Source organism: Odontesthes bonariensis, chromosome 22 (assembly GCF_027942865.1).
Source record: "Odontesthes bonariensis isolate fOdoBon6 chromosome 22, fOdoBon6.hap1, whole genome shotgun sequence".
NCBI classification, from domain to species: Eukaryota; Metazoa; Chordata; class Actinopteri; order Atheriniformes; family Atherinopsidae; genus Odontesthes; species Odontesthes bonariensis.
Genome location: NC_134527.1, coordinates 20,934,811 through 21,078,989, shown reverse-complemented (window position 1 = coordinate 21,078,989; position 144,179 = coordinate 20,934,811). Strand labels below are relative to the sequence as shown.

General features: G+C 40.5%; 2 protein-coding genes across 3 annotated transcripts in view; both read left to right on the top strand.

Annotated features, from left to right (window-relative positions):
• Window positions 1-4,365, top strand: part of mat2al (methionine adenosyltransferase II, alpha-like) — an 11,494-nt gene extending 7,129 nt beyond the window's left edge. Inside the window, exons 4-10 of one of the 2 annotated variants that reach the window (XM_075455462.1) lie at window positions 803-925; window positions 1,020-1,132; window positions 2,917-3,060; window positions 3,182-3,400; window positions 3,476-3,658; window positions 3,775-3,908; window positions 3,996-4,365. In XM_075455462.1, the coding sequence (XP_075311577.1) occupies window positions 803-925; window positions 1,020-1,132; window positions 2,917-3,060; window positions 3,182-3,400; window positions 3,476-3,658; window positions 3,775-3,908; window positions 3,996-4,098 (1,019 nt within the window). In that variant the 3' untranslated portion in view covers window positions 4,099-4,365. The remainder of the gene's footprint in view (window positions 1-802; window positions 926-1,019; window positions 1,133-2,916; window positions 3,061-3,181; window positions 3,401-3,475; window positions 3,659-3,774; window positions 3,909-3,995) is intronic. The other variant, XM_075455463.1, reaches the window with a different exon arrangement.
• Window positions 4,366-27,038: 22,673 nt separating this feature from the next.
• Window positions 27,039-96,244, top strand: LOC142372319 (zinc finger SWIM domain-containing protein 6-like). The gene is made up of 14 exons (XM_075455177.1): window positions 27,039-27,885; window positions 63,134-63,490; window positions 67,379-67,527; window positions 68,833-68,983; window positions 71,961-72,140; window positions 73,598-73,774; window positions 74,548-74,694; window positions 76,294-76,434; window positions 79,781-80,041; window positions 83,752-83,887; window positions 85,057-85,214; window positions 86,530-86,693; window positions 86,774-86,855; window positions 91,569-96,244. Exons 1-14 carry the CDS (start codon window positions 27,459-27,461, stop codon window positions 92,429-92,431), a joined length of 3,393 nt encoding a protein of 1,130 aa, XP_075311292.1. The 5' UTR covers window positions 27,039-27,458; the 3' UTR covers window positions 92,432-96,244.
• The last annotated feature ends 47,935 nt before the right edge of the window (window positions 96,245-144,179 follow it).

Sequence of the window (144,179 nt, the reverse complement as noted above, 5' to 3'; positions counted from 1 at the left end):
TTTTTAAAACCCTACTTTTCAAACTTGAAAGAACTACCAATATGGCTCTAGTTTGGATCAGATACATAGCACGGCACAAGGAAATTGTAGTTTATTTTAAAAACGGGCGTATTTCTTATAATTTGGAGTGGTAAATACTAAATTGAGAGTACAAGGAGGTTTGAAGGGGCTTGCATTTTTTCAGCAAGACAGTGTTAAACCACATACTGCATCTATTCCAACAGCATGGCTTCATAGTAGAAGAGTCCAGGTGCTGGACTGACCTGCCTGCAGTCCAGACCTTTAAATAACTAAAAACATTTCAAATAAAACAAAGAAGACCCAGGACTGCTGAGCAGCTAGAATCCTCTATCAGACAAGAATGGGACAACATTCCTCTCCTAAAGGTCCAACAGCTGGTCTCCTCAGTTCCCAGATGTTTACAGATGTTGTTAAAAGAAGAGGGGATGCTACACAGTGGGAAACATGGATCTGTCCCAACTTTTGAGACATGTTGCTGCCTTCAAATTCAGGATGAGCGGATATTTTTCATGAAATAGTCAAATGTCTCACTTTCAACACTTGATTTGTTTTTGATGTTGTATTATGAATTAAATATTAGTTTTTGACATTTGCAAATCATTGCTTTCTTTGTTTTTATCTATTATTCTATTTAATCAGCGTCCCAGCTATTTTAAATAACCTTAAAATATAAGACAAATACTGTTCATAAGAGAGCAGAGGACCAAACATGAATATGCAATGTATTTATTCACATTTTTTTGGTTTCTTATGAAGTGTTGGACTCAATGTATTGTTACAGAGTGTGTTGCAAAGACTGGCATGATTCTTCTGGTTGGAGAAGTGACATCAAAAGCAATAGTTGATCTCCAGTCGGTAGTTCGAAACACTATAAAGAAGATTGGTTATGATGACTCCTCAAAAGGTACAGTATGAAGGGATTCAGTGTTGTTATTTAATCATTAAGTTTCTACTAAATCTGCCTTTGAAGTTGACTTTGGCCTCACTGTGATGTGCAGGTTTTGACTACAAGACCTGCAATATGCTGGTGGCTCTGGAGGCGCAGTGTGAGGAGATATCAGACTGTGTGTTTGAAGGCAGGGATCAGGAGGACATCGGTGCCGGGGACCAGGTTCAGTATTTGACCTTTTACAACCATGCCTCTGAATGGCTTTGTTTGATTCGAGAAGTGTAAGGAAAGTAGCGCGCTACACAAAATTCCCAGCTGAGAAAACAGAGAAATGCATAAATAAACATTTTTTTGCTTTAATTTATCAAAGTTATTGTTCACTTGGTGCCTGCCGACAAAAGAGCTTTTAAAATCAAGCATTAAAACGGTGTACAGAGTTAATGTGATATGATCTACAATGTCATACATATACCTTTAAATACACACACCAGGTCTACTATACTTTTGTGTGCAGTACCAGCTAATAAGCCAGGATACACCCTGCCACTATTTGTAAAATGTGTCTTTTGAACAAATCACCACCAGCCGTTGCTCCATGATCGTGTCCATTTCTAACCAACTTCCTGCCCCAACGAATGGTTTAAAGGGGAACTCCGGGGCATTTGAAGCGTGTTTCCATTGCTAGAGGTTGTCAAATAATGATAGTAGGACACAGAGAGGTGCACATCTGCGCTCCCTGTGTGGAGATTGCTCTGTCCGCACACCCTGTCATGCGAGGCTAATACGTGGTGGCTAAGGGGCAAGCGCTAACCCTTGCACGTAAAACAACAACTTGCACACTGCAGAAACGTCACACCACTTTATAACCCATCCGACAATAAAGTCACAAGCCTTACCATCAAAACCATATGCATGGTTCTCACATTACTGGCATGGGGACGTTACAAAACAACTATATAAACAGCATGTAACTCACTGGCTGGTTGTAGGCTCGCGCATGTGAAAGCCCAGAAGAGTCGATGGACGATAATCCCATATACAAAACAATTATATTCTCTAGAAAAACTGCGTTCAAGTATTTAAAACATTACAAGAATATTACTGGGCATGTATTGTTGTAATGTTTTAAATACTTGAACGCAGTTTTTCTAGAGAAGATAATTGTTTTGTATATGGGATTATTCTCTATCGACTCTTCTGGGCTTTCACATGCACGAGCCTACAACCAGCCGGTGAGTGACATGCTGTTTATAAAGTTGTTTTGTAACGTCCCCATGCCAGTAATGTGAGAACCAAGCATATGGGTTTGATGGTAAGGCTTGTGACTTTATTGTCGGATGGGTTATAAAGTGGTGTGACGTTTCTGCAGTGTGCAAGTTGTTGTTTTACGTGGAAGGGTTAGCGCTTGCCCCTAGCCACCACGTATTAGCCTCGCATGACATGCTGTGCGGACAGAGCGATCTTCACACAGGGAGCGCAGATACGCACCTCTCTGTGTCCTACTATCAGTATTTGACAACCTCTAGCAATGGAAACGCGCTTCAAATGCCCCGGAGTTCCCCTTTAAGATGAAGGATGTTTCTCCGTGTCTGATTGTCAGAAATAAAAATCCTTTGTGCCACACCTGTGCCAAATAGTGCAGTCTCTAAACAGAATATTATGGCACCTACAGCCCCCTCAACAACAGTGAAAGCAGCTCCAGCAGAACCCAGATCACCTTTCTTTGTGTAGGTCGACTAAAGTCCTTACATCTGTTTGTATAAGTGTTATTCTGGATCATCAGTGTCTGATGGAAAGGTCATTAGTTTTGGCAGTAAATTCATTTTTTATCTGTTGGTGGCTCTAAAGGAGAAATCAGTTAATTGCGACTCATGCAGGGAAAGTGAATATCTGATGTTAGCATTCAAAATAACATTCATTTAAAGTTATTCATTCAAACTAAATTCTTACATGACTATACGTGATCATAAGACATATTTATCTGGCTTTTTTTTTAATCTCATCAGGGCTTTATGTTTGGATACGCCACAGATGAGACTGAAGAGTGTATGCCATTAACCATCCTACTGGCTCACAAACTCAACTACAGGATGAAGGAGCTGTCACGTAACGGAGAGTGTCCTTGGATACTGCCAGACTCTAAGTCACAGGTCAGCCTCTTCAGAGGAGCGCTGGAGTGTCTTAAAAGCCTTTTGTACCTCCTATGTGCTGTTAGGTTTGATATTGTGAATGAAAGCATTCTTTTGTCGTGTTGTGGTCTCTCTTCCGCAGGTCACGGTGGAGTATCGAGACAACATGGGAGCCATGGAGCCGCTGCGTGTCCACACTGTGGTCATCTCAGTGCAGCACAGCCCGGACATCTCCCTGGAGGAGATCAGACGCAACCTGATGGAGAAGGTGGTGAGGGTTGTCGTCCCTGCCAAGTACCTGGATGATAAAACCGTCTACCATCTGCTGCCGAGTGAGAAATTCCTCTTAGGAGGTCCACAGGTTAGTAGTGACCCAACCACAGAGGGAGAGGTCTTCTTTAGCAGGATGTGTTGATGTGATGTTTTGTGTGAACAGGCTGACGCAGGACTCACGGGACGTAAAATCATAGTGGACACGTACGGTGGGTGGGGTGGGCACGGAGGCGGGGCTTTCTCTGGAAAGGACTACTCCAAAGTGGATCGGTCGGGCGCTTACGCGGCACGTTGGGTGGCCAAGTCTCTGGTCAAAGCCGGACTGTGCAGGAGGGTCCTCATTCAGGTGACGGCGTTTAAGCTCCATTGCTCTCCCAATGTTCCCAGACACGTCTCCTAAAATGATTCGTTTTAAAAACTGTAAGTGAAATAGCATCGGCGTCCTGTCTGTTATGCTCTCAGATCTCCTATGCCATCGGTGTGAGCCATCCGCTCTCCATCACAGTGTTTCACTACGGCACATCGAACAGGGACGAAGACGAGCTCCTGCAGATAGTCCAGAAGAACTTCGACCTCAGGCCTGGAGTCATTGTGAAGTATGGGCAGTTTTTTTTTTTCCCACGGCTGCTAATCACTGAAATAAAACTGCTCGTGTAACTTTTGTTAACGTTGTTTTTTTTCAGGGAGCTGGGACTGAAGCGGCCAATTTACCAGGCCACCGCCTGCTATGGTCACTTTGGAAGAAAAGAGTTCCCCTGGGAACAACCGAAGCCCCTGGTGTTCTGATTAGTTTGGGGTTGAACATGATTAAGTTGCGTTCGTGATCATTCACAAATCAACCGAGAGCCTAGTTTGAGTAACAGAATCTGAAGGTACTAATTAAAAATGGAAATCTTCTCCGTTATCTTTTAATTTTTACATTTTAAAGTAAAAAATGAAATGAGCCACTGTTTGTTTTATGAACTACTTTTCAAGCATAATTCTTAGAGTAATTGTCACTTTGATTCATATTCTCACATTTGATGTATTTTGTAATATGTAAAATTGAAAAAAATCTGCATAAAAAAAATTGCGTCTGAACTAAAGTCTTCTCAAGTTCTGTCCTTGAAGGTGACTTATTCTACACGTTTTAGCAGTTTGACTCAATTTTCTAAAGTCTTATTGTGATCTATGAGAAATGCTTTGGTCAAAATACCTGTTGGCACCTCTTTGTTGACGTTTTAGTGCTCAACCCTGTCCTTTTGGTGAGGTCAGCACCTACTCAGTCATCCCAAACATAATGAAGCTATTCCTCCAGGCATACCAAAAACACTCTTTATATAGATATAGTTACTCCATTGATCCCAGAGGGTTTAAGGTAAACACAAGAAACTTGTGCTAAAGAAAAAAATGGACCAGGCTCGGTGAATAATTCCATATACTCCCTATATAGATCAGTGAGCAGTGCTGACCAACATGTCATTGGGGTCATCAGGTGGGAACCTCCTTTCATCAGTGTTTCGTCTAGTTGGGCCCACGACACCTCCAGGAGGCTAGAAAGTGATCACTGGCGTCCCAGAGTCATTCCCCTAATGCCAGCCGTCAACAACAAGCTGGAGATGTACGCAGCGTAACTCGTAGTAACGCACGTGTACCGTTAACAGTACCTTTATCAGATCAGTTTCTTTGAGTCTGCTGCCCCAACAGATCTCACTCTCCACCACAAACTTGTAGAAAATACACATTTTGTTGCAGACATTGAAGGATCTTAGCTTTCTCAAAAAGTACATAGTTTGGCAAAAAGCCGACCCAAGCAGCAGACTCTAACCAGAGTTGGCGAGTTTAAAGTGTTTATTGATGAAGAGTGAATACATTTCTGATAATTGGTTGTTAACAAGGGTTCATGTGATAAATATTGTTTGTTACAGAGAGAATCTTGATAATTTGTGACAAGTCTTGATTTATTATTCGGAGATCAGACAAAGGTGATGGAGCAGGTCAGTTGGATAGGAGGTTTCCACAGGCTAAAGGTGGGCAAGTTTCCAGGTAAGCAAGGTTTCCACGGGGGGCACTGAACTGGCATTTAGGAGAGGTGAGGAGAGACTGGATTGATAACCACAGACGACTGCCAGCAACAGGTAATAAAGGCGGCCGAAGGTTCACCGTAATGGCAACGACGATCTGGCAGAAAACTGTTGCAGCCTCCCACTCAGATATACCCATCGCTTGATCACCAAATGCAGAGAAGGTGTAGGAGAGATGGTTCAAATGGAGAAACTCTACCCGAAGCTCACAGCAAAAGAGGTTTGGAAAACAACAACCAGCCACACCACAACAGTTATGTCCCTCCTTGTAGACAGCCTCAGTGTCATAATTCCAGTCTGCTGCCCAGGTAAACTGTTCCTCAATCACCTCCACCTCTTCTCCTAGGATGGAGACAGTGTTTGGAGTCATCCGATATCATACAACCCCAAATGTTAGGATATTGTTAAGGTGAATGGTTTGGGATTTGGAGTCTCGTGGTTTTGGCAGATTTTTGGGTTTTCTTGTACCTGTTGGTTTTACATTGTAGACTTTTCTCCTCTGTTAATTCCTGTTATTTTTTCCATTTGCCCTTCAGTCACACCTGGTATATGATACTGATTGCATCTCACCTGTTTCTTATTTGTCATTAGTCCCTCAGTATATATTCTGCCTGGACTCCTCTTCTTCCTGCCAGATGATTTTTGTTTTGGTCTCTGTGATGTCCACTCTAGTTTCATACTGTTACTTCTGTTTAATCATTCTTTGGATTTTTCACTAGTCACTTTTTTGGACTGTTTTTGGATTCCCTGCTCTTAAGAATCTGTTACTACATCTGCCTGCTGTCTGCAGTTGTGTCCACTTTTACCAAGGAGCACAACGGGTATGGGAAATGGGGGTGCTCCCAATTTCACACATTAGGTCAGTATGAACCCAAAATATCAGGTTTGGTTTCATTGACTTTATTTGTTGATGGATAAATCTATTTATGCATTTCAGGCCTGCGACGCATTGAGACAGTAAAGCTTTTATGGGTTTGTATATTCTTTTTAAGATCTGAACGTTTCTTAAAGTTGAGCAGAAGTTCAGGGTTATAATTTCAAAATTATAACAATATTTTATTTTTTAAATGTAAAGTGCATCACAAATTAAATGTATTATTACTACACTGCCTCTGGTTGGCTAATAGTAAAATTGGGATCAGCGGAACCCTTTTCACACAGGTCTAGGGTATTTAAAGAGTGCAACAGACAAAGAGCGAGTCTTCCTTTTTGGTAACCATGGCTTACCCTTTAATTGATGACCCTGTGGCAGAGGGTGCGCGCTTAATTCAAAGGGCATTCAGGCCACCAGCCCCTTGGGTTTTCAGGGACACAACAAACCCACTTACTTTCCCCAATGAGTACCTGTGGGAGAGGTTCAGCAGGCCTGGCATAGTTTACCTATGTAGCCTGCTGGAACCGCATTTCACTAAAACCACATGACGTAGCAAGGCCCTAACCACTTTGCAGTTTGTCTGCATTGCACTGTGGTTTTTTTTGCCTGTGGGACATTTCTTTACTGCGTAGGTGATGCTGAAGGTCTCTCCAAGCCAAGGGTTTGCAGGGAAATAAGGAGTGTACCCCTTGCTTTGAAACAAAGTACCTCAACATTGACTCCTATCCTCCGTGCATACAGATGATCTGTGGAAGTAATTTAATTTCCATTGAGGCTAAATGGCCGGGATCAGTTCATGATTTTAGGCTCTTCCGAGCTTGGAAAAGAGGATTGCACAAGGTGAGGAGTGTACTTTTGAAGTAAAGTGTGTATATAGCGTAGGCATAATTTTGGTAATCTAATGACAGGTCAGGTGTAGGGATCAATTTAAGGAATTTAAAGTGGTCATCGTACTTTCTTCTAGATGGCCATGTATTGCATCAAATTGCCAAGTCTTAACACATGTATATCCATCCAACATTTCTCTTATTTTGCAGGAGAGTTCAATGGTGTCCTGCTTGGGGACAGAGGCTATGCATGCTGGCCATGCCACCTCACGCTATATCCTGATCCAGGAACAAGGGCAGAGAGGGCATTCAACCATGCGCATGCAAAAACAAGGGCACGGATAGAAATGACCTTTGGCCAAATTAAATCCAGGTTCATTGCTTAAAGTTCTCAGGCACCATAGCTAACTTCTGACAGAGCCATCTTAAATTAATAATATACTTCATATTTTGTCTTGTGGACAACTTTTTAGGCTCAAGTCTTTTCTTGCTTGATTCCCCGCAGGTTCCAGTGCCTGAAAGGCCTCAGTTTCTCCTGATCGGGCTTCTGACATCGTCATTGCTTGTGCTGTCCTTCACAATATAGCAACAATACGTCGGGAGAGACTGCCCACCACGATTGTGGAGGAACAATGGGAGGACATTGACATGGCCATTCCCGAACAAATGGATGGAAGAACAGTGAGGGACCTATACAGGGACACATATTTCTGTTAAGCCTTATTGTTGTGACCTTTGAGTTGGAACTTTTTTTTCATAATTTAGCATTGACACAGTCAAGTTGTGTTTAATTATATTTTTCAAGCTGTGGAGAGAAAACAGAATTAAATACAGTTCACACCATGACCTTTGTTTGAATTTATACTTTCATTCCTCTCCAGTTAATCTCTAGCTTGATCTTTTTTTATTTTCAGTTTCTTGTATGCCATATCTAGTTTGGCGCTCTCTATACCCAACACAACTTTCCGTCTGTACAGAGTTCAGACATCCTGTGATAGAGGAAATGTGCATGTGAGCAACAAAGTATGTAGGCAGTGATGGTAATGTGAGGAGTTACTTACTTCACTCTTTGCTGCTGGAATTTGTGTTCCTGTTGCAACCTGCAGTAAAGTGTATTGGTGATAATTGGGCCTATTGGTATCGAATAGGTAGACTGCAGACGCATCCAAACCGTTTCACATTTTTAATAATAAAAAGCCTACCCGTGGCATTTCTGTCTACAGTTTCGTTGTCGAATGCCCAAGATGTGCTGGGGCCATCAAACGGAGAAACACTGCAGTTGTTGAAGTAGGAGATCACAGGGCTGCATGAGATGTATAGTATCTCCATCGAAAGAAAATGGACTTGAATACAACTACTCACACATGGGTTAGGGATGTCCTCTGGTCTGGGGATCAAGCAGGCAGATGGTGTCTCCCACCACTGACGGATTATAGGCACACCATCAGTTATAATTGAGGGACTGACAATTTGAGGGAACGTGATCAATACCTTCTATATACTGATCCCGCACACCTCTGGGAACATATCCCGAGGAAGTCCCTCCCTCTATTCCTTCCACCAGTGGCCGCCCTCGATTGCTGGTTGGAGCAAGTTCCTCCGCTGGTGTAATCAAACATTTACTGACAAACTAGAGATCTTCTGTCCATCTTTGCTCCTCAAAAACTCAGCCTTTATTTATCTTATCCTGGGATGTTACTTTTGTAGCAAATCACGGTTAGGATCTCCTGTTGAAATTGCAACCGTTTCCATCTCAAATCTTTTTGGAATGCAAAATGGCTTTATATTGACAAATTAAATTGAGCTGAGGCAAAACATGAAACACGCAGGATTCATACAGTCTGCAAAGAATTTTTTCTTTTTTTATCCCCGTCCTTGTATAGGGTTGAGATGCGAATTATAGTCTAAGAGTTATGGTGAGTTTCTTGAACCCGTTTTCACTTTAGACTCCTGATGTTTTATGGTCTGTTATCTTGTTGTTCACATGTGAAAGCACTTTGAGCTGCACTGATCTGTGGAAAGGTGAAGTTGTAATCAGATGCTTTGCCAGTAGATGGAGCTGCTGCTGTGTCACAAGTGGGATGATTGAACACATGGCTTTGGAGCCTCTATACTCAGTAATGCCCCCAGGAGGAAATTATTGTGTGTCTGTGCTAAAACATGACACACACCAACAGACACAACAGTTACATCAACTGTTTCCAAGAAATTGCTGCATTAAGCGAGATGAATAATATCCTCATGCTCACAGATTTCCATGCAGACGGGAGGGTATTGTTTACGTTACTGCACATTTTGCCTTGAAAATGTGCAGTTTCTAACATACTTTACATTTTTTATTGTTGTAAAATATAGAAGCACATCCACTGCAATTAATATTTGTCTGGGGAAAAAAGGGTTTCAGCGTCAAAGCCCAACAGCCATTTAGTCCGCGAGTACATTCATCAAACATGCAAATGGAAAGAACAGGAAGGTGGTGGAAAATGGTGGAAATGGACACTCTGTGACCAGGACACAGTAAAGAAAGATGCATTGGAAAAATAAAAAAATAAAACCTCTATTAACAAGGGCAACTGGACAACTTCTTGGAAAGATTTTCAAGTTTTAAGCTCTTATGATTAATACTTTAAAGAATAGAAACTATTTAGGGGTTCTTTGGACCTCGGTATGTCCATATTTATGGACAGAATCTCGAGGTGGAGACAAGGGCGCCTGGCTACCTCAGGGTTACAGCTCTGCTTTTTGCTCTGTTGTTCTGTTGGCTTCCTCAAGCCAGGACCTTCAGTGTGAATGGGAGCGGTTCGCAGCTGAGTCTGAAGCGCACAGGATGAAGGTCAGATCCAGAAAAAGTTGGAGTGCTCCCTCTGGGTCGGAGATGAGTCCATGCCTCAGATGGAGGAGTTTAAGTATCTCTGGATCTTGTTCATGAGTGATGGCAAGTTGGATAGAGAGATGAACAGACTGACTGGGGTTCATCAGCTGTGATGAAGGCGCCTTTGGAGGGTTTCTTGGCACGTCCAAACGGGAGGGAGGGAGATGGGGTGTCATCAGTGAACTTGATGATGCTGTTGCTGGACTGGTTGGGGACACAGTCGTGGGTGTAGAGGGTGAACAGTAGGGGGCTCAGCACACAACCCTGTGGGGAGCCTGTGCTGAGGAGATGTGGGGGCGATCAATAAGGAGGACTTTTATCCAGAAACAGATGGAATAGGATATTACCAGATTTACCCGTTTGGACACCAGTTTGTTGGGGCAGATGGTGTTAAATGCAGAGCTGAAGTCCACAAATGGCTCCCCTGCAGCTCGAGGTGGGACGATAATGAGCAACAGGTGGAAACTGGGTAAAAGAAGAAAGATGAGTGAATGTATCTGGGGATGGTGGCAGGGAGGAGCACAGACTCGAACTGAAAGCGAGAGCTGTCTTATTGTTGTGCCGAGTGGTGTGTTTAGTAGTTCTGAGTCTGGAGAACAGCTAAAATCTGCTTTAAGAGAAGCGCTGTTCAGATTCCTGTCATAAGGTGGGAGGGACCAGCATCACTGAAAGGGAGAATCTGCCCATGAATAATTGTAGTATTAATTTACCTGGCCTGAGCTAACTAATCTAGCTATGTTTGTAGCTCAGATATTTCTAGTACCAGCCTCCACTGATACTAACATTTAGCACTGAACTCTCAAACAATAAGCCAATTAAAACAAAGACATAGTAAAGATCAAGGAAATGTGTGCAATGTTTTTTGTGCACAAGCCTTTGCCTGCCTGACTTGAAGTTCACACCCAAGGCTTTTCTATGAGGCAAAACAGGTTAATCACCATTTCATTGAAGTTGGGTTTCTGGATGACATCCCGCTCAATAGAGAGCAGAACCAACATGCCCTGTCTCATTTGATTGATGTGCCTTCATTCCTTTCACTTCAAGTTTTTCCTACAAAGACTTTGTAGAAAATGTAAAGTAAATAGTGTACTTTATTGCCATGCTTCCTCTTCCAGAAAGACTTTCATAAGTAGTGCCTCACTTTACGTCCCTCGTCATTGGCCAAAGTCTTTGGGCTGAACAAATTTGCAAACAATGAGCCCATTTAGCGGGATTCTACATTTTTCTGGTAACGATTTGGTGCTGATTCTACTCTATGAAGGACTAAAACTGTCATAATCCAAAATAAATAAATATATATATTAATAATGAATAAATAATAATAGATAAAAAAGTTAATATTATAATAATAATAATTTACTTTGCCCCAAAGTTTTCCATTTTATTTATCATTTTATTTAGAATTAATTAAATGTCTTTCTTTGTTATTGCTGTAGTTATTTCTATATTATTTTTTCCTTACATTGTATTGATCTATTTATTCCTTTAAAATCATTAAAATCAATCATTTTATTCTATTTTTATCTTGTCATACATTTTTTAAATATTTTCTTTTTAAATGTATCTAATTTCTAGATGTATTTACTCCTCTGTTATTTTTCCTTTGCACCCCCCTCTGCCTCATTATGCAAATTAGTGGGCGGTCTTTCAGCGTGTTTTATGACAACACTGCCAAATAGACCGGAAGTGGAGAAGGCTAGCAGTGTTAGCGGCGAGCTTAACTTGGATATATCTATAAATCAGATATATATTTTTTTTAATTAATTAAAAAATGTATGACGAAGTCTGAATAAAATAAAGAAATGAATAACTCTAAGGGGATAAATAGAGCAATAAAATGTAAGAGAAAATAAAATGGAAATTAATTCACGGATAGCAAATTAACAAAGAAATAAATTCACTTAATTCAAATTAAAAAGACAAAACTGAAAATGGAGTGGCAGTAAATTTACTCAAGCTCAGATTAAAGCAGTTTAAAATGAAAACAAAAAAATGTATTTATTTAATGAGTTTGTAAAAACACTGGTGTGGTATTGGCAAATTTTTTCAGATTCATTTCTGTCTTTGGAGATCATCTCCAGACCCCCCACTTGGTGTCCCAAGACCCATACATTTTTCCCACAAATTTCAAATGTTGGGGTGGGACACACAGCGGAGTTACAGAATGAGGAAGAGATTGGTCTGTCAATAACAACAGGGAGCCGGTTTCAGTCTGGAGGAGCTGATTTTCCGATTCAGCGCTCAGAGTCCCTTGATTACTTTGGCAACCTGTTAGGAAATTCAGGAGGATGACAGACGGCTCATGAAAGTTGCAGACCCTGATTGACTTCAGGATGTTTTCATATAGGCGGTGTGTGTGCTGTCTGAGATGAAGGCAGATAAGACACTGCTTGGATTGGACACTCAGCTTGGAGAGCCTGGCGACCATCGTGAAAGCTTGTCAGAAGCTGATAATTTACTAAACTGTCAACTGCTTTAGTTACTAGCATGCTTAATGCTGCCGTCGGCAGGTTTTCAAAATTCCGAGTCTAAAGTCGGAAAATTCGAACTGATACAACTTTCAGGTCCCTCCCCCAACCTCTACCAAGCTCCAAACCGCCCCCCAAACCCCTCCCCCTCTGTGGACGAGGTTGTGCACGTGAGTTCACACCAGTGTGCGCGCACACAAGCTGGGGCAGACTCACGCTCAGCAGCGTGTGCACAAGCTGTGATTGACAGGTAGGATTCCTCCACCCTAACGTGATTGGTTAAAAACAGCCGGGAGCGCTCGATTTTTGCAAGAACGATTACAGGCTTTAGAGGGAGCTACAGATTTCGGGATGTTTCCTAAACAGCCTATTTAATATTCTACTTCCAGAATCCCATGACAGTTCAAGCTAATATGACTAAAAAAAAGTTGCAGACGGCAGCTTTAAGGTAATCGGATTAGCTGCTGTGCTAGAGTGTCCTCTATTTAGCGGCAGATTGTGCGGTACAATGCTGCCATCTACTGTTGACTTGGTTGTTACTCTAGTCTCTTTGACTTCAGTTGGATTTCCTGTTAAAAAACAAAAACAAAACGATAATCAGTAGCTAACTTTGGGAGAGATATAGCCTCCCCCCACAAGTAGGCTATGTGGATGTCAAATTTCCTCAAAATAAGTAGCGTAAAATGACACGTAGAAGTACCAAAAAGTATTGTAATAACACGCCAAATGACTTGGCGTGCATTATACCTTTTCATGAGACCAGGCTGGCCATATATAGAAGCAAAGCTGAAACTTCCCTGCCTACTCAACACATGCTTTGGAGCTTCAATTCAGGCATCCCATCACGGCTTTTCCAGACTCTTCAAGACTGCGTTAGACCACTGCGTTTGATCAGTGACTACAGTTACATTAGGCACATTCCCACTGTAGGAACCTTTTGCAGTTCCTATAACCTTTTCAGGAATAGGGCCGTTTTTTCCCGTATTCGGACATACAGGAACTCGGGACCACGGCCCTCAGTTCCTATAACCATTTTAGCTCCTTCTCCGAGGCTGGGTCTTTTCTGGGTTCCATAGGAACACATCTGACGTAGGTGTTTGGTGGTTGGTAGCTACGCCCCTTGTCAGCGCAAAAAGTAGAATTACGGCTGAAATGGTTACTCATATGACACCGACACAATGTGCTTAATGAGTGTGTTTAATAAGTTAAACTTACACGTCGTCTCCTTTGCCTGCGGCGAGTCTGCTCTCCTTCCTTCCTTCATGAAATGAAGAAGTATCGCCTGAGCTCGATTCTTCGTCTCCTGACTCTCTCTGTGAGCTCTTCCAGCCTCGATGTTAGATGCCTGATGTGATCGTCCATGATTGATATCACCATTATGCAGACCATGAACACGGTGACTTCCCCGCTCTCCATGTTAGCTTCTTTGTGGTGTTTTTTTCTTCTCTCCTTACTTTTCGCGGGTTTTGTTTTGTTGTTGAGTGTGGCGCTAAAGTAACACGTCACTGTCGCAGACGGTTGCGTCACATCAGTCCCAATCAGGGTCCTGACTCTTGTGCAAATTCAAAATGAAACAGTTCCCCTGGGGAAGGGCAGTTCATGGGACGGAATTTGAGGTGGACCGTTCTTAGAACTGCTCTGTCCGAAGGGACGTTTTGTGAACACTATTGTGTTCATCATCTATTTACCAATAGCCAACTTGGGTGCTGGGTTAAACACCTGGTTTAGTTTTGGGTTCTTTGTAGGCCATCTAGTTATGCTAACAGGAGGACCTGAAGATCAAACAGCCACCTCAAAGATGACCTGCTGAGCAACCCCTGTTGAACTCTGTTTGAATAGATTATAGGTATAAAAGAAAAAAAACATGATCCGGGTAATGTTCCATTTTGGGTTGGATTAAAATGACTGCTTAAGGTTGGGAAATGAAATTGGTCTTACTGAAAGAAATACATTTTAGTTTCAGTGAAAATTTTGAAGGAGAGCTGCAGCATTATTTTTAAAAAGTCTCACATTGACTTTGTACAAACATGATGGCAACCACTCTGTAGTTGTAACCCTGGCCTAAAGAAATGGATTTTCATCACGGTGCAGTTTAAATATACCAGTTACTGTCAAACAGGCTTTCCCCTTAAAAGCTTTGACCTATGTGTCCTCACTCTTGATGGGTTCTTGTAGTGACCGCAGTCCAGTCATAACGATTAATTTCTAGTCCTATATTTGTTTCATGTCTTATATCTGCCATCCACTGACGAAATCCACCTTGTGAAACCCCGCTGGCTTTTCTGACTGAAAGATGTGAGCTAATATGCAGATCAGGGGCTGTAGCGGATACTTTCCCCTTCTTTAACTTCTCCATTTTGATGTATCACCTTGAAATCCACAGGGCATCCTCCCAGGAGTCCCTTTGTCTATGAATGCTAATGGGATCTCTCAATGTTAATAATAAATAGCTGCTGATAAAATAATAAATTTCTAATGCCCCCCTCATACCCCCCCACCCAATCTCAGATTAGTTTATCAGGGCTTTGCTGCCCTCCAAACACTTTGAGCTTAATTATTTAAAATGCCTGAAAAATTCATATCCCTCTTTTTTTGGGGCTCCAAAAGCCATCGTTCAGCCTGTGAAAATTTGGAAAAAGTGGAGGGGTTAGATGAAATATTCAGCAGTGCACAGGCCCCCTCAATTATTTTCCAAATGCATGAATGTTAAAAAAAACATGCAGGGTGAAATGAGCATTTTAAGACAGAATAATTCCTACAGCAATATAATACAGCATCGTCAATTATTAAGGGCGAAATCTCCTTGCCGAGACTTCACACATTTATGTTTAATCACGTTTAGGGAATTTGGATACAATTACTTGGCAGTCATTTGGTTTTTTTCACCTTGAAGCAAAGCAATTTAATGTAAAAAAATATATATATGCTGGCAAATATATAATAAAACCGTTCATTTGGGAGCTTACAGTCCTTTCACTGGCTTTTTCTTAGATGGTCTGACACTGAAAGGCGGTCTCCATCCCCTCCCATCAATGTTTAACAGCCAACAAAACGTAAAAAAAAAAAGATGTGTCCATTCTCATCTGTAATTCAAGCATTCCTCTCTGGATCCGATCCACGGGTATCAACACAAATGCTTTTGTTTGCTGGCTGTCATTGTGCTGTATTATTTAGAGGCAGAACAAACAGAAAGTCATCTTCTCCCCTTCCGAATTTGTTTGAACGCTGGCTCCTCAGGCCTGTCGGCGCATCCACCACGGGGATCAATTTCACCAAAGCAAACCCACTAGATCAGATCAGATGGGACACACGCTTATAAAACGCTCTCGCTATCTTTGGCACTGGCCCTCTGAGGGGAAAATCTTTTGGGGGGAGGTCTACTCGTGCTGAGAGAAACTTTCAGGAGAAGAGGTTGCAGATTAATAACAGTTTAAAACTCCTTTGTGTAATTGAAAAGAACATAAATGATGATGAGAGTTAAATGATGGGCTTGGAGACGTTTTTGAGTCTCAAATTAATTTAAACTGCTGCGTGACATGCCCAGAGGTTCTGGGTCAGATTTTTTCCTCCCTCCGTCTCCTCCTCTGTCCCTGATTCACCTTCTTATTTAAATAAAGAACGAGGAGATAAAAAGTCCACATTATTGCTCTTAAAACTCAAGAAAAGTGACATTCAGCAGAAAAATAATCAGCAAACATTTTCTTCTCATTTTTGTTCTGCCAGAAAAACCAGACTGTTTCAGATATCTGTGCAGATTCTCATCCAGTTATCCAAGTCATGGTAATCTTAAGAGCTTAAATAAGAGCAATATAACTTATTTTTCTTAAAAGAGTAGCTCTAAGGATGATTTCAGATTTTCAAATGTGAGGATTTTCAGCATCATTCTAATGTAATACTCCTGGGTTTTTGGTTTTTTATATATATGTACATATATATAATATATATATATATTTATAAATACATTTTTGGATGAAATCTATTTCCTACCAGCTGAAATGCAGTCAAACTGTTGTAAACAGTCATCAATTTTATCATTTTGTAAAGACCGATCTTCTGTTTCATTGGACATACCCTAACAGATAAATAATATTTGATATTCTGCTGCTTCTAACTTTCACTGTGGGAGATCATGGTAAATATAAGCACAGCTATATTCAATACACGGATGTTCTCTTTAAGTTGCATTCATGGTGATTCTGTCAGATGAGGCTGTGGTTATAGAATCAGGATTTTGTCAGAGCAGAGCGACAGTCTGGCAAACGCTTAAATTAACTGCGTTGTTTTAATTAGCTGATTTTCAGTCACAATTTCGGACCCATTTAGCTGTCTGACAAAAAAAACAAAAAAAAAAACAGATAAACATGTGACTGAAAGCAGCTTTACTGCTACTTATACTTTAAAAGGATGCAAAAAGAGTCTCTTGGTCAGTTGGAAGTCCAGCGGAGCACATACACGAAGGAGTGATTTGACCCTCAGTCACATTAAGTTGGAAGTCAAAGTTTGTAGAAGCTTGATTTTGTAAAATTTTAGCCAGACTAACATGTTTATGTGCAGTTTAGATTAAAACAAAAATTTGCTTTTTTTTTTTAGTGCAGAAATGTTGTGCATCCTGAAATCTGCACCCACTGTTTTTTTTTTTTTTAAACCTTAGCTGAGATAACATTTAAAAAAAAAAACTAAAGTGTCTAGACGTACCATGCAGTAGAAAACACACCAGTAATATTAAAATAGCAATCATGATTGGAAACAGGCATTCATTTACATTTGTTCTTTGCTGAATTTCTTTAAACACATTTTTGAAAAGGCTTTATATTTGGATGAAATTTCAACTGTTGTTACTTGCCCACAACTATTAGTTTTCATATATTTTGTTTCTTGTATATATACAGTATATATATTGTTGGTACATTAGGTATAAATGAGCAGTGAGGTACATAAAGGAGGACAGAAACAGGAGAGCAGACACAGACAGAAACAAAAACACAGGAAAATATGTTTTAAACATCAAGTGCGCTGCGGCGGTGATGAGCTGTGGGTGATGTTATTGAGAATGTGTTATATTGTGCATGCACACACACACACTTACACACACACACACACACACACACGCACACACACAGGAGTCTTATAATCCCTGCAGACACTGGGGCCTTGCTCTAAGGCCCCTTAGCTGGGTGACAACAAACCTGCCTGTCTGATTTATGGAAATGCAGATGGAGTTTTTATTACACCTCCTCATGACACACACACACACACACACACACACACACACACAGACATGCCTCTCATTTAGGTTGAAAGGACAAAAGAGGGTCAGACACTGGAAGAAATGTGTCAACTCTGCAGCAAAAATAGTGATTAGATCATCGGCTGGGTGTGTAAGTGTCTCTGTTACTCATGTTGTGAGGACGTTTATCAGTCTGGACATTCACATTGTGAGAGTCAATGTAATGTCCTCTGGAGTAACAGAAACATAACAGTCTGTGTAATTCAGGTTTATTTAGAAAGCGCCAAATCCCAACAAATTCCATCTCAAGGTACTTTAAAGTTACATTCCATTTCAGGCCAATTATGATCCAAAAAAAATCGGATTAAAATCCAAATTAGTCTGATTCATACTGAGCCAATTGAAAAATAAGTAGCTTAACTAAGGAAACCAACAGATTGCCTAGAAACAATCCCCCATCCTGAGCGTGCACGAGGCTGCAGACTGTGGAAAGAAAAAAAAACTTATAACAGGAAGGAACCTCCATCAGAACCAGAACCAGGAAGGGCGGCCATCCGCCTAGGCCGGTTGGGGGTTGAGAGGACTACGACTCTTTAAAACATGCTTCTAGTTTAATCAACTGACTCATTCAGTTCATTTGGTATCTTAGATAAGGCCAGCTGAGTATCATCAGCATAGTAATGGAAATGTATGTCATGCTGTCTAATAACGTTACCTAATAGAAGCATGTATAGAGTACAAAGAATTGGTCCTAGCACAGAACCCTGTGGAACACCTTGACTTATTCTGGTGTGCGAGGAAGTTTCTTTGTTCAGGTTCAAAAGGTCGTTTGAAGGTCAAGATTTGGTTTTAGGATTAGGGTTGTAAGAAGATTAAGCTTAAGGTTAGACATTTAGTTGTGATAGATGGATTTAAGATAAGAGGTAAAGGGGAACACATGCTCAAAGACATCTATATTTTCAAATGGTGTAACAGACATTGTTAATGATCCAATTGATAATAAACTTTTTTCTGCAGAACAGTTTTCTTCTCGTTGGTGTCGCTGTTTATTATTTCCAACTATATATAGATTCTTTCTTAACCTATTTGTTTTCACAGGTTCATTTCTTTAGATAAAATAATTGTGAGCCAATAGGATTATTAAACAGAAATGTAGATGTGCAGCAACGTGAAGTATGGGAGAGTTTTACCTTTTCAAGCTTCAAATAGCTACTGATCTTTTTATCTTTTTACTCAATATTCAAGAAAATATAAAGTCTTCATCTTGGATTTAACTTCTGACCTAACTTTAGAGTTAAAAATAGAAATTTACCCTCTGATCTGAGATGATAAGATATCAGTAAAACCTTTTTATACCAAAGGTTTATAAGTATAAGTGTAATTTTGTTGTTACTAAAATTGCTTTTGAAACCTAAAACATGATCAATAACTTCTCAGGTTGATAGATTTTAAGTAGAATTGAGAAAAAACTCACACAAATATATGCAATGAAGAAAGAACTGGTGACAAACTGGCAGGCGTCGTTTATAGAGACGCAGCAAAAACCAGCAAACAGATGCAACACAGCTGAAATGATAAAGAATAAATTTACACCTGAGCTTTGAGAGGGAGAGGAGATCAGAGGTGTAAAAGAAACCCAGATGAGACCATATTTGTTTCTTTCAGCTGAATATTCATCACTCCCAAATCAGCTCAGACAAGAAGCGGGGGAAGGTAAAGGGTTTCATCATCTGAGAAATGATATTTGTGAGTGATATGGTCGGTTTTTATAGAGGAGGAGGAACAAAAGAAGGAGAAAATAGGAAGTGATAGAAAGATAAAGGAATAAAAGCACCCCTCATCGTTCATCTCAATGGCACCTCCATACTTGAATAGAAGAGCCTCTTTTCCTCCTTTTCCTTCATTTGTTTCATCAGTTCCCCCCTCCTCCTTTCTTATGCTCTTTACATCCATCCTTTCTTCATTTTTCTCTCCAGTTTCTTTACTCCTCTTCTTATTCTCTCTGGAGTGCTCCTCATCCCAGTGTTCGGTATCCTCCCTCATCTCATCCTCCCATCCCCACCCCTCAGCGTTTAGTGATTAATGCGAGTTTTAATTGTCATGCTCACTTTTATGCTCATTAAAGTGTATTATGCAGCAGTTAGGGTATTAAAGTTCAGCGAGAAATTTCATGCATACTGATGAGAATGCAAATGAGCTCAGCGTGAACGGATACTATGGTTTGTGTTACATGTGTGTGTGTGTGTGTGTGTGTGTGTGTGTGATATTATCCCCAGGAGTGAGCCACAGTGTCATTATCACCCTTACTCGTCATTTTAGTTGAGCAGAGAGAGTCCATCCATAGAAATCATGTTAATGGGACACTTAAAGCATTCGTCATGCCTGAATATCTGGATTGTATTTAACATATGATGCTCTGTGTTGCAAGAAATTCTGCATGAGTATTGTTCACTGAGGTACAATGACTTTAGGTGAGCATTAGAATCTTGTAAATACTTAAAGTTGTGGATATTAAAGTTTAAATGTGGATCTGCTGCATGACTTTGTGGTCATGCCACAAATACATGTGGAAAAAGTTACTGTAATACTGACGCCATTTGTGTGTTTTTCACTATGATTCTTGGTGTGAAGCAAAGGTAGGAAGTGGGACCAAGAAAGGAGACAAAAACTGCAGAATAAAACAGCAAGATTTTCTGCGTGATCAACAAATTCTGCGTGAGCTTTGTTCACTGAGGTGCAAGGACTGATAAATTCTTCTATTTGTTTCTCTTTATATTCTTTTATGTATTTGTAATGCTTCTTACACTCCCTGCTGCAATGCTTTTCATTTTATGTAAAGCACTTTGAATTGTTTTGTACATGAAATGTGCTATACAAATAAATTTGACTTTGACTTTAACTACTTACTCAAAGATCTGAAGCAGGATTTTGTGGTCTGACCGTGAATGCATTTTGAAAAAGGCACAAAAGCAGCCTGCGCTGACAGCATGTATGTGTTTCTCACCATGCCGTCTTTCACAAGGTCAAGGAAAGGACGATAGGTGGTCATTTTTCTGACTATTCGACCAGACTCTTGGTGTGAAGCAAAGGCAGGAAGTCGGACTAAGAAAGGAGACAAGAACTGTAGAATAGAACATGACTTTAGATTCTTTGTACATACTTAAAGTTTTAATGTAGATCTCCTGGAGGTTTTTGTGGCCATGAATGCATGCAGAAAAAGAAAAAATCCCTTTTTTCTGCTCTCAGGAGCATATATTAGGGTGTCTGATGACACCAGCAGGTGTAAAACTGTTCATTTCTGTTAATTTTACTACTTCTTGTTGTGCACCTGGTTTCTGTTGTTTTATTAGCTCTCACCTTATCAGCCTATGATGGTTCAAACAGGGCAAAAACAGGAGATACTGCGCGTAAACCAACAGGTATTTTAACCAAAACCTGTCTCAAAAATCTCAATAAGATCTCAGAAAATTTAGTTAAATTGGGCATAATATGACACCTTTTAGCTTAAATATTATATCCAGTTAATATAAAACTGACAGCATTCATGTGTCAGAGTAAGTTAAATAGTCATAACTCTCAGAATTTCAGGTGTACTTATAGCTACACTTCTATCGATGATGATGTAAGCTTAGTTTAATTAGTAATATGAATGTTTTCAGACAAAATAGTTTGTTCATAAACATATCTGGCGCAATGGCTCCATCCTGTTGTTTTCCAGTAATTTACTGTAGCAGCATCCTTGTCTTTGTCCTGAGTCCTTGGATTATTAAAAATCTAAATGCTTTGCAACCATTCCTTCTTATGTTTCTTATCCATTTTGTCCACTTTGAGGATTCAGCCAAGCAGTGGACATCAACCTCGGATCACTGAGGTGTGCTGTACGATTTAATGTGTGTTCTCCGAGTTTTCTCCAAGAATTTCTTTGAAGATGTCCTTAAATGCGGCACAGTTGATTTTAAAGAAATAGAAGAAAATAAAACAAGAAAACCACACCAATTGATTTATCTTCACTTTTTGTATTGCTGCCAATCGCCTTGCACACCATAATGATCTGATATAATCTTAATTTGTTAGGACTAGACTTCACCGCAGTGTTCATCAGTCAACTGAGACTGAATGATGTGGCTCACTGCTGACTTGGCGACATGAAATGACTCGCCAATAAATAAGTGGAACGTTCTTGCAGCATAAAAACATCAAGCGATCATTAACTGCAGTGGCTGAAATAGTACAGCAACAAGAAAGTGTATCTGACTGAAAATGGTTGGACAAATCATAAAACGTGTCGTTTAAAATTTATAAATCAGTCGCTTATCATTAAGCGTATGTTTACTGGATGTGTTTGTTTCCTTCATTTATTGCCATAAACTCTGCATTTTAGATACAGTTTGCACTACCTTATCCTTAAATTCATTGCTATGGTATTTCAAGCAGAATTCTAACTCCTTTAAGCATTTCTTTAAAGGAATAATCCGAGTTCCTCTTTCCTTCTTTTAACTGGGATTGTGTGAAGTGTCTTCCCCTGCGGTAGACTGCAATCTGAACGCTCTCAGATTGGAGAACCAAAGGATTTATGATGGGTGAGTCGAGCTCACTGCTGCTCAGTGAGGAGCCACTTGAAGAGCTAATTTATCACCATCTAAAATGTGTCCAGCCATAGCAGCTCTACCAACATATTACACGTATAATTAGTTAGTTAAAAAACAAAAATGTACTTAAAATGCAGAAGCAGTGTGTTTAAAAACTAAAACCATGATCCAACAGCTTGTAGCCTTTAGTATTCCTTTAGCAGCAATAAGTTGAAGTAATGGTTTTCTGTATGACGTTATCAGCCTCTCACATGGTTGTAGAGGAACTTTGACTTCTTTCCAACATTGCTTCAGTTGATTGAGGTTTGCAGCATTGGTTTATGCACAGCTCTCTGAAGGTCCCACCACAGCATCTCAGTCAGGTTGAGGTCTGGACTTTGACTGGACCATTGCAGCACCTTGATTCTTCTCTTTTTCAGACATTCTGTTGTAGATCTGCTGCTGTGTTTGGGATCATTGTCCTGTTGATGACCCAGTTTCAGCCAAGCTTTAGTTGTCAGACACATGGCCTCAAATTTGACTCTAGAATACTTTGGTATACAGAGGAGTTCATGGTGGGCGCAATGACTGCAAGGTGTCCAGGTCCTGTGGCTGCAGAACAAGCCCAGATCATCAGCCCTTCACCACCGTGCTTGACAGTTGGTATGAGGTTTTTGTGCTGATATGCTGTGTTTGGTTTTCTCCAAACGTGCTGCTGTGCATTATGACCAAACATCTCCACTTTGGTCTGGTCTGTCCAAAGGACGTTGTTCCAGAAGTCTTGTGGTTTGTTCAGATGTAACTTTACAAACCTAAGCTGTGCTGCCATGTTCTTTTTAGAGAGAAGAGGCTTTCTCCTGCAACCCTTCCAAACAAGCCATACTTGTTCAGTCTTTTTCTAATTGTGCTGTCCTGAGCTTTAACATCTAACATGCTAACTGAGGCCTGTAGAGTCTGAGATGTAGCTCTTTGGGTTTTTGACCTTGGGGTGAACTTGCTGGGACGTCCACTCCTGGGAAGATTGACAGCTGTCCTGAATGTTTTCCACTTGTGAATATTATTTCTCTCTGTAGAATGATGGACACCAAATAGTTTGGAAATGGCCTTGTAACCCTTCCCAGATTGATGGGCAGCAACAATTGCTTCTCTAAGATCACTGCTGATGTCTTTCCTCCTTGGCATTGTGTTAACACACACCTGAATGCTCTAACCCTCTTAAGTCATGTGGAAGCAGTGAGTTTGTGCTTTTTTTGTACTGTTTTTCAGACACTACTTCTGAATTTAGTCTCAGTTTTGTTAAATAATGACTGTTATCTAATGAAGTTGGATTACCTCATTTTAAAAGCTCTTTAACATCCTGCTCTAGCATTTAGTTGAACACACTTTTCACTAAATATACTCTCCCTAAACCATCTCTAAAAATTGATTTAGGTATGTAAAGCTAAAAGAAAATGTGTTATAAGATTATTTGTTTTTACCATAAAGTGTCACCCCAACCATTTGTGAAAAACATATTGATTCTGATTATCACGGCTCCAAGGAAATTAAGAAAATGTCAGTTTTTGTCAGTGTGGAAGTTAAAGGGTTACGACCTGGTTGGGACCTGACATGCAAAGCTTTTCTTTTCATATAATTCTGTAAACACAATCTTTTAAAATTAAAAAAGAGATGTATTTTTTTTTTTTTTTTTTTTGAACATCATGTTTGACCACAGAGACAAATGGGCAGCAAAGCCCAAAGCCAGAGCCATAAAGATGAGATGGGTATTAAAATGTGAGACAAATTTCTTGGCAATCCATCCAATTATTAAGGTTTTTTGTTTCAAAATTGAAACTAGCCCAGAGCGGGAAAATCTTCATATTCTTAAAGAATTATTTCCAAAAAACTGTGAGCCAAGTGTGATGCCAATCAATCAAATGGCAGCGACATTCCAGTGAAAAGAAGAATAAAAAAGTACAACCTAACAGAGTAAAATGCAGCAGCATTTTAGATGAGGCCTCTTTGATGAAATATGTGCTTCCAGCAAAGAAGAATATAAAATCCTCATTTTCATAATGAGTGGCTGAAATTTTGAATTCAGGCAGTGAAAGATCTGTTCATGTGCCTGGGAAAATGAGCGTTAAGTCAGTTGTGAGAAGATTGTAGGTCTTCTTCAGCACAGTGTGGCTGTGTGTGCGTCAGTGCTGCTGTCTTCCTTTCTCAGCCCACCCACTGTTCCCACCATGCTGAGCGAATGGTCTCAGTCATTACTGCACCTCCTCTGTGCTGTCTGCAGGGTGAAATGAGACAATAGTCAAGATTTTCAACCAGGGGGCCTGAATCATTTACACAGCATGGAGGGAGTGTGCTGAAACGAGGCTAGTGATGATGCTGTACTGCAGGAGCAGCAGGTGGCACTGTAACTGGAAGAGAAAACGACAGACAAACTCATTATGCTGACAAATAGTGGCGTGTTTATGCTGAGCGGAACTGTTTAAAATTGTGCCGGAAATGTTCCCGTAGTGCTGATCAAAAGGAGACATCCACATCTTTGAATGCAGGGTTTTTGCTTTTTTCCTCTAATGTGACATATTTCACCAAAGATGGAGACAGAAAAAAAGAAGCAATAAAGTGAGGGAAAAAAAATATTTGCATTACAAAAACCTTTCCAGATAAGCTTGGAGATTATTTGAATGATGCAAACATTCTAAGGACGAGCAAAAAGAGGCTTTTTGTTGTGGCCTCAGTGCTGTGTGTTTGCCGTATGTTCACATCATGGATAGAGAACCATTTTGGTGCCCATGGCGAGATTATGATTTTACTCCTTGACATCAAGGACGACAGCTGTGTGTGATGAAGAAATGTTGACGTCTGTTATACGTCTGTATAGGAATCTAAGGTCAGGACAGGTTCAGGGCCAAGTCAATAAAATAATGAGAAACAAAAGTGTATTTGTTCATTTCTTATTTTAAAACAGAGGAAAGGGCGACAGTCGGGGCTCCATATTAACTATCATTTATTCTATTAATTGTTTTGACCCTTATTCGACCATCATGTCGAAAAGTCTGTCACCAAGGTCTTCCCTGAAAAAGATGTCATCTGGATGGGAGCAGATGTTGCTCTCAAATCTGTATATACCTTTCAACATTGTTTGAGGCTTTCCAGGTGTGCACGTTTCCAGTTCCATAGACACTAATGCACCCACCATGCCATCAGACATGCAGACTACACTGAGAGCTGATAACAAGGCGAATATTTTCGCTCCTCTTTAGTCTGGAGGATGCAGTGTCGATGATTTCCTAAAAAGTGTTTCATATGTCAAAATTTTCCACTCTGCCTCAGTCCATTTTAAATTAGCTTTGGTCCAGAGAAGACAGAAGTGTTTCTGGATCATATTCACATATGACAGGTGCTTTGCATGATAGACCTTTAACCTACATTTGTGCCCACAGACAATGATTTCTGGAAGTGTTTCTGACTCCATGCAGTGATTTCCAGGACAGAATCAGGTCTGTTTTTAATGCAGAGCTGCCTGAGGACATGAAGGTCACAGAGATGTCTTTTGCTAAACCTCTGTTCATCTTCACTCTGCCTCTCTAAGGTGCTCTTTTTTTATATAGCCAATCATGTTACTGACATGTTGACAACTAACTTAAATAGTAGCTACATGTTCCTCTAGCTCAGGGTTCGGCAATCCGTGGCTCCGGAGTTGCATGCGGCTCTTTCATCCTTTTGCTGCGGCTCCACGTGGCTTGGAAAATAGATTAAAAAGTATTCAATTGAAGTGTATTTTCTTTGTATAAGTTTTTCATATTTTTTATTGTAGTTCTAAATTGGAAAAATGATTGTGATCTTGAAATATTAAAATAAAATGATATTCTATTTATTATTTTCCGTCACTCAAAATATGCGTTTTTTTTTATGCGACATTTTAGATGTCAAAAAGTATTTGCGGCTCCCAGTGTTTTCTTTTCCGTGGAAACCGGGTCCAAATGGCTCTTTGATTGTTAAAGGTTGCTGATCCCTGCTCTAGCTGTTTTCTTTTTAGCACCACTTATTTTTCAGCCCCTGTCCCAACTTTTAAAGAAATGTTGCTGCCATTAAATTCATTATCAGCTAATATCTTTCATGAAATTAGAAAATGTCTCACTTGTAACATTTGAAGTTTTAAATGTTCTATTGTGAATATATTATTGTTTTTTTCAATCTAATTAAAATTTTCACATAACATCACAACTATTTAGGTATTGAGGTTGTGCATTTTTGCTTTTTTGAGTTAACTTGTACTTAGATATAGCTATAGATGTCAAGATAAAATGTCAAAAGTAATATTAAAGATAAAAAATTTAATTAACGAGGTTAAAATTATGATTCAAATGTCCATATCTGAGCTTAAATCTTTACCAAGCTAATCTACACGTTGAAAATTCTGAAATATATAATAGAAAGAGAATATTGACACAATAAAAACATTTTAGATAAAAGAGTAGATTAAATAAAATATTATGGTATAAAATATCATTACAAATGTTTAGAAATAGTCATCATTTGTAGTCATTTTCTCAAAATGTAATTCTTTTATCACAATTAAAACAAAAGTTAAATGAATCCGTCCCTTAACCTGTAAATTGTCCTTCTTATATAGGTATTTATAGGTATTTATTTTTTACAAAATTATAAACCCCTGCGTTTTTTTTTTCTTTAATATTGGCAGCAATGGGCTTCCATACTTCTCGTAATGATTTGAGCTGTCTTTAAACGCTTTACATTCCAGTGGACCGTAAACGTCACAGGGGGCGGGGCTATGTCCACTGCCCCCTCCCCCCCAAACCACGAGGCTCGAGTGTTGACAGGCCAACAACGGACCAGAGTCACCCAGCATTCATTCCGCCTCCTCCGGCTCACAGCCAGACAAAGCCTCGCTTCTCTGCCCACCGGTTAAACCACCGCCTGAAAGCGACCCGTTATTACAACTAACCGTTTGTCAGAGCTTTTCACTCGGGTGTGCCTCACAAAGGATTAGCGGCCGTGCGGGAATTTTGCCCTCCAGTCCGTTTTTAGTGCGGGGCCAGCGGGACAGACCCCGCCTTCCTTTAATTTGTCAACAAAGGGGTTTGACAAGCTCGGAAAAGCCCTGCCCCCATGTTCCCATAAAAGGATGATTTGGCCATACGCGGCCAACAATCAAACCGTGGGTAACCTTTTCCTTTCCCCGTTCCGTTCATATGGTGCGTTGACTTCCTTCGTCACCGTTAAAGCGGAGCTATCATGGCGGAGCGCGTACAGCAGCCCCCGGCCAAGCGGCTCTGCTGTAGACCGGGCTTCGGCGCAACATGTAGGCAAGGCCAGCGGGCCGCGGGGGCGCCGTGCGGCGGCTCGGCTGCCACCCAGGGCGAATCGAGCAGAACCCAGAGCCCGGAGACTCTCCTTGACATCGCGGCGAGGAAAGTCGCGGAGAAGTGGCCGTTTCAGAGAGTAGAGGAGCGTTTCGAGCGAATCCCGGAGCCCGTTCAGAGGCGGATCGTGTACTGGTCTTTCCCCCGGAGCGAACGGGAAATCTGCATGTACTCGTCGTTCAACACCGGCGGGGAGGAGATCGGAAGTAGCGGGGAGAGCAACGACGAGACGCAGCTGCCCTTCCGACGGGGCATCGCGCTGCTGGAGAGCGGCTGCGTGGACAACGTACTGCAAGTCGGTGAGTGATGTGATGCGAAAACGAAACATCCTTCACCAGGAAACGAGAAAGTAGCAAATATTAAACATTATATGTGTAAAAACCCTCGACTAACACAGGCGGATACTGTGACAGGCTTTGACAACAAAGGGGCGACAGACCCACGGAGGAGCCACAATGGGGCTTTAAATCTCAATGGGGAATGTGTGACTGGGGCATTTAAATCCTGTTTACTTCAGGGCCAGTTTTAATAAGAAAAAAAAAACCCTCAAAATTCTCTAACCGTGTGGAAAATCAAGTTGCTACTTAAACAACAGAGGAATCCCCACATTTCCCACCTCTCGGCTACTCGAAGTCATCGTAAAACTTTGTCAGAATTACGACAAAAAAAAAAAAACAATTGTATAGTCGACTGCTGGGTTTTGACACCCAAACATACAACTAAAACATAAGGAAGACATTTAGAGACGTTAAAGCTTAGTTTTTTAGTTGAAATAATCGAACCTAAAGCCTTTCAGGAGCTATTAACACCTGTAAAATCAGTTTCAGACAATTGCATAAAAGTATTGAGTAATAAGGGAAGTGCACAGGGTTGGGTCTCAACTGTCGCACATTACATTTGAATGAGCTGTTCTGTGTGGAACAGTTGATATGCTGTTGAATGATAATTAAAAATGCATTGTGACACACTGCACTGCAGAAAGAGGCCAATAAAAACTAACTGCTGAGCTGGACACAAGTCAAATATGCACTATTGTCGTTATATATTTATATTTAGGGAAGTGGCTGGAATGTTAATAGAGCTGAAGTAGGAGTTCTCGCCTTCTTGAAAAGGCAGAAATGAGAACAAACATTCGGGGTTATGTACGTGGTGTTTGTTTATAACTCGCTGACAGTGTGCAAAACAGGAACAGACACCTGTGTGCTTTTTTTTATTTGACTGAGTTTTGTCCGTCAACTACCTATTTAGTGTGTTTTATGTGTCGTTTTCCCTCCTAGAGGAGCGTGACCCTCCTTGAGATTTTAATCACCCAGCTTTTCCTATTGTAAGTTTAGCACTTTGTTCCCATTTTCATGTTCATTTGTGTCTTTCAAGCTTCCTGTCGCCTCCGAAAGGGAAGCAAACAAAAGCACCTTTTCACTCCCTTGTTAAGTAGGAGAGATTTGGATGGAGGAAGCTTTTTTTGGGGGGGGGGGCTCGGCAATGCTTTCAAACGGGCCATGATTCACACCGGTACGCTGCCGGTTGGTTTGTACCTTTGTGCCGGTTTGTAACCGAAAAGAGGCGACGGCGGGGAGGCAGACGCAGTGTTGAGTTGAGAAGATGGCTCACGTTAATGAAGATGGTCCTCAGTATACAGCTGTTATCGTGACACGGTCAGCTGGGAGGCTTTGATTGTGTTGCAGTCTGTCACCTGTGAGTTCGCCAGGCTCGGGACGCCTTCTCTCAGAGGGCTGTAATCCCATTACTCTGCATGCTTAATTTGAATTGTAATGCAATCTGAATGCTTGAATTTCCCAGCCGCCCGTCCCTCTTGCCCTGAATGCAGACGCTTCATGGGGGCTCTGTGTATTTGTGAGTACACGACGCGCTCTCCTGCCGAAATGAGGGGGGCCCATATATTCCCAAATATTGGGAAAAACGAGTCTGTCGGGGAAGGAACTTAATCTGGGCTCAATCTGCATTCTCACAAAGGGTGATAACGGCACAGAGACGCGCACACGGGGAGGGTTTCTGGGCTGATTGCACTCCAGCCAGGAATTTGCTGGAAAAATAGAGCCAAGAAGTGATAAATAAAAGATGTAATCTCCCCACGTGTGGGCTGCACCGGAGGAGGGAGGTTTTCTCACAGCAGACCTTGAGGAAATGAACTGGCACACATGTGCTCGCACTCCACAACAAACCCTCGCTGTTAATCAGTGCACACATACGGTTGGCAGTGTTTTTCTTGCAAGAGCTAACCTGAGGGCTGCTTTACTCCCCTGTAGTATTGTGCTTTGTTGTTGGGTTATTAGGCGAAGCGTGCCTCTGCTCCAAGTGCACCATTAGGCTGTTATTTTTGTGTAATTCTGAGGAAAACGTGTAAGTAATTCGGAGTTTCTGGTTTCACAGACGTAACAAATTGCTCGTCTTTTGGTCTTGAATTCTAGTAATCTGAATATATGAAGCAGAAAAGCTGATGTGAATAGAAACTTTGGGCCTAAGAAATCAAATCATGATGAAAATAACGGATGAAAAGTGGTCTCATCAAATCTAAAGCTTCCTACATTTCAGTGCAGAAAGTTTGATTAAATCTTTCATTTCAAAAGGTTCAGCTGCAAAATATATATATACTCCATTTATTTATATTTCTTAGACTAAAAGAGGACGATGGATCACTCCGGTGTGAAGTTGTCTGTTCAGCGAGTTTCAAGCTGGGAAGCAGCTGAGAACATGAAAAATTTCTGTCTAATTCAGCTTCTTATTTGTCTTAGATTGCAATAATCTGAAAAAATGAAACATAAACTACTATAAACATAAACTTTGTGCTTAAAAAATCAAGTCATGAGGCAAATGGCTGTTAGTTTAGCGTTAATAATGTAAATGATCTTGGTCAAACCATTATCCCCCCCCCAAAAGATTTCAGATGCAACGAGTCCTTTTTAACTGATATGTTGCAGTGCTCTTGCCTGAAAAGTAGCCCCATCAAATATAAAGTTTTCTACATTTCAGTGCAGAAAGCAAGATTAAATCTTTCTTTTTAAAATGTTTGGCCGCAGAATATATATACCCAAGCTAAATACTAAATGAACACAACCAGATATCCGTCGTCGGTGAGTTTCATGCCGGGAAGCAGCTGAGAACATGAAAGGCTAATTCAGTTTCTTTCAAGGTCACAAAGCAGAAACGCATCCTGTTTTAAGAAACAACAACTTCTGGTATCATTTTTTGAGTCGTTACAGAGAAAAATCTGAAAACAGCGAAGTAGAAATTAAACCAGAGTACTAGCTCCTGTCGCAGACCTGATTGTATGTAGTTGGGTAAACATTGTGACAACTGGTCATTTTAGGTATATTTTCTGTATAAAAAGCTGAAAATGGGCTGCAGCATTAACACGCATCACTGCCTTATGAAGGAGTTGTGAAAAAGAACACTGTTTTAAAAGGTAGGCTTTCATTTTTACTATCAATTAAAACATTGCTTCGCAATCTTGGAAAGCAGGCTGACTTGATGACCTCTCCCCCTCCCTCTCTGCTGTGCTTCAGCTCTGCCACCAAAGTCTCTCCCCTGAAAGTCGAGTAGGGGGTATTGTTTTTTTTTTTTGTTTTTTTTGGTTTGTTTTTTGTTACTGATAAATTAGTTTCAGCTTAATCTGGGTGGAACATTGGCTATCGTAGCTTTTTTAGATTTCTTATTTTTTTTTTAACTCATCTGATACTTTCCCAGATATTTAACCAAAAAATGTATATGTGAATTTAAGTCAAAGATCTTCAAAATCACAAGGATTCATCCTCTGGACACCAGGAATGTTCCTGCAAAATTGGAAAAGGTCAACACGGACAGTTTGTGAACAAACCACAAAAAGTAATCAACCGATTTTTGAGTTTTTTTTTTTTTTTTCTTTTCTTTTCTTTTTCTTTTCTTAACACGACATAGGAATATAGTCTTGGATGTTGGTGGTCTACTCAGTTCATTTGATGGACTCTGGTTACTCTGAGTCACTCACTAAAGTGATCTAGTTCACCTGAGTCAGTGTTGTTGATGACGACTACATGTGCATAAAATATGTGAGCCACATAACGAACTCCAGTACTTGTAACCACTTGTTTATCGGAATATTTTACTTATTACTTAGATTCATTGACTGGAGGGAAGTCGGTGAACCGAATCCTCAGTCCGCAGTCTTTCAGGTGAGTCCACTAACTCGTCTCATAATGGACACCTCGGACTCATGATTCCTGATTCAGTTTGAAGATTTGAATCATTAACCATGATTTAAGAACCGGTATTTGTTTCAGAATAATTGTTTACCAGTTTTGAAGTCCCCATAAAAGAGACTAAAATGCTAATTTGATGTTAAGGAAAATACTTAAGCTGTGCACTTATATCTGGCTGAACAATGACAAGAAAAAGTAGTTCTGCAAGTATTTTAGCATTTTTTTTTTTTTTGACGATATTTTAGCTTGTAATTTAAAAAAAAAAGACAAATGTCGATGATTCATACTGAACTTTGAGGCGCATATTAATATAGCATCTATTTACACTCTTCCTCTGATTTGTAAGTCCAATCTTTACAACTAAAGTCAAATAAAAACACTAGCAGAGCTTTTTGTTGTATTATAGGTCCTGCCTGCTCAGGCCTGCGGAGCTGACCAATCAGAGCAGACCAGGCTTCTTTTTTCCCCCGTATCGCATTCATACTTACAGAATTTCATTCGTACTCATAAATCAAATACTTAATCAAAGATTTTATCTGGACAAGAAAGCACGCAGATATGATTTTTAGTTGTTTTCACACTGATAGGTGAAAAACAGTAGCAGCACTCCAGTTGCTGTTTCATGGGAACTTACACGGGTGTTAAAGTTTGCTTTGCTCATAATTTCGCTTTAACCCTTTGGTTTCTGTTTCCATTTACTTTAACTTTCACTGTTTGGTAGAATATTGGCATTAAAAATGTCCTGGTTAGGGTTTGTATTACCTTAAAACAGAGCCTAATACAACTTTGTATTATAAAATCTCCTTTTTCTATCTCTCTGGGTGTTGAGTCCCATTTTATTTGGAACAGAAACAGACTTGAAATGAACCTCCCTCTGAAATAGATCTCTTGTGAAAGTGGTGCGAGGTGTGATGAAGAAAACTTTGAGTGAATCATCAGTGTATAGAGTGTAGGTTGGATCTGAATTATAGGTCTGAGCTGAAGCACAGCTTTGAGTTGAAGTATAGGCTGCAGTGATTATACATGCTCTGAACATGGTTATTTCAGGGGCAAAAAAAAATCAAATATGTACACAGCATTATATTTACCTAAGCAGCGAAACACAGTTTTCTATATGAGGAGAGAAAACACGTGCTGTAATGTGTTTGCTACCTGTGTTACTTGGTTATTAGGACGCATTTAAGCTGCTTGCATTTTACACCAGGCCAAGGTTATTCCCTGGGCGCTCACGTCTTCCACTGATCCGCCTCCATCTGCTTCAGCTACAATGGGTCAGAGGTCGCTGAAGCATCAGACCTGTTAGTATTCAATAGTCGTCGATGGCGAAAATAGGAACTCATTCTTTCTCTTTAGTTATCAGCTCTGTCGCGAATAAAAGGCAATCAAAATATTGGAATTTTCTCTAAAAATAAGGATTTGTCCCATTACTGGCTAACCTCCAAATGAAAAAAAAAAAATATATATATATATATTTTTTTTTTTTAAACTTTATTGGTGATTATACAAAAGAAAAGTGGAAAAATGTAAACCAATAACCATTATGAACATTAGAACAGGTCAATAGGGGTCATTCTTATCCAAGTACAGGTTTCTATTACCACGTTACAGTCCATGTCTGTTTATTTATACCTATACTGGTCGTTATACCTTTTATCAGCCATTTTCTTGTTATAGCTTTTTTACTAGCCTAGCTACCGACATCATTTCAAATTAGTACGCATGACCAAAGCTAATAGGGGAGGAAATATTTCCCAGATATATCGAGTAGAAATCATTTGTGATCTTAAAGCCTAATATTGAATTAATGATTTTTATCACTTTTCCAATAATCTTTGTTTGTGTTGACCAACAAACAATCCAAAGTATTATTACATTCTTTAAAAACTAAGAAAGTTAGGAAATGATCATATTTTCCTGTAACAGTTGATCATTTTTGGTAGATTTAGCTTTATAAAAACACTTACGAATGATTAAAAGATTGCTTCTTTTTTTTTTTTTTAAATTGAAAAATTATTTTTCATTTTCTGTCACTTTTCATGAAATACAATATTTATAATCAGAGTCCTTTCTATTTCTGGACTTGCACATAAATAGTTACACTAGAACCGTTGTTTTACTTTTCCCTGTAATTTTATTTTTAGGCTTTTGCTGCTTTATATAGCTTTCGTTGTGCTGAAAACTCTTGATACAACGTATAAAACATACGTAAAAGTCGCTAAACGTATGCCCCTTTCTTAGCTTCATAAACTAGCTGTTTGATGGGAACCTAAACAGGTGTTTAAGTCTGTTTTACTCTTAATTTGGCTTCTGTTTAGCTTTACTTCTACCCTCTCTGTTGGGTCAGATTTAGGCATTAAAAACTTTGTTTATTATAAGAGTTTTCTTTATTTCTGGACTTGCACATGAGAAAAACCATCCATGCTTTTGTAGAGCTGAAAAATCTCAACTTTTACACAAAGATTAGAGCTAAAACTCATCTGTTCCGGAAATGTTGTAACTAAGTTTTGTACACTGAAGTGCAGAATTTGAGACTCAGTCCTCAAGTCTGTCACTGGCCTGTTGCTTCATAGACAGAAGGGCTGATTGGCTGCGATGACTGAAGCCTGTGCAGCTTGGCAGCACATCCACCAACACCGTGAGTGTGTGTCATCACATTTCAGTCTGTGATATTCAATTTGTTCTGTTCCTATCCTCAGACGGACGTTGTGTTCGGTGTGAGTCGGCACCGGCACAACACAGTGAAAAATCTCTGCTTCACCTCTGTAGCCGCTGGAGTGAAACCCGACCAGAGTCCAGCCAAACGTAGCTGGTTCTGGCCCAGCGATTAGCCGACGTCTTAAGACGAGTGTTACCACTCGTGTGCTGTGGCGGGATAAGTGCTCAGATCCTTTAAAAGTACAGTCACAGCATTTTACCACAGTGGACTGTCCAAAAACAGAAGTCTCAATCTTAATTGTACTGAAAAAGAACATTTTTCTTTATCTTTTTACATTAAATTGATTGTTTTTGTGTAATTTCTGCAGCTTTCTTTAGTGTATAAAGTAAAGAAATTAAGAAAAATTAGTAAACATTCAAAGTTTAACACAAGTTAAAGTACCCAAATATTATCAGAAAAATGTCGTCAGTGTTACACCACTCTGTAAAGTAGCATTTTCCTGTTATAGCTGCTGGAGGTGTAGATATTCACAGGCAGATACAATAAGTTCCTCTGGTTCTCAACCTGCAGGTCGTGGCCTTCCAAATGGTTGTCGGATACATCCGCAGGGCCATGAGATGATTAATGGTACAGGAAGACTCATGCTGCATCATAAAATGAACAAAACAAACCTTTTTAACTTTTTTTTTTTTTTTTTTTTGGCCAGCAAAATGGTCCATTTTAAAACATCAGCGGGTGTTTTTAACGCAGAAAAAAGCGGACACACATAATTTGTTCTTCTAGCTTTTTACAGTAGAAATCTGACAGACAAAATTGGTCTTGAGGAAAAATGTCTTTTTGTTTGTCTAAAAAAAAGTCAGAAAAAAGTAAAGTTTTATAAGCTCAGCATTTGATTTTTCATTAAAAAATCTTGTGGTGAAACATAAGATGCTGTCAGATTGATATAAGAAGAAGTTTAGCAAGAACAACCACCTCGAAATTGTACTGAAAGAACAATAGTTGGAGATTATTTGTGTATTTTTCAACACTACTACCTTATTAGCCCAGCTGGTAGAGTCAAATATGTGGAAGAAATTTACATTTTAGCCCTTTTTGTGCAGGACCTCAACATTATCTTGGGTGTAATTCTATATTTTCTCTTTTAGTTTCTTAAATTTGCTGCATTTTTTTGTATCGTATTGTTGCAAAGCTGGGTTTTGGTGTATTGGTTAGCTAAAATGAGCAGCGGGAACACACCTGGATCACCTTTGGCACTAAGAAATAAGGAGAACTTTTACTGTTTTCTTACATTTTATCGACCAACTAATGAATCAAGAAAGCAAATGGCTGAGCCCAGATTGTTATCAGACCTTCTACCCATTCGAAAGTTTAATTCTAGCCCTTTTTAGTCGTATTTATAGATGCTAAATCCAGCATGCTGTTGTGAATGGAAGCACTAATTACAGATGTTTAGATGAGTCCTCGAGCCTTCTGTGGATGCTGATCGCCCTCTCATCTGTAGTTTTATGAAGAATTGATGAATCTTTGTACACCTACTGAATGATGCAGGGCTTTGAGAGTACGCCTCTGCCTTTTAGCTTGTTGGTCGGCATTAATGGTGTATGCATATCACCTCGATATGCTTCTGCTCTGCAAGATCAATTTTTATTGGAGCAATATTGGGCGCGTGCTTCCAGGCCGGCTAGTGGCAAAAGCTGCCATTTTGAAAAATGTTTCTACCCTGCAGCGAGCATACCTGCATGAAATTAGAAAGAGACAAGCAGTGGGTGTTGATACGCTGCATTAGAGTTGGTTTTGGCCAAAGTCTTGGAGTGCAGTTAATTTCTGCTTCTATTTGGATGAAAAAAGCACGGTTGAGTCACATCTTTTTAATGTTTTGTCCTCTTATTCTGTAGTTTTCCTCTTTTTGTCAACAAAGGCCACCACAAAGCGAACATCAACTGTATTTCATAACCTAAATCATGAGGTAAATGGGTCACAAATATGTTTTTTAACCCTTTAACATTGTTCACTGACTATACTCTGTCTTATCAAAGATAAGTAGAAGTGAACCCTTCAATAATTATCTCTAAAACTTGATTTGGTTATGTAAAGCTAAAAGGAACCAAGAAATGTCACTCCATTTGTGAAAAAAAGCTAATTGGGCGGCAACACCCACTTCGACATCCCGCTATTCCGACAATAGGAGGAAAAAAAAGTGTCGGAATGACGGGATGTTTGATAGAAAATTAAGTGTCGCCATTCTGACAATTTTAGGTCCATGTCGGAATGGTGGGATGTTGGAATGGCGGCATGCTTTTTTCGTGCATACATTCGAAGTTCGAAAGTTTTTGGGAAGGTTTATTTTTTTTGAGGATTGCAGTTTTTACAATTACTCAAACTATTTTCTCTGGCATATTGAGACATATTTGTTGCTCTAGAGCCATTTTTGACCTGTAGGATGGAGCCTATGGGTTTTTAAGAGTTTCTGGATGACAATCCAGTCCTCCAACAAAGAGTAATAAGATACATCAGGCTTTAAACGAGCATTTAAACCCCTGAAAGTTTTTTTTTGGGCCTTATTTATTGACAAGAACAAAAAAAACAACAATATCGTTCTCATCCCTAAGAGATTGTTTAGTAGTTAAAATGAGCTCATAATCTCTCGCCGTCTCCCAGCATCCATCCACGTCTCTCTGATCTGTATTCGTCTGCCGTAACCCTCCATCATTAACCTTCAGCTTGTGGGAGAGGAGAACCGGCGCAGCAGAGCGGCGGAAGGAGGAGGGAACCGACTAGTTTACCGCCGCATGCCCTCGATGGGCTCGATAAATCCTGTTTTGTTCTCATTGTCATTCTCTCAGCCTGACGTGCCCACCTGTCCACATAATGCTGGCCGTCCATCTGCTTATCAATGTTGTAATTTATCATTTGGAGCATTAAATGTCAGAATATGTGGGGAAAAAAACGTCCGTCACAGTTTACCCACAAACAACAACTTCCGGTTAAAATACAGTGACTAGAGGTAGTTGCTGCAGTTTTAGTCAAATTCACAGCCGCATAAAACAAGGAAAAGTTGGACATCCACACAATGAAGAAGCTGGAATTGGCGGAAATCCTTTGGAAATCTAGGGAAAAACCACTTAAATCTTTAAAGGAGTAGTAAGCAGGGTTAGTAATCAACTGACAAGTTGGTTTAAAGCAAATCTCGGCCTGCCTTCGTGGAGTTTTCGTGGTCTTCATGTCTCGGTGTGGGAGTTCTCCGGCTTCCTCTTACAGTTCAAAAACACCCCAGTTAAGTTAAATGGTGACTCCAGACTGACTGTAGCTGTACATGGTTGTTTATTTCTGTGACGGACTGGTGACCTGTTCGGGCGTAAACCTCATCGCTCGCCATATGACGGCTCCAGAAAACCCATGACCCTGAGTGTGGACATGGATCATGAATGGACGAGTGAATGAAAACTACACTTAGTAGCCATTCTGTTCAGGTTCATTTTCACAAAAGGCAAAGAAAACAACAAATTTACCAAACTAAACATTTGAAATTAGGGATTTTTTGTTTTTGTCAACTCAAGGTTAAAATGTACTATTAGAACAGATTTTTTTAAATATTTTTTTTAACGTTCCTTTAGAATTGCACAATAGTTAAAGTTTCTGAAACAACAGTGTGTTTTGGCCTGCTAGCCTTCTTCAGGGACTCAAACAAACCGACTGGAGTCCAAAGTCCTTTCCTGGTGGGATTCCTCCAACAGGAAACTGCATTAAAAAAACAACTGCATTAGCAGGAGATGCCGTCGTTTGGCCCTCAAGATTAGTAAAAATAAAAAAATTAAAAAAAGAAGGAAAGAACATCTAATTACAAGAAACTTTTAAATGTAAAACTTCCTGAACAAAAGAAACCCAATATGATACCAAACCAATGTGAATCACTGGTTACAAAAACGTTGTAAAGTCAAACTCATGCAGTTTCATGCGATTCCATGTTTTGTTTGAAATTCCCAGAATAGTGAGATTCAGTCCACTGGTACTTTGTCATTTAGTTTCGGAGCCGTTTGAATTCTTCTCAACAATTTGATTAAATTGGAAAAATAATCTGCCAGTTGTAAAAGCTACCGTGCTGCTCAGATTTCCAATACGCCTGCAACAATTAACAGTTAATAATGTATTCTGAACTTTATTTTCTTTAGAGGTCTGTCTGAAAACAGCCGGCAAAAAGGAATATAAAATGTCAGATTTCCTCATAATTTCTCACGTCATCACAACTGTTTTTCAACATTCGATATGTTCAATTTGTTCTGTTTTGATTGAAATATGGATGGCCTATCTTGAGATTTGCAAATTAAGGCTGCAAGATCTGGAGAAAAAGTCATATTAAGATTATTGTGGTCAGTGTTGTGATAAATAACTGGTATCATGGTTCGTCTTGCTTGGTTATCAAGGTAAATGCCCACACATATGACTGATATTGCTAAAGTGTGTGTAAAACTTTCTCAGTAAAGAAAAGAAAAATGAAGAACACAGTTTTTCACAAAAACATGTTGTTGTTTTTTTTTTAAAGTGTTTTGCCGAGACGGTGATATTTAAGTAGGAAATAACCTTCAATTTCAGTTGAATTAACATTAATGTGTAACCTTTTTGAAAAGGAAAACTAGATATAAAAGTTAAACTGTTTATTTATTTTTTAAATGAACAGTTTGTTCTTACAAATCCTTTCTTCTAGAAATATGCCACCTGTCACCTCAGAGGTTCTTTGCCAGAAGAAACCAGATTATCCACTTGATTTGGTTTCAAACGGCTGCAATGAGCTGAAGAGTTAGCATAAAGCTGTTGGCGTTGCTTTGCTTGAATCGCTTCACTTCCTGTCTGTGTCCAGGATCTGGACAAAGCTGCGGGCCTGAAACCTGAGACTTCAGGGACGGGATAGTTGGGTGTGAGAATCAGTTAATTGTGTTTTGCTTTTTCTGGCTTACCTGTTGCGTCTCGTTTCGGCATGCATTGTTCATACTTTTCTTTACCAGTTTGTCGTGTTGCCACATGATATAACCACTTTAATCCTACATATTTTACACAGCACCTCTCTGAATCTTTATTATCTTATTTATCGTATCTTATCTTTATTATTATTACTATCTTTAATCAAGAGCGTACAATCGATTGCAGCTTAATGAACCGGAGTAGATCCCCAGCCAGCATGGATAACACCAAACCATGAATCTTTAGTAAGCATTAGATTGGTCGATGCTTCACTTGTTACTTGTATATCAGGTGTTTATTAATCAGAAAGAATACTAACAGAAACACACAGTAGATCCAGTGCAGCCTAACTATCATCTAAAGCAGCGGTTCCCAAACTTTTTTTTAGCCGCGCACCCCCTTCTATGTCCCAACCGGGTTGACACACCCCAAATCCCCCACAACTTCAAATAAATAAATAGATAAATAAATTTTGCTTATGTTCTCATTCGTAAGTGTGGTGAATTATTAAGGCCTATGGTGAGAGTTAAATGATTAATCATTATTATTTGTGTGTTTTTGACAGCCCTTATTTCTGACCACAGACAGTAAATTCCGTAAAAAAGCATTTTGCTTTAAAAATTATTAGTTGCTGATCATTTTTCTGTTGATCAGTTAATTGTTTTTAACCTTCGCCTCTCAGAGTCTGCAGTCAAGTCTTTTCTGGGCAGCGTCGGGGGAGTTTTATCCAACCTCACACTGCAAGTCAAAGCCTGTCGCCACCCTCGCCTCACGGGAGCCGGGTGGCGCGGTCCCCGCAGAGCAGAGGACGGCCCTGCAAACGGAGCAGTTCGGTTAATAAAAGGCAAAGCACTTTGAGCGTTTCAGCACGAACATTTTTTACTGTTCTTGCTCTTTTTCTTTTCTCTGGAAAAGGGAGCTGAAGGAGCAGGCCGAGCTTGGAGCTTCTGTCTTCGTGGAGCAGCCGGGCTGCTTATCAGAAGCTGCTTATGAGTAATGCTCGCCTTATAATGGGAACTTAAAGGTGTCATCCATCAGAGGCTGTTACCTCCGCGCACAGCCAGAGCATACTTAATGAAGACTGATGCTACTCTTCACTTCCCTCCTTTACTTCTGCTCTTTGCTGTTTCTTTCTACACTTATTTGGCTAAAATGATTCATAAATATTTAAATCCCACGGCTGTGATCTGATGTTTAAGAATTGGTTTGTTCAGCTAGAGATTTGATTTGATAATTTTTACTTTCCAGCTTAAGAAGCAGCTAATGCTGGTTATATCCCCGTCTTTACTCATGATATGAAGCTAAAACTGACTTTATTTAGGGTGAAATAGTGGCTTTAAAGCAAAATCTTATTGGAGTTATGCTGACTCGAGCTTTCAGGAATATTTATCAAATTAAACAACACAGTGGACAGTACCGAACCAGGACTTTGTGTCTCCTCTCGGTGGCAGGCACACACAGTGGCTCGTAGCTCCTGAGGCACAATGATTTCCACTGTTTTATCAAAAATACGTCCTCCTTAATGAAAAGGGTCCATATTAGCTGCCGTATATTCTTGGTTTATACAGCAGATTTGGCAGAAAAGCACAGAGAACTCAGAGCTACTTATCAGTGTGCTTGCTTCCTGCTTGTGAACCTGCTCTGCCAGATAACGCCCCTGCCATCTGTTGACGGTATATATATATATATGTCTGTTCTTGTCAGGCCATGAGATGCAGATTGGCAGTGTTTGCTTAGCCAAATTCACAAAGTGCCCAGACTGTTTGTCACATAACTTAAACCAACTGACTGCTGGAACCAGCAGGGATCTCTGGTTTCAGCTTATTATTCTGCCTCTTTGCATGCTCCGCCTTTCCACTTTTGTCTGTATCTGTAATAAAAAGCCAATTATCTTGTTCTCCTGGTCCAACTGCAGCTGCAGGCCTTCACCCTTCCTACAGCCTGGCTATTAAGTAAGTCTGACTCAGACACGCGAGTGCCTCAAAGCTTCAACAGTGCGGCATGTTTGAATATAGACGAGTAAAACGAGGTTTCAAGGCTCGCCCTGAAACTATTTGTCTCGAGACCTACGGGCAAACTGTTGCTGGCACATGTGTAAAGATTCCTCATAACCAGAGGTGGGTAGAGTAGCCAAACATTGTACTCAAGTAAAAATACTGTTACTTTAGAATAATATTACTCAAGTAAAAGTAAAAAGTAGTCATCCAAATAATTACTTGAGTAAGAGTAAAAAAAAAAGTGCTTGGTGAAAAAAGTACTCAAGTACTGAGTAAATGTTGAGTAACGTCTGATTTATTTGTTAGCACAAGCATTCAATCAGACGGACAAAAATACTAAATAATCATCAAAATTAGAGTTCATCCAATTGATAAAATAAATTAATTAATTACAAAATAGCTTAAATTAATATAATCCAGGTAAATTAAAGTACTTCAATAAAAAATAAAAGAGACTTAGGAAATGTTTAAAACCTATGTAACCTAAAAAACAAACATTCACCTATCCACGGGGGAAACGAATTTAGGAAACTTACTGCTACAAGTTTGATGAAGTTAGATGTTGAGTTTCTGAATGCTGAAATGTCCGTTTGTTTTGGTTGACACAGAAGACACATAATGTAGCTGCTGTTTCGCACTCTTTGTAAGGTAAACATGCTTTCAGTATGAGGTCTCGTCTGTGTCTGCATTTCCGACCGTTGATTCAGACATTTTTCATCTATTTCTTTCTTTGTTTGCTACGACTAAATTGTAAAGCTAACCCGTCCCGCCGCTGAGATTCAGTATGGTCACGTGACGAGACTGCACGGCTATGTTTAATTGGTGAAACACAGTCACGTGGTAGAGCCTTTGGCGGAAGTCTCTCTCTCTGTCTAAATAAATAAAACATTAAAATGAGGCGTACGCAGGGGGATAAAAATAATGATGCGTAGAATACCAAAGAGGTAAGAAGAAAAGTAACAAGCTCATTGTAGCCTAATGTAGCGGATCAAGAGTACAGTTTCTTCTTCACAAATCTACTCAAGTAAAAGTAAAAAGTATAGGGATTTAAAACTACTCCTAGAAGACAATTTTTTTCAAAAACTTACTCAAGTAAATGTAACGGAGTAAATGTAACTCGTTACTACTACTACCTCTGCTCACAACCTTATGATTTCCTACACTAAAATACTCTCATAGACACTTTTTTTCTATGTCTTATATATGTATTTTTCAGTGTTGAGTGGCTTATACAATTAAAATGAGCGTATTTATTTGTCGTGAAGGATTTTATGTTTTTGCTATCATAACTAAAAAAAAAAAAGAGTAAAAAATCAAATCAGCAGAGACTGAAATATGTTTCAGGCAACCTTTATTTATACGTTCGAGCTCACTGAGGGATGACCCTCTATTCTATTCCACTGAAATTAAAGCAAGATAAAAAGAACTATAAACAACTGTGGTTATGTCGTAACATTACAATAAAATAACAATCATTTAATTTTCTTATTAGCGAGGATGATTTGTTGGGTAAAATTATTAAGAAAAAAAAACCAAAAATGTACAAATAAGGTGGATGTTTAATCAACAGATAGAGAGTTTGTGAAATGTATATTAAAATAAAGAAGGCTTTAAAAAACTATTACAAATGGCGGTTAAAAATCTTCAAGAAGAGAAATTCAAGAAACTTTGAAGGAGGTGGGAAATGTTGACAGCACCAAGACGCCCGTCTTTTGTCTAATATTAATGAAAACTGGAATCCCTTCACAAATAAGGACGCGCTGTAATGCACATACAATGGGATTCTCAATAAAGGAAATAAAACAAAAAGCTCTGTGATATTGTCCTTGGATGTGAGGGGGGTGTCTTTTAGTCTTTTAAAAGTCTATTTCAAGTTTTTACATAAGACTTTCTTCACACCTGCTGTTCGCATCAGGGGTTCTCTGTCAGATATAATCTGGCTCTATTTTCTTGTACTTTTTACTGCAAAAGAATACTACTGTTTTATGTGTAAATAAGTACCTCTCTACTTTGAAGTGATGATAAAAGTGGAGCCCTAATGATGCTCTTTGAGTTATCCCGTCGATCGCTTTAGCAGCTCCACAGACTCACCTCAGGGACGCCATAAGCTCTCACAAGCCCCGGTGAGCTCATCCGGTGAGCTTCTAGATGAACAGGAGTATGCCTGGCATGCGCCTGCAAGTTGAGTCATTGTTTTCATCTGTTAAAGATGAGTAATCTCAGTACGAGTGATGGAAATGGAATACAACTGAAAACCACATCAACGGTGCTTTAATGCAGTTTAAAACTGGGAGTGGCGGCAGGTGGGGAGAGGGGGCCGATCAGATGAATGCGTGCTGAGTTAAAAGTGGAGGAAGTTTTAAACTTCTACTACCAGCACAATGCACTTAAGGTCCTAAAAGTACCGTTAACACCAGCGAACTTGCTGTTAGTTTCGTTGAGCACTTCAATATCGAGTTTAATGATCTGTGCGGTGGTTTCCGACAAGATAATTTGACCCGTTTGTGCCTCAAACAGTTACTGTAACAAAAGTAAGTTGGGTTTATTGATGGGAAATGTACCGACTGCACAAGTCTGTAGTGATTCACTGCTTTTCTAAATCTTCAGCAGATGTCAGTTATTGTAATGATCAGGGTGTCAACATTCAGAGAAACACGGAGAAACTAAGAAAATGCATTATTATGTTGCCTTCAACCTTGAAATATTCAATTTTCTGTAAAATTAAGACAAAGACGACAGTAAATGATCTCATTTAGAGCCTGAATCTATCAAATATTCTGGCAATTTTTACCTAAAGATTCCTTGAAATATCAGTTTATTGCCAAATATTCTGCCTTAAACATTGAAATATTCAACTTTCTATAAATTCAAGCCAAAGACAACTAGAAATGATGTAATTTAGAGCCTGAATCTGTCAAATATTTGGGGATTTTTTTTTTAACTTCAAAGTTGCTTGAAACATCATTTGATTGTCAAATATTTTGTTAAACGTTGAAATATTCAACTTTCTGTAAGATTAAGCCAAAGACAATAAATTGTTTAATTTAGAGCCTGAATCTGTCAAATATTATGAATTTTTTTTTTTACTTAGAAATTGCTTGAAATATCAGTCTATTGTCAAATTGCTGCCATTTAAGTTTGTTTTATTTGCCAAATAGTTCACTGTTAGTACTTTTGCTACTAACTGAAGCTGTGAATTTAACGTAATGGTGATAAAACATGTTTAAATAAAGATATCCTCAAGTTAAATACTTTCTGCTGTCCACCAGAGACGGATGTAGCTTTCCTGCAGCACTTGAGTGATGAAGGAGGATGAATGTTTGGCGGTTTGAGCAGGTTGGGACGTTGAACAGATGGGACGGTACTCGGTCAGGAACAGAAAGGAATGATCACAGATTGATTAGGAGGAGGGCTGGGCAGCAGGATTGTAGTTTTGTTTATCTTTCAGTTCGGGTCACATCGACCCAGAAATGTTGAGCAGGCTGTTTGTCTGTTTAGTCCAAACAGAAACGAGGCTGACGGTGTGATGCTCTGCTTTGATAAGGTGGGCCCTGCATCCTGTTTTCACAGCGAGGAGCCCTTCCTCCTCCTCCTCCTCCTCCTCCCTGACACTTAAAGAAAAACCCGCCACATGTTCTAGGTTTGGCTTTTCAACAAATACATAAACATCACAATCATTTACATGCACATTTTCATTTAACTTCGGATTATTTATTTAGGATAAGAACAGAAAACACTCTGCAGGACAATCCAGACATTAGAAGTCACCAACAGTGTAGACACATTTTAAAGCACACTTAGTTAACGGCTATTTTAATTGTCTAATTATTCATTTAAGAACTGTTTTAAACCGCAAACTCCAGTTTTTTGTTGCTAGCTTCCCAAATACTCTTTGTGTCTTTTCTTGGCGTAACATAATAATAAAACCAATATTTTGTGGCACGTTAACTAAATAAAATCGCATAAAGTTCGTCATTCTAGTAGAGAAACAAAGGTTTCACATGCTTTCGAATGTAAATGATTCACCTGTAGGATGTTATAATTGAATTTGAGTTGAAATACGATGAAACGAATAGTTCAAAGTCACTATGTTTGACAAACAAGATGATCTACTGGCTGAAATGTAATACGATTCTTCATTAAATGTATGTTTAACTAGTGTAAATGTGGTTTTGAGATATTCTGTGCATGTAAAAATATCCCCATTTCGCTCAGTTTACCTGTATTGTATTGTGCAGCTAATGGTTACTGTGTAAGGTCCAATCAGCTAATAAAGGAAGCCTAAAACATTATAATCTGCTTCTAAAACATTTTATTTCTGTTTCTAAAGGAGCTAGAAGCATTTTTGTAGATAACATACTTTTCCCCTCGTGTTTTTCAATATTTTTTGAAAAATCTGATCTGTTGTGTGTCTCGAAGAAGTTGATGCAACGTGTCCGTCGCTCCAGTCTTGAAAGGTAAAAGCACCTGTATATTGCATCAAGTCAGAATGGGTTAATATCTTTCAGAACTTTTCCATGAAAATCTAAATATTATGTTAGTCAGAGTGTTTAGAGAGCACAATAAAGCAGCAAAAAGAGTGCTTACAGAAGATTTTAATGGGTTTAGAGACAGCAAAATTAATTAAAAAAAACTTAGCTGGTCGTCTGAGGCCGGTGTCGGCTTCTGACCGTCTGGAGCTATAAATGATTTGATTTGATTTCAGCCACTTGTAATTAAATCCCCTTAAACATTTTCTGAAACTTTAAATAGCTCTAGGATAGTTTGAAGAGTCTTTATCATCTATGGTAAAATTCTTAGGAACTCACAGGAGTTCAGTCCTCTAAATTATTTACATCACGAGTTTTAATACTGACCAAAATAACCAGGGTAAAACTCTGTGTGTGAACACTGAGGGAACAAATGGGTTGGGAAGCGTCTGTCTCTGAGTGGGTGAAGTTAAATCAGAGCAACCTGAATGTTTCCTCTGCTCCGGTGGGACTGTGGTGGTGCAACTCCAGCTGTTTCTGCACTTTGTTTTCCCTTCACTGGATCAGCACTCATCATCTCCCGAGATTATGGTCTCTGCTGCACCAAAGCCTCAAAGCCCCATCTTTGCATTCACATTTATAACATCTATTTCTTCAGATCATTATAGCAGATGGAAATGATTAATTATTCCAAACTTATTTTACTTTAAAATGTGAGAATAAATCTTATGTGTTTGTTTTCATAAGGTTTTATACAAACAAAATGGTCAAACAAGATGGAGTAAAGACTGGTAGGAATAGCTCTTTCATCTTCTGAAGTATGATATATATATATATATATATATATATATATATATATTTATTTATTTTTTTACTTCGTTACAGCTATGCAAACCTCATTTATTTAAAAAGACTATGTGGTTAAAAAGCTCTGAAAAGTACTCGTAAAAAGACCTTTGGTAAAGGAGTATGTTTTTATGCATGATGGATTGGTCTTGTAATTTAGATAATGAGCATATATTAAAGTGTGGCAGCTGCAGGCACTGACCATATTAAAAACTCTTCTTGATGGTATATTCAAAGACACTCAGGCTTCTAGCTACTGACTGAATATTGTTGCTCTCGAACTGGGAGAGAAAAAAAACAAACTATAAATAATTTTTTAAATGTAAGAAATGTATTAAATTTCCTCCGAGCAGCTTTCTTTAACTTTGTTTATACAACAAACGATCCTAAACTGAAGTAGCTTAACATAGAAAAGTTGTTCTCACAAAAAATCAATATGTGAACTATTTTATTTATTTATTTTTTTTTTAATATATTTTTTCAGAAAAAAAAATCAGGATTTGACCATTTAGTTTTTCAGTTGATTCACCCACCAGTGACAATATCCACATAAAATTAACATTAATTCATGTTTCTCATCCTTCAATTCCTCATCCGGTCACATTGAGATTTGTTTTTATGACAGTGGTGTAACATCCCACAACTGTAGGAGCCAAAACCGCCAAAAAGACCAAAGAAAGGGAGCCAAAGACAAAAAAAAAAAAGAATAAAAAAAGTCCAATTTTACAATGTTAATTTAAAGAAAAATGTCTGGCTTATTGCAAATGGCCAATAGTGATTGTTTTTGTTATTTATTCTCACTTTAATGCCGCAGAAAGAATGAAATATGCTAAATATATGAAAAATAGCCTCATTGCTAAGCTAAGCTAAGCAAGAGTAGTCTAGCAGCTAGTCAAACAGGAAATGAGACAAATCTAAGATGTAAACCTACAAAAAAAAATTGTTGTTCTTGTACAAAGTGAACAAACAAGATGAGCTTCAGATGTGTATTTTCTCACTTTTGCATAGTGACATGCTTGTTATTTGATCCTGCTTCCAGTCTTGGTGCTAAGCTAACATTTGTATTCGCATACACATTTAACTAGTATTATCTCCTGTCAAACAAGTTGTTTCACATATATTTAGAGAATATTCAGTGCTCAGATCCTGGTAACCTTTATTTTAAAAAAGAACAATCAATCAGATCAACACGACAGCAAGCAAAAGCTTTTATTTGATTTAATGTCTTTAAGGGTTTCCTGAGCTTATTAGCGGCAGCAGCGCAGCTCTGTGAGGATCCCTGCTGAGACATGCTGCTTCTCAGGAGTGGAAACAAATGCATTTGGAGAAGAGAAACTCTGGCTGACTTGCTGATGGTCCACGGAGGCTAAACAAATGACTTTTGCTGAGCACACTGGGAACAGACAGCACTCAAACAAATGCTTTTAAATGGGGAAAGAAGGGGAGGCGAAAATCCTCTCCCTTTAGAAACTTGGTCTCAAACCTTCGATGATTGTTATTTTTTGTCTTATCAGAGCAAGTTAACGTAAAGTACGGCAGTGATATTTCTGGTTTGTCTGTGTGTGAGCCCACATGGAGGAGCCGGTTTTATCAGGGAGCCAAATGGAGGTCTGAATTATTTAAATACCTGAGGCCATGTCAAAACAAAATTCCCTCCATCATTAAAGTGTGCTGTCCATGTGTGCAAACTTGTGCTGAAGAGCAGGAAAGAAACTGCTTTTCAAAGTAAACATTAGAAATACTCAACACTAGTAGTACTCATTATACTTAAAACTGATCTTGTGACTGATGCTTTCAGGCAGCTACAGTGTTGATGTACAATTTGGAGCTTTAACCTCATGACTGAACGACCAGAAATTAAATAAATCTGAGGGCTCTTTAGATATTTACTTAAAAAACAAGGTTCTCTAACTTACCACTGATTCACCTTTTCACTGCCCTTAAACTGTAATTTCAGTTATTTCAAACCATTTAAATGAAACTATCTCTTGTTTTCAATCATTTCAGCATTTATGTGTTTATTTGTATTTTTGATGAATAAATTCTACAAGATAGGACTCTTTCTAAAATGCGTAGAAAGGAAAGGAAATGGGGAAATAATATGGCCGATGGCAAATGGTGATTGTTTTTTGTAATTTGTTTCATTCTAATGCCACAAAAATAATTGGATATCCTTGGGAAAAATAGCCTAAATGCTAAGCTAGGCTGCACAAGAGAAAGCAGCCAACCATGCAGGAAATGATAAAAATCAAAGACAATAAACGTACAAAAAACTCAATTAGTTCTTCTTGTACACAGCAACAAACGAGAATAGTGACAGGCTAGCTTTTCTATCCTGCTTCCACTCTTTATGCTAAGCTAAGTTAAGCTAAGCTAGAGTAAAATTTCCTTCTTAAATTCAATAGAAGTTGAGATTCTTGTCAAATTAACCTTCTGAAGGGCTCCTCTACGCAATAAACTATCCAGCAAATTAGAGCCGAAATGATTAACTATTCATGCTATAAGCATAAAATAATTCATTTTAAGTGTTAAGTGTCTTAAGTCTTAAGTGATTTCTGAAGCGTGTTGCAGCTCTTGTCATGTGTAGATTTCTGTTGTTTTTTAAAATGTTTTTTAACAATTATTTAATGAATTACACAGTAGAGTCAGATATGAAGGTAACTGTTGATGGCAGCCTTACAGTTCTCCTTTGTTGGAGTTATGACATTTTAAGGGATTTTGTATAAAGTAAAATACAGTAAAGTAAAATACAATTTATTTTTTTTAAACAATAGATTTTATAAAGGAAAAAAACTTATTTTACCTCAGTAGTGCTAATTAGTGAAAAATCAAAGAAGGAAACTGGTATAAAGTGGACTAAATTAGATTGGAGGAAATTAGATTCTGTTTTGGAGAACAATAAACATCCTCTCCACAGCATCCTGGCAGGACAGAGGAGTAGCTGCAGTGAGAGGCTCATCTCACTGCAGCTCAGCAGGATTGAGAGGTTCAGGAGGTCCTTTGTTCCCACAGTCACAAGGCTTTTTAACAGTGACTGCTGACTTGCTCTTCTCAAATTTATTTATTTATTCATTTATTATTATTATTATTATTATTAGTAGTAGTAGTATTGTTGTTGTTGTTTTTAATATACAATCATTGTAAATATTCCCGGGTCGGGATTGAGACCCTTCCCCAAGTGGAGGAGTTCAAGTATCTCGGGTCTTGTTCACGAGTGAGGGACGAATGGAGCAGGAGATTGACAGGCGGATCGGTGCGGCGTCTTCAGTGATGCGGGCTCTGCACCGGCCCGTCGTGGTGAAGAAGGAGCTGAGCCAGAAGGCGAAGCTCTCGATTTACCGGTCAATCTATGTTCCTACCCTCACCTATGGTCACGAGCTGTGGGTAGTGACCGAAAGAACGAGATTGCGAATACAAGCGGCCGAAATGAGTTTCCTCCGCAGGGTGTCTGGGCTCTCCCTTAGAGATAGGGTGAGAAGCTCGGTCATCCGGGAGGGGCTCGGAGTAGAACCGCTGCTCCTCCGCATCGAGAGGAGTCAGATGAGGTAGCTCGGGCATCTGGTGAGAATGCCTCCTGGACGCCTCCCCGGTGAGGTGTTCCGGGCCCGTCCCACTGGGAGGAGGCCCCGGGGAAGACCCAGGACACGTTGGAGAGACTATGTCTCTCGGCTGGCCTGGGAACGCCTCGGGGTCCCCCTGGAAGAGCTGGAGGAAGTGGCCGGGGACAGGGACGTCTGGGTCTCTCTGCTCAGGCTGCTGTCCCCGCGACCCGATCCCCGGACCAGCGGAAGATAATGGATGGATGGATGTAAATATTAAAAATGTTGGAGCTACCTGACTAATTTGAATTTCCCCCATTGGGGGATGAATAAAGTTTTTCTCTATTCTATTCTAAATCTAGCTTTTAAACCCCTAGACAGTCGATGGAGAGCTGAGTTCTACCTATCTCTAATATCTAGAATGAATGCTCTATGTCTGCGTGTTTAAGCCTTGTAACTTCCCAAAAACTTGCTTAACAACCGGATGTTGCTCTAGCTTGAAGATGTCAATTCAGCTTATTTTACAAAAGTAACCATCTTGTATACAGCCACCATTATCTGGAGGGTTTATCTGGCTTTGAGAAGCTTGGTTTTGTATGATTTCAGTTGGAGTTATGTGTTTACTTGTATCATGTACATGTAAACGGAACGTCTGCTTTAGGCTGCTCAAATAATAACACGATGAGGCCTTTGAGTTGCATTAGTCAGTGTAAAACACGAAAGCATCTGCCTTTCCAATGTTCACGTAACATTACACAAAAGTATCAAATGTCGCCTCTGAGTGCTCTATAGTTGTTTGTCATTGATTCATGTACTCATCTGCTATCTGAGAGGTTCCTATTTGCTATTAAGTGCCAAGTTTCTGTCATATTAGTCATTTTCAGAGTTCAGTGACTCTATAAATAATAAAAAAAAAAAACTCCCAGTTTCCTCTATTCTCGCTACAGGCCAGACAGGCCTCATCTGATCCTGATGGGCAACAAATTTTAGCAAAAGTCCCTTTAAAAAAAAAAAAAAAAAAAAAAAATTGATAAACATGCAATTTTAGCCACTTTCTTGTCTGAGTGACTAGTCTTGTCTGCAATTTCTCATGCATGGTAAAGGTGGCCTCTTGTTTTTCTGACAGAGCTGAGGAATTTCTGTCCACTTGGTCGTGAAAGACTCTTTTAGCTGTGTAGTATTTCATTGCAGTTTGTCATTTCTAGAGTTCTGTTTCAAAAGCAGGGTGTTGGATCAGAGGAAGACACATTTGTAGGACTATACCGGCATCAAAATCTTTATAAGGTGTTGTGCGTTAGCATTGATTGATGGGTTCATACTGTGTGAAAGGAGCTGCAGGTGATTGCTTAAGGACACAGATTGACCCAGTTTACTCAAATCCTCATTGACCTAATTTTGAACTTGCAATGAGGTGCATTCTCCAGCTCCTTACAATCCCCCCAACACATTACCTTATTAACAGTGGCTCTCGAACGCAGCTGTTTGCTAATTCCTGCTCCCTTGTTTACAGTGTAGAATGTACCACTTAAAATGTAAAAACTATCGAAAGAAAAGAATGCTAAAACAAAACAAAAATTACTTATTTGAGGTTATGTTTGGCTAAAATTGTTGCAGTGACGGCTAGCTGTATTTAGCTAGTGTTGGCTTCCATGATTAGCATTTTTAATGTTTGTAGGTGTCTCATTTGGAAGTGACAACCCTGTAAACATGATAGAAACAAACAAGTTAGTATCTTCCCTGTTGTTGGTCAACATAAAGACATTGTAGTAGAGCAAGTTAATGTTTTTCTGTTAAAAAAATTATTACAAACAATGTGTTATTCGTCTCATCAGATTGTATTTTTCTCTTAAGAAGGCAATACGTTTAACAATATTTCAAGCGATTTCAAAGTTGGAGACAATTTTTAATAGGAATGGACATTTTAAGGGATTTTTGAGCTTGACTAATCGAGCCAATTACAGTCGATTAGTCGTGACGTCATTAATAAACTTTAATCACCAAAGCATGTTGTGCCTTTTTGCTCCTGAAGTGACTAAAACGTCACATTTCTGTGACGTTTTAGTAAGTTAGTGCTAGGACTGTGGTAAACTAGCTTCAACCCGCACAATGTGCATTTGTCTTCATTGTCCAGATGAGTAAAATACTCCCATGTTTCGCTTTTTTTTTTTTTTTTTACTTTAGTTACCCCTGTCCCAACGTTTTTTTTTAGTGTTGTTGCTATCAAATTCAATATGAGCTAATATCTTTCATGAAATTGTAAAATGTCTACATTTTAAAGTATCTATGTTCTGTTTTGCATAAAATATTTGTTTATGGGATCGGCCAGTCATTGCTTATTGGTTTTTGCTTTAAATTGACATTTTAAACAGCGTCCCAACTTTTCTGGAGTCATCTTAAATATGTCATCAATTGGCGATCTGGCAGTGCTTTCTGTGTGAGGTTTTACCAACAGTATATCATGTACTATGATGATAGTCCAATAAATGGTTAAAAAAAAAAATGTCATGTTGTAATTACCAAATACACTTAAACCTCCCTAAGAGCAAACTATTTATCTGAAACTAGTCATTACTGTGAGATTGTGATCAGTCAGCCATGATTATTGATTGGTTGTTTACTGCTCCTTTCTACAGTCCCAGAGGCAGATCTTCATCTCCATGGGTAAGAGATTAGCTTCCCCATTGTCAGCAAAACAATAACACACACAACACACACGTGTAAACACAAAGCACTCTATCGCTGCGAAGCTCTCACTTAATACCTGACCGGTCGGCTTTGGAGTCTAAGCCACCTGAAGGTTAACTTGTGAGTGAATAGTTAACCTGGCGAGAGTATTTTAACTGTGTTAATCCTGTCATTGTTTTTTATATTATGGTCATTAGGTTATTGTGAAACAACTGTTGCTTTGTGAAACATCGGCTGACTAAATTTTTTTTTTTTTTTTTTTTTTTTTTTTGCAGCATTTTAGAACGCAATAGAAATGCAGATAACATAAGACCGAAGGAAATTTTAATCACAAAGACAATTTACAGATATTAGTTTCTGAAACTGAAAGTTCTGGACTGAAATTGCTTTGATGGCTCAGCCGAGTCCCAGCCTTGTTAAGCTGTAAAAATAGTTTACTGTTTAACAAAGCTAGGAATTGGCTGGGGCCTCGTAGTAATCGCTAAAGGAAGTTGAATGATTTGTGAATATCTTATCCCAGAAGAGTTTTAGGATTTTTTGGAAATAATGCTACTTTAGCTCATTTCACACTGGACAAAAAAAAGGAGGGGAACACTAACACCCACTAACCTGTGTCTTTTGTTGCTTTGAGAAAAGATAAAGACAATTTGGAGCCAGCAAGTTGCTGGTATTTGCTAATTTTAGTGTAAAAAGAGTGTATGAAACCGTTTTTTTCAGACTGGTAGAAGAAAAAAATACCAGCACCTACTAATGTAACTTTTGAGTGCTATGGGAAAGTGTTTAATCATCATTCAGTCTGCGTTGAATGATTCTGCAGTAGTAGCAGGTATTTATAGGCTCCATCTCCAATTTGGCAGTGTTGCAAAGACGAGACTCCAATCGAAATTTTGCTCATTTTGCTGTGTTTGGAGCTCCAAGAGTGGAGTTACGTTTACTTTTATTAGCGCACTTATACCACCTCCTTGTGGAGACTGGCATTGGGAAAGAAAGCCAACACTCTGCTATAAGTGGGTGTATACTAGTTTACATGCCAGTTTTGATGTAAAAAGACTAGAAAGCCCTTTTTACAGTATTACAAAACAAACAAAAAAAAAACACCAAGCTGTGCTAACATCTAGTTTTTGAGTGCAATTAGAATGGTTCAATCTGTATTTAGTCTTGCATCAAATGCAGTAGTAGTGGGTATTTATCGGCTCCAGCTCCAATCAGCTTTGATGTGAACACAACATCTATCTGGATCCATACTCTGCTACGCTGAGGGATTCAAGAAAGGGCTCCACTCATATTTTTAAATATAAAAACATGCATTTACTGACTGTAACGTCTCACATGGAGGCTCTGAAACTGACGGCAATAACTCTCCATCAAAGATATTGATTAGTTTTATGTGACTGCAGGATTGCTGGCGGTTTACTAGATAAACTAGTCATATTTCCTCATTGATTATTTTGTGATTATCAGAAACAATGTTCCAACAAAGCCTGTAGGATATATAATATTTCCATTTGTTCATATTGTAATTAGACGCTTATTACCTGGGATTTAGTGGGGATTTCTAGACTGGTACTGAATACATTGTTGCCTTCAGAGCTTTGATGATAAGCAAGCTACTATAAGCAGTGGGAAAGGATTGGCTTGTTTCATCAGACCACCATCAGATGATATCCTGAACTTGTTTTTTTTTCTTTTTACCAGGGTGCTTTCAGTGCTGGTTTGGAACCAGAACCAGAACTTAGAACCAGTTCTTTCCATTTTAACAGTCCAGTTCAGTATCAAGAAACTGGTGCTACGGTGATGCCAAGTCTTTTTGCTGGTCTGTATCAAAGAACCGCTTACAGTTATGGAGACCAACCGGATCAGTTAAAATGTTGTGACTGCCGTGTTTTAAAAATCCAGACCTAGTGTAGCGTTTAGGCGCCTTAATTCAAGAGAGAACAATAAAAAACAGAAGCTAAAGCAGCAGTGGAAGAGCATAAAGTCAGTGTTCCTCTTATTGTCCGGCTGCTCAGTGGACCGTAAAATACGGGTTTCCCAATTGCTGTTTTCGATATCATTTATAAACAGTGTTGAGTGCTTTATTGTGTTTTAATATCACCAGCTAGCATTTATAGGACCCTCTCAAAACAGTGTGTTTAAATATCATTTAGAGCGCCTTACGTAAATACTGTTCGGGATTTGGAAGCACTGTTAAGCTCCAAAGAGCGTTCACAAACCCAGACTGTTCATCAAAGCAGCATTTATAAACTAGACTTGTGAAATTAAGACATCAGTTTGCAGAGAAAATGGAGGCAAACGGAGTGATTAGTACAGATGAACTGTACAGATATAGATAATAAACTAGAAGGAGGACCAAAATATGTTGGAAGAGATGTTTAAAGTCACTTAATGATTCGGCTGAGTATTGGCTCTTTCTTCAAGGTTTTTAATGTATTTAACAAGAGGCTTTTTGGGTCTCCACACCATGAAGATGGCTTCCATGACGTAAATCTACACCTGCTTAGAGCAGGTGGGCCAGTAGGTCAAATCTGTTATACTTAACTGAGTAAACGTGTGTGTAGCTGTTTTTGGTTTTTGTATTTTAAATGTAATATAAGAGAACTGGTCTCTCAAATCATGATGATGAGTTTGTGAAAGGTGTTGCTTGTGCTGGAGGACGAATGAGAAGAGACCATGTGTGACATGTTGCTTTAGCCGTTTGCTTTCAGCCATCGCCGCCGCCTCCTTTCTGGTACACTCATTCACCACTCTGATGAGTGAGCACCTGCCCTGAACCGCCACTCAAACCGCTTTGGTTGAAAAGAGGCTTTTCCGATGCTAGTTCTTGATAAAAGTTCAACATTGCTGTGTTTTTTTTTTTTTGTTTGTTTTTTGTACAGATAAAAAAGCTGAACGACTGGAAACGTGGTGGAAACGCGGCTTTAGATGTTTGTTTCCCCTCATTGTGGCACCCCGGGCTGGTGTGAGGCTGCGGCGGGGGTGAAGGAGTTAAGTTTGGTTGCTATGAGGAGCACAGAGCTGTATTATGCAAGCTGTGAGAGCAGACAGAGAGAGCCAGGAAGTGCATTACAGAATGCTGAGCTCAGGGCTTTGGATCGCTGCCAATCTTGCACTCCTGCATGTGCACACTCACTCAGCTGAGGGCATACCGATTTTTCTTTTTTTTCCAGCAGTACATCGGCCTCCTTCCTCTTCTCGAGTCACTGTTTCTCTTTCTGTTACGTCAGAGGTTCAGCTGTGGGTTAGGCATGACCCGGGCAGGGCGGCCTAACTGAGAGCGCCGCCCGTGTGTCTGCGCGTGCGTTTTAAAAGACAGGATGTGGACATGTGGCTGTGTGAAGTGTGGTCCGGAGAGCGTGGGCTCGGCAGGAAAAGCAGCAATAAGAATCTATTGCTACACAAGTTTCACTCTCGGTTATTGTCTCCTTCCGCCCTTTTTGATTTCTCCCTGATGTGTGTGTGTGTGTGTGTGTGTGTGTGTGTGTGTGTGTGTAACAAAGCAGCAGCAGCACATCTGCAAACAAACACCTACTCAGTTTATAACGTTCTTCCACCCAGCAGGGGTGATATGTGTCAGCTATGTGCTGTGTGTCACATACATGAGAACGTTTGAGCAAAGTGGAAATCAAACCTTCCCGGCTAATGTTCCAGTGTGTGCTAGTTTTCGTGCACCTGCATTTTTCAGACCTGTTTAACGCTGAAAACATCAGCCACATCTGGCTTAATTCAACCATGGAGGAATGAATGCAATCTGAGCATTTTTAACCTTCATGAAGGGAGGATTTGCTGCAACTTTCTGCCTATTAAATTGGCAGCTTGCTGTAATTTCCAGTCATTTTATCAGATTTTTTATTTTTTTTGCCAGCAGTCACGTGTATCTTTACAGCTGCCGTCATGAATCTAAAGGCTGCGGCATGAAAATATGTTGCCCTATCTGAGTGCTATAGATGGAGCCGCACATGCTGATAGCAGAGCATTGGTGCCCCGTGCTGTGTTGATGTGTCCATACAGCTTTTATCCCTCATTTGTTTCCAACTGTCCAGTCTTTATTTGTTCATAGATGAACCTCTCACTGGACTGTTTTTAGGCAAAGTTGTGTGTTGTCTGTTATATCAGTGCAATCAACGCCGTTAGAGGGTGCTCTTTTATCTGTTTTTATTTAGAGGAAGAAAAGTTTTCCATTTTAATTTTGCTGACAGATGTGGCAGTGAAGTACCACCAAGTGCTTTGTGAATTTTCCTGGTGTATAAAAGAGGGTTGTATAAATATCAGGGGAACTGATATCTGGCCAGATGTTAATGTTCGTGGTCCACAAATTCTCTGGTAGGTTGAAAAAATTGTTGTTGGGTTGAGACTTGTTGAATGTTTTGCCACTCGAAGGGGCAGTCCCTCTATTGTCTGTTTGTTTTATGATACAATGTCTCCTCTTTTTCCATTTCCACCTCATTTTCAGGGTTAAATTTCTCCTATAGCGTGTACAGGGGCGAATATTTTCCAAACAGTCTTTCTTTATGAATAGTAGACTGTATGTTGCACCACTGAGGGATTCTGTGGGGGGTGCTGCAGGAGTACAGGGTGCTGGAGTTGTTTTTGTGGGCTATTTGGTCCCTGCATAACTAAAATAAGAGCTGTGTCCACATTCTTGGCCGTAAACAGCTCGTTTACAGTGTCTGTTGGACTCCGCCAGGGCTGCCTCTTATCACAGATCCTGTTTGTGGGTTTCATGGACAGGATCTGGTGGTGTAGTCGTGGAGAGGAGGGCGTCTGGTTTGGGATCTCATCTCTGCTTTTTGCTGATGATGTGGTTCTGTTGGCTTCTTCAAGCTGGGACCTTCAGCTGCACTACAGCGCTTCACAGCTGAGTGTGAATCAGCTGGGATGGAGGTCAGTTCTTACAAATCCAAGGCCATGGTTTTCAACCGGAAAAGAGTGGAGTGTACCCTCCCTTTCAGGGATGAGTCTCAAGGCTCTAGCATGGTTGCCGCATCTGCTCGCGCGAGCGGTGTTGATGACGTCACGAGTTCGTGCCCGCCATAAGACCCTATATAGTGGCGCAAGTAGTTGCGCGCCAGTAGTTGAGCTTTTCTCCGTCACAGAGGTGGCGCTGCTACGTGAAGGTTACCTCTACTCTACAACCACGAAAGTGGAGAAGAAAACAATGCCGCTGTCAAGAGCAAGAATACTGTAATTAATGATACTGCTGCAGTTTTCGGATCATTTTAACTTTTTAATTCAGTTAAAAGAGGTGAAGGTTTGAAGCCCCCGGCATCAACAGAGTCTCTGCCCTCTTCTTTTCCTTCACGTATCTGTCCCGTAGCTTCTTCCACACATTCTTACAGAACTCTCCCTCTTTCCCCAAAGTTCTGCCCATCTCTGTGCACCAGTTTGGGGAGTTTACGTGCTCCCTGTGCTGTTTCACTGCAGTTTCGTACAGCTGCCTGTACAAACGCACCTCCTCACTGAGCCTGGTCTCACATCGGTCCATCCGGTTCGTTGTGCTCGGCGCCGCCAAGTTACAAAAATTGACTGGTGCACGACAACGCGCTGCGCCGTCTTTTCAAGGGAAGCGCCAGGCCTGAAACGTCATTTTGACGTCACGGTCCACCACCGCCGTGACAGACGCGGCAACCATGCTACCGCCTTCAGGCAGAGGAGTTTAGGTATCTCTGGATCATGTTCATGAATAATGGTGAGTTGGGGGTGGGCGAAAAAATCGATTCGTGGACATATCGCTTTTTTTTTTTTTTTATGGGATGATTTTAAAAATCGATTTTTCTCCCCAGAATTGATTATATTACGTCATATCCGTGTCCAGAAAAACTTCATTAATTCATTACATTAATTTATGTTAAGACTAGTCCACATTTGTGCTGTGTGGACATTTCAATTAGTTTTGTGACTGTAAAAAATGCTGTACATGTTAAGTACCTCTTTTTGTCTCAATTGAAATAAATGTCAGCTGCTGGACTGACTGACACAGACTGATGTGCATTGCTTATGGGAACGACATTCATTCTAGAAGTGTATGATTAAACTTGTTTGTTTTTTAAGGAGGAAGAAAATTGCAATTACTGATTATATCGAATCACAATACTTGTAGAATCGCAATTATCAAGAATCGTGATACAATCGAATCGGCACCTTAGAATCGTGATGCAATCGAATCGTGACCAAAGCATATCGTCCCACCCCTATGGTGAGTTGGATCCAGAGATGGACAGATGGATTGGGACTTGGTCAGCTGTAATGAGAGCGCTGCTCTGGTCCGTTGTAGTAAATGAGGAGCTGAGCAGGAAGGAGAAGCTTTCAATTTACTGCTCCATCTTTATTCCAACCCTCACCTTTGGTCACAGATCTGGGTAGTGACCGAAAGAATGAAGTCGTGGATACAAGCGGCTGAAATGAGTTTCCTCCTGAGGGTAGCTGGGCTCAGCCTTAGAGATAGAGGGATGAGCTCCACCATTCAGAGGGAGTAGAGCCGCTGCTCCTCCACCTCAGAGTCAGATGAGGTGGTTCATCTGGTTAGGATGCCTCCTGGTCACCTACCTTTGGAGGATTTCTTGGCACGTCCAACTGGGAGGAGGCCCGGGGCAGACCCAGAACTCACTGGATGGATTATATATCCCATCTGGCCTGGAAACGCCTCAGGAGCTGGAGGGTTTCACATCCCTCCTGAACCAGTTGCCTCCGTGACCCGATCTCACATATATGGAAGATAACTAATGGATGGATATTGGAAAAGTCGCATGTGTTGTTATTGTGTGTATGCGCCTGGCCCATAATTACGACCAGATTTTTCATGTCCTGAAACTTTTGCATAAAGTCTGGAAGCGGGTGGAAAACAATCCTCCCACCAGAGCTCACTACTAACTTTTTCGAAGAATCTGTTGCTAAACTTAACTTTGAATTGTTTGCATCAAAGTGTATTGAAACCTTCTAAAAACGCTGAACTATTCCTTTAACATCATCTTATAACAGATTTATGTGCCAACAGCAAACGTTATATATGGGCTTGTTTTAATATGTGAACAGCACTCGTCCCGCTTAAACCTCCCCCGTAGATTTGACAGAAGGTCGGATCTTTGACGCATTTTCCATTTTCTTTGGCTCAGACGAACATCTAATAATGCTGCCTGTCATCTGTCACTGTCTGGCATTGTGGCTTATCAGCCTCTCGTTTGGCCATCGTACGTGTTTTTCAGTTTGTGTGACAGCATGTTGCAAGAAGCACATCGTGCTCCTGTGATTCAGGACTAAATAAGTTGTTGTTCTGGCTTTGTGTGTCTTTGTTGGACAAGGAGAAACAAACTGTGGGTGTCAGAATGGATGTATGAGCTCCAGATAGTGAAACTGAAACGGCACAAGCTGAATGTAGATGAGCTCAACTATTTGTATGAGCTCGGCTCTGACCAAGCTTTTGAAACCATCTGTTCTCCCACTAACCCCGTCAGATTGTCTGTTACTGAAGCATTTTGCCTATGAAGTACTTCTTGAATTGTCATAATTTGCCAAAAATGCGCCCATCTGCTGTGTCTCTCTAAATTCGACACAATATTTAAACCTCACGCCCACGTGTGGCTTCTCTGTTTTCAAATCAGAGTTTGTTCAAATAGTTGTGTGTTTTGTTGCGTGTTTACCTTTCAATTTAAAGCTCAAATCCACATAAAAAATGTTTTTTTATTTCAAACTCGCCTAAAGGCGCGAAGGTAAGCACAGGAGGTGCTGTGAAAGGGTAATGAAAAGGAAACGAGAGTCTCCACGCTGCCTTTTCACCCTGCCAACACTTTACTGAAATTTCGGTTGAACTTTAGAGTAAGAGCAGAATTAAGAAGTAAAGATGCAGAAGTAAAACATAAAACGCGTGCTTCAGAGTTATGACCCCCTGCAGCGACTATCGACACAACTCGAAGCTCTCTGAAGCTTTCGCGAAAGAAGTGGCATCCTGCAGCTGATTAGTTTATCATTTTCAACATCATAATCACATCATTTTCACAAAACAAGCTTTCTGTACAACGCTTCCTCAGCACCAAACGGCAAATAAAAAAGAAGTACGATACTGTTCAAAAGTCCCAATGCACCCCACATTTATTTATATTTTACCTCAATGCAGCCAGACTTTCTTTAAATCTTTTGTCTTGAGCAATAGTTTTTCAAATTTCAAATTGGCTGCCTTCAGTCCAGTTCTTGTGTTTTTAATTTGTTAAGCCACTTAACACTGACCTATAAATCGTTAAAGCATAAATAAGGCTCCGAACTCAAGGGTTGAACCAGTGTTGTGTCTACACACAACAGACAACTTAGCAAAGAACACATTTTAAATCATATCTTTAGGCACTTTGTTACCAGCAGCCTGTCACAAAGACACATCATCCATTCCCATTTCTTTAGTTTCATCCATGAAAAGCACCAAAGATAACAGTTTGACCGACAAAAAAGTATTTTTGCTCCAACAATCTGATTCCCAAAGAGCTATTAGCTGAAAACTTGGGATATCTCAGCATGGTGTGCAGTGTGTCCTTAAAACATTTGAGGAAACTGGACAAGTGGAGGCCAAAAGAAGAAGTGTCAGGCCTAAAGAACTATCTACAGCAGATGAGCAGTATCTGAAAGTGATGTCCTTAAGAAAGAGGAAAACATCCAGCAAAGACCTGACACAGGAGCTGAGAGATGCATCTGGACCTTCAGCTGATCCATCTACTGTTGGCCCAAGTCTCATCAGAAATGGTCTCCATGGAAGGGTGGCTGTCAAGAAGCCGTTCTTAAGGAAGGGAAACAGGGAGAAAAGGCTGAGCTATGCCAAATGACACAAGAAGTGGACTGAAAATCAGTGGCAGCAGGTCTTATTGAGGGATGAATCCTCCCCAGAGCCCGGACCTCAACATTATTGAAGCAGTGTGGGATCATCTGACAGAGAACGGAACAAAAGGCAGCCGACATCCAAAGAAGAGCTTTGGGATGTCCTTCAAGAAGCCTGGAGAACTATTCCTGAAGACTACTTAAAGAAATTACGGCATGCTTGTCTAAGAGGGTTCAGGCTGTGTTGGAGAATAAAGGAGCTCAGACCAAATATTGACTTTAGAGCTCATGCTAATAATAACGATCATTTTAGTTGTAGTTGAAATTTTATTGTGCGACTTTCTCAACACTCAAGGACACTACATCGATATCAACATTAATCAACCAAACATAATAAAATCAGCAAACGATAAAAGAAAAGAAAGAAGAGAGTTAAAAGAGAAAATGTAGGACAGAGTAGTAACAAGCTCGCGGACCAGGTGATATTATTGATATAGGACTGGAATGATAGTGTGACATCGAGGATGATACCCAGAGTCCTAATCGGGGGGAAGGGGAAACTAAAGAGCTGTCACTTTCGAGAGAGAAACTGTCAACTTTGGATGGTGTGGATTTGGTGCCAATGAAAACGGGGTGGGAGTGTGGAGTTGGGCTTGTTGCAGAGGTAGAGCTGGGTGTCATCTGCAAAGCAGTGCAAAAATGGATATTTAATTTCAAAGCCCGTTAATTATTTTTGCACAGTACTGTAGATGCCAGAAAGTTTTCATGTTTAATTGTGTCTAATCTGCATATAACAAATGTTTTATGTCCAAAGTGAAGTTAAAAAGTGCAGAACCTGATGCAGATCTTTGTCGTACCCCCTTAAACATCTCAGAAGATTTGTTTTCAGACCAGTGTATCGTATAAATGTCACAAAGTTGTTCAGGTTTGGTTGAGTCGAAAGAGATGAGCAACTGAGCCAAAAGAAGTGTTCATCGGAGATTGGGTGTGTAAATAAACAACTGTTTCTTATTTTGAACAATATATCGATATGTCGGTGCGGTTTTTAGGGTGTTTCTGCCAGCCCCCTGCTGGCCAAAAATAATATCTACTTTACATTTACCTCCTCTTTGCAGTGATGTTGACGTTTGCTGTTGATTTACCAATGAAACCAGCAGCTTGTTAACCACAATGTTAAACTGTAGTTTTAAGATTTTACTGTTTCTATCACAGCAATGTGTATGATGTGTATGCGAAGGACATTTAAACTACTGAAAATGTTCAGTTTACTGATAAATGTGGGTCAGTTTAAGCCATGAGCAGCACTCGGATGCAGAAAATGGGTTTATTCATCATTTTCTTAATTAAAAAAGACACAAATTGTGAAGAATTTCTGATAATTAACAGGATTTATTGTCTCTTTTCGTGCAGGCTTTCACCTGAGCGGCACCGTGCGGGAGCCCGCCACGTCATCCGAGCCGGAGCTGGTGTGCAACGTGAGCGTCAGCTTCGACCGCTGCAAAATCACCTCGGTAACGTGCAGCTGTGGCAACAAGGACATCTTCTACTGCGCCCACGTGGTGGCGCTGTCGTTGTACAGAGTACGGAAACCCGAGCAGGTCAAACTGCGCCTGCCCATCTCAGAGACTCTTTTCCAAATGAACAGAGATCAGCTGCAGAAATTTGTTCAGTATCTGATCACGGTGCATCACACCGAGGTGCTGCCGACGGCGCAGAAGCTCGCGGATGAAATTTTGTCCCAGAACTCGGAGATCAACCAGGTCCACGGTGAGTGGAGCTGCTGCCGGTGGCTGTTTGTGATTTTCAGGCTGAATTTAAACAAAAAAATTCAAGCAAATGCAAAGTATTGTGTTCCTCTCGAGCTCCAGACTGTAACCTAAACCTAAAACTAGGGATGCACCGATACTGGTATCTGGCCGATACTGTTCTAACATATTCGTACTCGTTAAAGTTAACCGATACCATGAAGACCGCGATCAGAGGGTGTCCAAGTCCTGGTGTGCAATATACAACTACACAAAAATATATTTTTTTTATTTACTATATCAGTACTTTGTATGTACTTGTTTCATAATAAAGAGGAAAACTCTATTCCTAAAATGAATTTAAAAAAAAAATTTAAAAAATCCTCAGAGAACGCATATTTCGCTGTTAACGCAGTTGCGCAGGTGAGAATTATGAGACCGTGACCAACCAGAGACTGCTGACAACCCACCACCGATAGAAAAGAGGAAAAAAAACTGTCGACAGTATCATGAAAGTTACCGTCTTATGGCTTCAGTTGGACCGGGGGTGTCAGGAATCCTCAGCCCGAGTGCTTCCTGTCGGCAAGAGTTAGCTAATGCTAACTGAACTGCTAGTTAGCTAATTCTTCTGCATCGGACTACCTAAGCATCTCCCACCACGCGATTGAGCAACTTCTTCCTTTCCCCACTACATGCCTGTGTGAGTTGGCGTTCTCTGCTCTGGTTCACATGAAGAACAACAGGAGGTCGCGGCTCTCTGTTGAACAGGACTTGTGAGTTTTCCTCTGCTCAGTGTCACCGAGGATTAAAGAAAACTGCGCGCCCCGACAGGCACATGTATCTCACTAATTTGTAAGTAGGCAAAATATTTACAATGGCACATTGTAGTGTAGGACCATGGACAATGCAGCTTCCTTGCATTGACAGTTCTCTGTGCTGAATTTCTGCGTGCTGAGTTTCCTTTGCCTCATTTTTAATTTTGTGACCTCTCTGGTTTAAATGAGTGTTGCTGCTTTGATGAAGCCTAATTTGATAAAGTTTCAAATTAATTTTTGAAATATTTCGTTAATAAATTTTTCATGAGTAATAGTTGTCTTGTCATATTGTATTTGGCATTGGTAAATAGTTATGCACATTTACAGATATTTTACATGATATGAATGATAACACGTGTTATAAGGGCTATTTTGCACAATAGGTGTACCTTGAGATTTTTACTTGTCCTTTGGCGTGCCTTGGGCACAAAACGTTTGGGAACCACTGGGCTAGTGAGACCGAAACCTGTCTTCCAATTCATTAAATTTTTTTGTGGTAGAAGTATCGGCATTGGTACTCGGTATCGGCAAGTACTCAGATCCAAATATCGGTATCGTATCGGTTTGAAAAAAAAGTGGTATCGGGGCATCCCTACCTAAAACCCTGTAAAATGAACAGAAAAGTATTCACTGCAGACGTTGGTCCTCATAGAGATAAAAGTACAAGCATACAACACAGGTAAGGTACACACAGAAGCTGGACAAAGTACTTTAACTCTAAGAGTTACACATTCAGTTTTTAAACAGCCGTTTCCATATAAATATTCAGGAAATACTTTATTAGTGAGCATACTTACTTATTGAGTATTTGATGGCTTCTCAGGTGAACATCACAGGAAGATAATTATAAAAATATTACTTATTTCTACACATCATAACAATACCATAATATGATCACAGTTTTATTTCTATTGCACGTGTAAAATAAGCAACAGAAGTAGTGAGTTCACTGATCAGTAAAATCAAATATAACAAAATCAAATAGACAAAAAAGAAGCTAGAACAAAGAGAATGAATTAAAAGCCACAAAAAAAAGTGAGTTTTCAGATTAGTTTGGTTAAACTGCTGGGTGCCAAACCATTTAAAACTTTAAAAGTAAGTCAAATAATGACTGGCAGCCAGTTTGAACTTGATTAAAGCTTCTGATACGTGTTAAAAGATGTGCAGCAGCATTCTGGACCAACTGCAAGCGATGGAGAGACGATTGCTCGAGACCAAACTATGAAGAGCTGCTGTAGACCAGACAGTGATGAAGGCTTGAAGAAGTTTTCGAGGTCTTTTGGGGGAAAATAAGATTCTGCTTTTGGCAATTTGACGTAACTGCTAAAAACTGGTCGTGATGACTCTCTGGTTAAAATCGGAGAGGCTTGTTGTGACACGAGGGCTGCAAAAATATTTAGAGTGGTGGTAAGTGTCAAAGTGCACATGGATGCCAGGATGCAGGTTTTCCCAACATGCATCACTGTGTTACTCACTTTACCTGCCGGTGGTTGTAAGAAGAGTTTGAAAATACACGATAAAAACAAGACCAACTAAAGCAGATATAAAGATATGACACAGGAACGGAATGCAATAAAAAGAGCAGATAAAAGGTGTAAAATGAAGCAACAAAATGAAACCAGATAAGATTAAAACGAGCACCTTGGAATGAGCCAAATGATGTGGGAAAGAGTTTCAGCACATCTGAAAACTCAAAGCAGGTTTTTTTTTTTTCTTGATTCGTACGAGTTCCGAAGACAGAAGGGGGGGGGGGAACCTCCCAGCTGATGGGTGAATTCACAATTTTCCTTTTTGAAAGCTGTTTTTGTTTCCATAACGAATGCTCTAAAACACAAAATACCCGGTTGTCGCGTTCCTTTATTCGCACATTTTAAGAGAACCGAAGCTCAGGTCGACATCTGAAACTACACCAGATGAACAAATTTTTGATCAAAGTGGAAGAAATTTGGAAGATTTATTTTTTTAACTTAAACCTGAATTGTAACCATAATTCTTGCTTGTTTGTTGCAAATAACTTAAAAATGAATGTCTAATCAGCCTGAACGCTGTAGAAAGAGGTCGATATGAGTGTGATATTCAAGGTGGCTCTTTTTGCATTTTATTGATGTCTGCTGTTCATTGCAGAATGTTGCACTAAATGACATTTACTGAATAATCTGCTCAAGAATTTATTTAGCACCTTTTTTATTGAAGCTGTTATTTTTTAATGAGATGTAGAAGACAAAGCATTTCTGTTATAACCCTGTGTCTTGTGTTCATTTTTTTTTTAAATCTAAAAATATGAACTATTATTATTATTTACATTTTTATTAGCAAATTGTTTTCAGTTGGCTGATAGCTTCATCCCTGCGCCATGTGGTGGTGATTTTCTAGTAGTAGAGCCTAAAATCCTTTTTATTCTCCTTTTACTCCCCTTTTGTTTGGTGTCCTTTGGAGCGCTATACGGCACAATCGCTTGCCATGTGTCTATAATAACGATAGGAGTAAAAACTACTCATTCGGGTTGCTGCACAGGTTGAATTTTAGTTTGTTCTGATTGTACACTTATTGTCCTTTTTAATGTACAATTCTGTTAACGTCCTCAGTTTTTTTGCAGCATAAATGATTCATGCTTTTTGTACATTAGATAACTTACAGTACCATCTTCCCGTGGATTTATGGCTTCATGGTGGTTGTACGCACCTTAATTTAGGCTTAATTTTCTCCATATCTTCTTAGATATATCCTTGTTCTCTGAGGAAAATGGTTTAACCTTTTCTGCTGGAATCTTTTGGATTTAATCCTCCCTGGAGATGCTCATGCAGGCTGGTTATTCTTGCTGGGTTTATCCTGTTGGTCAGTGTTTATGCTTAACCAGCATTAAATTAAAGCATTAACGCAAAAGGTAGACTACTTTATATGCTGATGTGAGGATATCCATGCACACTGCTCTCAGAGAGAATAACAGTTTAGACAAATATTTGCATTTTCTGACGCTTAGTAGCTCTTTTCACCACGTTTTAGAGATGCTTGTTGTAGTTTTAGGGTAGATTTTCCAAGACAATTTGATGATGTGAGGATTTTCTGACTGATTTCTTTTATGTCGTTGGCTGCAGGAGCTCCAGACCCGACGGCGGGGGCAAGCGTGGATGACGAGAACTGCTGGCACCTGGACGAGGAGCAAGTCCAGGAACAGGTCAAGCTCTTTCTCTCCCAGGGCGGGTACCATGGCTCGGGAAAGCAGCTCAACTTACTGTTCAGCAAGGTAACAACCCACAAACCATGTCGCACCTCTTTATTGTTGCTTCCTTGTTGGGGAGATGTTGTCTGATACAAATGAAACGATAAAAATAGACACTACTGGGGAAAAACAAGGAGTTCCACAAGGATCTGTGTTGGGTTTCCTTGTATTTACACTTTATATTGAATTATCATGTGTGTTTTATTTATGCAGATGAGAGTCTTCCATCTATGTAGCTCCTCATTAACTGAAAAATAATGTTTTATATTCAAGATAACGGCTCCCTCAGAGGCTAATAATGTGTTTTTACTTTCTATTTTTCATTAGTCTCATTAAAACCGACCTTTTCACAGTGATGGGATATAATTTCTAAGAAGAATTTTGTTGCGTATTTTCATTCGAGTGCATCTACACTAATAATAGAAAGCAGCCACAGCAGGTGCATAGAGTCTTTGTCAACTTTTTCTAAAGTTCTGGTTGGCTTTACGATTGTAAGGTAGGCATGAGCATTGTGGGTAATAACAGGCTAATATAACTCAGACAGACGTTACAGCAGGATGAAAATAAAGGTTATCATTGTGGCACTTTTTGCTTAATCAAATCTTGAAAACGATCTCCTTCTCTCTCTTTTTTTTTTTTTAAACTAAAGAAACTGAATACAGTAAGATTAATAATACAGCTGCTGTTTCACTTCGCGTTCACGTTCGCAACTGCCTCAGTTCTCAACATAACTGCTCACATACCTGCACCTAAATGAATAAGTTTATATGATATTAAATGCTATTAAAATAAATAACCAAATAATTTGTTCTCAAATAACTGAATATCATGTTGTGATATAAATACATGTTTCTGCTTTAAATTTAAACTGTGTTCTTTTAAGCTTGTGTTAATTTAGCTATTTATTTACTTTGCCACACAGTTTTTTAACAATTTTATTTGTTATTTTAATTGGAATTGATTTCTTTCTTTCTTATTTTGTTATTTCTGTATCTCTTTTTGTTGTATTTTCCCTTACTTTGAGTTGATCTATTTATGATCTAGTTTTTAAATGTATTCATTGATTGATTTATTTATAGCTGTATTTACTTCTGTTGTTTCCCTTGGCCCATTTATTTCCATGTTTTCTTTTTCCTGTATACATTTCTGCCTCATTATGCTAATTAGGAGGAGTTATTTTAGTAGCATTTATTATCATATATATAAATATTTGTGTGTTTATTTCTGATTATGGCAGTTTCAGTCCTCCATACAAGATATCCTGAATTCAACTTATTTTCAGACTAAACTTAGATTTACACTTAACCCATATTCCCCCCGTCTCTGCAGGTAAGAGAGATGCTGAAGATGAGGGACTCCAACGGCGCTCGCATGTTATCGCTGATCACAGAGCAGTTCATGGGCGACCCCAGACTGGCGCTGTGGAGGCAACAGGGGACCACCATGACTGACAAGTACAGGCAGCTGTGGGATGAACTAGGTACAGTGATATCAGGCAAACACACAGATGTTCTGGCAGAAGAAGCAGTTTCCTTAAAGGCACAAAACAACTCTTATTTCTGGGATTAAATAGTAAAAAAAAAATCATGAAAAAATTGCTTTAAAAGTGATTTCAAAGACCCGATCCGAAAGGCTAAGAGCCATGACTGTAAGCGCTTCCACCATTGTGTGTCTCTGGACCTTCTCGAACATCTGGGAGGTCATGGAGCATGAAGTAGCAGAAGTAAATGCCCAAATGGGAGATATCTAACATGTCTGATATGACAAAAATAAAATAAAATCTACAATTTAGAATTTGCTGAACCGTTTTTATGTTTTAGTGGTGAAAATTCACTCTAGCTGTTAGACGAAGTGGCAGAATCTGCATGTGCGGTTGCTTTGATTGTCAGTAAAATGTCTGACCTATGCCAAGGTGGTGCTATCTGTAGCGGCAAACTAAATGCCCACAACGTTCACCGTCTATGTTTAGGGTGGAGATGGGATCGAGATGGCACGTTTTCACCACCCGGTCACGTCTGTTTTCAGCTAAAGTCGCTTGTAGGAGCTCCTAATTTTAGCTAATTTTGCTTCATGATGAGGTAATAGTCATGCAGTCTGTGGCTTGGACTAATTGCTGAGGCCTGACACTGAGCAAATTAATACAACCAGCCAGCTGAAGAAGAAAAGAATAAATCAGTTATGTTAAAAGACGATTTAAATCCATCTCAGATGTTCTACTTCCTGTTTGTCTTTCTTCCACGTCTGATGTGTCGCCTCGCTGGTTTTCCCCCTGGTTTGTCCTTGCCGCAGCCCTTACAAAGATAAAGCCTCTCCCTTCCCCCACGTCCTCATTCTCCCTTCCACAGTCCCTTCCTCACCTCTCCGTCTCATCTCACCTCTTTTTTTTTTATTTATTTATTTTCCTCCTCCTGTTTCATTTTGTCATCTGTCATCCTTTATTTATCTCTTAATGTGTCCATGGTTCCCCTCCTCCTCTGTACGTTCTCCTCCTCCGGGCTCTTTTCCTGCTTTTAGCCAACAACAATTAGTCGACTTATCGATCACAAGAAAATTAATCCCTGTGATTGATTACTCATTTAATCATTTTGAAAGCAAAAGCACCAACTGTTCTCCAACTGCAGTTTCTTTGATTTTCTGCTCATCCCTCAGTTTCGGATTGTTTGAAAGACATCACATATGAACAGAATATACTTTTTTGAGCCATTTCTAAAGCCCTACGTATGTATATAAACATTATTTATTATGTTTAACATAACCTTTCTCAAGCTCTTTCACATTACTTAGATTATTGTTGAGTAAATAAACTATTTACAAAGGTTTTTGTTTAATCTTTAGCTCCACAAACAAATTATTATTATTTTTTTTTTCTTTTTTTTCAAAGCAAAAACTGTATTTTTGTCTCTTGTTTGTTCTCGTTTCTTTATTATTAGTAACCAATAGTCTGTTTTTAGCCAAACGTAACATAGCCTATATGGACAGCTTCTGATGACACTATGCAGCCAACTTTATTTTATTTTACCCATTAAAAAAAAAAACCAGCTCACAGATTCTGAGTTGTTCAGGTTCTCTTTAAGTGGTTGGAAAGCTAAGATTCTTGTGATTTAATTGATGTGAAGCCTTTTAGAAATCCACTTTATTTTTTTTCACTGACAAAGATCCCCAAACCCCCAGAAGTAGTTTCTTAAATATATTCCCACAGATTTCTGTCAGATCATTTCAAATCAGTTGTCAGCTGTGTCTAATCTTTCCCATCTGATAAGTACTTTCTGCCTGTAAACACTCAGGTTGACACCTTACTTAAGCCTGCAGCAGTTCCCATGCTGTTTATCCATGAATCTTTATTTGTTTTGCACTTTTCATACAACATAAGCGCTTGACAAGAGCAATAAAAACAGGAAGTATGGAAACTGTAAGAATAAATAATAAAACATTATGAAAGTCCAGGTTAAAATATAAAAATGAATAAATAACTCGATAAAGAAGAGATTAAGACTTGGTTATGCTAAGCTAGGCTAAAGGTGGGATAAGATATAGTAAATATAATAAGATTCTGCTCATTTAAATCGATTTAAAAGCTTTACTAAATAGGTATGTCTTAAGTCTGCTTTTAGATATATCAACACTCACAGTTACCCTAAGGAAGGCCGTTCCCACGGACGAGGACAAGTCCTAACTTTAGAGATAAATAAAAGACCAGTGTCTGAAGGGGCGCACTAAGGGTCACATTCACAGAACGGGCCCACGTTAAAGATTAGTTGATTAGATTTTTTTCTTAACTCGTTAATGACAGGTTCATTTCAACAGCCTTAGTAAAAAGTAATATTTAAATGAAAATTTAGCACTGACAACAACTCATTAAACTACTTTTGCTCACCCTCTGGTCATGTTGTGTCTTTTATGATTTAATTAAATGTGATTTAAACAAGCAGCCAAAATGGTGACTGTGCATTGAATAAACAGATATTTGTTGTTTTTGATAATTTTTATTTCCTGAAATTGTATAAAAGTGAAAATTTGAAATAAAAAATTAATGAAGCTCAAATTCAAACTTTTAAATAACTCATTCAATTCAAACTTTTAAATAACTCATTCAAATCAAACTTTTGCTGCACTTCTTTTTATTTTGAATACAATTTGAGTTGAAAACACAATTTTCCATTTGTTTTAAATTAACAAACATTATGGCCCTGAAATAGCTCCGTAGCTTAATCAACTAATTGGAAAAATTATGGTTTAAAGCTAAAATACATTCAGTTCCTCTTAATTAAATTATTAAATGTGCTTTACTCTTATCTCGTCTTATATTGAACTTAATCTTAGGTATTAATTTTATATATTAAACTAATATTCGATAAATCTTTGGACTGGACTCAAAGCAAGCTCAGGGTTTAAACACTAACTGGCATGAAAATGCCTTTCCTTCATGGTTTTTGTGTGATTTCTCTGTGTGTGTGCAGGCGCCCTGTGGATGTGCATCGTGCTGAACCCCCACTGTAAACCCGAGCAGAAAGGATTCTGGCTTCGACAGCTTCGCAGGTGGAACGGCGTGGACGTCTGTCCCTTGGAGGATGGTAACCATGGCAGCGAGCTGACCAATCTGACCAACGCTCTGCCTCAAGGCCCTCCCGGCAATCCAGGTGAGATGACACCCGGCTGAAGCAGAACTGTGGCTCACCAGACTCTCTCCTACATCTGATTTATTCTCTCCGCAGCGTCTCCTCCTCCTCTTTCTTTGCTCTGCTGCTGTATTAACACCATTAAGTCCTCCTCCTGCACCCTCCCCCTCTTTTAATCAAGTCTCCCATCTTCAATCTCAGTGCCTTCGAGTCTTGTTACCTTTTTAGTGTGGCTAATAGAACGAGCCTAATGACACGGTTGAGGTCCTGCAGCTTTTTCTTGCCTTTATTCTTTCACCTGCTTTCACTAAATCCGACAGAATACAAGTTGACAAACATTTCTCAAAGGTTATGATAAAATGTTTTAAACGTGAATTAAGGCACTGCTGTTATTGCCCACGTTTTAACCAATAAAATTGCTCAATTTATCTGTGTTTTTGCCACGTTTTCAAGTTAACACATACTGTATGCCTAATTTCCACAACTATAGCTCCTATAGTGCCTTAGGGCAGGGGTACCCTGACTGATGTCCTGCAGGTTTGAGATGTTTCTCTGCTTCAACACACCTGATTTGGATGAAATGGATCTCTTCAAAAGATTAAGTTCTGCATAAGCCTTTGATCTGAATCAGGTGTGTTGAAGCAAGGAATCCTGAAACCTGGAGGACAGCAGCCCTCGAGGACCGGATGTGGGTATCCCTGCCTTTGGGTATTTTAATAGTAATAATAACGCTGTTGTTAGTTTGCTATAGCCTTTTATTTAGTGTATATTTGTTCATATATTGACAAACTAGCACCTTTATGTTGGCTTTAAGCTCTTCCTGTTTGCAGTTAACCCATTAAACTTAAAATTGTGATAATTCTGAGGCATAAATGTGCAGTTTTAACAACTACAAGGGCGTACTAATGATGGAGACATATGTGTGTTTAGATGTGAGATCCACTTTAAAGTAACACTAGCGAACTGGGCAAATTTGCTCCTTGGCTCCCCCTACAGTTGTGGGATTTGACACCCGGTCATAAAAACAAAATGAGCCCTGCAGATCCATACACATGAAAGATCCATACACATGAAATTAGTTTAAGTTGAAGAGGCAACAAAGACACCATTAAAAGCCCACAAAAATGTCAAGTGACGGTAAAGCAAAACGTTGTGGTGCAGTGTTGGAAACCAAAGTCGTGAACTGCGGTACCTCAGCCTCTGGGTGCTTTTGGGTAGTTTCAGGCCCTGAAATGTACATAAGAAAAGTCAGCGTACTTAAAAACAAGTCATATGGACGCAGTTTTAAAGTTCACAAACTTCTCTCATGTTGCTTTAAAGAGACAAATGGAAAGAATAGATATTTATTTGTCATTTCTTAAATGCACTGAGTAAACTAAAATTAAATTAAAAAAAAATCAAAAAGATAATCTGCATGTTTTAAAGTAATTCTGAGGACTGAACGGGTTTAACTGTTTACACTTCTTCGTCTCTCTAAGACTCACTGACGCGGCCCCACCGGACGGTCTTCACGCGAGCCATCGAGGCCTGCGACCTGCACTGGCAGGACCCCCACCTGCAGCACATCATCACTGAGGACCACTACACCTACTACTGCTACCACGACAACCTCAACAGCTCCCTCTTCGACACCCGAGGGTGGCCCCTGTGGCACGGTAAGAGAGCAGGGCGTGGTGTTTCCTCCACCACTGGCACCCTCTATATTTTCATTACCCCCTACCCGAACCAGGGTTTGAATCCCATTCCTGCTTTTCTTACCTCTTTTATTTCTCCCCCTACCCGAACCAGGGTTTGCATCCCCACCCTGCTGTGACTGGTGTGCAGTTGGTGAGAGGCTGAGGTAGATTATGGTGGTTGTGGTGTGAGGGGCAGTGTTGGCTGGCATTAGGGGGGTGACTCTGGGACGCCAGTGGTCATTGTCTAGCCTCCTGGAGGTGTCGTGGGCCCAACTAGACGAAACACTGATGGAAGGAGGTTCCCACCTGATGACCCCAATGATATGTTGGTCAGCACTGCTCACTGATCTATATAATAGGGAGTGTAGGGAATTATTCACTGAGTCTGGTCCTTTATTTTATTTGAATTTTTTATTTTCTTTAGCACAAGTTTCTTGTGTTTATATTGAATCCTAAATTGTCTTTGTTTTCTAAATTGTCTTCCCATCTGTCTAGGTACCTGACTTATCGCACTTACTCTAGCACTAGTTATGCTCTTAGCTGTTTGGTTTTGGAAGGAAATGCACTTATGATTTCTTGTGACCTGAAGTTCTTTTGCCTACCGATGTTGAACGGACTTATTGTAAGTCGCTTTGGTTAAAAGCGTCTGCAAAATGACCATAATGTAATGTAATGTCATCAGAGGAAGGGTTGAAAATAAACGAATGGAGAGGATAAAATGTCCGCTTTCTTTTTCGGTTTGCCTCCTGCAGAGCACGTCCCTACGGCGTGTGCCCGAGTGGATGCCCTCCGATCGCACGGCTACCCAAAGGAAGCGCTCAGGTTGGCCATCGCCATCGTCAACACGCTTCGGCGACAACAGCAGAAACAGCTGGAGCTCTTCCGCACTCATAAAAAAGGTTGGTTCATCCTCTTTAGCTCCACGTATCCAGCTATCTGAAGTCTCCGCCCCCTTTTTCACGGATCCCTCCTTCCGTGCTTTTTCCTGATGTCATCTGCATCCAGGGTGTTGTAAATTGCAAGAAAGGCAAAAGTAGGTTGAACAACTTGAGCCAAATGCTTTAAAAAAAAATTGTATTTTGGATCAGATTTCAGCTCAAACATCTGCATATGTACATTGAATGGCAACGTAATTAATTTTCTTGCTCATTTTTAATCTATAAAGTGCATGTATACCATTAAAAACAGGAATAGTTGACTTTGTCACTCATATCTTCATGTCATTTCCAGGCAGAGGACATTTTTGGTCAATAAAAACCAAAATTATAAGTGAAATCGGAGAGCTGTTGGTGTTTTTATAGCCCTCAGAGTTAGTGAATGTTTACATAAAGTGTCAGTTTAAGATAAAGGCCGAGATAACTGCAGGCCATGCAAAGACATGCCAGCAGGACCACAGAACGGCTGCAGTTTGTTTACATGGACAGTTAAGTCTCATTTTGTCAGTATTTGACCTTTTTTCGGCTCCATGTCAAGCTGTGAATTTGATAACTTTACAGCTTCGTACACTCTTCTCTTCTTCATCTTTTATGCAAATGAGATGCTGTTTGTGGTTATTCTTTATCGTTACTGGTTTCTTCTGGTTCGTATGGGTCAAAGTCCTAACCTAACTTTACAACTGAATATCTATATTTACTACTACTATACTATATCTAGAAAAGTCTTGACCCAGCCCTCATTTCTTTATATATCACTTCCAAAGCAGCCAGACTATCTTCTAATCTTTTAAAGTGGTCTTGAGCAATAGTTCTTTAGGCTTTCGGAAGGTTTTTCTTTGGACATTGGCTCCTTTTTCAGTCCAGTTCTTATGTATTTTTTATTTAGCGAGTTAACACTGACTTATGAATCACACAACAGACAACTTAGCAAAGCACCAGTTTTAAATCATATCTTTAGGCACTTTGTTACCAGCAGCCTGTCACAAAGACACATCATTTGTTGCAATTTCTTTAGTTTCATCTATGAAAAACACCAAAGATAACACAGTTTGACAGACAGTGTGTCCTTAAAACATTTGAGGAAACTGGACAAGTGGAGGGCAAAAGAAGAAGTGTCAGGCATAAAGGAAAAAAAAGCTATCTACCGCAGATGAACAGTGTCTAACATCCGACATCCAAAGAAGAGCTTTGGGATGTCCTTCAAGAAGCCTGGAGAACTATTCCTGAAGACTCCTTAAAAACAGGACAGAAAGCTTGTCTGAGAGGGTTCAGGCTGTGTTGGAGGATGAAGGAGCTCAGACTCAAATATTGACTTCAGAGCTTGTTCGAACCATCTTATTTGCTGTACTCCCATTAATCTTTGCATGATAAATCTCTGCACCTTTTTTCCAGATTTCCTGACAAAACATAAAGAAATTAGTGGTGGCTCAAAACTTCTGCACAGTGCTGTTTGGGCTCGTCATCTAGTTTCAGAGTAAACATCTAGAGTCCATCCCTCTGTGCACATGGTCCCCTCACTGCAACACCACAGTGACTCTGCGTTCTGTCTTTGTGTTGCCGCAGAGCTGCTCCACAGAGGAGTGACCTCCGTCACCAACCTGGAGGGCTGGGTGGGCCACCCTCTGGACCCCATCGGCACTCTGTTCAGCACCCTTGTGGAGACGGGGAGTGGCAGCGAAGACGGAGCTACGCTTGACCTTTCAGGTACGCACAAGATGCCGAACCAGTGAACGTACTCGCTCAGCAGAAAGAAGCACACATCAGGGGCTGAGCTTGGAGCTTCAGTGGAATAACCAACAAAAGGTTCTAACTTTAAACTGATTTATAGGGACAAAGTAACTGTGAGTCACTGGATGAATCTTAAACCTTTTTGTGTATATTCCAAGGAGTAATTAGCCACTCTGTTGGATAAATATATCAGGGTAAAAAGTACAGATTATGCCCCTGAAACGTAGCGTAGCTGCTCTCCTGTGCTGCAAATCCGGATCACACGAACACTCGCGCCTGCAGTGATTGCGTCTTTCCTGTGAGAGCCGCACGCCCTCAGGTCGCAATCAGCAGAGATGGCATGGACGTGCTGATTGGCCCCCAGTCATCCTCCAATAACAGCTCATGAATAAGAAATGCGGCAGGAAAAACACTCCAATTAAAATGCATTAATTATGCAGGGAGCTCAGCCAGGAGAACTTCAACGTGCTGCAACCAGACGGGACGTCACGTCGGCTCTCAGCTGGTTTGTCTTGTAAATTATTCTCAATGCTGAGAGTAGCCAGTCCCCCCCTCCCTTTTTTGTGTTTTTCTGTTTGATTTAAATGGGATAAAACTGTCATTTTTACTCACTAAAAGGGAAACCGTCATAGTCTATATTTGAAACGTGATTAGTAGCAGATTATCGGATTCCTGTTGGCAGATCCGCTCGTGCTCTCTCAGACTGGACATCTAAACTGCCATCTTCACGGTTTTTAAGTCTTTACTTTGTCTGGGTGACCAAAGAACCGTCCGAGGGTTATTTGTTTCCCTTCCTTAAGTCTTAACGCCTTCCAGCGAGCTTGTAAAAGAGGAGTGAAAGCGAGAGATGTGACTGAGAAGTGGACAGTTTAGGTTCTTTGACTACTGTTGTGGAGCTAAAAGTTTTTCTCGCCACCAACGATCCTGCTGTTCAACTTCGGTTTGGAGTTCAGATTTTGACTCCTCAAATAAGATCATTGTGTTCCCTGTGCTCTTGGGGAGTTAGCTAAGCTTCACCAGAAACTCTTTCTCCGGAGCTTGAACAATCCGGGGCTGTTTTTCCAAAAGCCAAAAGATGATTACAGACCTGAGTCTGTTGCATTTCCACTCAGGTTTGAGGTTCAGGGGTTAGAACGGGCATATTAAATCCACACCGAGCAAAACTAGAAAAGTAAACCTCTACTTTTGCTTTATTAACTCTAAATCTGTCCATGGTAGACACTTTAAAAGGGTTTGGGGTGTTTATATCTGTGTCATAGAGCAAAAATCCTGTGAAACAATCAGAGATTCACGTTATTTTCGGCTGATTTAACTTCTTCCTTGTCACAATCTGAGCTCTGTCTCGTTTTTTTCCTGAAATATTTGTCTGGAACAACCTGAAGTTTACATATTTTGTGAACTGCTGATGATGTTAAACCTGAAAAAGCTGGAGAGATGAAACGCTGTAAATAATCGACCGGTTGGAATGGAACTGCTCCACCCTAAAGGGTCGGGTTAGTCTTAAAAAAGTACTGCCTTCCTGCCCGTGCTCCTTTTGGAGCTGAAGTTTACCCCCAGAGCTACTTTTAGCTCCTGGTTTTTGTGGTTGAAATGGAAAGAGCAGAGGAAAAGACCCCCTTAAAGACACTGGGTACCATCAAAAAGACCCAAATGACCCAAAAGTATCTGAGCACCAGCCATGATAAGACATGAAGGAAAGGAGCTCCAATGCTTCCTTAATTATCTCCTTAATATTTATTGAAGATTTGTAGTTTCCAGGCCGTAGATCCACCCCAGATCCGCCGCCTTATTTAACTCTGGGACGTTTTTCCATCGAGCTCTGGAGAAGACAATGGGAGGTTTTTTCTTTTTTTTTTTTTTTACTATCCAACCAGACGCCCTGTTCCTAGAAAAAGGTTCCTTCTGTGGAAATGCAGCTAAATTTCCTTAATTTAAAGTTCCATAAGATTTAGAGGTTTAGAGCTGGTTAGAGAGTTTTTGTTTTTGACCTGATTTGCAGTCTTGACTTGTTGGACCTCAGATTTGAGCATTTATAACCACGATGCACTCCTTTCAGCTGTTGTAGGAAAGTCTTAAGGACAACTAATGCAATAAGGATGCAACTGACCACACAGATATCAGCTTTTGATTCAATTTCAAATCAAACCTGAAGCACAATAAAGAATGCTACAGCATCCTCCATAATGTTTGGGGTCACTCGTGTCTGTTTCACGGCTTCATCGGTGCAGGGATGAGGTACCTCGGCTCGCTTCCACCATTTGAAGTCTGTAGTTCAACACAAGGAGAGAAGCTGGGCCAATGAAAGTCAAGGAAGCGTTGATGAGGCTGAGAAACAAGAATAACACCATTCAAGACATGGGTTAAACCTTAGGATGACTAAAATCAGCTGTTTGGAAGATTATTAAGAAGAAAGAAAGCTCTGGTGGACCAAGGAAGAATCCTCAAAGTCCCGTCCAACAGATCAGAAACAGTCTTCAGGAGGCGAAACTAACACAGGCGAAACTTAAGCTAAGCTAACTCCATCCATTATTTATGTGGATTTGGTCAGAGACGAAACTTACACAGAGGCAGAAATACAGAGGCTACACTGCTACATGCTAACCACTAGTTAGCCACAAAAACAGGATGGATAGATTACAGTTTGCCAGAAAGTCCTTAAAGGATCTTAAAGGCTGTTATGGTTTGGGTATGTATGGCTGCCATGTATGGCTGGAGCTGCTGATGGCAGCTGCTCAATGAACTCTGAGCTGAGATAGAAACATCTGATCTGCTCGAGTCCCAGTAAATGACAAAAAGATGATGATCCCAGACATCCTGCCGAGGCAACATCCTGCCGAGCCATCCACCTGATTAAAATCCAGCTGAAACACGTCTGCTTTAACGTGCCCACCGTTACTCTGTCCCAAACATTATGGTGGGGGCTGTAAATGTGCAGCTGTCTGGATCGTTTGGAGGTGGACTGATGCTTGAGTCGCTGTGTGGAAAGAGTTGTGAAAGGTCTCAATTAAGGCTCGGCTATTTTTATCCATGTATGCGTGGGAGGGTGTGTGTGTGTGTGTGTGTGTGTGTGTGTGTGTGTGTTTGTTCTTCAGGGACTGCCGGCTCTCCTGGGATGAACTGTGAGGTCTGCCAAGACATCATTAAACCATTAAAACACATGATTACTGTCCTCAGGAGGATACTCGCTGTGAAAGAGGAACACTACAGCGAACAAATAGATCAATAGATTCATCAATACTCCACTCAATCAACAGCCCAGAGGGGACATGTTCCTCACCAAGTCACCCCTCACCCCTCCCTCCCTCCCTCCTCCCCCCCTCAGGCTCGCTGGGCTCAGGTAGGAGGACGGAGAATCCGGTTATCTCGGCGCAGCGTTTCCTGGACGAAGGCGAATCGTTCGTGGCGTTGGCCGTGGAGACGGCTCTGATTGGTTTAGGACAGCAGAGGGCGATGCCGGACGGCCTTTACGCCCAGGAGAAGGTGTGTCGCAACGAAGAGCAGCTGCTGGCCAGGCTTCAGGAGGTGGACTTAGACGACACGCTGATGAAGATCTTCAGGAAGCAAGCCACGTTTTTCCTGGAAGGTGAGTAGAATGCCGTCATTGCAGTGCTTTACTTTGCTCCTTTAATAAATGCTACAAAACATTTTGGTGAATGTTGTTGGGCGAAAATATTGTCCCAGTTTTCAAACTTAAGCCTTAAAATTCCTGTTTTTAGACGACCAAAAGAGATAAATGTCACATTTAACGAGTCGAAACAATCAAACGTCAATTCTTTCTTATTTAGATTATTTAACACTCTTTTATCGACCAATCGGACGATATCCTCACAAGGTGTTGAGCAGCTGTTTGTTTAACCTGGTCACCATCTTAGTTTAGTGAGTTGGCATTCAAACATTAACTCTTTCAAGGGGTTTTCTTGTAAATTTAAGTGTTGGTTACATTCAAAATGCTGATTTGGCGGCAGATCAGAGAAGCTCCAACTCATAAGTTCACCAATATGAGAGCATATATTAACATATTTACCTTGATAAGATTCATCCTCTGAGGAACATGAATGTCATTCTGTAGCTGGACCTGAAGTGGTGGGTTGATCAGCTAAAAATCAAACAAAACGGACTCAAAGGTACTAGATGAGTTTGTTGTGAACACACAAATGCACGTTGGGAAGTGATGTTCACGCTTGGAGACTAAATAAGTACAAAAAATACTACAGGTTCGAGTCTTGAGGGCTTCAAAATGATTATTCAACCATTATCGGTGCATTTTGGGACTATTCAGTACTTTAAAAGCAATCCACGACTGATTTACTTCTAATATCCTTTTTATAAAATTAATAGTAAAGAAATGGTCACTAAAATATTTGCTTGTAGCAGCATATTTTTATTCAAGAAATTCCTGCAGACTTCAAAGTATTTAAACCTGTTTTATATGTCATTCAAAGAACAGATCCTGGTAAAAAGTTCCACACTGTTGTACTAGAAGCCAAGGAAATACCATCTAAATTAACTATATAACTATATAACTAGATAGTTTCTACCTGAAGCGCTCGGATCCAAAGACGACAACTTCCTGTTTTGGGCAGTGAAGATTTCTACATGTTTGTCTGCTGATATTCATTTTAATTTGTTATCTATAACAGCAGCATATCTTTAATAATAATGAATACTGCAGCAATATAATTTCGCCTTGGGGATTAATAAAATATGATTGAATTCAACTGAATTCAACACTCTGAGTTCTGCAAAAGCCTAACTTTATATAACGTATTCGGTGTCCAGTAAAGCTTTCTGGACATTTATTTTAATGTTTCATAGAATCCTGAACCATTCTTGCTCTGTGAAAGGATGTATTTAGGTCTGTTAGGGTCCCTTACAGGCTTTTAAAAGCATTTCCTAACAGGCCTCATGTCCTTCACTAACTGTGTGAAGAAAAGGAAACTATGGAAGCTGCAGGTACCTCTAGAACTGGCTCTGAGGCCTCCGTATCTAGTCTTAATGCTATGCTAAGCTAAGCTAACTCCATCCATTATTTATCACTCTATTGCTTTATCTGCCCCCCCCTGTCCTCTGAGCCACAACCGGCTCTTTGTGCTTTAACAGTGCGTGCGCTTCCGTCTGACCTCTGTGTACTTTAGTGCGCATGCTGTGCTGTACGCATCCGTTTACTCTCTGGCTGTTTGTAATCCTGCATTTCCAAACGTGTGAAGGTTTTGTTTGCACTGTCGCTCCGTTTGCTGACGTTGTGCGAATATGTGTGTGACGACTATAAAAAGCTTGCGGCTCTTTCGCTCTCAGTCCCACTAATGATAGAGCTGGTCTGCCCATCACATGTGGCTCTGCTCACTGGTTGGCTGGGATTATAAAGCAGAGGCCCACAGGAAGTCACTGCATGTATGTTACTGAGGGAAGGGTTAACCCACACTGTATTCTGCTTTCTTTTAGTCAACGGTAAAAATCCCATTTAAACTAGCAAACAAGTGTTGTAGTGAATCCCAAACAGTTAAAAATACATCAGTTGCAGTTCCTTTAGCTGAACTAATACCTATAAAGAATCTCCTTTTTAGTTTTTATCAAGAAATACTCAGATTTTAAAAGGCTTAAAAGCGTTTTTATGTCTTTAAAGGTTTAAATTTTGATGAGAATGAATACATTTCGGAAATACAGACAAAGTAAGTATTATGACCGTATTTATAAATGTGTAGGCACCTGAAACATTTGTGTTAAAAGTGACACTTTTTCTCATAATAATGGTTCAGAAACTATAAATACACCATTAGAACACAAAGCCTTTTCATCTGGAGGTAAAGTAAGGACTACAGCGCCCAGCTTTTTCAAGATTTTCTTTGTTTTTAAAACACGAGCAGCAACCAACTGGGCATGTTAACGTGGAATTAGAGGCGGAAAACAACTAAATATTGTGCGTGTTTGACCAAAATCGTACAGAATCGAGCTTCTCGAAGCCAGACAAACACACGGATATGGTGCTCTGCACATGCACCACATTTCTAGCCTGGGAATTCCCATGCTGCTTTGCGCTCGATTTCATTCTCACTGCAAAGTCAGCCTGGAAACCACCGCCCTTATTTTTGCCAGAGTTTGGGAACCAATCACAGAACGGGGGGGGGGTGCGGCAGCAAGCCGATGACGACGTCTATGCGCTACACCGAAGCTTGTAGAGTGTTAATTCAACATGACAGCGGACACAACGTTACCGTTCGATGCAGCCTTAGAAAGTGTTTCGGAGTAGATTCACCCTAGGGTCATTTGAACCGTGATATCCAGCCAAGTAGCCCACCCGAAGTTTTTCCGATATTGGCTGAACATCAGCTGAGTTATCCCGAATAGCTTAGTACAAGCGCTAACGGACCCTGGCAGTATCTCCAAAATTACCACACTAAAATCACATGTCATGAAACCAAACTTCTACAGTAGTACAAATATGGTCTGTACTCACAAAACGATGCATTTGGAAGTTTGTACATAGTCCAGGAGTTTATTATTATCATCAACACAAGCCTGATAGCTTTTCTGCTGCTAAAGCTACGTCGACGTCACTTCTGGGAGCTGGGAGCTTCAAAGTAAGATGAGGGTTGAGCTACTACTGTAGACAACAAAGCAAGGCTGCTCAATTTCTCCATTATTAAAATAAATTCACAACTCTACAACATAAAAATTCATGTAGAATATAGCATATAGGCCTACTTTGTTGTCAATTTAAGTAGCTTAGAGCGCAAGTTTACTTTTATTTTCCATTTTTTTCTTCTTCCTCGTCGAATTTCTGTCGTCATCTGGTATAAGTGATACAATTGGCTATGAATCGCGCGCAAAGCAGCATGGGAAATACCTGACGTCATTTGATAGACATTCGTAGTGTCCAATAAACGGCTCTAGGCATTCGTAAACCACGCCTCAAATACGAGAAAATGCACACCTAGTTCCCAGACCACCATCTCATCGAGATTGTGGACGCGTCAGCCAGGCTACCACATTTCCATCTTTCTTCCTTTTGTAAAAATAGATTTTCTTAGAAGTCGTCAGCCGTTAGACTCAAGTGTGAGAATCTGATGTTCTTTTAACGAGAAGTGACCAAAAAAGACATCTCCAGCTGACTCGTACTGTCCAGCACGCTTTATGGGTTTAATCAGCGGTGATCAGAGATACTGACACAGGCCGAGAAACGATCTCGTACACGAGGTTTCTGTCCAGTCAAATCCCAAGCGCAGCGCTGCTGTGGGCTGCACGGCTCTGTTCTCGGGCCGACTCTGATCTCTCTCTGTGTCCCGTCTCTTCCAGCTGGTCCTTACAGCGGTCTGGGAGAAATACTCTACAGGGAAAGCGTCCCCATGCACACTTTTGCCAAGTATCTCTTCACCTCCCTGCTACCTCATGACGCCGAGCTGGCGTACAGAATTGCACTGAGGGCCATGAGGTGAGTCGCTCCGTCCACCTGCTGAACACTAAGAAATAAGACTGCATGCTGTACACCTGGAGTAAACTTTGAGAAAATAATCTGTTCATTAAAACACTTTGAACTCTTTGAATTTGATGGTTTCTTCCACCAGTTGTGGAGATTTTAGATGTTTCTTGTAGGCAAACATGTTGTTGAAGATGGTGCAATACTGTGCACAAGTCTTTAACCACCCCTCATTTCTTTATATATTTTCAGAAAAAACTGGAAATACGTGCAGTGATTTATTAAAAGTGTACAAATATAAACGTAAACAGAATATATAAAGCTGTACAATTCTAATGAGCTTTAAGGTCAATATTTGGTCTGAGCACCTCTATTCTTCAACACAGTCCGAACCCTCTTAGATGAGCTTTCTTTCATTTCTTTAAGTAGACTAATAATAAAAAACTAATAATGGAAATGAAAATTACGATTCTAGGCATATGGTACACATTAAAAACTTAAGCAGAGATGATGATGCAGTACTTCAGCATCTGTAGAATCACGCTGCAGCTCCTGCTTGATTTAGGTTTCCTCCCCTGCCTGAATGTTTGGCCTGAAACTCAGAAAAATTAGCATTTAAAGCACACACTGATGATGGGAGTGAAGGCAGAGAAACATTCAGCTCCAAGTCTGAGATGGAGGCAGATTTCAAAGCTATGTGGAACACTGTTTTTATGACAAAACCTCCTTCTGCTGGAATATTCACTGAATAATTGAACACTGCTGAGGAGGACTTTTATAAAAATGTGTGAATAATGAATACATGCTGTTGGTTTTCTCCCTGACCAGCACAGAAAACTTCAGTTCCTCTGGCACAAATGAATCCGCTCTGATTCTTTCTTACAAAAAGTTACAAAAGGAGGATTATTGAAGTGCAGCAGCTATAACCGGTTGTAACGGCACCGTGGTTCAGTCGAAAAGGAATTGAGTTGTTATTTTTAAACTCACCCTTTTCTCAGCACTCATAGCCTGAGGCAAAGATCCACCTGAGCTCAGGTGTGCAGACACGCAAAGGAAAACTATTGATTGATCCTTGAGAGGGAACATTGCACTCATAACTTCTTTACCCCTACGATATTTTCGTCTGAACAGATATGTCTCATCCTGTGTGTTTCTGAACTAATAAAGTTTTCCTCTATGCTCAGGTTGCCGGTCCTGGAGTCCACGGCCCCCTCTGGTGACTTGTCTCGGCCTCACCACATAGTGTCGGTCGTCCCCAACCGCTACCCTCGCTGGTTCACTCTGAGCCACATAGAGAGCCAACAGTGTGAACTGGCCTCCACCATGCTCACTGCTGCTAAAGGTACACCACACGTACAACCCTCAAATGTTCACGAGCAGCTAACATCGGGGCTTATTCAGGGTTCAGAGTTACATTTTAGACGATAAACATAGAGCATCACAGTTTACAGCACGAAAAGGCCGTGTGGTGCTTCTTATATCCCCCCCTTTCTGACCTTAATAATTCTTAACGCTGTTTTGATACACGTTTTTTGATCAGGTACATTAAAACCTTCTTAACACTCCAAGCATTTACAAACGCTCCATCGTTTTGAGCCGGTTCTACAGACACCAGCAACAAATGACGATGTTTAGAAATGTAGCTTCAAACACAGTTGATAAAGTCTGTTTAAAACTGCTATTATAAATGCTGCTCTATGTGGCGCATTGGGCAGCATTCACAAATGAGAGTTAAATGGAGCTAACTTTCTTCCTCTGGTTCTGGATTTTTAAACATGGCAGTCACGTCATTTTTTTCGGACTGATTGGTCTCCAAAACACCTTTTTGATCAGTTGCTGGTTCAACATTATAACCTTCAGAACACTGAAAGTATTTACAAACGCTGCCTGGTATTTCTAAATGCAACCATAAACAAGATTTATGCATATGGTTTTGAGCCGGATCTACAGACACCAGCTGGTTATTTTAAAACAAAAGACGATGTTTATAAATGTCATTACAAACATGGCTTAGAAAATCTGTTAAAAAACGCAATTCTGCTCTATGTGGCGCATTGGGCAGCATTTACAAACTCTGACTGGTGAGATGAAAACATCAGTTGAGGAAAATGAGTCTTGTTCAGTTTGGTTGGTGTCCAAGACCCCCCCCCTCCCCCAGCCCCCAGTGTGCACAGTTCTTTATTCTGGACTAGCCAAGATTTTAAGATAGGTTAGCATCAGTTTTCGAGCCCTACAGATGTTGCTTTGGCAGCCGAAATGGAAATTGGTTCTGAGTCTGGTTCTGACTCTGAATCAGGACTGGAGCCACTTTGGTGGCTTGAGTTAAATAAACAAAAATGAAACAGTCTAACTTTTAGTTTAGGTTTGGTTTTACATCGGTACCCTTGACAGTACATTAATGTCTATTTTGAAAACAGCAAACAAAAACAAAAAAACAGACTAACTTTTATCAGGACGACAAAAACTTTCCTTTCCTTTTCTGAATGGCAACTTTTTTTTATTCAATTGAAAGACATTAGGTTTTAGTTTTTAAACTATTGCAAATGTCCCATTTTGTTCTGATATTAAATCCGTGGTGTGACGGGGGAGAAAAAGATTTCCTTGTGCGTTCGTTGTAAGCAGCGATCCCTCTCTGTTCTGTTTGTTGGCTTGTAAAGGTGACGCTTGTAAGCTACAAACAGTGTTAGAGACCATCCAGAAGAACATCCACTCGTCCTCCCACATCTTCAAACTGGCCCAGGATGCCTTCAAAATCGCCACGCTCATGGAGAGCCTGCCGGACATCACGCTGCTCAAAGTCTCCCTGGAGCTGGGCCTCCAGGTGAACAAACACCCACCCACAATCACACAGAAAGAACATTCCATGTAATGCAGACTCGGCTAACCTCGTGTGTCTCACAGGTAATGAGAATGACTCTGTCGACGCTGAACTGGCGGAGGAGAGAGATGGTGCGCTGGCTCGTTACCTGTGCTACTGAAGTCGGTAGGTTTGTTTTTCCTGCCAGTCAATGTCTCATCCATTAGAAACACTGTAAAGGTAAAAATGGTTTTCACATTTTCCTCAATTCCGTAAAAGTTCGGGGGAACGAGTGGATTTTTGTGCAGGAGGGAGGGTGCAAGGACACGTCTGTCAGGACACTATAGAAAAAAATGACACCTTTTTTTTTCTTTACAAAATGTGGAAGATGGATGATTAAGCTCCTTGATGACCACAGTGAGCGGAGAACAACATCTAGATCGGTAGAAAAGAACATGAAGGCAGTAAAAGCTCCAGAGTATCACCCGCTAATCTTCTGGACATTTTACGTGAATGCTGGGTGGAAAATGTCAGCCTAAAGCTCGGAGCAAATGCTGCCGACAACTGCGTTCAGACATGCCACAACTCCACAACATTTCTTGGAAATTTCAGGACAGCAGTGCAGGGAAGGTGAAAAGGTGGGAAGGAAGGAGACGAGTTGACAAACTTCACAATTCATGCTTCGTTAGACGGGCAAAATGTTTCCTCGGAGCAGCGAGTATGAGCAGCTACACTACAGCAACAAGCCCCAAAAAAACAATTTGTAAAACAAACAAAAAAAAGAAGAAATTGCAAAATTTGCTTATAACACACAGACCTGCCAACTTTGTGGGAGATCATAGTACACGTATTTAAGTTACCTGAATGATGATTTTGTCAGGCGAGGCTGGGGTTATACAATCAGGATTTTATTAGAGCAGGGCGACCGTCTGGAAATGCTTTAAGTGACCACGAGTTGACACGTAGTCCTAAAAGGCCGATTTTTGTTCCTGGTTTAGCCGTCTGACTGAGAGCAGCTTTATTGGGAGTTAGTCTGTATTAATATAAACTTAAACTTCACTGTTTTTACAAAAAGATGGAAGTGTGGTGCATGTACAGAGCACCTTAGTCCATTTGAGTCTAGTTTCAGGTACACATGCTGGAGGGATTCGACCGTCAGCTGCATTATCTGGCTGACCTAGGCTTTTTTGGAGACGCTAGATTTGACATGATTTCAGTCGGACTAACACAATAATTCGTGTTATATGAATGAACATAATGATTCTTCTTCTTTCTGTCCTCTTTATCGTCCTTGAACAGATCTCTTCTTCCACTTTGAAATTATGGCAGTAATACAGCCATAAGTTAATAAAAGCATATTTAATAGAAGAAAGCTATTCAATTCTAACAGAAACTTAGTTTTTGATCATATAATCCAATTTCTTGTCATAGATCTTTATTTTTAAACAAATTTACCGTATATCTTCCAGCTCAAATGTTGCAAAGTACTCAACAAAAATATGACTGTGGTGAAGTAGATGTAGTGTACATGCACTGCAAAGAAAAAAGGACTTTCCAAAGGCTTTAATCAAGACAAACTCAGAAAAGATCAATTTTGTAAAAGAGTGATTCTTACTTAGTGGTGTGTTGGGTTTGCTAAGGAGTCAAAGTTTCTCAGAGTATTACAAGAGCATTCATGACCATATTTTAAATAAACTGGGTTCTACTTGTCAGAGATCCACATGTTTACAGGTGAGATATACTGCTGCATTCACCACAGCTGCTCTACATTTTGAAACAACTTATTCATTTTAGTGTTGCATCAACATGAATAATAGCCTGATCTCAGTTAAATGTCTCAGTTGGTCAAAGCATAAATGCACATCACAGTTTTAAAAAAGGTCACCTGAAACGCCCACACCTGATGAGATATGGCTAATTCTCCCGGGACCAGAAGGTGTAATTCTAATCATTTATGGGTTTATTATCATGGACATCCAGTGACACATCTGTGCAACCAGGATTTGGTACACTTTATTTCTCCAGTGCTCCTCATTCTGAACTAAATGTTGAGTTATGGTGCTACTCAGAAGTGTTTTCTACCTTATGAACAACCTTTGACTGAGCCAACAGTGGTGTTGTGTACAGCTGCTGCTGTTTTTGATTGAAAGTGATTAAAAGAAAGACAAAAATGGAAAACAGTCCAATTCTCGTGATGACTGAGGGAAGGAGCAAACGGTCAGTTACAAATCCTTTAAGATGTTCTTGTCTGTGCATGTCAGACTTCACATGACCTATAAGGGGGTTCGTGAGAGCTGACTGGCAGGGCATTAATTATGGGGTGTTGTTGGCTGTTGGTTGATTAAGTGGGTCTTTATGTCTGGACTTGAATACTGAAGCCCAGTGGCTGATTTCCCTGAAGTGGACAGGAAGTTGTGTCCAGAGGGAAACCCTAACCCACCCAGATGATTTCATCTGAATGTAAGGGGAGTGACAAGGAGTCCCTGTTTCTGTGGGCAGAAGTTTGAATGGATTCATTGAGAATATTCCAGTTGGTGTTGGAGAGTGGGGCCATATCATCAGAGGCTAGAGACAGAAAATCCAATTAGAAGGGAAAAGGCCCAGTGTAGGACTTGTGACGTGTTCTGAATAACGATTTCTGTGTTCAAGATTATTATCTTTTTGGGTCGTAACGGTCAGTTTAACTTTCACTTTTCCAACGTTACTGTAGAGGGAAAGAAATGTTTATTTTAAAAGCAGTTTAACCATATTTTGACAAACTAGAACAGGAAGAAGTTATGCATTTGTAAGGGATAATTTGCAGCAACAGATTCTATTCAATTCGATTGAATTTATCTAGCACCAAATTACAGCAAATGTCACCTGAAGGCACTTCAAAGATACAATCCATTTCAAGCCAATTAAAATCCAATTAATTGCAATACAATCATAATTCAGTTCATTAAATTCCAAATTGGTCCAATTCATACACACAAGGCCAATTCAAAAGAAGTAGCCTAGCTAAGGAAACCAACAGATTGTAGTGAAACCTCTCTTCAATTCAATCTCCTGTCCTGCGCGTGCACGAGGCAGCTGTGAAAAGAAAAAGAAAAAAAAACTTTTTACTGGAAGAAACTTCCATCAGATCCAGAACCAGGAAGGGCGGCCATCTGCCTCGACCAGCTGGGGTTTCAGAGGACAGGAAAGAGGGGACAACAAGCACCATAACACCATTCAAAGGATACCTGTTGAGAAAGAGAAGATACACAAGTTTATGACAACAATAATGTCGTATGTACATGGTGTGTTGTTGGAAGTGTTTCTGGTAGAGGATGGATTTGGTCGTCTTAATAGGTTCTAATCATGCCAGTTAACCATAAAACAATAAAACCAGCAAAGATGCATCATAGAGCCACATCATTATATCAGTCTACATTCAAGGTGATCATCCAATATCAACACTTTTCAAACGAGGATAGTTAATATAAACTGGCAAAAAAGAAAGACACCCTCTCTGGCTTTTATTGACATAAGCTTAGCAAAGAACACATTTTAAATCATATCTTTAGACACTTTCTTACCAGCAGCCAGTCACAAAGACACATAATTTGTTCCCATTTCATTAATTGCATCTGAAAAACACCAAAGATAACAGTTTGACAGACAGAAAATAGGGGTTTTGCTCCAACAAGCTGATTCCCAAAGAGCTGTTAGCTGCAAAACTTGGCATATCTCAGCATGGTGTGCAGTGTGTCCTTAAAACATTTGAGGAAACTGGACAAGTGGAGGACAAAAGAAGAAGTGTCAGGCCTAAAAAACTATCTACAGCAGATGAACAGTATCTGAAAGTGATGTCCTTAAGAAAGAGGAAAACATCCAGCAAAGACCCGACACAGGAGCTGAGAGATGCATCTGGACCTTCAGCTGATCCATCTACTGTTGGCCCAAGCCTCATCAGAAATGGTCTCCATGGAAGGGTGGCTGTCAAGAAGCCGTTCTTAAGGAAGGGAAACAGGGAGAAAATGCTGAGCTAATAATAAGAAGTGGGCTGAAAATCACAAGAAGTGGACTGAACAAAAGGCAGCCAACATCCAAAGAAGAGCTTTGGGATGTCCTTCAAGAAGAGAACTATTCCTGAAGACTACTTAAAGAAAGGACAGAAAGCTCGTCTAAGAGGGTTCAGGCTGTGTTGGAGAGTAAAGGAACTCAGACCAAATATTGACTTTAGAACTCATCAGAAGTACAAACTCTGTTTTTGCCTTATATGTTGACACAACACTGGTTCATCCTTTCAGTTACGTGCCTTTTTTATGCTTGAATGAGTCATACGTCAAGAGTTATGTGGGTTAACCAACAAAAAAAACATATTCATCTGAAAATAGTCAGGTACCAGAACTGGACTGAAAATGAGTGAAAAAGCAGCCAATGTCCAAAGAAAAACGTTGAAAAACCTTCAGAAAGCCTGGAGAGCTCTAGACCACTTTAAAAGATTATGAGAAAGTCTGGCTGCTTGAAAGGAAAATATAGGAAAAATAATGCTTTTATAAAGACTTTTTATGACCGTAATGTCAATTGAAAAATTAGAGGATCTATGATTGATCCTTGGGGTACATCACAAATTCTCATCCTGATAAAAATCTCTGTTTCCAGGGAAGTAAAAGTTATTCCAGCTCTGTGTTAATTGTGTGACCATTGATGCTTAAAGTCCTCCAAAGATTAAGGGAATCAGACAGCTTACATTTCAAAATGCATGGATCATTGGCTCAGATTCCCACTGGATTTCGTTCGTCTGTAGCTTTATGTTGTTGTGCGGACAGCTCATGAACCCTGTAGCTGATGCAACCTCCTAAGCCTTTCCTTCTCTTGTAGCTCCTGTAAAAAAGGAAGCTTCACACTAACTCTCTTTTCTTCTCTGTGTAGGTGTTTTTGCGCTGGACAGCATCATGCAGAGCTGGTTCACCCTCTTCACCCCGACCGAGGCAACAAGCGTTGTGGCTAGCACCGTCATGTCCAACAGCACCATCGTCCGCCTACATCTGGACTGCCATCAGCAGGAGAACCTGTCCAACTCTGCCCGAACCCTGGCCCTGCAGTGTGCCATGAAGGACCCCCAAAACTGTGCCCTCTCAGCTCTGACGCTCTGCGAGAAGGACCACATTGCCTTCGAGACAGCCTATCAGATTGTACTGGACGCTGCTGCCACGGGAATGAACTACACACAGCTGTTTACAATAGCACGCTACATGGAGCACCGCGGCTATCCCATGAGGGCGTACAAACTAGCAACATTAGCCATGACGCACCTGAACCTCAGCTACAACCAAGACACACATCCGGCCATCAATGATGTGCTCTGGGCATGCGCACTCAGCCACTCGCTGGGGAAAAATGAGCTGGCAGCTGTCATCCCCCTGGTTGTGAAGAGCGTGAAGTGTGCCACAGTCTTGTCGGATATTTTACGGCGATGCACGTTAACGACGCCGGGCATGGTGGCACTACACAGTCGCAGGAACTCCGGGAAGCTAATGTCCCTGGACAAAGCTCCACTCAGGCAGCTACTGGACGCCACAATCGGGGCCTACATCAACACAACACACTCTCGGCTGACGCACATCAGCCCACGGCACTACAGCGAGTTCATAGAGTTCCTTAGTAAAGCCAGAGAGACGTTTCTGATGGCGCATGACGGACACATCCAGTTCACACAATTTATAGACAACCTGAAACAGATTTACAAGGGCAAGAAGAAGCTCATGATGCTTGTCCGAGAAAGATTTGGTTGAAATGGGATAACATGACCGAATCAGCTTTTTACTTGAGTCTCCTTTTTATCCTCTCTAACTTGAAGTGAAAACCCACCTAAAGACAACATTCATGTGAATCTTATTCCTGTGACTTGGGACCGCGAAGAAGAAAAGTTTCCTGAAGGCAAATAATTGAGACAGTGATGTGAAAACTTAATAAGCATGAGCACAGATATTCATGTTGAACAGTCCAAAGTGATAAAAGCCACATATGACACCTAAAGGTGACAAGTTTGAACCTGAAAACAGAAAAAAGATAAACCCTTAAACACCACCGGGGGCCAGATGCATGAAACTTTGTGTAGGTCAAGATTAAAACCACTAATTTTTCATGGACGATATAGAAAGATCATCATTATCACTTACATGAGCCCACATCTCTCTTTAAAACACTGAGATAAAATTGTGCGCACCCAAATATATTGTTATTGGGCTCTACTGTACTATACACACATTAACTGTCGCTGTAACCATATTTTAATCCTCAATATACTATTAATTGATTAATTTTGCATATGAAAAGCATTTTTTATGTCAGACCAAAACAACTTTTGGTAAATAACTGTTTTTAAAGCCACTACGTCCCAGTTGTTGTAGCTTACAAGCAGAAATCTCAAAAGTTAGCTCTCAGAGGCTAACTGTTTAGATTGTACAACTTTGTTTTTAAATATGCTTCCTGTCCATATTTTATTAGTAATTTAACAAATCCTGCTACTAAGACAGAAAAGGAGACCTGCCAGACTAGCTACTTTAAGGTTGAGATGTATTCTTATATGGTTAAAAGAAAAAGAAAAACGCTGCTAATGTTAGCGGCAGCTAGCGCTGGTTAGCATTAACATAAACTCCATAGCAATTAACTCCAGGCCACAATACATGATGGTCTTTCTTGACTGATGTAGTTTTTACAGCTTCCGTACACTACTTTTAGTTAACCTTAGGAAGAGTTTGTAGTGTATTTTATAGATGTTGAAAAGCCTAAGTTGAACTTTATAACAACACTACAAAATGGCTGACTCACGAACTTGGTGAACTTGAGTTAGCAAGTGAAAAATTCTAAAACAGCCACAGGTTTGCTAATTGAAACAGTATTGATGCGAAGGTTAACCCATTAGTTTCCCTCAGGATGAGCGTTCGGAGTAAACTTTAGTTAATATATTTTTATTTGAAAAGAAGAAAAAGGGACGATGTAGATTGCTCAATGCTTTAAAAGGCTAAATTGAAAATAATGTTAGCCGAAGCGGTAACAGTCATTGCCAGTCTTTCTGCTTGTTGATATTAGGGGAGATGGATATTGTGGGTTCAGATGGGTCGAGACAAAAGTAACAAAACAGCATTCAAGTACATTTAGAAATAAACTGTGGAATTGCTAGCCCTTCTATTATATTGTCTTCTTTCTTAAACATGCCAATATAATTTAAAATGAGTAAAAGAATTTTTTTTAAAAAGTCACCTCAGAGACCCACAAATATCTTTAAACCAGTATGAACAGACTAAAAACAAGTACATTTGTGTTGTTACAAGGAATATATTTAAGAATTATGTTTAGTTTTTGTACATATGTTCATCAAGAAACTTTTCTATTTTGGTATTTTTTTTAAATTTCAAGCATCAGTTCTCTTTGAATTAGTAATAAAATCTCAGTAATGAGTAGTAAGTTGATCTTAAGTTGATTAGGGAGGTAAGTGTTTGCTACAAGTTAAGTCCTCTACTCATAGAAACATCCTGGGAGGAAGAAATATCTTGTTAGACAAAAAAGTCATAGCCTACATTTGGCCTTGATTTAACATGCTTACTCTTCATCAGCGTTCCAGTTCATGCAAATGTGTTGTATGTATTACAAATTCCTACATCTGTGGCTACTTACAGTGACTGTGCCATGAATTCAACAAGTGCAAACATAAACCTCCATCATTCTTAAGTCTTAACCAGCTCCTTCACAGTTCAAATAAAAACAAACAAGAAAGTTTGATTAGAAATTTATCAATTTTTGTTTTCACCTTTGAAATTTAGGGAAAAAAGGTCCAATGTTGAGCTGCAGCTTTGTCTAAAATTGTCTAAAGTATTAATGATCTAATTATTTTGGTCATTTTTCATATAGGAAATGGATGAAAAACTGTTTTCAGCCATTCAAATGACAAACTATGTTGTTTTCTTTCTTAATATTACAGTAAACTGATTTTTTTTTTATTATTTTTATTTTGTGGGGGGTGGTTTATAGAAAAAGTAACTGGCAGTCTGGCATCCCTGAAAATATTTCACTTGTAAATTATGTTACCCAACTTAGATTGGATCTGGTTGGCATTGAAGCTACGTCTGGCCTAAATTATGTTTATTCTCTAAGCACCACTCTTTCGTGATTTAAGGTTTTATTACTCACACAGTTTGTGCATCTGATCCCTGATTTTGAGGTGTAGAAAACCATGAAGTTTTCAGTTTGTGGATGTAATGGCGTTTCCCTTTACACGTTTGGAAGCGAGGGCGCTAAGAGTTGTACACTGAGTGTATCCTGTATCGTCCAGTGGCTAAATGTTGGCCTTGCACTCCTGCTACTTCCCTCAGCTAACGCTCACAGCCTCAAAGAGAAGACAAACGGCTTTAAACCAAATGGAGCAACTCCATCTGATGTGACGAGTACCTCTTTTTAAAGGATTCAGCTTTACTCCTTCCCCTGCAGACCTCTTCGCCCATCTGCCGAGGAAAACGAAATCTGAGATCAAAATTTGTTTTACTGCCATCTTCGAGCTTTGCAGTGTTGTCTTCGCATGTTGGATCTGCTCATTTTACGAACACATTTGTCATGTAAACCTGACGTTAAACTGTCACAGTGCTAACTCTTGTAGAAACTGTCAACATATGTTCTCAGGGATTTCTCTTAAAAAAAAAAAAAAAAAAAAAAAAAAAAAAAGCAAACAAAACAAGAAAAAAGAAAAGCATTTTATTGTCCTGTATATATGAAAATATATGTCTGTTTACTGAAAATTGTATATGTTAACTAATTTATGACAGAATATTCTATGTAAGGCACAATACTTGAAGCTGCAGTACTTTTGGTTTCTGGGGGGCGGGAGGAGGACTTCAAAACGTTCGCCTTGCATTGCGCCGGTGGGGAAAACGCCGCCTGCTTCACTCTGAAGACACGGACTGAAGTGCTGGAGGGGTCCGGCGTAAAAGACAGGAAGTGTGTATTCTCCTGTACTCAGACATGTGTCTAGGACTGTGGAAGTGGGAGAAAGAGACGATTGGAGGCCACGGAGCCGGTTTACGTCCACGCCTATTCTCACGTCACGACTTTGCAGGACAAAAAAAGTTGCTCTCACTGTGGGTCTCGACTGTTCCGGCGTTTCTTAACTTTCATTTCTCCGCCTCTTCAGCTGATTTGTCATTTCTCCCTAGACTTCCTCACAAGAACAGCCTTCTTTCTTGCCTTGTCTTAATGCTTTAAAATAACCAAATGAGAGGTGTGACTACCAAACTCTCCATGCGCCAACTGACTTGTGTTACAGCCTTCTAGTGTCTTTCATTTGTAGCTGAACCTGCTCCGTATTCTGTGCTTTAAAAGCTCATCTCATCTGTTTTTTGGTGTTGTCTGTTATTAGCGCCTTCGTTTAGAAAGAAATGATGCTCCCTTTATTTATTACGTGAGGTAAATGATTGTAAAACCATGTCGACATGCTCATGAAGTTGAGACGATTTGATACACTGATCAATTTATTTATGTAACTAAATCACTGTTTTATAAACTTGTTAATGAATCAAGACTTTGTTTTGATTAAATTAGTTTTCTGAGAGGAAGATGTGTTCATAGTCTTAATCACTTACAGCTGCTTAAATCAAATATGCATGCATAGGTAAACAGGAGCAAACATCCTTGTATGGACTGGCCTGTTATTTGCTCCTGTTGCCACATCAGAGAAAACTACTGACTTTGGGAAGTAAAAGAAGCGGTTTTCTCTTGTGATATTATATTTCAGAATCACAAAGGACTGAAAGTGGGATCAGATGGGGTCCAACTGTTTAATTTCTAATTAAACCGTTTTAAGAAATCCTTTCCCCTCATCTCTATAGACAAACAACACTGAGAAGGAGTACTGGTGTCCCTGTCGCTTCCATTCTTGGATGTAAATGTATTTTGAAACATTTTCTGTTGTATATCACAGGATCCTGCTCACCTTTTCCATCTGTGTAGTTGTGCCAGTATTTTATTTTCATAAGGGCATAATGATTGACGTCAATTCAATAATGATTTATTCATCTTGAAGCTGCAGTATGAATTCTTATTAAAGAAATGCTATTGATAGATGAATTGAATAAAATATGAATCGGCTGACAGACATGTAGACAGTTGTAGCAGATGGGAAGGTGTCGTAGAAATCTTCGGAGGTCGTCGTGAATGGATCGAAGTGTTGGTTTTGTAGCTTGGCAACAACTTAGCTGATGATGTCACACACAGCGTCATCAGGTAACGCAGGTGAACTCTTGATCGAATTATCAATTTTTTTTTTGACTTTTTACGTTTTTCAAATGATTTGTTCCCACTGGTCAGCGCCTCGCTGCAACTTTTTTTGTGTGCTACACTTTTCAATTCAATTCAGTTTTATTTATAAAGCAAAGTACTATCCAAAGATATAATCTATTATATGACTTTTCAATAGACAACATGAACAGAAACTCATAATTCAACATCTGGGGTGCAGAGACGAGACAGACCTACTGACATGTCTACACCATCTGTTGTAAACAAGCTCTTTAATCGTCCTTCTTTACTGTTCCTCTCTGTGTGCAGTCTCTGTCTGCCCGTATAGTCTTAAAGCTGAGCAGAGAGCTGTTAGTTGTTCATTCAGCCAGGTCTCTTCCTGATATTCCTGCTGCGTCCTCTTCGGAGTTCCAAACTCGTTCATTTTATCTACCGGTGATCTTACATTTCCCATGATGATCAAGGGAAGAAAACGGTTTAAACTTCCTCCTCCTTTTTCCCCATTTTGGTCCCCCTCTCCTTTCCATCCTAGACTCCTCTTCATTTAGGGGTCTTATTCCAGGCGTTACTTGGTCTTTGGACAGCTCCGTTAGCTGCTCCAACAGGCTAACAACTCTCCCGTTGCCATGGTTATGCATCATAAAAGACGTTAAAAATTGCCAGTGTCCCTCCAGCCGTGCAGCATCCAAACTAGAACAGAATAATCTTTTTATTTTTTTTAAATCTGTTTTCACAGAAAAAAAAGGTCAATAGAAAATCTCAAGAAGATGCAAAGAATGATGCAGCATGTCCACAGAATGATGAATGCATGAGCAGATCATTTCTGCCGCCTCCATCTTACAGTTTTCTCTGCTTTGTGAGTTTTCTATGACCGTGTTTAGCCAACTTTTCTTGACCATTTGTGGTGATGTTTGCGAGTTGCTTTTCTACTATACAAGTGAATGTAAATACTTTCATGTTACATCCTGCACTCATTCGGTTTTTGTTTTTATACACAAACTTTTCGATATATTTAGTCATTTGTTCTGAAAAAGCTGATTTTACACACAGACATTCAAACTCAACCTGCATCTACTGGTTTAACAGAAACGACTCGCACACAGAGAGCAGCACAGCCTGTAAATTACAAGTTTGATTTCAGATTCTGTTACCTGAAGGCTTCTCCGAGCTGTGCTCTGAGACTCTGACCCTGGAGCAGCAGACAGGTACGTACATCACTGCTGCACAGTCTCGAGGCAGAAAGAGGAGGTGGGACAAAGTACCTTGGTGAAGATTACTAGCCTGCACCAATCATCTATCACGCCTCGGTCTGTCCTTGGAATACATAATGTAATGATAATCTGATCCAGTATGCAGATGAAAGCACAGTGGGGTGGCTGCAGGGGGGAACAGCCCACCTGCCCTATAACACAACCAGACCTTCACTACAGATCTGATGTCGGATCAAAGCCAGCGGTGTCCTTATAACAAAGATGTAAAAATAATGGAACAACTGAGCTTAAAAGGTATTTACTGACACCATTATTAAAAAAAGAAACGGTCATTTACAGGTAAACACGTGATTGATACAATTTTTGTCTCAGAATTTGTGTTTCCAGGAACTATTTCAAATGAATTTGTTGTATCCACAGTGCAATGGCTCAATGCTCCATTACTAACCATGTAAATAAATACATTAAGTGTCCACAGCTAAGAAAAGTATCTAAACTCTCATGTGCAGAGATGATGATGCAGTGATGGAAACCCTCACATGGGGGGGTGTTTGACTGCCACAAAATCGCAAAAAGAGTAGATAAACGAGTAAGTTGATGTTGTCATAAATGACTGTTTCACTACATTTATAGCTTTAAATTCAGAATTCTTGGATGTACAGCTCCCTTATGTCACTCGAATTGTCGTCGTAATAGATTGTAGCAAATATTTGCGATTGATCAACCTAAACAGTTTTTTTTTGTTTGTTTTCATCACAGGTTGGTTTTGCACAGGTTGCATAAACTCCTGTGTTTTTTCTGACCTGACGGGAGTCGACTTTACCGGCTTCGTGCATTTTCTGCTGGTGGATGGACGTGATCTCATTGTGGTCGTGTGTTGTGCTTGTTTTAGATCAGCAGCAGTCAGCCACAACATAAATGAGATCAGGGTTGGACGGGAAACTAAATTCAGGCCCAGCGCTTATAATCTAGCCTGGCCCCACATTTCCCCCAAGTTGTGCAGGGCTATTCAATCTTTTCTTATGTATCTTATGTTATCCTCTTCCACATAGGCTACTGTACAGTGTCATAGTCCAGATGGGGCAATACCCAGCAAATGTTATGTAGGGGTCCCTTTTATTACAGGGATCTGAGAGGGGTAACCTCCGGCCAAGGTAAACCCAGTCAAACATAACTGATTGAGTTTAACACCAACACTGACAAGAACTTGACTGTAGATGATGGAATATTCATAGTTTTTCCAAAATTTGGAGACAGCTTTTTTGCAGAACCTCCGCCCATCTTTATTTCTGAAAGACAGTCAGGTTCACAAGAGGACTAGACAGCCAAACAGATGAAGCCAGCTTCTGGTGGAAATATTCTGCTTCCATCTACCAGCAGCCTCAGAGGATATAAATGTGCATAAACTATATTTGAGGGTAATGTTCCAGCAGAGTTAGCTAAAATAGAAACTGAGCCACAAAGAGGGATCAGTTCCAACTCTCAGAGCCTGAACGTCAGAGCAGGGAGATGGAAGTATCTGAGAAATAATCCCTCGTGGTTTATTTATCTATTTATTTTTTCCTTTAGCAGTAGCTAACGCTAACAGCTTAGCTAATGAAGATGGCGTACACCAACTTCTAAGGAGTTATGGCTGTTACTTTCTCAAAGATTAACATTATCGTTACCACATTACTTTGTTAACTGAAGCTTTATAGTTGAACAGTTCCTTTCTATAATACATCTCTGGCTTGTTCCATAAGAGAAAGCATTGTTTACTAGCACCAGCTGCTAATTTACTGCTTAACCCTCTGGGATCAATAGGGTAACTATACCTATATATAGAGCTGGAATATTTTTGGTATGACTGGAGAAATAGCTTCATTACGCTTGAGTTTACTACATTAAATAACACTTCACCCTGAAAACAGACATTTAACAAAGAGGTGTCAAAACACTGTGAACCAACTGGTATTTTCACCAAAGCCTCACAAAAGTCAGACTACGGAAGCACATTGCTGCCACTCTCCGAAAAAGATCATATCTTGAAATAACGTGATAATTTCACGTTATAACGTGATAAATATATTGTTAAAAGTGAAAAAGATATTGTTATTATAATTAACGTTTCACGTAATTACGTGATACTGAGCCTCTTTTTTTTCGTAGTGGCAGCAATTCGCTTCTGTAACATCTCACAAAATTGTGTCAAAAAAGGGAATAATATGTCACCTATGATTAACTTTTTCTCAAGAAAGTAAAAAATATAGCAACTGCAGAGCTCTAAATATACATTAGGAAAAATTTGGAGATAAAAGCTGCAGCAGCGTGGCGGCTGATAAGGACGTTAATGTGAGTGAAACAGGAAATATGAAGGTATGGTGTTGCTTATGTGAATATAACTGTAAATACATGTAAATATTTCATTAATGTCTTTTTTGTCATATCTGATGTAGCAGTGTGACATGTTTCTCACTGTCTAATTCAGAGTCCATCCTCCCACTCGTTACAAATATTAGTTTTAATTAATCATCACAACACCTTCCTAACCTTAACCAATAAGCTGGGACATCTGTTTCATCACTACAATTACCGCCGGAGTTCAACAGCCTGTGAGAAGATCCGGTTTCAAACAGATAGACCTTTTGTTTCCATCAGGATGCATCATATTTATGACCTTTTCTCACAGGATGAAACCACCATCCGCCTCTTTTCACTCAGCTCTCTTTCATCTGTGCCAATGAGACTGGGAGCTGACGGTGTTTTCATTTGGAGTCCTGTGGCCCGTAACGTAGACAACCATCGTTCTCTGGTTTGAAGGGAATTCAAAATGTCACAAGCTGGAGGGATTGCTGTCCATAAAGTTTTCATAAATGTCACGGCAAACTAAGCAGCCAATAGCAATTAGGTGTTTCCCGAAAGGCCATCACTTCACAACAAGCGTCCTCCTTAATGACGCGCAGCAAAAGACGCATCAGCTTCATTTATCAAAACATCCAGGAGATTTTTGCTCTGACATTTGATCCAATGTCCAACGGCTCTTTTGATTAATTCAGCAAATTACCTTCATGAGAAAGCAACAGAAGCGTCACGGTCAGTTATGGCTGACCAATCAGCTAGCTGCAGAGTGGGGTGCTGATTGTTGCTGAGAAGGGGGTCTTCTCCAGTTTGAAGTATCATCTCTTCGAGTCTTACAATTTGTGAATCAAAGTGATTAAATCAGAATCTGAACAATGACCTGATAGAACTGATGGCCCAACTCACTTGATATGGCTGTTGATAGTCCTGACACAGGTGGCAGGAAATGAGTTTAAAAGATTTATTACAATAATAGATGGAGGATGAACAACTAGAGGATCTAGAGGCTACGCTGATGTGCTGTGTTGTCCAAAGTATTTGAGCAACAGGAGAGGGTGTCGGCAGGCAGGTGGGTTCCCATGGAAGGCAACAATTCACAGGAAAGAAGGCCAAAAAGAGCCTTTACACTGGCTAAGGATTTGGATTTCCAGATTTTGCAGAGAATCACCTTCTCAGCTGGTCCTTGAGTACAAAAGCAAAGATATGCAGGCCAGGGAAGGACGACATGAGCAGGCGTACCCCCAGCAGCCTTCCCAGAACCCTGACGCCTGGTTTGTGTTTTTTAACATCACAGGCAGCAGTTGAGCTCAGATTTTTAACCGTTCTTCCTCGGGCGCCAAAGACAACAAACTCTGTTTTATCTTTGTTTACCCGAAGGAAACTCTGGATCATCCAGTTGTTTATTTGTTCTAGGCACCTCATGAGTGGGACAACAATCCGCGGGCAGAATGGTGATGTAGGTTTGTGTGTCGTCCACATAACTGCGGTGCCACATTTAGTTGATTTGCATACGCTGGGTCAGTTTGAGCTTGTAAATGTTGAATAATAGAAGCAGTGTTTTTTGGTGGTGTATATGCCCACCATCGTTCTTGTGAGGTAAACTTTTTACCTCAAAAATGATTAATAACAGTATTTTTATATTTATGAAAAATATAATTTAAAGGTACTGCATGGCTGAAGAGGGATATTACATTTACTGATGTTGTAAAAGCTCTTTTTATCTCTTTATGTGGACCAGAAACATCTGATTCTGTGGTTTCTGCTGCTGTGTGAGCGGTCATGTTGCCGTAATCACTTGATTTTGGTTCTGTCTTCTCATTCCCAGGTACAGTGTGTCCTCGGCTCAATAAAGGAAGCTTCCTCTGGGGTGAGCACGTCTCTATTCCCCAGAGAAACCGCGGGAGAGGTTTAACTGATATCTACGACCAGGTTTTATAATGAAATACTAATTGATACCTCCAGAGCTTATGTGTCTGAGCGGTGTCTCCCACATCGTCCCTGTCGCATGATTAATCGTCGCCGCTTATCCACCTCCTTAACAACCCTGCAAAGCCAGCTTTCAATAGAATTAGGAGATATTTCACCCAAACTCATTAAGACCTGCAAAGAGGCTGCGAAAATTTCATATCAGAACCGCTTGCTTGATTACGTCCAACCTCCCTGCAATAATTCCCTACCACCCCTTGTAACGGTGTAATGTAATCCCCCTGTGAGATTTACGATAAAGCAAAGTCTGAGGGAATTAATATATTAAAGTTAATTTATATGCCTTTGTTAAGGCAGTGGGATTCCACCTCAGGGCTTCTATTACCTTTAAATTGCATTAAAGTGTGAGGGGCAGTTAATTAATGTGCTTTAACCAGGCTGAATCTGTTATCTTAAAGTTAGCGTGCAGTTGAAAGACTGCCGCTAATGTTTGACCGTGTAATTAACTGTTAAGGTGATTTTCCTCTTCAGTGCACAGCAGGATGTGGTCAGGACAGGCCTCAGTTCATCTGCATGAGAAAACTCAGCTGGTCTTTGAGCAGCCTGGTCCATTTACAGTCAGTCAGAGGCGCAGCCTGACCTTTAACCGGGCCGACTGTGAACCCATGGAATGAACCGGAGAGACGCTGGAGCCCACGTGGAGCTGCTGCAGCAAATGAACCCAGGACAAATTCAAGATAAGACAAATTGTTTACTAGTACCAGCAATGCAGAATGTATTTAACTCAAAAAAGGTGATTTTTACTCAATCCTCTCTCTGCCATCTCCGACTAGTCCAGAAAGCAGCAACTGGGCTTCTTACTGGTTCTAAATGACAGTGTCACTTCAACCAATCCTGGCTGCCCTGCATAACTCGTATGGTTTTGGCCCTTAGCTTTATATCAGAAATCTGGATCCCATATGAGCCACCTTAGATAGATCCTTCCAGGCAGTTCTGAAATCGAGGCTCGAATTTAGAGGTGCCTTTGCTATCAGGACCCCTCAACTTTGGCATGATCCGCCCGAGGAAATAAGGTTCATAGAATCAGTGACTTCTTTTCAATCACAGCTTAACATTTTCATAGATTGACATTCACGTGACCTTGTCCTTTATATATTTTGATTGTTTTTAATATCCAAAACTTTTGTTCCCGTCGTGACTGAGGAGGTTCTGGACCCAAGGAGCAAACGGAGACGGCACGGATAAAGTTAAAAGGTTTATTTACAAAAGCAGGTTTACGGATGTACGAGGCACACTGGTAGATGAGGAGGGTCTGTGGAGATGAAGAGGCACAGTTAGCGTGGGAAGCTAACGATCCTGAGTGATCTGGAATCAGGTGTCTGTCCTTCTGTGTGACTTCCCCCTTTCTTGCCCTCCATACCTGTGTGAGTGAATAACACAGCCGTCATCTATCAGCTCTGCGGTTTACCTCCCCACGTCAAATTTCCAGGCATTCCTTTGTCGTGAATTTCCATACTTACCTTGTTTCCATAAACTCTACATGTCCACTGCTGCAAAATGCAGACACCAAACCTTCTGCTGTTAATCATCCACAGAGCCAAACCTGCACCCGCAGAAACTCCATCTGGATATCTGGAACTCTCACCAGTTGTCTGACCTGTCCGCAGTCCTGGGAGATTCTTTGTGTCCAGAGGAAGTTGGTGGTGGCAGCCGAGAGTTGGCTGACAGGTGAGTGCTTACCAGGAAGGAACTGATGGTAGGTGGCTGTGAGGATTTCCGGATCCTCAGGTAGGTTTGACAGGTAAGTCTACAAAGTCTTTTAAGTGCGGCAATCTGAAGGACAAAAGAAACAAGAGTTACAGAAAGGCAGAATCAAGGAACAACTAAGAGGGCGGAGACCAGACCAGGTCTGTCCACCAATCCACCTAAAGCAGAGAAAACCGAAAAACCAGCCCACCCCATGGCCGGACCCCGACAATTGCCATAAATGTTGTAGTTTCTCTCCCTTTTCTTTAATTTTTTTTGTCTTATCCTTAACTTGTAGTTATTTGGCTCATGTTTTGCTCTACCTGGTCTGTCAAAACACTGTTTTAAAAAAGAGTATTTGAAATTATATTAGAAGTGAAGAGAGCTGCAGCATAATAGCAGCTGATCCAAAATGCTGCGGACAGAGTTCTGATGAGAACTAACAGCAGAGATCATATTTCTCCAGTTTTAGCTTCTCTTCATTGGCTCCCTGTTGAATTCAGAATTTGAATTTCTCCTCCTCACATATGAAGCTCTTAATGACCGACCTCCATCATATCTTACAGATCTCATAGTTGGATATTTTCCCAACAGAGCACTTTGCTCTCAGGCTGCAGGTTAACTCGTGGTTCCCAGAGTTTCTAAAAGTAGAACGGGAGGCAGAGCCTTCAGTTATCAGGCTCCTCTCTGTGGAGCCAGGAGCCAGTTTGGGTTCAGGAAGCAGACATCCTCTCTACCTTTAAGATTGGCTTAAAAACCTTCATTTTTCATATAGCTTATAGTTTGGGGGGATTCAGGGGACCCTGAAACACCCCATAGTTCTGCTGCTATAGGCCCAGACTGCTGGGGGACCTCCCATGATGCACCTCTCCTCCCTCTCCATGTACATCTGACAGTATTGTTGTCATTAACTTGTGTTTCTCTTTCCCAGCAGGTATCCCTGGTCTGGTGTTGTGGTGCTTGTTGCCTCCTCTTTCCTGACCTCTCAGCCCCCAGCTGGTCGAGGTTCTGGTTCTGATGGAGGTTTCGTCCTGTTAAGTGGGAGTTTGTTCTTTCCACTGTCGCCTCGCTCAGGGTGGGAGATTGGGTCAAAGAGAAGTGTCGGTGCAATCTGTTGGTTTCCTTAGCTCGGCTGCTTTCTTTAATTGGCTTTGTATTAATTGGACTCATTTGAAATTTAAACTGGCTTGAATTGGATTGTATCATGAGATGACATATTGTGATTTGGTGCTTTATAAGTAAAACTTCTGTTAAAAGTATTTTTTTGTTGGATATTTTTTAAAGTCCCTCCCAGAGACCTCAAAATAAAAACATACAAACAGGTTCGATTCTTCGGGGAATATCAGATTCAGTGGCTTATAAGATGTGAGTTTCCTCTGCCTTTGGACATACCACCCTGTTCCCTCTGTTCTCTCGGCACGTTTCCCTTTCTGAGTGAAGTGTCATCTGCAGCTTGATCAGCAGGGATGAAACACGGCTTTGGTGTCAGTCTGTCACACGTGAGGTCAAACACAAAGGTGGCAGGAGGAAGACAAAGGAAGCGACTGAAACCTCCTTTATGCCTCTCAGAGATCGGAGGAGGACTGGAGCAGTGGCGTGTTGGAAAGTCTTCGTCCGTTTGCTGCGGACCTGATTTTTCTTTCAACCATTTGAATTGTCCTTGCTGCAGCAGAATCCTACTGACACTTCATACAAGTGCTTTTAAACAGATTTAACTTTCCACATACAAAAAGAAAAAGCTAAATAATTTAAAGGGTGCATCAGGTGAACTTCCTCGGCAGAGCAGGATGAAAACTTTTGTTCTCTCACAGGTCTGAGGATGACCTAAAGGAGTTCACTGGATTCATAAAAGGGTTTGATGTATCCTGGATTCATTTAGATGAGCCTGAAAGTGCGAATCTGAGCTTTAAAAGCTTTAGATTATAAAGAATCTTCTCTATCCAGAGAACATGAGTTGGACGGAGGGTTAGCTATATAGGAGAAAAAGTCATAACTCTTGACCCACCGCATAGGCCCTCTTTTTTTATTTTTTATTTTTTATTTGGTCTTTTCGTTTACCTGTGGATGATAAAAATTGCAGAACATCACCAGACGTCTCTTATGTTGGCCTCGTAGTTGCTGTAGATGTATATAACAGACATACAGTGTATATCCACATGTGTCTGCTGGGTTTGACCACACACGTGCTCTTTTTCAAAGGTTGGCTCAGTGTTATTACTCTAAATGAGTTCTGACCCTAAAACTCATCTCCGCTCCGCAGACAAACCTCGAGAGAGCCGGCCGAACCTCACGGATGTCCAGCCCACCTGAATGTCTCTGAGCTAACAAAGAGAGCAGAAGGGCTGAAAGAGGCTCCGGGGGAGAAAAGATGAAGGAGTTGGCAGATGAAAGGCTGAGGAGAGGCTGTGATGGACGTGGATGAGGGGAGGCTGAAAAAGGCTCTGTAGAATCATAAAACTGACTGTGTTTTTGCAGGTAACACACAGGATACACACAAAAAAAGATCATTAAAAATCCCACCAGGTGGGCATGATGATGATGATGCTGATGATTAACTGGAAATGTATCTTTTCCAGAGCATCTGTGGATCGGGCGCTTTCTCGTGCACGTTAAAGGTGCCCGATCACGTTTGGGGAGCCGTATCAACGCCTTCAGCTCTTTGTCGTGTTACTGAAAATCTTTCCGAGACATGCGGTGAGACGAATGATCCGGCTTAAAAACAATTCCCTGCTGTGTTGTAAAAAAAAAAGAAAGAAGAAGAAATCCCGAAGTGTTAAACCAAGACATTTACTGTACAAAAGAAGTTCAAATTACAAGTACACCAGTTGTCCTACAGCAAAAGTAGGGTTTGAGTTCTCAGTTGTCAGAATCCACAACTACTCTGCTCACATACATTAGTATGTGAAGTTAGTATTTATAGTTTGGCACAGAAGTTTGACTGATGTGATGATTTTCTTGGCAACCATGAAATCCATGGAGTCCATTCCAAATGTTCCAATTCAAAACGCCTTTTAAAAATAAACAGAACCCAGTGTCACCACAATCCAGGCGTTGAAGACAAGTGACTTTTCCACCACATTTGACTGATTGTAACTGAAAAATTATTTTGATTATATATTTAGAAATAAATAAGTTAAAAAAATCATTGGCGTGGATGTGTCTGCAGATGATCTGTGGCATTTTTAGAGGAAATGTGTAAACATTTATGGACAGTTCGCCCAGACTCACATGAAAACATGCCGAAACATTTGTCCACGTGGAAAAATTGAGCATGTAAAAATATCACATGGCTGTTTGTTTGTCCTCTTTCTGTCTCTCACGAAATATATAAGTTCAACTCAGGATAGACAGATGTGGACACAACTGCTTCTCCTCCATTTTCTCGGTTACTAGGGTGACCATTTATTTACTTAAACAGCAGGCTACTGTCCAAACATCTTCATCCTCATCTCATTACAATCCTTTCCAGATGTACAGTATATGGCATTAACGTTGTCCATGTTGACACCTGGAGTAGTTTTCGCTGTAATTTGACATCTTTTTTTTATGCATGTTTTATTTATGCTCATAAAATGAAATCCTGACAGGGAATGCTGAACATTTAAATAAAAATGTCCTGGAATCACATTGTATTTTTAGAACTGAGGTGGCTGAAGTATGTTGTACTGATAGATGAGTTTTAAGTTCTTTATTATATAGGACAGTATAGAGAGACAGGAAGCAGGGGACAGAGATAGGGGGAATAACACGCAGCAAAGGGCCGTCCGATGTGGGATTCGAACTGGGGCCAGCTGCAGCGAGGACTATAGCCTCTGTAAATGGGGTGTCTGCTGTACCCACTACGCCGCAGACCGCCCCGGTGTTTTTCTTTCCGACGGCGACTACAACAGTAATATCGTCTCTTCCGACTTCCGGTTCCCGTCCCCAGGAAAAAATCTCGAGCATGCACAGAACGCAAAGTCTAATTCACCATGTGCTTCACCCGTCTACAAGCAGGTTTAGTGTGACTATCAACCCAGTTATCTCGGGGTCTTAATCCGATCGCGAGTAACTCGATTCGACCCAATTTCTTGTCAGATTAAGGTGTCTACAACCACTTAATAACTCAATCTTATTGTAATTTAGCCAATTATCTGATCCTTTCAGTGCCATGTAACCCCCCTGAGTGATACCACCTGAGACCACCTCCTCTGTTCAAAGATGGCTTTTCCAGTTTAACATGGATGGATTCTTTGACTCCTCTCTGTCAGACCATCTGCCTTCTCTGTCCAGAACGTAGACATTACTGTCCGGGTTTGAGAGACGAGTCAAGACGAGCCATCTATGTTAAAGTCGCCCTTATTGTTGAAGGTTCCTTCCTGTTAAAAGGGAGTTTTTTCTTTCCACAGTTGCCTCGCGCACGCTCAGGACGGGAGATTGGATCGAAGAGAAGTTTCAATCTGTTGGTTTCCATAGCTAGGCTACTTTCTTCAATTGGCTTGGACTCATTTGGAATTAAATGAATTGGATTTGATTATATTACAATGAATTGGATTGCAATTGGCTTGAATTGGACTGTATCTTTGAAGTGCCTTGTTATAATTTTTGTTGTGATTTGACGCTTTATTATAAAACTGAACTGAATTTAATCTAATACAAAGCATTCATATTCAGCTATTCATTTAAATTGTTTTGTGTCATCTATGTTTTTTTTTTTTGCTTGTTTGTTTTTTAAAGAATAAGAAAGCGGAATGAACATCATCCAGGAGGGGTGATTAGATTTTTATAACAAAAACTTTCAACATGTGTTTCATATCTTTCCATTCAAGCTTTTATACGAAACATGACCGGCATTAAACAACCGGTTTGGATAGATTATATGTCAAAACTTAGCTGAATTTGACTAAATTCAAAAAGCTGGAGGTGGTACAAAGTGACGAGACGTCTCTTTTTGCTGAGCTGAGCAGAATGATCCAGATCTCTGTGTGTGTCATCTATATGATAACAGCCGTGCATGTTTGTGTGTGTAAATGCACATTAACTACAGCGCCCGTGAGGCTGCAGCAGTGACGGTAATTGATGACTGGGATGAAGAAGAAGACCCTGAGGGAATACTCCCCACCACTATAATCAAAGCCTTGATAGTCCCCCTTTGACTAATGATCCCAAAAAGAAGCGTCTTACGGTGTATTTATTCAATTCTGTTGCCTCATGACACACGAGGGGGACTCATGTCAGAAATTTTGTGTCAAACAAACCCTGTTACAGCTGAATAAAAAGCAAGCTGGGAGGAAAGGCATCAAACCTTTTTGTCAACTAATAAAAACACAACCTATGTTTTCATGTTTCTTCAGTCACCTAAAGTGTCCTGTTTGACGTTTTAACCTTCCACATGAATGTTAATGTAGCCAGGTGGTAAATTATTAATACCATTTCCTTCTTAGGTACAGGAAATACCCCTTTAATGTGTTCACAAATGGATAAAAAAATTTTTTTTTTGGATCTTGTATTACTTGTATTGTTTTAGCAAATATTTACAAAGTTAACTGCAAATTGTTGGGACTTTTGGCCACTAAATGGCATTGTTTCAGGCTTTAACCCTATTCAAAGGGCTTTGCCAGATATTGGTCAGTATATTGGCCTTTATTCCTGGTTATGCTTGGATTTTGATTTAGAAACATACAAGTGGCTTTTTTTTTTTTTTTAGAAAATATGCTTGAACAATTTGTTTTAACAGGGTAGTGTGTCTTATTCAGCAGAAAGTCTGCATGGGTAGTGTTGATTGGAGACTGCAATTTAAACCAAATGCAAGAGGACAAAACCTGAGGGCCTGTGGTACATCACCAGTTTATAAAGATAGATTGAGTGTAGCGGTGTTGATAAGGGGTAGAACGTCTTGAAACACCACAATACCACAATAAGATATCCCCCAGGCTGTGGATTAATAAATGCTTTCCCAGACTTTCTTCCCTCTCCCTGTTTTGGGATCTGTCTAATTTAAGTAACTGTGTTTTCCTATGCTGTTTCACTACACCTAAAAGTCTGTCTGCGTTCTGCTTTGTAGTATCTCTTTACAGTTGTTTGTTTCTCTTCCTGCCTGTGCTTTCATACGGGGTAAAGTGGGGCAAGACGAACCATTTTGAACCAATGTGGTCCTGAAGATGAGCGAAAATAAGACAGAAGTACAATGAAAGCATCTCGCCAAATTTCAAGATGTTTACCATCAATGTGAATGATCAGAATAAATCTATGACAAGAGGTTAAAGAATATATCTTCGTAAAAAAAAGAACAAAAGTTTACCTGTGTCCTGGGTTTCAGGGTAAGTTGAACCATCTAATTAAACTGAATCAAAAGTGAGATCGTAAAGATAACTTACCTCTTTAAAAACTATCTATAATCCATTTTTCTTTCACAAATACACCTGCTTATTTTCATAAAACATGTAAAACTTACCAAAGGAAGCTTAATATTTCCATGCCTTTTAGTATTTGTATTTTTCAAACAATTCTAAGTGAAAATGTGTTATAAAATAAAATAAAAACCCAAGTAGAATGAATACATAAATAAATGCCACTGAAACTAATGAATGAACAAAATCAGAAACTGTTCCAAATTAACATTGAAATCATGTGTGGAAACAAAGCAGTGCAAATGGCTTTTCAAAGTCTTCTTCATCTAAGACGGCATGAAATGTGAATTATTGCTCCATCCTAGTTCCTCCGACCTGAAACCTGGCCCCACAGCTGGCATTGCTGTCGCTGTAGCAACCGTTACATTTGAAAGTCAAAATTTGACTTAAATGAGCATCTTTTAATGAAAGTTGGTGCTTATCATTCCTCCCATAAACTTTTTAGAAATGATAGGCATCCCAGTCCACGAGTTTTGGTGTCTTTTTGGTTTATTTCGTGCGCTTTAATTTCTTTCCTTCCTTTGTAGAAAATGCCCCCTTTGTGTTTGCGTGTTCCTTTGACAAAAGGTGCTTCAAAAATGAGTGCGTGGTTTCCTAAATACTCTCTCATATGACATTGTAGCACAGTCAAATTTCCAAATTTGCAGCATCAGAGACTGAGAGAACAAAGAACTACAACATTATGCATTCCATTTTTTTCATGGAATTTGATTTAATTCAGGAGGAACAGTGTGGTTGTCGCCCCGGTCGTGGAACGGTGGACCAGATCTTCACCCTCACAGAGTTACTGAGGGGAGTTTGGGATTCTGTGGGGGTTGCTGCGGGAGTACAGTGTACATGAGTTGCTTTTGCGAGCTATCCTGATCCTCGTGTACGGTGAAGAAGGATCGGAACTGGAAGGAGAAGCTCTTAATTTACTGCTCCATCTTTGTTCCAACCCTCTCCTATGGTCACAGATCTGGGTAGTGACCCAAAGAATGAGATTGTGGATACAAACAGCTGAAATGAGTTTCCTTCAGAGGGGGCCTGGGCTCAGTCATAGAGATAGAGGGAGGGCTCAACCATCCTCTTGGAATAGAGCCGCTGCTCCTCCACATCGAAAGGAGTCAGCTGAGGTGGTTCATCTGGTTAGGATGTCAACTAACTTTGGAAGTTTTCCGGGCACGTCCAACTGGGAGGAGGCCCCGGGGTAGACCCAGAACTCACTGGAGGGATTATATATCCCATCTGGCCTGGGAACGTCTCGGGATCCCCCAGGAGGAGCTGGAGAGTGTCACTGGGTCGAGGGATATCTGGGTTTCCCTCCTGAACCCGTTGCCTCCCTGATCCGACCTCAGAAAGGACTAATTTGCATATTCAGAGATCTGTGTATACCAAATGTGGCAAAAAGATAGATATTACAAAAGTCATTTTAAGGCCTGAATTGAGTATCATTTGGAGAGGAAAAAAATAAACTAAGCATGTCATTTTGATGAATATATTAGTTTTTAGCTGCTTAAATCAATGCCCAGAGAATGAAATTCAAATAAATGAGCTAGTTTGTTTTTTCCTGACACGTTCATGTTTTTTATTATCAACTAAAATATTGACATCAAACTAAAAATCAGAACAAGTGAATCTCAATTTTCTTTTTTTTCTTTTTATTGGTCATTTAAAAAAAAAAAAGGACATAAGCTCAAGAACACAACAGAGATAGAACCCTTCCTCCCTCAAAGATACTATCTTAGAATATCTTCCTGGTCCGATGGAAAACTTTCTTATCTGACGTTCTAGCACACCAGTCGCAGTTTATGCTGTCGTTTCAAGGGCAGATCACAAACACACAGCAGCTCAGCTACCTTTTTCTCTTAAATGTCACAGCAGAAAATAAAATCCAACACACACACACACACACACGCCCACACCATTACAAATGTACGGCATTCCTCCTGCACACGATGTGCTTGTGTGGCCTTTCGCAGGCGTCCTCAGAGACGTGGCATTGACAAACCTACAAACAGTAATTGGACCATTATGACTCCCTGCGATGGTATTGATTCCTCTGTTTTAGGTGCAGGCGGGTAATGGCCGTCTAGACAGAGGGGTTCATATTGCAGTCAGCAGGGTCTGTGCTGTATTAGTTACAGGAATCTTTCTTGTTTTCTGTATCTCAGCCTGATGGAAATTATGTAACTCAAACACATTTTAACAGATTGCATGTATGTATGTAGCAAACAGAGTTAAAAGTGCATGTTGGTTGGCATTTAAACTAGCCTGACAGCCTTTTACTAACTGATATTTTAGGAGTTGTACATTAATTCAGTGTTTATTATTAAGGGCTGTCAGCTGAGGATGATTCAGGGTTGGATCAGTTTTCTGACTCCTAAAAACCTCTGCAGCTAAACCAAGACCTCGAACTGAGCTGACCAATGTCTGCATTAAAATACACTCACTAGCTTACAGCTTGTGAATTTATACTGTTTGAAATGTAATTCAGAAATAGCACTCCTGATGCCTCATGTATAGTCTTTAGCTCGCTCTGCTGGAACATTACACTCAAATATAGTTTATCCACTGGGCTCTTATATCCTCTGAGGCTGCTGGTGGAAGATGGAAGACGCATGCTCCTCAGTGCGGCTGACAGCAGAACCTTTCCACCAGAAGCTGGCTTCTTCCGTCTTGCAGGGTGGATGTGAGTGGGCGGGGCTTAGCGGAGGAGGTGGGGTCAATGTTAAGGAATGATGTTCAATTGTCATGAAAATCTGAACAGCTTGTAAATGAGGAACTTTCAAACAAAGAGGAACTAGTACAAATGTTTTAAACTTGCTGGTGACTTCTGACTCCCAAAAACAGATCTGCTTCTCATAGAGGTTTTAGTATTACCTTCAAATATACCAACAAAATGTGTAATGAGTGCAGCGGTGGCCCAACTAATGCAACTGGCTAGAGACTGAGAAGCTCTGCATATGGAATGGGAGGGACAAACCATGAAGATGGGGTCCTCTGTTCCCCAGTCCAATTATCACCATTTTAAGACTAATCCCAGTGGCTACAAGAGCTCAACAACTACAGTCTGTTCAGGGTTGCCTCCCAACTTGGAAAAACACGGAGAGCACAACGCAGGCAAGTGGGGGTCTCATCAGAGAGTTGCTGCTGATCAGAATCAAATATTACCGAGGCTGGGTTTCCATGGCAATAATGTGCTGCCCCCTCCATGACATCTGGGGGTTCAGCTGCTCCCTCCTTCTCTGTCTGCCTTCTCGGTCCTAACGTGAGCAGAATAGATGAGCATAGCAGCATCCTGACCACTTTTGCACCTCGGGTGAATCCTCAGGGTTGTGCACATGGTTCTTATACGGGCTGCGCAGGGGCATGAGCCCACCATGTGAAGCGGACGCAACGCCGGTCCACAGAGAAATGCAGAGGCCATCGATTGCTTTACCCACAGGGGCACAATCTGCAACCTGTGAGCCCATGAAATGTCAATGGATATGAATTGTGTAAAGAACTCTTGATCTCCCTGATTCAATAGTGTAAGGCTTCACAAAAGGTCGCGCTGTATGGTAAAATAACCACAATATACACCTCAATGTATCTAAGACTGTATGCATTTTTCATAAAGGGCAAACTGTCGCGATCCATGGTTAAAGACGTGAAGTTTGGACCCAAAAGCAGGAGGAATTGAGAGAACCAAAAGCATTTATTGTGCTCACCAAATGAAAGCTCGGCAGGAAACTGAAAAGGAACTTAATCCAAAAATCAGAACAAAAAGGTTGTTGTGTGGTGGACAAACAGCGCGTTCTCCGTCTCAGTTATAAGTCCTCGTTGCTCTGAGATAAAATACACAGAACTCAGAGAGTACATTTTCCATAAAACATCCTAACATAGTGATCGAATAGTAAATAATTAAACAAGATCATTTCACAAGGAGTGAAAACAAGTTAAACATGCTAAATTGCACACAGATTTCTTACATTGTACCATTTCCTTTTCTTAAGTTATTTCAAAGAACAATAAACAAATTTGTTAACATTAGATATATCTATAAAATGCAAAGCATGGAAACAGTAGAAAATAAAACTGTTAGCAAGTCAAAGACATTGCCAAACTCCAAATTGCTGCATTTGTGACAAAGAGTAGTATAGTATCTGTTGTGGACAAACCATCTTTCTGGAATGGTGTTAGCATGTTTCAGTCCCCGCCTCCTGTTTGCAATATTCATCTGGCATATTGCTGCCATGATGAGACACACACTTTAAGCCTTACAAGCACGCCATCGGTTGCCTATCATCAAGTCAAAGCTGCGTCAAAGGAGTGAACGTGAATTTGTGTGCATTAATAACTAGCTCAGCTTTACAACTGTACGCTGGACAGAAAAGAATACATGTAGGAAAGGTATTACACCGGTTTTAAAATCGCTGCATTTGCTTCCTGTGTGATTCTGGATTGATTTGAACTGATTTTTTATTTCTTATGTAAAGCCCTTTTTACTACATATTTTGTATGAAAAGTGCAAACCAATTAAAGATTAATCGAGTAATAGACTGGTGTTTGTAAGCAACAGGTCCTCCTCCTACAGTCCTCAGCTGTGAGGAAGTCTGGTTTTCCGCTCCAGTGAAGGAGATATGTGTCAAACCCTCAAGGCAAGAGTGTTTTGTTTTTGTTTTTTTTTCAAGCAGGAGAGGAAAACCCACTTATTAAAGCTACAGTGCAGAACTTTTCTCTCCCCTCTGGCAGCAAGAGTAGTTAAACAAACATCACTGATGTGCGCTGATGACGCCTCCTTCCTGTCATCTTCAGCAAGCACTCGCTTCAAGCCTTCCTGTATGCATGTGTCTATATAAATGTGTCTATAATGTATGTGTCTATATGAATAGACACATGCATACATAAATACGTTCGTATGTGAACGTACACACACACCTACATGAACACATTAAAAAAAATATTCACATATATATACACATGCTTGTATACATACGTACATACATATATATATTTATACACAAATACATAGATATATACATACACACATACATACATACAGACACACATGCATACGTATATATACACACGTACTTACATACACTTTAACATACACATGCATCCATACATACATTTATATACACATACATGTAAACATACAGACATACATACATATAAACATCCACATATACAAACACACAAATATACATGTGTGTAAATACATATGTACACATATATATACATATACGTACACACATACATAGATATGCACATACACATTTACGTACACACACACATACATATATGAAAATACAAACATGCATGTATACATACACACGCACGTTTAAATACATACAGACACATATATACATATAACTTACCTACATATATGTACATATACACACACACACTTACATACATATACACACATGCAAGCATACATCCATACATATACAGTATATATATATACATACATACAGACATACATACATACAGATATACATACACACATATAAACATATACACACACACATACATGAATATATACACGTATACATGCATATATGTCACAATCTCAGGAATACATACATTCACGTGTGTAAATAAATACATATATATATATATATATATATATATATACACATCCCGTAGGTCTCTACCTTAGTTGCCCTTAATAAGTAGATCTACCAGCATCATTCCGTTGTCAGATTGACTACTTACCTGAAACTCAGCACAGCAACTTTCCAGCATTATTCTTTGGATCAGACTGTGTATGACCTTGTTTTTGGACCTGACCCCGATTACGTCTCTTCCTCCCTGTGACTTTGTGAGGACTCTGGTTTTCTTTGGATAGGATTTTTGGATTGCAGAATTTGAGGTGCTTTTCTGTCGCTTAGATTTCCGGATTTTCTGACACAGATATCCACACGTATAAATACATACATGCATTTATGCACGTTTTCTACATATTCATATACACACATACTTACATATTTACATGCATATATACATACACACATACATAAATGCACACATACACACATATATATATAAACACATTTATATATGTACACACACATACATTCATTTAAACACACACACACATAAATACACACATGCATATATACATGTACGCATTCAAACATACATATATACATAGAAACATATACATATATATATATATATATATATATATATATATATACATACGATCATATATACACACACACATTCTCACATACATATCTATAAACACATACTTACATACATATTTATACACAGATACTACATACATAGATACATATATCCATACATAGACACATATATCCTCACGTTTGAATATATATGCATGTATACATACACACATGTATGTGCATATATGCACACATATATACATGTGCATACATATATATTTATACACATATTTGTAGTGTATGTGTATAAATATGTACGTGTGTGTATGGTCCTAATACATATATATATATATATTCATACATATACACATGTATCCACTCGTTTGAATACATACATGCATATATACACTTATTTTATACATATTCATATACACACATATTTACATACATACAACCATACATACGTGCATGCATACATATATATACACACACACATACATACATACATACATTCATACATACATACATATGTATACACACACATGTATACAAACTTACATGCACACATAAACACATACATACATACAAATATATATACACACATATAAACAAATCAAATCAAATCAAATTTATTTATATAGCACATTTCATGTACAAACAATTCAAAGTGCTTTACATAAAATAAAAGCATTGCAGCAGGGAGTGGAAGAAGCATTAAAATACATAAAATAATATAAAGAGAAACAAATAAAATAATTTAAATGAATTTAAAAACAAGCAACAGTCTAGATAAGTTGAAAGATAGCGTGCAGATTTCATGCATAGACACATGAGAACAGAAATGTTTTTAACCTGGATTTAAAAATGTCTACATTTGGTGAAAGTTTAATCTCCACTGGCAGTTTGTTCCACTTGTTTGCAGCATAACAGCTACATGCTGCTTCTCCATGTTTAGTCTGGACTCTGGACTGGACCAGCTGAACTGAGTCCTTGGATCTAAGAGTTCTGCTGGGTTTATATTCTCTGAACATATCACATATGTGTTTTGGGCCTAAACCGTTCTGGGATTTGTAAACCATCAGCAGACTTTTAAAATCTATTCTCTGACTGACTGGAAGCCATTGTAAATATTTTAAAACTGGTGTGATGTATTCAGATCTCTTAGTCCGGGTTAAAACTCTAGCAGCAGCGTTCTGGATGAGCTGCAGATGTTTAATGCTCTTTTTGGGAAGTCCAGTTAAAAGAGCATTACAGTAATGGAGTCTACTGGAGATGAATGCATGGATGAGTTTCTCCTGGTCTTTTTGGGAGAGGAAACCTTTAATTCTGTTGATGTTTCTGAGATGGTAAAAAGCTGCCTTGGTGACAGCTTTGATGTGGCTGCTGAAAGTCAGATCTGAGTCTATCAACACTCCGAGGTTACCAACTTGGTCAGTGATTGTAAGGTCCCAAGTCTCAAGATATTTACCAACGCTGACCCTCTTCTCTTTGCTACCAAACAGAATGATCTCAGTTTTTTCTTCATTTAATTGTAGAAAATTCTCTCTCATCCAGGTGTTTACTTCCTCCAGACACTGACACAGTACGTCTGCTGGGCTGCAGTCGTCCGGTGACAGAGACACATAAAGTTGTGTATCGTCTGCATAACTGTGATAATTGATGTTAAAATTCTCCAATATCTGACCCAAAGGGAGCATATACAAGTTAAACAGAAGAGGTCCAAGAATTGACCCCTGGGGGACTCCACAAGTCATGGTCGCTCAGATTCATAGCTAACCTGAACCAGTTAAGGACCGCTCCAGAAAGTCCAACCCAGTTTTCCAGCCTGTGTAACAGGATTCTGTGATCTACAGTATCAAACGCAGCGCAGAGGTCCAACAGAACCAGGACTGAAACATTACCAGAATCAGTATTCAACCTAATGTCGTTTAACACTTTGACCAGAGCTGTTTCAGTGCTGTGATGACGTCTGAAGCCTGATTGAAAGTGATCAAGACTTCCACTTTCATTCAGAAAGTCGTTGAGCTGGTTAAATACAACTTTCTCAATAATCTTAGATATAAAAGAGAGATTAAAGACAGGTCTGTAGTTGTTCATCATAGAGGCGTCTAGAGTTCTCTTCTTTAGGAGTGGCTTAATGGCAGCTGTCTTTAGTGACTTGGGAAAAATGCCTGATGCCAGTGAGCTGTTAACTATTTGTAGGAGATCACTTTCTACTGAGGTAAAAACAGTTTTTAAAAAGTCGGATGGTATTATGTCCAGAGTGCAAGTTGTTGATTTCAGATGCCGAACTGTTTCCTCTAGGATTTTTAAATCAACAATATTAAATTGTGACATAACGTCAGAGTTATTTCTAGGTTTTAGACACAGATTAGTTTTCTTGTTTGTCTGTGTTGCGTGAATGTTTTGTCGTTTTGATTTTTTTGGCTAAAAAAGTTGGCAAATTCGTTGCATTTCTCTGTGGAGAGGTCTGGGTTTGACTGTTTAGGATACATACATACATATAAACATACATACATACATACTTATATATTATCGATTATTAGTTCAATTTTATTCAACCCAGGTGTTAATCAAACCCTTAGTTTATTTAATCAATTTAATCAAGAAGTTGCTCCAAATCATTACCACAGTAAGTTTCTTTTTTTTTGTCTTTTGCAAACAGTATTGTCTTAAATGTGTTTGAAATTACACATAATGTACGTCAATAATGAACAGAATGAACACCAATGGTCTGAAGACAGATTCCTGGGGAACCCCACATGTAACGGTTTCTAAACTGCACCAAATTATTAGAAATGTCACAATTACACATCAGTTTCTTCATTATTTAGATAGAATATTGTAATAGTAATGATGACACAGCCTACTCAAAACAGGGTTTACTACTTCAACTACCATCTGTCTAAAGGCAGTCCAGCCAAGTCCAGACATGATTTTCAGTGTCAGATTGTTCTATTGTTTGTCTTGTAATCAGGAGTTTTGAATGATCAGGAGCAGACAGTCACACACTGCAAGATCTTTCTCCAGACTCAACACGACTCCTCCGGCTAATCTTTATCAAACAGTTTTAAATGTCATGAAGACCAGTCTCACCAACATTAACTATGATACAGGAAACTCCTGGTGATTCAGTCATTTTCGCTCACCTGGTTGTTGAAGTGAACTCGCAGCTTGTCTCAGCTTCTTCCCTCTCAAGACTGTTAAGATATATAGAATGCTGTAAATATTAACAGTGTTTTGTGTTTCTGCCGGTTCTGCTGAGTCCAAGCTTCTGAACCAAAAAAAACAGAAGTATCAGCTGATGGTGGGTTCTGATTAGAGGAAAACTGAAAGGCATTAAACAGATGAAAGGAATGATGATCTGTATGTGTTGGAGGACATCAATAATTACACAGAGGACCTCATTCTTTCTGGTTATCCTCTGAAAGAAGATAAACAAACATTCTCAAAGAGATCATGTTTGTTTAGCAGCTAGTAGTAAAAACTGCACATGTAGCCAGCTGAATACCTGCTTAAAAACTTAAGTCTGCATATTGAAGTGTCTGGAATAATGAACCAAAGTTCTACTCAAATGACGATTTATTAAAAAAAGCAGCCAGAGCTTGATCATTCATTTGGAGAGGCCCAGTCACCCCGGTTTTTAGAGGTGGTTGTCCATCAGTGTCCACAGAAATAAATGTGACCAGTTGCTTAAAATTCCCAGAGGTTTTTAGTTATTAATTATAACAAGATCAGGCATGACTAATCCAGATGTTGGTGATTAATAGATGGGTTAGACGCGGAAGACAAAGCCTTCAGGAGGTTTATAAAGGTTTTTTAAAAAAAGGACAAAGTCATTAGTCAGATGTATAATACATCTAACTATTCATTTAATGTATTTTCAATGCAGCAGACTTCCATATGGATTTTTATTAGCTTGTAGGTTTGTGTATCCACTCGCTGAACTCAAGAACGTGGGAGGTATCCCCAACTCGCCTCGTTATTTACCATCTTGCAAATTTTAGGAAACCAAATGCATCTCAGTGAAGATGAGTTTTTCCCTCTGGAGAATCAGTGCTTTGATTCCACCCTAATCAAACAGAAGTTTGGCTGTGCAGAAGTTTTCAGGCACAGCAACACATGTATTTTTCATAAAAGACAGATCATGGATAGCAGTGGTGACACATTTCCTGCTGAATGCACCATGCATATTTTATGGTGAAAAATGTTTTCTCTCCAGGAGCTTTGTCGATGCAAGGACTCTGAGGATTGGAGCTGGATCGAGCACCCTTCCAGATTTTGCACTCTGTGAAAGAGGAGGCCTCTGCAATAACCAGTCGGTTTTGAAAGCAAATAATCAACTTAAATCATAGTTCAATTAAATCATGTAGTCAGAAGTACATCCATTTTTTACTAATGGCATTTCACCATGATGAAACCGAGATTTTCTGCAGTTATAAATTAGTAAACAACCATACACAATTCTCAATCTTGAATAGCTATTAAAGGAAAAGGTAAAAATAATGTGTTGACAGTACACCCAATTAAAAAGGCATATTAAAAGCAACTATTGGACAAAGTATAAGCTCTTCCAAAGATGTAATTTAAAGAGAAAGAAGGTCAAAAGAAGGTCTTTACCCTAAATCAAACAAAAACTCCAAAACAAATAATTACATCTTAAAATTAGAGAGGTAATTCAAAAATCCAAACAAAACCAAAACTAAACCAAAACAAAATCAAACAAACCAAGAGGCTTCAAAACCAGTCAAAATAGCACAAAGCCAAAACACAGGACTCTTCAAAATCAACCTAGCTACAAATAGCTAGGTTGATTTCAGAAAATACAAAAAACATAAGAAAAGTCACAGTCCAGCACAAGCTAATAAAGCTATCCAAATTATCAAACAAACACCCAGCAAAGAGGCAAGTCACACCTTCTGGTAGGAAGTGGAGGTTTAAATAGGGAGGCCTCTTCAGTGATTGATGGAGTCATCAAGGTGAAGTACTAATCAGAGCAGCAGTAGGCCTCAACCAGGAAGTGCCAGGAGTAGAGCTGCATCCAGTTCCCTCAGTGAAGACAGCAGGCAGGAACCTACACTTATACAGAAAAAAAGAAACCAGGCCACTGGCCGTAACATTGTATGTTACTAATATATAACTATTTTGCAGAGCTTAAAGACCAGACCCATTCATTTGAATCAGGTGTGCTGGAGCAGGGAAACATGAGCCCCTTTCACACTGAGACCCGCTACCTCAGCGGGTCCAAATTGCACCTTTGACCCGCGTCGAGCAATGTGAACGGTTGGCGTGAGGTGACCCGTGTCGCCTGAAGCCGAGTTGCGGGGGCGTTGCCTAGTGGCAGAGCGTCACACGAAACACATAAAATGCTGGGCGTGTACAATGACGTAGGCACAAGCTATGCGTCGGAGGTAGGGTTAAATACACCTTGAGGACTCGTTTTTGCAATTGTATATGCAGTTCATGGAAATGTTTTTTTACGGGGTGTGGATGGTCACAACGTGGGATGCTGCCGAAGAACATATGCGGAGAATACAAGAGCACTATAGTCCCCGAAATGTGGTGGTAAATAACGTCCTCTGCTCGGAGGCTGAGGAGCTCGCGGACCTCCTTGTCTCCCCAGTTGGCCATCTTCAAAAATGTCTCGAACTTGATGTAAAACAGAGTGAAACTTGTCCTCACCTGTCGCTGTACTATAATGGTACTGTAACATTATAATTCAATGCTAGTAAAACTTACCTAATAATGCTGTACCAGGTCCTTATGTGGCACTGGAGAAAATGTGCTAGTATTAGCTCTTAAGCTATTTTCTTTATCCTCTGTCTTATAGTAAATACGATAATTCTCAAGGGTTATTGAGTCACTTTGCACCCTAAAAATGATCTGGTCTGAATATAGAGGTGTAAATTGATGGTTTAAGGAGCTTTTTTGCTCGATCTCTGTGAAATTTTGACTAAAACATGTCAGGCATTTCATCAAGAGCAAGAGGAATTGTGTCAACTTGTGAAAAAAGGCTTTTTCTAGCAGCATAACCCCCCCCCCCCAAAAAAAAATCACATTTACATGCATGTGATTACTTTATCTCTTTTTATAATGGTACACTCCCATCTGCTAACAGTGCACCATCTTTCAACTGTCATCTTCAGCAGTTTGTCACAATCCACAGCATCCCACTGACTCGCCGGCTGACAGCTCTGGGGCCCCACTGAGGGGAATCAAATTGATTGTAAGCACATCTATGAGTGCAAACTGAACAGCTCACACCCGTTTGTGAGATATACATTTTCATATAAAAGCTGACAAAGAAATTTTATCTCAATTCAGGCAGCGGATGAAGCATTGTCACTGGAGAAAATTAATTGTTACCCGCTCTGCGGTGGCATATGACAGCTTTTGAATAGGCTAGATAATGGCTTTATCATCTCGCCACGGAGAACAGCCGTATCGAAATAAGTGACAAGCAGTGCTAAAAAGGCAGGGGCACGACAGCTTGAGATATTGGGCGGGTTGGCAGAGAGGAATCGATGGAATCATGTTAAATACGGCACAAACATCATCTCACAAGACATCAATTCTCAACGTGTTGACAAGTCACAGAAGTAAAAACGATAAGGTTTCATGGCTGCCAGAGACAAAAGACTCCACTAAATTTGGCCTGGGTCATAGTGTGAGTGGCAGTGAACTGGTGGAGAGATGGTTACTGGGAGTATTGGATTTCTATGCCACCCAACTCTAATGCATCTCATTAGAGAACCGGTTTTGAGTGAATTTTGGAGCAGAAAGAAAAATCCATCAGATTAGAGTCAATTATCTACTGTTGTTTGACTCTTAAACATTAAAGTTACTCTTTTTTATGAAGTATTTGGGTCCCACCTGCGAGCAGACAGCAGTCAGAGTTCTCCCTATAGTATTAGGAGTATCAGACCTAAAGCTAAAAGCTAATCAAAACGGTTAGCTTTTGGCTAAAGATAATTAAAGCTAATCTGAACAGGACCATCAAAAGTACGTTTTTCGACATTTAAAACATTTATTCGTGGTCTGCCATTTTATGGAGATTTACGCTACATAATTTCTGCATCAGTTAATAACACATAATTGATCTGTGTTACACGATTTTGGCCCCCTTCTGGCATTTAACTGTAGCTAGCGTATGAGGAAAGCTTCTGATTCTCCATGTATAAAGCACTCTAACTACAGTCTACTGCAAGTAGACACCAACTTTCCATAAATTAAATGACGAAAAATCCCTTTTGGTCCAACATTTCAAGCTGGCCATAGAGTAATGTTTTTTTTTTCCAAGTGATTTCAAAGGTGTAGACTGTTTTCCACTGTCAGACTGACCGTAGCAATGAGGCAAAAAATGTAAAACAGAGGAGCAACTCAGTGCATTTTTCTTTATTGCTGTTTTTCAAGCACACAACCATGCACTTTAAAATGCAGCTGTGGTAGGGCGGCCGTGGCTCAGTGGTTAGAGTGGGTCGTCCAAGGTGGACTGCCACCTCCTTGGCACGACTTGAGCAAGGCACCCTCACCCCCATGCTCCCCGGGCGCTGTGATTGGCTGCCCACCGCTCTAGTGTATGGCATATGTCTCCATGAGCGTGTGATCGTGTGCATGTGCATGTGTGCATTCAACAGGTGCCAAACTTGATGGGTCTAATGCAGAGGAGTAATTTCGTGTTAACATTCGTATGTAAATGACATGACAATAAAGTAATCTTAAATGGATAGTTCACCTCTTTTGACATGAAGCTGTATGACATCCCATATTAGCAATATCATTTAGAATAGAATAGAATAGAATAGAATAGAATAGAATAGAATAGAATAGAAAAATACTTTATTTATCCCCCAATGGGGGAAATTCAAATTCGTCAAGTAGCTCAACATTTTTTTAAAATATTTACAATGATTGAATTAACAACAATGAAACAACAATAATAATTCTACTACTAACTAAATAATAATAAATGACTAAATGGCAAAATAAACAAATAAATAAAAATCAATCAATCAATTTGAGAAGAACTCAGCAGTCACTGTTGTGGCTGTGGGAACAATGGACCTTCTGAACCTCTCAGTCCTGCAGCGCAGAGAGATGAGCCTCTCACTGCAGCTGCTCCTCTGTCCTGTCAGGATGCTGTGGAGAGGATTTTTATTATTCTCCATCACAGAATCTAACTTCCTCCTCATCCGTTTCTCCACCACAGCACCGAGAGGGTCCAGCCTTCTGCCTACAACAGAACCAGCCTTTTTCACCAGTTTGTCCAGGCGCCTACAGTTTCTGTCTGTAGTGCAACTCCCCCAGCAGACAGCAGCATAGAACAGTGCACTCTCAATGATAGTGTGATAAAACATGCACATCATATCACTGCAGACATTGAAGGACCTGAGCCGTCTCAGGAAAAAGAGACGGCTCTGGCCCCTCCTGTGCACTGCGTCTATGTTGGCAGACCACTCCAGTTTATTATCCAGCACCACCCCCAGGTATTTGCAGGTCTGAACAGTCTCTAGCTCCCCTCCATCAATGGAATGGTATGGGGTTTTAGATCTCCTGAAGTCCACCACCAGCTCTTTGGTTTTGGTGGTGTTCAGGAGCAAACAGTTCTTTTTGCTTCAGTCAGTAAAGGCCTCCACAAGGTCCCTGTACTCCTTCTCCTGTCCACCGCGCACACATGCCACAACAGCCGTATCATCAGAATACTTCTGAATGTGGCAGGACTCTGAGTTGTACCTGAAGTCCAATGTGTACAGGGTGAAAAGAAAAGGAGCCAAAACAGTACCCTGCGGAGCCCCAGTACTGCATTCCAGTGTTCCAGAAACACATTTCCCCATCCTGACATACTGTGGTCTGGCAGACAAATAGTCTATAATCCATGATGTCAGGGAGGGGGCCACACCCATACCGAGCAGCTTGTCTTTCAGTATGGGAGGCTGTATGGTGTTGAAGGCACTGGAGAAGTCAAAGAACATGACTCTCACATATGAACCAGGCACATCCAGATAAGCATATGCCCGATGCAACATGTACAGAATCGCGTCTTCCACTCCTATGTGTTTCTGGTAGGCAAACTGGAGGGGGTCAAGAGCTTCAGCAACCTGCAATCTCATGCGACGAACAAGAAGTCTCTCCAAGGTCTTCATGATATGAGATGTCAGAGCCACCGGTCTGTAGTCATTCAGCTCCAACGGTTGCCGTAATTTGGGCACCGGTATGAGACAAGAAGTTTTCCACAGCACCAGGACTTTTTCCATCTGAATGCTCATATTGAAGAGCCTCTGAAGAGGGACTGCTAGTTGACCAGCACAGTCCCTCAGAGGCCTTGGACAGACTCCATCTGGGCCTGAAGCCCTCCCTGGCTTAAGAGTCGTAAGCTCAGCTCCAACCTCCTCTATAGTTAGACACAGAGGTTGTAGCGAAGGGATGGCGACAGGAGTGATGTTGCTATCAACCATAGAGATGGGGCTGGGGGTGCAGCTGGACAGAGGAGGGCTAGTGGTGGGAGTTGCTGCAGAGGTGGAGGAGCAGCTGGACCGAGGAGACCAGGCGGTGGGAGCAGCCACAGATGTGGAGATGCAGCTGGGCTCTGAATGCCTGGTGGTGGAAGCTGCCGCAGAGGTGGAGGTGTGGCTGGGTTCAGAAGGCCTGGCAGTGGAAGCTGCCGCAGAGGTGGATGTGCAGCTGGGCTCTGGATGCCTGGTGGTGGAAGCTGCCGCAGAGGTTGAGGTGTGGCTGGGTTCAGAAGGCCTGGCAGTGGAAGCTGCCGTAGAGGTGGAGGTGTGGTTGGGCTGATGAGGCCAGGCGGTGGGAGCTGCCGCACAGATGGAGGTGTGGCTGGGTTCAGAAGGCCTGGCATTTGAAGCTGCCGTAGAGGTGGAGGTGCAGCTGGGCTCAGGATGCCTGGTGGTGGAAGCTGCCACACAGGTGGAGGTGTAGCTTGGCTCAGGAGACCAGGTGGTGGAAGTTGCTGCAGAGGTGGAGGTACAGCTGGACAGAAGAAGCTTGTTGGTGACAGCAGAGGTAGAGGTGCAGTCAGGCAGAGGAGGAGGCTTGGCGATGAAGGTTGACATTGAGGTGGAAGTACAGCAGGGCAGTGGAAGCAGTATAGAGGAAGCAGCTGTAGTGGTGGGGGTGGAGGGAGCAGCAGCAGAGGAGGGAAAAGCCACACTGTCAAACCTGTTGTAATAATGGTTGAAAGAACTGGCTCTGTCCACATCACCTTCTACAAACTGAGAGTTCTTCAGTCTGTATCCAGTGATGGTCCTCATGCCCCTCCACACCTCCTTGGTGTTATTCTTCTCCAGCTGTCTCTCCACCTTTTTCTTGTACTCCACCTTAGCTCGACGTAATGTCTTTTTAAGCTCCTGTTGTACACTCCTCCGCCTTTCTCCATCCCCATTCTGGAACGCCCTCTTTTTCTGGTTCAGGAGGTCTTTGATGTCACTGGTGATCCATGGTTTGTTATTTGGATAGCACCTTACAGTCCTCACTGGAATCACAGTGTCCCTACAGAAGTTAATGTCGTCTGTGATGGTGCTGACCCTCCTGTCCTGTCAATGTCCATTTCATCTTCCTCCAGCAGTACAGCCCAGTCTGTGACATCAAAGCAGTCTTTCAATGCATCACTCGCCTCTGGTGACCACTTCCTGAAAGATCTGGTAGTAACAGGAAGTCTTTGTACACACGGTCTATATGTGGGTTGTAGATAGACCATGCTGTGATCAGATCTACCCAGTGGTGGAAGAGACACTGTCCTGTAAGCCCCCTTCACGTTAGCATAGAACAGATCTAATGTCTTTTCTCCACATGTTGGACAGTCCACATACTGTACAAAGCCAGTCAGGCAGGAGGATAGAGAGACGTGGTTGAAATCCCCTGTGATTGCAATGAATGCCTCAGGATGCTGGTTCTGTATCCTAGCAACGGCGTCATGGATGACGTCACACGCCGTTACAGGTGCCGCCCTCGGTAAAATGTAAACAACGATGACGACTGTGTATGGGAACTCTCTGGGCGCATAGAATGCACGGAAACCAACTGACAGCAGTTTGATGTCTGGACAACAAACCCTCTCCTTAACGGTCACATTGCGGGGGTTTACCCATCTTTGATTAAAGAACAGTATAACACCCCCACCTAGCGATAGCTGCACCTGTTACGGTGTTTGCTGCTCGGAAGCAGGGGAGTGCTCGGTCTGCTCTTCGGTCTGCACAGTTTATATTGGACGCATTGATATCAAGGGAGGCAAAAATAGCGCCAAGCGATGTGAGGTCTGACTTTTTCATCGAGAACGATTTTGTGATGCAAATGTATTACTCTTTTGAACGCATATTGTTTTGAGAAGCAAGACGCTTTATTTTTCTAGCCCCAGCCAACTAGCCGGACTACCTTCGTGGACGCCAAAACTCAGCTGGAACTCGGCTCACAGGACGCAGCAGGGGGTAAGTCAATGTTCATAAATGATATTGCTAATATGGGATGTCATACAGCTTCATGTCAAAAGAGGCGAACTATCCCTTTAATCTTAATCTAGAGGTAGGGGATGTTGTGTTATATCTTATGTCGGCCGATAACAATGACGAGATGGAGAGCAGAGTACATCCAACTTGTGTTTACTTCTTAACTCCAGTGTGTATCCCATAAACAGGTGTGTGTAGCAACCTCAACCAAGCGTAGCTAGATCCCTTAGAGAACACTTTCATCTATTTAACACTTTTAAATGGTACTGACTCCTACAATAATCTCAGCCATTTCCAAATCTAAACACAAAATCTTTCTCTTTCACACAGACAGTTACAACTCCAGGCGTATTGGAGGGCGTGACACTCTGCCTGAGAGAGTGACATACGGTGTGCTAGTGCTCAGTGGTTGTATGTCTGATTGTGTCTCTGATGACAGGAGTGAGTGTATCAGTGTTATCTGGCTCTGTGTTTTGTATCAGGTCATGGCTGTTGGGATTGAGGGTGTTGTATTGTGCGCATGTGTGTGGCATTTCTTCTGACCCAGACGTCCCAAGTCTCCCGGAAGGTCCGGGAGTCTCCCTGATATTGATAGTTAATCACGGATGCCCGCGAGTCGGATAAAATATCCCGGATTTTAGACTATTCGAGGGAGTTTTTTTTTTTTTTTTTTTTTTTCAATGCGAGTGAGAGGTTGCTTGTGAAACCTGTCTGTCCAAAGCGACGCTCTGTTCAACAAGCGCCCAAGGCGACTCCTTGTCAGAGGGCGGCGGCGGCGGCAGGGGGGGGGGGGGGGGGGGGAGCGGGGGGGTGTATGGTCGGGACTGAGTCATCTCCCTGAAATGAGTTTTTGGAACTTGGGATGTCTGCTGACCTGTCCATCATCAGTGTGTATTATGTATGACCTGGGTGTTGTTGCATGTTGTATGACAATCCCTTCACTCTTCTCCCTTGGGAGCCACACATTTTCACCAGGTTGTAGCAGGTGCAAAGGATGCGCTCTGTGGCGTAAGTTGTAACGCTGTTGTTGTGTCTTCTTTGCTTACTTCTCTGACTTCCTGAAACTTCTGACGTTGGGCCAACAAGGCCGTAGAGATGTTGGGAGCTGTGGTAAAGTAGAGCGTATCTGTCTTCCCATGAGAAGTTGTGCAGGAGAGTAGCCACTTTCCAGAGGTGTGGACAACAAAGCCTTTGCTTTCTCACTTCCTCCTTTCCACAGTCCTTTGACAGTAGCCACAGCACGGTCGGCCTCCCCATTTGCCTGAGGATATTGTGGGCTATTGGAAATGCTCAGGAGTCGATGAGATCCAGAAGGGCAGGCGATTGAAGGCATATCGTCCAAATGGTGTGATGAAAATCGTTTGGCTTGAGCTCTCCTCTGACAACGGGATTTGCCAGAACCCGGAAGCTGCGTCCAGCTTTGTGAATGCCTTCGATCCAGCCAGCATGGCAAGTGTGTGGTCTACTGCTGGGAGAATGTGTCTCTCTCGTCGTACCCACTTGTTTAGGTGTGTCAGGTCCACACACAACCAAATCTTCGCACGAGGGTTGGGGACCACGACTGTGGTGTTATGAGTATAACAACTCCATTACCCAGCATGCAACAATAGGTACGAGCATGCTGGGAGCCCCGCCTGATGGCAGTTCCAGGTAGCCATGCAGGTAGCACTAAGGTGTTGATAAAGCTGTGAACTGTATATTAAAAAGACCAGCTCTCACGCCTCATCTGCTTATTATAATATTAAGCGAGACAACACATGGTGTCAGAAGTGGCCGTGAGCAGCTCTGGACGGAAGATTTGCCACGAGGGAGCCACGAAAAAGAGAGAGAGAAAAAGGAAAAAGGAAAAGTCTCCGGTTGCGTGAGTGAGAAACATGCTAACAGAGTTTGCTACGACGTGTGATGGCTACAAGCAGCAGTGGAAGTGAAACGGAGGGAGAGTTCGAACAAGTAGAAATCTGCAGAGTTCAAATGTGGTAAATGTGGAGGCTGCCACAAGCCAAAATCATGTCCTGCATTTGGAAAATCCTGTAACAACTGTGGAAAGAGCAATCACTATGCTAAGTGTTGCAAAGCAGCTTCAAAACAGAAAGTTCACTCAGTTGATGACGAAGAAGACAAGTTTCTTGTGGATGTGGTGCATGCTTGTACAACTGAAAAAGAGGAATGGATAGTTCCAATCGAAACGAACGAGACGATAATACCATTCAAGTTAGACAGTACAACCAATCCTGGGACTCAGTGCATGTATAAAGCTCAATCTGGTCAAAAGAGTGTTTGTAGTGACATCACCAGATACTGCAAATGACCATGACTTACTCATGGAGGAGTATAAAGACTGTTTCGAAGGACTTGAATGTTTACCTGGAAAACACAAAAATACGTGTGGATAAAAGTGTGTCTCCTGTGGTGCATCCCTGCAGGAAAGTCCCGTTTGCACTGCGGACAAAACTAAAAGAGGAACTAGCGCACATGGAAAAACTTGAGGTCATCAAGAAAATAGATGAGCCAACAGAGTGGGTCAGCTCGCTGGTTGTTCTGCAAAAGAAAACAGGTGCTCTGAGAACGTGCTTGGATCCAAGGGACTTAAACAAAGCAATCAAAAGAGAACATTTTAAGTTACCTACCAGAGAAGAAATCATGGCACAGTTTGCTGGAGCTAAATGATTCAGTAAACTGGATGCATCGTCAGGTTTCTGGCAGCTGAAACTAGACGAGGAAAGTTCGAAGCTGTGTACGTTCAACATGCCTGAGGGCAGGTACAGGTTTCTTCGTCTACCGTACAGTATCTTGTCAGCGCCTGAAGTCTACCATAAGACGATTCACATGATTTTCGAGCACATACCAGGAGTAGAGACAATGATGGATGACATCATAGTTTAGGGGTCGACTCGAGAAGAACACGACGAAAGACTGAGACAAGTGCTAGACAAGACAAGAGACGTGAATCTGAAACTTAACAAAGACAAATGTGAGTTCGGAGTGAAAACGCTTACTTTCGTGGGAGACGTTGTCAGTGACGAGGGGGTAAAGCCAGACCCGAGAAAAACGTCAGCAACAACATGGAAAGACCAAACAACAAAGATGAGGTCAGACGGTTCCTCAGGATGGTCACCTATCTCGCCAAGTTTGTCCCACAGCTGTCAACACAGTTAGCGCCTCTCAGGATTCTTCTGGAACAAAAGAATGAATGGATCTGGTCCCATGAGCAGGAACAATGTTTTCTGAAGCTGAAAGAGACTCTCACACAGGAGCCTGTGTTAAAGTTCTACGACCCAGAGAAGAGTACCAGTATCTCAGCAGATGCGTCACAGTACGGCCTGGGAGCGGTGCTGCTGCAGCAACACGACGAGCAGTGGCTACCTGTCGCTTATGCATCCAGAGCCCTGACAGGCGCAGAGTCCAGGTACGCTCAAATTGAAAAAGAGCTGTTAGCGAGCATGTTTGCATGTGAGCGTTTCCATCAATATGTCTATGGTCAGACTTTTGAAGTAGAAACTGACCATAAACCTTTGGTGTCCATTATGTCCAAATCTCTGAATGACTGTCCTGTACGGATACAGCGCATGCTAATCAGGCTGCAAAAGTATGACGTGCACATGATATACACACAAGGAAAATACATGTACCCTGCCGACACCTTGTCTAGAGCAGTGGATAAGGAGGAACGTGCGGACAGAGAGAAAAGCACAGCAATACAGGCATATATGGACATGATTGTGACGTCTCTGCCAGTAACTGCTGACAGAACAGAACAAATACGGAGAGAGACTAATGCAGACGAAACCATGAAAGAACTCAAGCGCACAGTACTGAAAGGATGGCCTGAAAACAAGAAGGACTGCCCCGTGAAAATACAAGACTACTGGAATTGTAGAGCAGAGCTCACAGTAGTAGACAACGTAGTGTTGAAGGGGAGCAAAATTGTTATTCCATCCTCACTACGTAAACAAATGCTCCAAAAGATACACGAAGGCCATCTCGGAGAAGTCAAGTGTAAATGCAGGGCAAGAGAAGTAATGTACTGGCCGAGAATCAATCAAGATATCAGTCAGACAACAGCATCATGTGAACTTTGTCGCACCTACAGGCCAAAACAACAAGCTGAGCCGCTGATGACTCATCCTGTGCCCCACAGACCTTACTACAAGGTTGGAACTGACCTATTTGACTGTGATGGTAAGAGTTACATAGTGGTCACCGACTACTTTTCAAACTATCCCGAAGTTGGAGCGCTGCAGTCAACATTGAGCAAAACAGTCATCAGCTATCTCAAGACTGCATCCCATGTGAACTGTTTTCGGACAATGGGCCCCAGTTTTCTAGCTGCGAGTTTGCTGCCTTTGCCAAAGAATGGGGGTTTCAACACTTTACATCGAGTCCAACTTATCCAAGGTCCAACGGCTTGGCAGAAAGCTCTGTGAAAACAGTAAAAACCATGATGAACAAAGCACAGGACAGAGATGACTTTCAAAAAAGCTTACTGATCTACCGGAGTGCACCTCTACAGAACGGACTATCACCAGCCCAAATGCTGATGGGTAGGCGCATTCGCTCCAACCTACCAGTAAATGAGGACTTGTTGACGCCCAAAAGCTCACACAAAGTCAGAAAAGCAAAGGAGGAACAGAAAGTGAAACAAAAACAGCTGTATGATCGAACAACAAAACACCTACCAATGCTGAAGCCTGGGGACGTGGTGCGTCTCAGGGACATCTCTACAGGCACATGGAGACAAAAGGGACAGGTGGAGGAAAAAGTTGCTCCATGCTCCTACAGGATCCAGATGGAGAATGGATTGTCTCTGAGGAGGAACCGCATGGAACAACAGCCAACTGAAAAGGACACTACAGCTCAGGAGACGGTTCAGCAAGACACGGCTGAATCTACAGAGCCAACTAACAGTGGGCCTGACCACACTGACTGTGGTCTGACAGCAGCGTCTGCATCACCAGCTGCTGTGAGACTTTCCAAACTGTCAAAATCCCCAGCTGTTGAAAGACCTAAGAGACATGTTCAGCCACCTAGGAGGCTGATAGAGACTTGCTAAAGACTCTTTAGTATTGGAAGTTGCTAACCGAAGGAACAAAATGCACCTTTAAGTTCATTGTAAAAAAAAAAAAAAAAAAAAAAGTGGATGTAAAGGAAAAAAGTTAACATGATTCTAAGTGTGTGTTTTGATGCTTAGAGAGTTTGCACTTGGTTATGTTTCTATTACAGAGAAAAGTGTTTAAATAGAAAAAGTTGTTTACAAGTAAAGTCATAATGTTTATTGGGAAATGCAAAGTAAAAAGAAAGAAGAAAAAAAAAGTACTTTGGCATGGCCTGGTTTTAAGGGGTACATATTATTTCTTTATAGGGGGGAAGATGTGGTGTTATGGGTATAACAACTCCATTACCCAGCATGCAACAATAGGTATGAGCATGCTGGGAGCCCCGCCTGATGGCAGTTCCACGTAGCCATGCAGGTAGCACTAAGCTGTTGATAAAGCTGTGAACTGTATATTAAAAAGACCAGCTCTCACGCCTCATCTGCTAATTATAATATTAAGCGAGACAACACAACGACCAAACCAGCACACCATGGTGTGGGTTGTGTCACTTTGGAAATCACACCCATGTCCCTCATACGCTCCAGCTCTGCTCGTACCTTGTCCCACAATGGCAGGGGCACACGGCGTGGCGATGACAGGGCGAATGGGAAAGCATCTGGTTCCAGTTCAATCGCTCCTTTAATTTCGCTAAGCCAGAAAACATTGTGGGGTATAGGGTTTTGACATCCTCCTTCTGGCCTTCGACTGTGTGGAGATGCCTTATAGTTTGAGAGCTTCTATTGCAGGGAGGCAGAGTAGCAGCTTAGACAGATCTCCAACAGCATAAACAAGTTGAAAACAATCTCTTTTTTATGGTCAGCTTCCCTTGAAAGCAGTCTTTAACATCCAGCCTGTGCCTGCCTGGTCCATACTGTACTTTCAGTGGTGGTTGCAGTGTCCCATGCTTTTTAATGGAATGCATGCTGCTTGGGATTGCTGTGACCTCAGCCCCAGTGTCCAGTTTGAAAACAGTCTCATCCCCATTCAACTGTAGCTTTCAATCCACTCATTGGCTTCTTTTGAGCGCATTTCTCCTAAGAAAGCAAAGTCCTCCTTTTCGTTTGGTTCCATTTGCACCTGTGTAATGTCATGGACAACGCAGCCTGATCTGCATTTCTTTGCAAAATGTCCCTTTCCTACACTCGGAGAGAGAAAATAGGATTGAGCGATTGAGGTCTGACTTTTTCCTGGACAACGATTTTGTGATGCAAATGTATTACTCTTTTGAACGCATATTGTTTTGAGAAGCAAAACACTTTATTTTTGTAGCCCCAGCCAACTAGCCGGACTACCTTCGTCAACGCCAAAACGAGACCGGAACTCGGCCCACAGTATGCAGCGGGGGGTAAGAAAATGTTCATAAATGATATTGCCAGTATGGGATGTCATACAGCTTCTTGTCAAAAGAGACGAATTATCCCTTTAACTCCAGTGTGTATCCCATAAATAGGTCCATGTAGCAACCTCAACCTAGCACAGCTAGATCCCTTACAGAACAGGGGAGAAGCTCGACTATCTGGAGGGAGCTCGGAGTAGAACCACTGCTCCTCCACATCAAAAGGAGCCAGCTGAGGTGGTTGGGGCATCTGGTTAGGATGCCTTTCTTTGAATGTTTCCCAAGCACGTCCAACAGGGAGGAGGCCCCAGAACTTGCTGGAGGGATTGTATATACCTTCTGGCCTGGGAACGCCTCAAAATCCCTCAGGAAGTGGTGGAAAGTGTGGGGACAGGGATGTCTGGGTTTCCCTTCTGGACCCGTTGCTGCCACAACCCGACCTCAGATAAGTGGAAGACAGCTGGATGGATGAATGGATGGACAAGGGCCAAATTCCGATGGCTTAAACAGCTGGATCACAGTATCTCATCAACTGCAGCTCATGTGGGATGTTTCTGGTCTGCAGTGGTCAGGACATTACTAAAGTAGTCCAAGTGGTTACAAAACTAGTGAACCAGTGACATGGGTCATGGGTGGCCAATAATCAATGATGCATGTGGGGAACAAAGGCAATAGAAGAGCCACTGTCTACTGCTGAAAACGCCCTCATCAACGCCCTCAAACGTTATTGCAGACCAAATGCACCCCTCAATGCAAACTGTATTCCCTGATTTGAGGTGTTGATTTAGGCTACAAATTATCCAGATCCCAGATCAAGCATTTTCGTGATGTGCTGGACAAACAAATCTGGTTCATAGAGATCCAACTTTGTAACTTATAGGACTTAAATTATCTGCTACTAATAGCTCGGTGCCAAGTCTACATTAACCTTTTCAAAAACTTATTTAAAGTTTTCTCTTTATAATCGATACAATTATTGTATATTTAATCTTGATTTTGGTTTCATTTCAAATGTTTAAAAGTAAAAAAAAAGTTATCTTTATTAAGTGATATCAAAGCATTTAATCAGGGGGAGATTAATTACTGGGCATATGAAGGCTTTTTATACACCTTACAGTACAATAAGCAGCCTTCACAGCTAATCAAAATGCACTTTTAGGGTCACACCATATAATTCATTAATGAATAAGGCCGAAAGCACTTAAAGTTTGGGGGGGTGGGTACTACATTTTTACATTTTATAAATCTATAATTACAATTAAAGCTTTTAAGGGTTAAAAATCCCTAAAAATGTCAGCTAAAATTAAAAATTTAACCCTTTAACATCCTTTATTAGATGTGTAATACTAAAAGAAAGTATGTATTATGACATTACTTTTTTCTAAATTTCCCACTTTTGCCATAAAAAAACCCACCAACCTTTGAAAAAAGCATGATTTTCATTGTTATTGCACCAAACATTTTTTCTTTGTTCTTTTCTTTTTTTCTTGTGGGCAAATTACTCTAAATCAAATATAATCTTAGGGATGCGGATTCGAACTGATTATTGCATGTAACCCAACAATCAAGTATCTTATGACGTTTTTGTGTCTCGTTATGGTATCCATAATTTTCCTATGTTAAACGTCTGCTGTGCACCATTTAAAGGATCATTCTGCTGATTTCTTCTTTGTCATTTGTGTGACATAATTTGAAGAAAAAGCAGGGCTAGATGAAGCAGCAGGAGAGTTCAGTCGAGTCCAAAGAAGGAACATTTAATGTGGGTGAGTGAGCAGAAGGAAATATAATGTGATGTTAATTGGCTCAAGGTCATTTTTCTTCCCATAAGAGCAGCCTAAAGAGAGGTGGTGAGATTCATATACAGCATCTCTGTGCCACTTGTCAATCAAAGAATCCCAGTAACGTATTCTTAACTTGTCAGAGGAGCATTTTTGATATCAGCCACATCAATCCGTGTCGACAGCCAATCTGAGAATACACGAGTGTCTCTGCCTCATTCCTATTCCCCTGGAGTCAGTCTCTCCTGGGTCAAAAGATTTGATTCAGGCTTCTAGAATCAGCCCATGAAAACATAATGAGCAAACATGGCGGCAGAGAAAAAGCCTGAAAGACGACAGACTGTGTGGGGGGGGGGGGTTCCGGGCTACACACACTCCTTCCACACACTTCAAACTAAAGCACCCTTCCCCGGGAGTGGTCTCTCTGCTCTCTCCCCTGAAAACTGCAGCAGCATCCTCCCCCTCCTCCTCAGTTTCCAACCCTCCAATTAAAGGTCTCTACCCTGCTCCCTGACAATCCCGGTAGTGTAGCACAGCTTCTCCGTTTATTTGTGAGCGCAGCTCTCATATATGAATTCCAAATTACCTAATTTCACATTCAACTAACCTATGCAGTTACACAAGGACATTGTTTAGCTGAGTGGACGCACAACAGTTGAGATTTTCATGCATAAGAGAACAGTGGTGAGGTTAATGATAAGCGTAACTTTTTTTCTTCATTAAATGACATCAGGAGAGGCGAAACGATAACTCTAACTGCCAATGAATCCCTGGGGGGATATTGCAGCTCCACTGAACAGGACTAAGGGCCCCGTCGCTGCCAGAAACCATTACCCGCTGAAGCTGCCCTGCTGCCGTGGCCTCCAGCATGGAAATGAAATCAGTAAAATGGAAGGTAATTCAATTGCCCCCATTGTCCTCACCGAGAACTGCTCCGACCTCTCGGGCCTGGTCCTTCAGCACAGACCTTCACATTTGACTGTGAATTTTAATTAGTATTAGATACAGAGCCATCGCAGTGCAGGCGGCAAACGACATGTGCTTTTGAGGGTCATCTTAGAGTCAACAATGTGCCGATTACTGACAAGACAGGCCTTCACAGCTCATGCAAGTGCCCCAGAAGTATTAACAGCAAGTAAAATGACCAGTTTAATGGAAGCTCAATCATTTTTTTTACGTTAAAGTTTAAACCTTTCTGCTGCTCCGCCTCCTGCGTGGACTAACTAAGACTACGTTCAAACTGCAGGCTCAATTCCGATTAACTGCTCAGACCCGATTTTTTTTGCTGGCCTGTTCACATACACATTACTATTATTCATTGTGAACGATTGATCATACTGAACTGACTCACATGGGCAGAAAACAAAGACGCAAATATATATGAGAAGTCAATATCAGAAGTGGTGTCTATTTAGACGCTCAAACATCAATGTAAAAGAAGTAGGCGACTTAACAAATTGGCTATAAGGAGAGGAAAAGTGAAGACATAGATGTGGTGACTTATGTCTGCACTGAAGTGTGACTAGTCGATCGAGAGTGATGTACTAGTCGAATTAATTCCATTCAGACTGTGGTCACGTTGCAAAAAATCCGATCTGTATACGATTTATGACCCAAGAGACTACGTTCAGACTGCATGTCAAATGTGGCCCAAATCCAATGTTTTGCACATATGTGACTCAGATCTGACTTTTTCACGACAGTGTGAATTTATGGCAGTAAGTGGTCATAAATTGGATACTTTTTTTGCAATGGGACCTCAGTCTGAATGGTCAAATCAGAACGTCACTCTTGCTCGACATTCGTCACAATTCTGTGAAGGCAGAAGGCACCACATGTCTGCGTCTGTCTTCTCTAAACACGATGGACAAAAGCACAGGTGCTGGACTTAATAGGCATTTGGGGAGATAATTCTTGTATCTAGTGACATCTTTGTTGTTTTTTTTGCATATGTGGGTCGTCTCAGTTTGGGGAACCATTCACACTTTAATCTGATATTGCCCACATTAAAAACAGTACTGTGAACAGGCCAACAAAAAATGGGGTCCAAACGGTAAATTTGAATTGAACTTTAAGGCCTGCGGTCTGAACGTAGACATAGAATATGATTTTCTGTTGGTCAGTGCTCAATCAAACAACTTAGTGGACAGAAATGAATCTCTTTTTAGGAACTCTTGGCACAACAATAACTGTTATCTCTTCTTTTAGAGACCGAAGCTGCCTCCCAGGAAGATTTCCTCCTGTCCTATTCTGGTTTGTTGCTGCTTCACTTTTGTGTTCAAAGTGTTTGACTTAAGTTTGTCGAATAAACTGCTTTAAGTCTTACTCACCTGTCTCTCTCAGCGAACCTGACTGGCTTGCCATAACTTTTGTAGCTTTTAATGTGGTTATTTTCAGTGATTATTAACTTTATATTCAACCCCAAATCCAAAAAAGTCAGGAAACTGTATTCATAGAAACAGAATACAGTGCTACAGCCATCAAATTCAAGATGAGGTAATATTTTTCAACATCTGATAGGTTTTCTACGTTGTATTGTGAATAAAGTATTGGTTTATGAGACTTCAAAATGTTTGCTCTTTGTTTTTATTTACATTTTACACAATTCTTTTGGAATTGGGGGTTGTAATTTACGACTGGTCTGGTTTGTGTGACTTTTCTGTCTGACAAAATAGTGTCAGACACACTCATCACCTCTCATTCTGTCTTCAAGAGATCTGGTAGAGTTGTCAATGTGTCTCATGTCATTACACATTTGAAATAAACCACAGCAGGATGGATTTTAACATGGATGGCAGATATTGTCTTCACAAGTGCCTGCATTATCTCACTGTGAGCATTTACAGGTCTTGAAGTGACAGCAAAGAGGAAGAAAGGGGAATTTCCCAATCCCCAGTCGCCTTCAAAGGATTTCCATATGAAGTGTCATGAATTATCCATGATTGCAAAATAGATCTCTTGCTTGCTGTAGCTGTACTTCATGGGATATTTTTATGTAAAGTAATGTGAATCATCCCCAGGAATAGCTACACATGCATCGTTGTTAGGGTTCAGTCATTGTTTCTTCAATCATTAACACCCAAAGGTCAGAGGAGCTTGGTTAAATGAGGAGTTTGCATCCTTTTATACAACCATAACTGCTCAGAATAACATTCCTCAGTGGATTTTGTTTCCACTATCCTCATATCCTTCAAATTTATCCACACACCTCGACACAACAGCAGCAGAAGGTGTCTATAAATCCTCCAGAAAGCAAAGCAAACAGAAGAAAGCACTCAAGTCTGACAGTGGAGGCTGCGGTTGCTTTGGAAATGACAGACGGTGACGGCCCACGCCTCGGGGACCGGATGGACTGATGGGTAGCGAGGGGACACGCTGGTGTTTGTGTGTCTGGAGGCACAAGAAAGAGGGAGTGGGGGTTGTTAATGACAGACTGAAAAAGGGGGAAGTGTGAATAAGTCTTCAGTCGTCTTCGTGGATGACTGGTTGTCACACGAAGGGAGTAACAGCTAAAGCTGCCAGATGTTTGGCTGAGAAGCTGTATCTCAACGCTCTCAAGTTTTACTTTCAGTCAGCAGTTTTTTCCTTCTTTGGAGTAAATACAAAAGGAATTTGTTTAAAATAGACTAAAGCTCTAACACTCTAACAGCTCTAACACCTTGTAGAATTCATTAAATCATCAGATTAAGGACTCACCTTTAATAATATGCACTCTAAATGGCAAAGCGGATCAAAATACCCTGCTGCAATAAACACAATTTTCTAACCAAGGAAGCCAGAGGATCTCCCAAACTCACCTGGAAAGCATGCCCTGCAGCAGCTGTTACAACAGCTGGAAAAAAAGAGGCACCACATTTTCCAAAAGCCTTTAGCTTGTACACAAAAACATTAGTGGCATCCAAACCTCCAGCACTGTGTTTGTGCTTGACTTTGCTAAGTGATTACAATGCAAACGTGTCTGAAGTCTGTCACTGTCATGGGAGAAATTTTCGATGAGCTAATGCCATGTCACAGCATTCATCATCCTCCAGAGATGGATTCATGTTTCACCAAGATCTTGTATTGATGATTGGAGAGTTGAGCAAAAGTCTGAAGTCTTCTCCAGAATATCTCAAAGACTGAAAACAGGGTTAATGTCTGAACTCTCAAACACTTTTTTACAGTTTGAGCCCTCAAACCAAACACATGAATTTAGTTTTTATTGCTGTAGAGAATTGCTCTTAGCATCATAAGTGTTTTTTTTCCCTCAAGTTACACAGCTGTTTAGTCCCAATAACTTGAGTATCTTCAAAATGTGTGTGTGGAAACACTATTAAACATTGCTGCAATTTCTCCTGTTGATTTTCTTCAATTTGATTTGATTTTCACATTTATATAATCTCCATTCATGACTACATTTCTCCCTGCGATGATGGTTCACTACTATCCTTCCAGATTTTAATGAGAGGACAGTTTTTAATCCAGTTGAACCCTTTAACATCCGTCTTTCGATTTTGTGTACTGTACTTTGTATTCTTGAGGAAGACATAACACATGCTGAACATCGTTGCTGGCCAAGCACACCCCTTAATGCAAACTGTATTTCCTGATTTGAAGTGTTGATTTAGGCTAGAAAATATCCACATCCAAATCCATTCAAGCATCTTCTGGAAGTGCTGGGCAAACAGATCCAATTTATGGAGGCCCGACCTCACAACTTTTTTTAATTTAAAGGATGTTGTTCAAACAGGAGCTGGATTAGTTATTAGCAATTTTATTGATAAGTTACAAAGGACAGTTATTAATATTCAGTAAAATTATTAATGGAAATGATTTCTTTTGGGGCACCACTGATTTAAGGCAGAAGCTAATAACTAAAACACAGTATCAGTCTCAAAATATGTTGGTTTATATGTGTCAATCTGGGACAAATATGATACATACAGAGCAGATATAAAGGCTATGAATCCAAGCACTGACATTCCCAACCAGCAGTTATAACAGTGGAACATACACAAAGACCACAAAACAACTTCTCCTTCCAAATAGTACATTAGATTTATCAGTAAATCAGTGGTACTTTCATTAATAAACACTATTGTCTAATAAGCTAATACTATGTACAAGATGAACATGCAATGGGAGAAAGACCATTGGAGTGTGTGTGTGTGTGTGTGTGTGTGTGTGTGTGTGTGTGTGTGTGTGTGTGTGGACGTGTGAATTGGAGAAGGGGTGAGGACGCTAAGACAAAATGTCAGCCATGATCATGAGATGGTGAGGGCACAAGATGGCGTCTGTTACCATGTACTCAGTAAGTCACGTGTTAGCCAGAGAAGCTACAACAATGGGATTGTGTTGCCCATGTGTTACCTGGAGATCTCACAAAAAGTGAGTATATCTATACATCTTTATATCTTCTATATATCTTTTTTCAAAATGTTTATACTTTCACCTTGAGCTGACATCTTATCCATTAGGTTAAAACATAATATTATTGCCTCAAGGAAATGAAAAGATGTATATGACCATTTTTCTACAGTTTTTTCCACAGTGAGGACATTAAAGGGTTTTTGGAGGTTATTTGGGCGTCCACAGGAAATTTCATATTAACTTGTTCACACAATTGCAAGAGGTTGCATATTTTTTAAGCATAGATATAATATACGCTTAAGAAATCCCTTGGTGAAAAATAAATATCATAAGCATATTCAAATTTCATTGGCTTGACTTGGACTGTATCTTTGAAGTGCCTTGACGCGACATTAGTTGTGATTTGGCGTTTTATAAATAAAACTCAATCGAAGTGAACTGAGTTGCTCCTCCTGGGAAGCGGGACACCACATTCATCAGATGGTTCTGGGAGTCGCAAATGGGTTGGACATGTATGAAGTGATGCTGATAGCGGTTGGGGTATGGGAATGGGAATGGACCTAGTGAGGTGGCTTTAATGTGCACGTGTGTGCAGTCATTTGCAACGGTGGTGTCAGGAAGACCAGCAATCGGATTAAATCCCCTCCTGACTGCGACTTGTTCTTCAGCTGAATGTCGAAACTTTATGTATTGTGTGGCCAATGGATTTATTGCTCCCACTGAAATGTTCCAGTGGCCAAAAAGTCCAAGGTCTGGAGAACCTGCACATGTGGTAGAACAGAGTTGGACTGTTGCGTTGGCTCTGCAGTGCTGGTTCCAAACGATTGCAAAGGTCCATGAAAACAGCTCTTGGTAGCCTAAAGCATTCAAATAGTTTCACTCTCTGCAAATAAATCAGCCTGGTCATGAAAGGGTAACTCCTGAGTGTTAGTAGGATGAGAAAACATTTGTGAATGCTACAGACTTCTTAGAAAGTGCATAATTAGAACAACTGTTGGTGAACGATGCCCAATGAAAGCATACACAAGTACAGCCCAAAATATACATCCTTTACATAGTCTTTATTTAATCTATTCATGGAGCCTCTTGCCTATGTATTGAGTGTTTGAATACACTTTAAATGTCTTTCATGGCTGCTGAACAGATGCTGATGAATTGTGTCTCATTGTTCATAATGATGGCAATAAAGTTTCTATCATATGCTATTCCATTAGCTCATCAGACGCCTGTCACTCAGCTTTGCTTACAGTCAACTTAGAAGTCAACTACGTCGTTCTAAGGGGATGAAAAGACAACAAATCGGAGTTTCCTGCAGTTCGGCACTAATAAAACAGTTTTAGGGGTTGGTTATCATTGAATATTATGCTTAATTTTGCTAAAATATAACCCTAAATGTGACACATCCGAACTTAAACACATTTAGTTTTTGTCTTTTCTTTTGATTTTGTGACAATATAAGAAATATTAAAGAGCAGCCTCACTCTCCACTGCGCATAAAGAGTCCTTTTGTGGTGTGAACACTTTCTTTCTGTTAATTCAGGAGAGTATGAAGGTACAAGTGTTTATTGTCTTATTCATCCCTTGGGTCGTGTTCCGGTCAAATTTGACCGATTTCAAACGTTTTATCTCTGAAAAATGTAGTTAATTAGATCAGACTGACCTAAGAGTCCATGACTTTGGAGGATTTCGACACACACACTTTGTCTCTCATTCAGGGGGAACAACAGCGTTTGCAGTGCTCAATAATTACTGAATGTTTCTCATAGCTTTGGGAGTATAATGCTTTTTTGAGGTCTTGCTCACAGTTCACTGTGGGCAGCACCATGGCAGGAAATATTCGAGGCCAGGAAACTGACAGTGAGGATGGATTAGAGAAGGAAGCGTCAGAAGCCGTAGACAACACGGAATATAATCCAGACCAATAAATAACTGATGGGGAGGAATCCAGCGATGAAGAGGATGTTCATGATGAAAGAATGGGAACTTATCCTGGTCTTCATCCCCACCTGAGAATGCAGGCAGGCTTTCTGCTGAAAATGTCATCAGGATGACCCCAGGACCTACAAAATATATCATATCCCGGAAACCTGCTTTGAACTGTTCCTGACTGAGTCTATTGAAACCATAGAGGTAAACATAACCAACTCGGAGGGGAAACGGATCTACAAAGATAAATGGAAAGAGGTAACCAAGACAGACATCAAAGGTGTTGCTTTGTGTCACTGTATAAAAATCTTTTATAGATTCCATGGTAACTTTGATCCCAAGTCTGTGATAAACAGTTTGCTATGTCTGATTATTTCTCATAGTAGAAAACTCATCCAGAAAACAGGCTTCAAGATGTATAAGCTCCGATCAATGAGGCATACAGGCCATAAATAAAGTTAGAAGTTCAAATAATATTATATGTAATATTCACAAAAAAACAAGTAGTGATCATATATATTATTCAGCTTTTATGATAAGTTTAGAACAGTCATCTTTGAACGGGAATTGTTTAACATTGAACTAACTCAACATTAAAGGTTAAT

What these genes read in the sequence shown, in the direction of transcription:
- LOC142372319 (XM_075455177.1), top strand. Translation starts at nt 27,459, where the DNA reads ATGGCGGAGCGCGTACAGCAGCCCCCGGCCAAGCGGCTCTGCTGTAGA. An exon ending in GGAGATCAACCAGGTCCACG is followed by an intron (nt 63,491 to 67,378) that starts GTGAGTGGAGCT and finishes CGTTGGCTGCAG; the next exon opens with GAGCTCCAGACCCGACGGCG. An exon ending in CCCTGGAGCTGGGCCTCCAG is followed by an intron (nt 86,694 to 86,773) that starts GTGAACAAACAC and finishes TGTGTCTCACAG; the next exon opens with GTAATGAGAATGACTCTGTC.